The sequence below is a fragment of the Dipodomys merriami genome, unplaced genomic scaffold (assembly GCF_024711535.1).
Source record: "Dipodomys merriami isolate MVZ:Mamm:240054 unplaced genomic scaffold, mDipMer1.0.p SCAF_10, whole genome shotgun sequence".
NCBI classification, from domain to species: Eukaryota; Metazoa; Chordata; class Mammalia; order Rodentia; family Heteromyidae; genus Dipodomys; species Dipodomys merriami.
The window spans coordinates 38,699,092-38,843,270 of record NW_027202271.1 but is presented as its reverse complement, the minus strand read 5'-3'; the positions used below and the strand labels follow the sequence as shown (position 1 = coordinate 38,843,270).

Genomic DNA, 144,179 nt, shown 5'->3' with positions numbered 1-144,179 from the left:
CTTCATTTCATTATCACATGCTGAGCTAATTCTATGCTCGAGTTTGTGCTACTTCCAGTTTATCTGTTAAAATTTCTAGAGAAAATGCTTACTGTCAAAAAAATCAAAACAAGTCAGTGTTTTTGTGGGATGTGCAGGAGTGCTTGTGGGCACAGAACAGGAGGGAATGATTACAGACTGGCTAAATAAGCCTTGTAGTCTAAGGTGCACTCATTGTCTGCACTGTGCTAATATTTTTTAGACAAATCATACTATAAATGACTGTATAAATGATGTGGATCCTTGATGATGATAATGCTGACATGTGTCATGTTCTCAGAATGACTAAGATATTCAAGCAGCTGTGGACTTAAAAATAATCATTGGAAGGGTGAACAAATGAAATCATGCTATTCAATACACTATGTCAAATATGATCTACGTATCTCATGGGCAGGAATGGGAGTGAGAAACTGAGTAAAGAAAGAGGTGATATTTATGTTTGTAGCCCCTCTGCACAGTCCCTTAATAGTAACAATAATTTTTTTCCAATTGCTAACACTGTAACATATAAAATAGAAAAAGTTTATAAAAATAATGGTTTAAACTCACAGCAATACTCAAATTGCAATACTCAAAGTGCAATACTCAAATTTGTGTCATTAAAAATTTCCCAGAAAGTGTTTAGTGAGAAGCATATTATATAAAAGTAGAAATAATCAACAATAACAACAAAACCAGAATTCACTAAGTTGTTTAAACATTGAAAACAGAATACTAATAGAAATTGTTTTTCTTTTATTGATACTAGTTAAATACAGTTAGAGGTTCTTCATATAAAATCTCACGTAGACATGGAAAGCTACTGTGTGAATGATTACAGGTACAAATAATATAATATTGAGAAAGTAGTCACATTTATTATATATAATTCCAATTAAAAGTCTATAATTGCTGGGCGCCGGTGGCTCACACCAGTAATCTTAGCTACTCAGGAGGCTGAGATCTGAAGATCTCAGTTCAAAGCCAGCTGGGGCAGGAAAGTCAGTGAAATTCTTATTTCCAATAAACCACCAGAAAACGGGAAGTGGTGTTGTAGCCTAAGTGGTATAGCACTAGCCTTGAGCTGAAGAGCTGAGGGACAGGGCTCAGGCCCAGAGTTCAAGCCCCACGACGGACAAAAAAAAAGTCTATAATTATGTTAAATAAGCAACTGATAACTTGAAAAATGGAAATTGCTAGAATAAAAAAGTAAACAGAATGAGCAAATTGAATGAAGCAGTAAACATACTTTTCTACTACATTTGTGATTAATAACTTAATTTGTATCAATCTATTGTATTTTTTTCTAAACTTGTTCTCAAACCCAAATTTTATTTTTCAGCATTTACAAATGTCATGTAGCTATTGAAAACTGGTCCAATTTGTGTGTTTATATCTAATGTCAATAAATCCACAGTAAAAAAAAGTAGATAGTGCTTATTTTTAAAATTCACTTCTTTTGTAAATTCAGTTTTCACCAAAGCAAGAGTGCAGTTTTCGCTTTCAGAAAATAAAATGTTTCCTAATTATACTTTTAAAACTTTTCACCAAATCAGAAAAATGCTTATATATTTTAGTTCCTATATTTATGCATGAAAAGGACTTGTTATGTGAATTTCTTCCTTCTTTTACTTAATATTAAACTACAAATTAAAGATGACTATGAGATAATAGAACATATGTAAGTACATGCTTTAATATTAAAACAGTCTTGTAAAGTAAATGATAAATTAGCCAATGAGATGTCAAAAACATGAACATATTTGTGTTAGACTGTTGGAATTGAGTTGTTCTAGACCACAAAATGCTAATTCAACGTGGGTTGCTAGGTGGTTTTGTAAAGAATGTTTAAATAATTCTAAAACTACATTTTAATCTAAAATGAACTCCATGTTTTCCATGTGTGCCACCCTTCAAAGGATTTCTGCAACTCTTGCCTCCAGCAGTGAAGGATTAAGAAGACTCAAAACCAGAAAGATAAAATTGGGAATATTAAGAAATCAGAATTTGCAAATTTTTCTATTCATAATACCTTCATTGAATTATTTGTAAATGTGTAGTTCATTAATAGAGAATGAATTGTGTGTGTTTGTATATAGTAAATGGCAACTCTCTGTTCCATGCAGATGCAACAAAAAAAATATTAACCTTGCATTTTAGGTTTTGACTGGAATAGTGGCATAACTGCTATACCATTAACCAAAGCTCTAATAACAATGCCATCTATGTGAGAAAATGATAACTTCTTTTTAGATTCAAATGTGTATCTTAGGTGAAAATAATCCCACATTAGACATTTTCTAGTCATAAACCAATATAGAACTGAACTGATTATCATTGTTGTTAGTAGTAGTAGTAGTAGTAGTATATTCAGAAATTGTTGCTATTAATAGTAATATATCCAGAAATTGTTGCTGTAAATTGCCACGTGGATGGATTATTTTACACAAGATGAAGGAGGAGTGATCAAACTAATGTTTTAGGTTATAATCAGGATGGATAAAGAAAGATGAAGACATAGTGTTCACATGAGAAGAGACAGAATAGAATATAGCATTTTTATGAGAAAAGATAACTATGCTAATAATAGACAAGTTCTGTTCAAAAGAATGTGAAGGGTAAACAAAGGAGGAGGCTGCAATGCTTGATAAGAAATGTACTCATTATCTTGCCCATGTAATTGTAACCCCTCTGTATGGTATGTTCACAAAAAATAAAAATTTAAATTAAAAAAATTATCTCAGTTTTGGTAAAAATGTATAACTATTTCAAGGCATTAAGGAATCGTCCCAGCGAGAGATGATTGCCTGAGAGAGGCATGTGTAAAGAAGAGTGATCATACTTTTTTCTAATTTTGGGAGGGGAAAGGAAATAACAAAATGCTGAAACAAGGATACAGGCTGACCCATTGTAACAATGAGATGTACAAGACACTATTTTAAAAATGGTCTTAACAAATTTGGGGAAGGTGAAGGAAGGAGTTGGGGAGTTGGGGAGGGAAGAGATGGGGGAGGGGTAACAACGTTCAAGAGGAAATGTACTTCACTTACTATAATTTTTTCCAAGTCTTTCCGTTTCCTAACAAATGGGACAGTGTCATTCTTCTGATTAAGGCATAGAATACACACACACACACACACACACACACACACACACACACACACACACACACATATATATATATACATTCCACATTTTCTTGATCTATTCATCTACTGAGGGGCATCTGGGTTGGTTCCATATCTTAGCAATGGCAATAATGCTGCAATAAACACACTTGTGCTGGTAGCTATAGTTTGGCCTTGTTTATGATCATTTGGGTAAATGCCCCAAAGTGGGATTGCTGGGTCATTGAGGAACTCTATGTGGAGTCTTTTGAGGGAACTCCATACTGCTTTTCAAAGTGGTTGAACAAGTTTACACTCCCACTAACAATCCAGTAGGATTACTTTTTGGCCAAATCCCCTCCAGCATCTATTTTTACAATATTTCTTGATTCTAGCCATTCTAACTGGGATGAGGTGGAATCTCAATGTTGTCTTGATCTGCATTTCTTCTATGGCTAGAGAAGTTGACCATTTCTTCATGTGTCTACTAGCCATTCTTAGTTCCTCTTCAGATAAATCTCTCTAAGTCTTTAGCCCACTTATTTATCAGGCAGTTGTTTCTTTGAAGATTTGTTGTTGGGAGACTTAATTTTTTGAGTTCTAAGTATATTTTAGATATGAGACCCTTGTCTATTGCATGGCTCAAGAAGATTTCTCCCAGTCTGTGGGCTTTCTATTGATCTTGCTAGCTATATCCTTTGCCATGCTGAAGCTCTGAAGTTAGGTCCCATGGTTTCCCCTATTTGCAATAACTAGTATATGTCTAGGACAAGCAGAAAAGCTCAAAAGCTATGCACATGTGACCATATAAGATGATGCTAAGCGAAATGAACCCCAACATAGGGGCACAAGAGGTTTTATCCTTCTTGCCTTTGTTTTTTTATTGTATTTACAATACACCATGTGGGATTTTTTGTTTCTTTCCTATGTTCTTCCCCCATGGGATAACCCCTGTTTTCACTGTATTTGATTTTGATGCCCTGCATCTTGTATATACATTTTTCTAATTTGGGGAGGGGAAGGGAAATAACAAAATTCTAAAACAAAGATATAGGTTGACTCATTGTAACAATGAGATGTACAAGACACTATATAGAAAATGAACTTTACAACTTCTTGGTTGGGGGAGGAGGAGTTGGAGAGGTGGGGAGGGAAGTGATGTTAGAAAAAAAACAAAGGGGGAGGTACAAATGCTGGATAGAAAATGTACTCATTACTTTTCTCATGTAACTCTAACCACTCTGTACAATATTTTTACAATAAAATATATATGGAAAAAGGGGAAATGTACTCATTACCTTACTCATAGAACTGTAACCCCTCTGTACAGTATCTTTACAATAAAAATATAATAAAAAAGAAGAATGATCAGTACCAAGTACATAAAATCTATTAGCTATTTCCTAATACTCTACAAAGACTCAAACTAAAACAAAATTTAACAACATGGAAGATGCTTTAAAACAAATATAACTACAAATATTCAATCAAGATAGACAATACTGATAGCAAAATAACTCAGGAGATTTACGAATTTATATACCACTGGAAGCAAGTGTTTTCAGGCTGAACTATTTGACTAAAAATCTAGATAGATGTCCCCTGTTGTTTAACAAAAGAATAGACTATCTAGAAGAAATGGAATGGGCAAATACACTACTTGGACAATTTTTTGATAAGTATTTAACTACCTGAACATGTCAACTGTCATTTGTTTGACACTTAAGGTACATAATACTTTACTAGATATGTTATGACACTTAATTCACAGTTCTTGCTACCAAGAAAGTTTATAATTGGAAATATGGCAAAAGTGTAAGTGTTAGAATTTTTAAATATATATAGTCTACGTCCTTAAAAATCCATTTTGAATTCTCAGAAATTTTAAGAACACCTTTAATAGTAAGCAGTTGGATTTCTTTTTTTCATATATTTTGGCTTCCCAGTAAGATCTTTCAAAAAAATTACAGTGTGTCAAAATACTAATAACAATAATATAGCAATGTAATAGCTACATACTATTATATTTTAATTCAAGATGGCAAGCAGAAAATAAATGGTCTTCATTGCTGAAAGGAAAACAAAATAATGAAATACACAAATACCCATGTAGTGATGAAGATACAGGTCTGATTTATTAGTGACATGCAATATCCTATTCTCCCTTTCAAACACATTACTGATTTTGTTAGATTACTAATAAAATTTAATTGGTAAATTAAATCAACTACTACACTCTAGTAGAAGGCAAAGACTCTGCTATTAAATCAAATAGGAAAATTTTGTATCTCGGATACAAATATGTTACATGGTTAAAATTTTGTACAGCATTTTAACAGCTTTTTACATAGATGAGCAAACATTCCCATTTAAGTTTTTTGCTTTATTGAAGTTAGATCAAAAACTTAATACATAAGTCTTTTGCTTCACTATATGTTACATACCAACCACCATTTGGTGCTTAAGGAGCACTTTTCAAGATGAATGCAATATGTTCGTAAATCCCTATTTATTTTTGAGAACTAGATTTCATTCTTGAAAGCTTTTTGCAAAGCTCCCAATCCTGTTGGGCATATGGAGAGAATGACTCACAGTGAAAATGAAAAAAAAATGATAGAAGAATATCCAAACAGTTTTGCACTGGGGGCAGAAATTTTTCTGCATCTACATAGTACATACCAAACAGATGGAGTGGGAAAACAGATCTTTGCTGTGGGTGGCCTTATCATTACAGCCAAAACAACCCAGACACCCCACAAAAGATATGTATCAAACAACTCTTCTGTAAGAAATAAAGAAGATAATTTAAAGATGTTTCTCAAAACATTGGTTTAATCCTTCCTAATGCTTAACTCCTTTTCCAAATAATTTTAATTCCTGAAAATTAATGGTCTTTGTAAAGCAAATAAATGCTTGAAAATTTTCAGCATTATTTATATGATTAAAAACACACTGTCATCTAAGAGTCCAAGAATTAGGAAACTGTTTAAGAATTTATATTTCATTAAATTAATAATCTGATGTAGCCAACTATCAAAATCATTGTTAAAGGCACATATAGCAAAACAAGAAGTTTACTGTGTAACTTTTGGTCAGAAGAAGCAAATATATAATTTTATAAATACTGGTCTTTTATGCAAAGAATTGTGTCAATACTAAACTAATCTTGAAAAATTGGAAGTATTCAGATAATTTTACTTTCTAAAAGAACACAGTTTGTGTAAATGCCTCTATATTCTCTATATTATAATCAAAACTGTAATAAAATCTTATTGTGCTAAAAGTATTTATATTTTGTCAGAACTTTTCTGTATTTTTTCTATTCCCAGCTGTTGTACCACATTGGTGCAACATAATATCTACATAATAAAATGAATATATATGACTATATTAAAATATGTTACTAGGGTTAGGTTAGGGTTAGGGTTAGGGTTGGGTTAGGGTTAGGGTTAGGGTTAGGGTTAGGGTTAGGGTTGGGGTTGGGGTTAGGGTTAGGGTTAGGGTTAGGGTTAGGGTTGGGTTAAGGTTAGGGTTGGGTTAGGGTTGGGGTTGGGGTTGGGGTTGGGGTTAGAGTTAGGGTTAGGGTTAGAGTTAGGGTTAGGGTTGGGTTAGGGTTAGGGTTAGGGTTAGGGTTAGGGTTGGGTTAGGGTTAGGGTTAGGGTTAGGGTTAAAAAAAATTTAAAAAAAATATGTTACTGTTTGTCTTTCAACTGGACATTTTGTTTATATATTTTTCTTCCTCAAGAATTCTAGCTAATAAGACTGATTGTTACAAATAATTAAAACTAGCCATTCACTGGTAGTACACACCTGTAGTCATGGCTAGTCAGGAGGCTGAGATTTGAAGGTTCACTATTTTAAGCAAAGTACATGGTACTAGAACTCTAATTAACTAGAAAATAAAGAAAGGATGAGTTGAAGTCATAGGTGAAGGCATGGTGGTAGATAGCCAACTCTAAGCCAGAGGCTGAATGAACTCAAAACCTGAGCTCAAGCCTTAGTATTGGCAAAAGTAAAAAAAAAAAAAAAAAAAAAATCATTGCTTCAAGAAATGCTATCACACCTTGCAAAAAGCAGTTAAATAACCAATCTTACAAAATTATTGCATACAAGTAATAGAAAACTTGGAGCTAACATCTTCTCTTATCATATTGGTGATTGGATGCCTTTCTGATGTAATAATTCTATTTAAAGTAGACTATTTAATAAATAATATTCACAAAAATCTGTCTTAGGCATTAGGTACAATATTTGATTATTTTTCTTATGTGTTCCTGTAAGTTGGGTTTTATAAATAATTAATAAATTAAGCAAGTTTCCAAAACCATTTTCAAAGCTTTCCCATATGTGCAAAGAAAAATAATAGTTGGAGTATCATATCATATTTTTTAGCATGTGATTAAACCCTACTTAGACTAAATCAGTGTTTTACATTATAACGTGTCTTGTTTCTCTTTTAAAAAGATAAACTTTTGAGAGGAGTTCCGGGAAGATGGCGGAGGAGAAGCTGGAATCTGAACAAGCTCTCACATAGAAAGCAGTTTTAGAGTTCCAGTGAACAGTCCTAAGCCAGAGAATCACACCAAGTGTGCCATCACAGAACAGAGAGTTAGACAAGAGAGGGGAAGTCAAGACAAGGAGACACATCTGAGCGCCTGCCAGCAGCCTCCACGGTGGCGGCACGGTCACAGCGACGACCGCAGCCGGGGCCATACCTGAGCACTCACACAGACAGTCCGGGACAAAGGAGCCAGACGCAGTGGTCGAGAGGATTCTACTCAACACCAGCAAGAACCAACAAGGAGCGGACATCTTCATCCTGCAGTTTGCAGACCAGAGATGACCCAGGATCCAAGACTCGGTGTGAGTACAAGCCCGACATCCTCACTCCTTCTCAGGGTGCAGAGGAGGGAAGGCCACCCCTCCCCCCCCCAGCACTGGTAATCTCCATCTTGGATACCAACAAAGCTCGGAGGAGCTGCTAGCTCCAACCCAGGCCTTGCAATAAAACGAGTCATTTAGCAGGTCACAAGAACTTAACGGCGAAGTGACCTGCCAGACTCAGCTCCATCCAGGGAAAAGTCACCCAGCTCAGGCACCAGCCATTGGAGTGGCTTTCTTCACTGGGTAACCAGAGCCAGAGGCTGCCCCTCCTTCTAGCAGCCTCCACAATCAATTGAAAAACAGAAACCCTGAGAATGGCTCCAGGCTGGGCTCTGTGAGTTTTTCACAAAATAGCCCCAGGGAAAAGCTACTGATTGTTGAAAGGCCTCAACTCTACCAGAACCTAGCCTCATCACCCCTCTTTTGTGATTCTCAAAGCAGATCACCCTCCCATTAAACTAACCTAGGAGGGGGATCTCAAAATCTTGGGTAAAGCAGAGCATTTTTCTGCTTGTTCGAAAAAACTGACTTAAGAAACCAATCAAGCCACAGGACTGCAAGCTGACCAGAGACTCCAACAAGAGACTGGTTACAGACAAAAGGGAAATACAGGATTCTCCCCAACTCTCCCAAAAAAATCAAAAAAAAATTCAAAGAAATTTTTTTTCTTCTTCTTCTTTTCTTTTTTCTTTTTTTTTTTTTTTGGTACCTTATATATATAAAAAATTGTTTTTCCTTTTCTAAAACTTTTATTAATCTTTAATTTTTGCCTTTTTTGAAAAAATAATTGTTTTCTAGTAACTTTTTTTTCCCTCTTATAATTTTTATTTTAGGAATACGTGAATGTGCGTTTTCCTTCCTTTTCTTGTCTTCTTTCTCTTTTTCTTTCTTTCTTAATTATCTTTTTGTTTTTTGTCTAGCTCTACTGAACTTCTGATCGTTTTTTTTCTTTTCTCCCTTTCTTATCCATTTCACCTTTTCCTCTCTTTTGTTCTTCTGTATGTGACTTAACTCTTGTCCTGCACATCCTCAGATAAACCCATAGTTAACTAGTAGACCCTATCCCCCATTGTGTACACACTTACTCCACAAATTTATTACTCAATCCAAAACCTCTGAGACTTAAATTCCTTAATAGCAGTACTACCTCTTTATACCTATGTAATATTTTAAGCATTTTTTTAAGTTTTCACATCTCCTCTATCTCCCTCCTGTTTTCTCAATATATTCACATTCCTCTCTAAATAGATGGTCTTTCAATCTCCATAACTATATTAATTTTTACATTTCTATTTTTTTTGGTCTCTTTTCATTTCCCTTTCCCTTTCTTCTTTTTCTCTCTCTCTCTACTTGCATCCTACCCAACCTATTTCCTGCATTGAGATTAGGACATAGTTAACTCTCCCTGTGCCTCCCCACACGAATCTATTCCTATTTTTTACCCACATCTCTCCCTAACCCTAAAAATTTATGATTTTCCAAATTCTTCTCTGCGGTTCGAAGCCCATTAACATATAGTTGTTTGATGTAGAATAGATGTATCTGTTGAACTACATTGTATTTGTAGACTATTGACAGTATAAATGCAAACTTTGGTTGATGGTTGCCTTAAGATAGTGTTCTAGCACAAAACTGGTGCTATTTTCATCTCAAATGGGCAGAGTAAGCCAGAAAAACACAAGAAAAATGGCAAATCTGGGTATCTCAATCCCCAATCTTGATAATCAGGGGTCAGATCAGATAATGAACAATCCAGAGGAGAGTTCCCAAATAGCTCTACAAACACTAATAGCAAACAGATAAATGAGAAGTTTGACAACGTACAAAGGACTCTGTATGAGCGTGATAGGGAGAGAGAGGAGGCATCCCAAAAGTTTATACAGGAATATCATAAGCGTGAGGAAGCCACTCAAAAACTGATACAGGATTTGCATGAACAACTTGAGAATACTCAAAGAGAAAGGGAGGAATGGCGTGAGCAGGCTGAGAGCACTCAAAGAGAACTGCAGGAATCCCAGGAACGGGAGGAAAGAGAATTGCAGGAATCCCACAAACGGGAGGAAGCTAATCAAAGAGTAATTCAGGAATTGAGAGACCAGGTAGAGAATACACAAAGATCACTAAAGGCATTCATGGAATCCATTAACAAAGAGCTGAAGGAAGTCAGGGAGACCACAAAGGGAATGCTGAATGGAACCCAACAGAAGGAATGGGTGTCCAAAGAAACCATAACCAATCAACTAAGTGATTTGAGAACAAACAAAGAACACCAAATTAAGGATGTAAAGAAATTCATACAAGACCTAAAACAGAGCTTCAACAAAGAACTTGAAGCCATCAAAGCTGACCAACTAGAAGGAAAAGAGATAAAAAAACAAAGTAGAGAGTCTTGACAGCAGGTTAGACCATGCAGAAGATCGAATCTCAGGGATTGAAGACAGCCTAGATATTATAGAGAAAGAACATACAACCATCCAAGACAAGTCCAAGAAATATGATAGATCTATCCAACACCTGGAAGACACCATCAGAAGGCCCAATCTAAGGATAATGGGTGTAGAGGAGCACCTAGAAACAGAAGTTAATGGTCTAGGAAATTTGTTTAACAGGATCCTAGCAGAGAACTTCCCAAACATACAAAAAGATAGGCCTATTCAGATACAAGAAGCTTTTAGAACCCCAAATAGACCAGACCAGAATAGGACATCCCACTGTCACATTATAATCCACACAGGATCAACTCAGACCAAGGAAAAGATCCTTAAAGCTGTCAAGGAGAAAAGGGTAATCACCTATAAAGGGAAACCAATTAGAATCACCTCAGGTTTCTCAGCCGAGACAATCAAAGCAAGAAGAGCCTGGAATGATGTATGCCATGCCCTAAAAACAAACAACTATCAACCAAGAATACTGTACCCAGCTAAACTCTCCTTCATAACTGAAGGCCAAATAAAAACTTTCCATAGCAAAGAAAAATTGAAACATTACATCTCCACCAAACCAGCCCTACAAAAGATTCTTAAAGATGTCCTACACATAGAAAACCAACAAGACCGCAACAAAGGCCAAGAAACTGCACCCAAACTGAGAATCCAAGAACCATAGGAAGAACCCAGTTTTCGCAGCCCCCAAGAAGGTGGATAACATGGCAGGAACTCCCAAATACCTCTCAGTCCTATCTCTTAATGTTAACCGACTGAACTCTCCAATAAAGCGACATAGACTGTCTAGTTGGATTAAAAAACAAGACCCTTCTATCTGCTGCCTGCAGGAGTCACATCTTGCCCGTAAAAACAAACACATTTTCAATGTTAAAGGCTGGAACAAAATCTACGAAGCAAACGGCCCCCATAAACAGGCGGGAGTTGCAATCCTAATATCAGATAAAATAGACTTCAAATTAAAATTGGTGAGAAGAGATAAAGAAGGTCGCTACATACTAATTAAAGGATCTCTCCTTCAGGAGGATATTATAATTCTAAATATCTATTCGCCAAACAATGGAGCACCCAAATTTATCAAACAAACACTACTTTCCCTCAAATCCCATATAGATCCAAAGACATTAATTGTTGGGGATTTTAACACACCACTCTCCCCACTAGATAGATCAACTCCGCAAAAACTCAACAGAGAAACCGCAGATCTAAACAACTGCATAGATCAACTAGACTTAACAGACATCTACCGAACATTTCACCCAGCAGCATCAGAATACACGTTTTTCTCAGCAGCACATGGAACGTTTTCTAAAATAGACCACATTTTAGGTGACAAAGCAAACTTGTCTAAATTCAGAAACATTGAAGTTATACCTTGCATTCTCTCTGACCACAAGGGAATAAAATTAGAACTCAACACCAAAAGCCACCAAAGAAAGTCCATATCACATGGAGTCTGAACAACACACTGCTGAACCAAGAGTGGGTCATGGAAGAGATTAGAAAGGAAATTGAAATGTTTATGCTATTCAACAAAAATGAACACACAAATTACCAGCTCTTTTGGGACACAGCAAAGGCAGTACTCAGAGGCAAGTTTATAGCTCTGAGCTCCTACATCAACAAATTGGAGAGATCTGAAACTATCAATTTAATGACACATCTAAACCTTGAAAAAGAGTAGCAAGATAAATCCCAATCCAATAGACGGAAAGAAATAATCAAAATTAAATCAGAATTAAATGAATTAGAATCCAAAAAAACTATAGAAAGAATCAACAAAACAGAGTTGGTTCTTCGAAAAACTTAACAAAATTGACAGACCCTTAGCAAATCTTATCAGAAAAAGAAGAGAACACACCCAAATTAATAAACTCAGAGATGAGAATGGAAACATCACCACGGAAACAACCAAGATTCAGAACATTATTAGGGAATTCTTCTCAAAACTTTATGCTAATAAGTTTGAGAACTTGACAGAAATGGACCTTTTCCTAGCAAATATTGACATGCCAAAACTAAACCAAGATGAGTTAAACCAGCTTAACAGGCCCATATCAAGCACTGAAATAGAAACAGCAATAAGAGACCTCCCAGCTAAGAAAAGTCCAGGACCAGATGGTTTTACAGCAGAATTCTACAAGGCCTTCAAAGCAGAGCTCACACCAATACTCCTCCAACTCTTCAATGAAATTGAAAGAGAAAGCTCACTACCCAACACATTCTATGAAGCCATCATAACCCTCATCCCAAAACCAGGCAGGGACTCATCAAAGAAAGAGAACTATAGACCCATTTCTTTGATGAACATTGATGCAAAACTTCTCAACAAAATTTTGGCCAATCGACTTCAACAATTCATCCAAAAAATCATACACCACGATCAAACAGGATTCATTTCAGGGATGCAAAGCTGGTTCAATATACGCAAATCAATTAATATTATTCATCACATCAACAGGAGCAAGAATAAGAACCACATGGTTATCTCAATAGATGCAGAAAAAGCATTCGACAAGATCCAACACCCCTCCATGATGAAGGTTTTGGAAAAATTAGGAATCCATGGAACATTCCTCAATACAATAAAGGCTGTAAATGACAAACCTACAGCCAGCATTATACTCAATGATGAACAACTAAAGCCATTACCTCTTAACCCAGGAACAAGACAAGGATGTCCACTCTCTCCACTTCTCTTCAATCTAGTATTACAATGCCTAGCTACAGCAATAAGACAAGATGCAGACATAAAGGGGATCCAAATAGGGAAAGAAGAAATAAAACTCTCCCTCTTTGCAGATGATATGATCTTGTATTTAAAGAATCCCATAGACTCCACTCCCAAATTACTCAAGTTGATTCAAAACTTTGGCAAAGTAGCAGGTTATAAAATTAACCCGCAAAAATCAAGGGTTTTCTGCATGCCAACAATGAGAAAAGTGTGGCTGAAATTAGGAAAGCAACTCCATTTGTAATAGCCCAACAAAAAATAAAATACCTAGGAATTAACTTAACTAAAGAAGTGAAGGACCTCTATGATGAAAACTTTAAAATCTTAAAAAAGGAAATCAACACAGAACTTAAAAAATGGCAAAACCTCCCATGCTCCTGGATTGGAAAGATTAACTTCGTGAAAATGGCAATATTTCCCAAGGCTATCTACAAATTCAACGCAATACCTATCAAAATTCCAACCTCATTCTTCAAGGAAATAGAAGAGGCAATCCAAAAATTCATATGGAACAATAAAACACCACGAATAGCAAAAACGCTCCTCAATGGAAAGAACACTGCTGGAGGAATATCAATACCAAACTTCAAACTCTACTATAAAGCCATAGTAATCAAAACAGCTTGGTATTGGCATAAGAACAGCCCTCAGGACCAATGGAATAGAATTGAAAACCCAGAAATGAACCTACAGACCTATAGCCATCTTATCTTTGATAAGGGAGCTAAAACAATAGAATGGAAGAAAGACAACCTCTTCAGTAAATGGTGCTGGCAAAATTGGTTAACTACATGTAGAACACTTAAGCTAGATCCTTATATATCACCCTGCACCAGAATCAACTCCAAATGGATCAAAGACCTTGAAGTCAAAGCAGACACTCTGAAAACATTACAGGATGGAATAGGAGAAACCCTAGGTCTCCTGGGCTCAGGCCGAAATTTTCTGAATAGAGACCTGGAAACACAACAAATCAAAGAAAGGTTGGACAAATGGGATTGCATAAAGTTGCAGAGCTTCTGCAGGGCAAATGACATAGCTAGCAAGATCAATAAAAAGCCCACAGATTGGGAGAAGATCTTTACTAGCCATACAACAGACAAGGGTCTCATATCTAAAATATACTTGGAACTCAAAAAATTAAACCCCCCAATAACAAATCCTCAAAGAAACAACTGCCCAATAAATAAGTGGGCGAAAGACTTAAAGAGAAACTTCTCTGAAGAAGAAAGAAGGATGGCCAATAGACACATGAAGAAATGTTCAACATCCCTAGCCATAAAAGAAATGCAAATCAAAACAACATTGAGATATCACCTCACTCCAGTTAGAACGGCAAAAATCAAGAACTCTAACAACAACAGATGCTGGAGGGGATGTGGACAGAAAGGAATCTTACTTCATTGTTGGTGGGAATGTAAACTTGTTCAACCACTTTGGAAAGCAGTATGGAGGTTCCTCAAAAGACTTCACATAGATCTCCCCTATGATCCAGCAATCCCACTTTTGGGCATTTACCCAAATGTTTACAAACAAGACCACACTAAACCTACCAGCACAACTATGTTTATTGCAGCATTATTTACCATAGCTAAGATATGGAACCAACCCAGATGCCCCTCAGTAGATGAATGGATCAAGAAAATGTGGTATATATACACAATAGAATTCTATGCCTCCATCAGAAAGAATGACATTGCCCCCATTTGTTAGGAAATGGAAAAACTTGGAAAAAATTATATTAAGTGAAGTAAGCCAGGCCCAAAGAAACATAGGTCCCATGGTTTCCCTTATTTGTAATATCTAGTATATGTATGAGTCAAGCGGAAAAGGTCAGATAATGTGATGTCAGGAAAATGAACCCTTAGATGTGTATTTTAATGTTTTTTTCTTTCATGCATGTGTTTCTAACACATTTATAAGATTATCTCTTTGTTGCTTTGTATATCCCTCCCCCACAGTATAACTCCTGCTTTCACTATGTTTGATGTCAGTATAACTTGAGGAGGAGATGGGGAATAACCAGTTGTTTAAGGATACAGGTGGACCTGTTGCAACAATTAGAAGTACAAGTTGTCATGTCCAAAACTAGCTTTACAACGTCGGTGCGGGGGGTGGGGGGGGGAAGGGGGGGAAGGAGAAGGATTGGGATTGCGTGGGAGGGGGGAGGCTGGGAAGGGATGTGAAGGATAAACAAAGAAGGAGTCTGCAATGCTTGGTAAGAAATGTACGCATTATCCTGCCTACGTAATTGTAACTCCTCTGTACAATATGTTCACAAATAAAATAAAATTAAGTTTAAAAAAAAAAGATAAACTTTTATGATCTTTGGTAGTTTTTTTTGTTTCTTCCTCTGTTTTCCTGTCTGGGTAAAGCTAGGAATTCTCTAGGTAGAACATTTTCTTAGACAGCCACGAGAGTATTTTTATGTCACACTTGAATAAAATAAAAATGCTCAAAATAAGCAATGTTTTGGTAAATTTTTCATCATCCCAAAAACAAATGGAAAGGATATTCTATGGTAGATGGGTAATAGCAAATATGCCTTAAATTATTCAAAATGTGGACTACGAACTAGAATATTTAGATATGTTAGCAATGCAGAATCTCAGCACCACAGAATCAGAAACTAGCATTAGGAAGATTTCTAGCAACAACATGTACACTAAAATTTAAAGTATTGTTTTAAACTAAATTTTCTGTGAGAACTTTTTTCCTCAAAGTTACTGTGCAATTTAATAGTTGTTTATAGATATTGAACATTTATTGTGCTATTGACTAAAGTATTAATCACACCATTTAAATTTCACTAAAAATAACAGCATATTATTATCAATGTTTAGCCTCTAAAAAGCCATTTCAATTTTGCGGTTTAATTAATTTGTCCCCATTCAGATACCAGAGAAAGAATGATCTCTTTTCCCATAGATAATCAGTTAGTCAGTTTGTGTTTTTTATAAAGCACTAAAGTATAAACTAAAATTTAAAACTACCACACTTAGCATAAGCAAAAAATCCATCCTTCAATGCTATACCAACTGAAAAATACTTAGATAAAAATAATATATAACTGTTTTATAAAAGAAAAAAGTGAACTTTACCAGATGCCCCTTAGTAGATGAAAGGATCAAGAAAATGTGACGCGGGCGCGCGCGCACACGCGCGCGCACACACACACACACACACACACACACACACACACACACACACACACTGGAATTCTATACCTCCATCAGAAAGAATGACACCACCCCATTTGTTAGGAAATGGAAAGACTTGGAAAAAATTATATGTAAGCCAGGCCCAAAGAAACATAGGTCTGTGCTTTCCCTTATCTGCAATAACTAGTATATGTCTAGGACAAGCAGAAAAGGTTATATGACTGTATAAAACGATGTTAAGGAAAATGTATCCCAAGATAGGAGTATGAGATGTTTTATATTTCTTTTATCTTTATCTTTCTTTTTATGTACTTATAATGTACTATGTGATTTTTTTTCTTTTTTATGTTCTTCCCCTGTGGTATAACCCCTATTTTCACTGTATTTGATCCCGGTGCTCTGCATTTGTATATACATTTTTCTAATTTGGAGAGGGGAAGGGAAATAACAAAATTCTGAAATAAGGATACATGTTGATACATTTTAACAATGAGATAAGCAAGACACTAAGTTGATAATAAACTTTACAACTTTGGGGTGTCTGTGGAGGGAGGAGGTGGGGAGGTGGGGAGGGAATGGGTGGTGGGGGAAAATGAAGGAGTGGTAACAATGCTCGATAGGAAATGTACTCATTACCTTACTCATGTAACTGTAACCCCTCTTTACAGTATCTTTACAATAAAAATATATATTAAAAAGTATTTAATGAACTTTAATTTAGCAACTCGTATAAAGATTATTTGAATGACAATGTACATAGAGGTGTTTCCTTTAGAAAGAAAATATGGCAGAATAAAGTTGCTTGTCTTTAGTAGAAAGGAAGTGACAAACTAGAGTTGAATTTGAATAATCAAAATGGATTGTTAATTACACAAGTCTGGTTCTCAAAATAATGACTGATTTGTATTGAAACAATGTTAAACTAACTATGAAATCACTATTACCCTACAGCAAAATCTTTCATACCATCTTCTCAAGTCTTAAAATTAATCTCAATAACCCTAATTAGAAATGTATTTCTTCTTTTTTTTTTTCTAAGACTCATTTGGAGAAAAGGACTGGGTAAAAATTTTCCTCTTTTTTTTTTTATTGTGAAAATACCATACAGAGGGGTTACAATTACATGGGCAAGATAATGAGTACATTCTTAGCAAGCATTGTAGTCTCTTCCTTTTTTTCCCCTTCCCATCCCTTCCCATTCTCCCCCCCCCCACTCAATCCTCCTCCCCCACCACCACCAAAGTTGTAAAGTTCGTTTTTCCACATAATGACTTGTACATGTCATTGTTGCAATGGGTCCACCTGTATCCCTATTTAAATGATTTGTTTTTGCCCTTCCCCTACACAAATTATACCAACATCAAATACAGTGAAAGCAGGGGTTATACCATGGTGGAGAGACATACAAAGCAACAAAGAAATCATCTTATAAATGTGTTAGAAACAATCGCATAAAAGAAAAAAACATTTGAATACTTATCTTAGGGTTCATTTTTCTAACATCAACCTATCTGACTTTTTCTGCTTGTCTCAGACATATATTAGTTATTGCAAATAAGAGAAACCATGGGACCTATGTTTCTTTGGGCCTGGCTTACTTCACGTAATATAATTTTTCTCGTCTTTCCATTTCCTAACAAATGGAACTGTTGGAAAAAAAGAATGAGAGAATGAAATATTTTAACATCATATAACTTGATTTAAAATCAAAATATTCAAACATATGTTTTTCAGTCTACAGTCAACCTTTCATGAGGTCTGTGAAAGCGCTTTGATGGCTATTTTATTAAATTTTATTATAACATTACATTGTCATCATTCTTTGTGATTTGTACATAATCTTCACACATACAGTAGCCTGTACATTCATATATGGTAATGATAATATCTTTGATTTTTTGGCACTCTATCACTTATGAGAGCCATATAAGTAGCAGAAGCTGAGAGTCATATGAAAACAATGTGATGTTAAACATTTCTATTTTAAAAGAACTCTTCAGTGATAGGATACTACTGTGAGTGCTTATCATTAGCTAAGCATTGCTATCTATACTTCAATACAGGTACTAGAAATTACTTCATGTTGTAAATAAGGAACCAGTGTCTTAGAGTGGGCAAAGGGTATGCAGATGCTTACCATTAAGAAAATGTTTACATTCAGGAATATAATTCCAGCGCCTACAATGATATGATAAACCATATTTTGCCTTCTTGGGAAGAAGTTTTCTAGAAAGGATTAAGGTGGGAGAATGATGAAAGGGGTGACATCAATCAAGATACATTATGTTCATAAATTAATTTGTTGAATAATAATCAACTGTTTAATTCCTCTGTACAACTACTTCAAAATAATAAAATCAGCGAAGTAGCCTTAGCATTGTTTTATAATCTGAGAATATATAAATTAGTATGTTTGTTAAGTGTACTCTTCTATACACATACACCCACATGCACATGTTTCTATGAACATAAGGAAAAATTCAACTCAAAGAGGTAACACAGGGAGTTTATCCCCATAGAAAGTCAGACTTCTAGTTAATTTGTGGCATTTACATCTCTCATTTACTGAGATTCAGATGAGTGATTGACATATATTTGAATTCCTGAGGTGCTTTCTGTGTTCAGATCTTAAATGGATGGTCAAAATGTACAAGTAGATTTCTCCCATTCAAATTTAGGATGAGAAACAATTTCTCACCCACAACTACTTAGAAGGTGCCATGAGAATTGAAATGAGGAACCACTCTTAACCATAACTCTTTTCTTGGGAAAATGTTGTATACTGATTCTGTCAACTCCTGTCATTATTCATCTTCATCCCTGTGATATGGAAACAGCATGGAAAGATAATTATGACCAGATTGATATTACAGGATGGCCCCAAAGCTGTTAGTCTGACCAGTGAGGTAAACTCCAAGGAGACCAGTCGACTAAGCCAGCCATTCAGCTCACTCCTCTTACCAGTCTTCTATGTAAAATTGAAGATGTGGGTACTCTCTGACTCATACTATGAGTCATACACAAATATTATACTTTTATTGTGTCTCAGTGTGAGTTTTAGACCACAAAGATTCTTAAATTACTAAAGAAAATGTGCTACCTAAAAATGAATCTAAATTCTCAACCTTCTTTTAAGTAAAATATTACTTTATGCAAAGTTGAATCCTGCTTTTGCCTAGAAATTTTCCTAGGAAATTATGCATATGTGGTTGATTTCTACTCTAATAATTCTAGTGGAACTGAAATCTAGTAGGCTTCTCTATCTTGAAACTCTTTTACCCTGGAATTAATTAATTAACTAATTAATTAATTTATTTATTTATTTATTCTGGGACTCTCAGTTCCTTTCTTCGGACAGAAGTTTGCAACTAACATATATTTAGTAGAGGGTATTTCTACTTTCAGGAGCCCTGAAGATTCTGTATCTCCCCTTCAGTACCACAGAGGATCATTTGCCTACAAATGGTAGGAGTTTATCCCTTTTGATCCTAGCAAAAGAGTACTCTCCAGGCTTCTAGTGTAGAGTGATTCAGAAGCCCACCTCCAGTCCCTTTTAAATCCTTCAGTAGGAGTGAAGTCTGTGGTGCAATACATCTTTCATCCACATGCCTCTCATTTTAAGTGCTCCACACCACTTTAGTCAAATCCTATCTTTGAGAAGTAGAGATCATTCTCTACCCACCCAAACCTACTTCATTGTCATCTTTTTCATAATCTTTTCAGAATGGAGGGTGGTTGGGAAGGGTAGAGATACATTCTAGGATGCTGAATCAATCCATTGAATACTGTGAACACTCACCTAATACGTACAACCAGTTTCCAACTGTCACTACCCACATTCATTCCAAACTCAAACTCAGTAGAGATGCAGTTTAAGAAAGATAAGAAAATCATTGCTGTAGATTTCCTGAATAATTCCTTTCTTTTACTGAGGATTGTGTCTAAATGAAGACACTTAAAAAGGGAGCTTTTAAACAATTTGAACTCAATAAAAATCTCTGGAACTTCTTGTGAAATGCACTTTGCTTTACAGCTAAGTTCCTTCCTGGCAGCTTCTCTATCGTTTCTTAGCTGAACATTCACTGCAGTCAATGAGCCAGTGCTGAAGTTATTTCAGGAACCTAGTTTGTGCTTAGGGGCAACATTTTAGTAATTAGAACTTCTACATGAGTAGAACTTATTAGGGAGACTATTTTAAGTGTCTTAAACAGGTAGGACTATTTGTACTTATTCTCTGAGTTGCCAATATGTGAATTCAGTATCAAGTGGGGTTGTTTTTTTCTGCTCTACTTCCAAATGTATATTTGGCTTTGCTTTTCCTATGTAACTTACAGTATATTATATATAATGTTAATACATCAATTACTTGAAATAATATTTTCTTTTATTTTCATTATAATCATACATTATAATTATCTTAGAGTCTGCATGGCAAGTGTTGAATTCTAGAGTTGAATTACTTTCCTCATTTCTTATAATCGCAAAGGGTAATGAAAATATATGGAATTTGTTATTTTAAAGTATTAAAAATGAAGACTAATATGTGTAGATTTACTAGAAGAAATACTTGGACATTGAATAATATTTTAGTATATAGTATATTTATATTTATATCATTGTTCAAATAGTCCTACCTTATATTTTTAGGTATTTTACTCCATAGTTGAGATTGTGTGGGAAAAATACCTTTAAATCTTATTCAGTCAGTTTTAGGGCTGATTTCTCTTAGATTTGGAGAACCACTAATTCATGAAAAAAAAAGAAATTTCTAAAATTTTCCTCATTTGACTACCGTTAAAATCCAAAAATATTTCTTTTGCTAACTTGTAGTTATCTACTGTTAATATCTATATTTATTTCTATTTCTATATTCTTTCTGGAGGCAACTTCATTCTCTCCATAGCTTCCAATTTTAGTTGTCTACCAAATATGTCAAGTATTTATCACCATTTAATTTGCGTACTCTCAACACTCTTTGGATATTCTGGTATTTTAGATAGCTAGATGATAGAAAGAAAGGAAAGAAAGAAAGAAAGAGAATTCAGTAATAAATCCTATATAAATATAGAAAAATGTTTAATAATGTTGTTAAGAGTATTCAATTGGAGGAAGACAACATTTTAAGCACATGATGATTGTAAATTGAATACTTGAATGCAAAAAATTTTGAACATTTCCTTATACTACATACAAAAAAATACAATTTCTTTTTTTTAATTGTGAAAATACTGTACAGAGGGGTTACAATTATGAGTACATTTCTTATCAAGCATTGTTGCCTCCTCCTTTGTTTCCTCTTCCCATCCCTTCCCATCTCACCCCCCCCCCAAAGTTGTTTGGTTCGTTTTTTCGACATGACGACTTGTACATCTCATTGTTGCAATGAGCCCTATTTAAATAATTTGATTTTCCCTTCCCCTCCACAAATTATACCAACATCAAATACAGTGAAAGCAGGGATTATACTTTTGGGGAGGGACATACAAAGCAACAAAGAAATAATCTTATAAATATGCTAGAAACAATCACAAGAAAGAAAAAAAACATTTGAATACTTATCTTGGGGTTCATTTCACCTAACATCAACTTATCTGACCTTTTCTGCTTGTCTCAGACATATACTAGTTATTGCAAATAAGGGAAACCATGAGACCTATGTTTCTTTGAGCCTGGCTTATTTCACTTAATATAATTTTTTCCAAGTCTTTCCATTTCCTTACAAATGGGGCAATGTCATTCTTTCTGATGGAGGCATTGAATCCCATTGTGTATATATACCACATAGCTAAGATATGGAACCAACCAAGATGCCCCTCAGTAGATGAGTGGATCAAGAAAATGTGGTATATATACACAGTGGGATTCTATGCCTCCATCAGAAAGAATGACATTGCCCCATTTGTAAGGATTCAAATGTTTTTTCTTTCTTTCTTGCGATTGTTTCTAACATATTTATAAGATGATTTCTTTGTTGCTTTGTATGTCCCTCCCCGATAGTACAACCCCTGTTTTCACTATATTTGATGTTGGTATAGTTTGTGGAGGGGAAGGGAAAAACAAATTGTTTAAATAAGAATACAGGTGGACCCATTGCAACAATGAGATGTACAAGAGGTTTTGTCGAGAAACGAACTTTACAACTTTGGCGGGGGGGGGGGGGGGGGGGGGGGAGAATGGAAGGGGTGGGAAGGAGAAACAAAGGAGGAAACAATAATGCTTGATAAGAAATGTACTCATTGGGCTGGAAAGGTGGCGCAGTGGTAGAGCGCTTGCCTTGAATGCATGAGGCCCTGGGTTCGATTCCTGAGCACCACATAAGCAGGAAAAAAAAAGCCGGAAATGGCGCTGTGGCTCAAGTGGTAGAGCTGAAGAGCTGAGGGACAGCACCCAGGCCGAGAGTTCAGGCCCCACAACCGGACCACCCCCCAAAAAAAGAAAGAAATGTACTAATTACCTTGCCCATGTAATTGTAACCCCTCTGTACGGTATTTTCACAATTAAAAAAAAAAAAAACACAAAATCTCTACATTGTCTAGTGAAAACTTAAAACTATAGAAAGTATAGATAAAACAGAGAAAAGTACCACGATGTTACATTTAGCAATGATCTCTTACATACGATAACAAAGAAACAGGCAACCAAGAGAAAAAAAAAAAAAAAAAGCAAAGTAAACCTTAGGAATACTTAAAAATTCTTTGCATCAAAAAACATTCCATGTATCGGCTAAGTAAAAAGCACCTCACACTATAGAGGAAACATTTTCATGTCACGTATCTAGTAATAGATTGATACCCAGGAAATGTTGAAAATCTCAATCTCAGCAACAGACACTTTCCCAAAGATCAATGAATGGCCACCAAAAACAAGAAAAAGAAAGAAGAAAAATTAATAAACATTACTAACCATTCAGCAAATATAAATTAAAACTAAAATTTAATATTTTAAAAACACAATTAAAATAAAACAAATAAGAACCACAACTAAAATAAATGCTGATGAGAATGTGTGTTGTTGCTATACTAATGAAGCTCATGATGTTTAGTGTTGTGCAACAGCCATAATTCTTTTTGTACCTTACATCAGATATGACTATAAATCTCTTCATTTCTTGGACATTTCCACCAACATTTCCATGAGAGAAATGATCAAAGGTGAACATTAATGGAATTTCTTTTGGTGGTTAGCCACAATTTTGAGCTTTCTTTCTGTAGCACTCATGGTCCTATGCCATGCACCTGTCTAAAATTTATGTTCTTATCTTCCCAACATAATTTCTCAATGTAATTTTTCAACTATAAAGAAAAGGAATTAGTGTCATGTTTTCTTTTCTTTTTCTTCTATTTATTTATGTGGTGGTCCTGGGGCTTAAACTCTGAGGTTGGGTATTGTCCCTGAGATTTCTGGGCTTAGGCGCTGTCCCTTCACTCTTCTACCACTTGAGCCACAGCTTCACTTCCAGATTTCTAGTGGCTTATTGGAGATAAGAGTCTCATGGATTTTCCTGCCTGGGTTGGCTTTGAACCATGATCCTCAGATCTCAGCCTCCTGAGTAGCTAGGATTATAGGTATGATCCACAGGTGCCCAGCTCCTGAGTTTTGTTTTGTTTTGTTTTGATTTTTGCTCAGAGTTAGCACTCTATCACTCGAGGCACAGTTTGTCTTCTAGCTTTTTGGCAGTTAATTTGAGATAATTTCATGGACTTTCCTTCCAGGGCTGGCTTTGAGCCAAGATCCTCAGATTTCAGCTTCCTGATTAGTTAGGTTTTCAGGTATAAGCCACCAGCATCCAGCTAATACCATATTTTGTCATATTTTCTAGAGTTATATTTAATTATCTTATCAAATATGGCTTCCCACCAAAATATATTTTTTTCTTTTCATTTTTAAGAAATTAAAATAATGATTTAAAGACTCAAACGTGGCAAACATGATTTAGAAGAGTGTCAGGTTTTGTAACCATAAATAGGAGTTTTGTATATATTTATTCTCCAGAGTTTCTGAACATATCTTGAAAAAAAAGAATAAATTCCTAACCATATCTGTTTGCCTACATGGAACCCCAGATTGGTTCTATATTTATTCATCAAAAGAAAAATTCACTGTTAAAACTACACTTGATTAGTATATGATTATGATCATTACTTTCATACCTTCAAATTGCTAGAATAAAACATTTATGAATAAAAGTATCAGAGCCAACCATGCTGGCCTAAAACTGTAATCCTAGCTCTAGGAAGACTAGTACAGAAGTACATAAAGTTGGAAGTAAGCCTGCACTCTTCTGTGTGTGTGTGTGTGTGTGTGTGTATTGTGTGTGTGTGATTATGTATGTGTGCACAGAGAGAGGCATTTTGTGATTCACAGACAAATTTTAAAGATTTGTATATAAGAATATGATGATGTAAAATAAACTTCTAATTAGTCCTTTTTCAAAAGTCATATAAACCAAATTCACTTTTAGGCCCTAGTAGTGTGATTTCAACTTAACATCCTTTCACTGTTAAGAAGTACACGAGAGGGACTTGTGCAAAATGAAACTCTCAGATCCTAAAATTCTCCATAGTTTATCTTGCATGAGAAATTTGTAAAATTTCTATAAATATTCAAGAGCTAGCAGTTACCCAATAGCTGAGGTATATATATTGAGGTATGAAAATAAGAGTTCATTGAGAATTCCAAACTGATTATTCTAAAACTGAGGTAGAAATATCTTTTCAAAGGGCTTGTGAACAATCCATACACTTACTGTATTTGAAATGGCTTCTTTAGTTATTTTCTGTTTTGTTCAGCATTAATATGAAGTGATTTCATGTTATATCTGTTACTAATTTTGCTGATTTTTATATCAAATCTTCTTGCCTTGCCTATAGGTTACTATAAATTGGGAAATATTTTTCTCTTCTTAGCAATAACTCCATATGAATATCTATCAGTGTCATTTTTATGTAATACCTGTCAATTTTCCATTCTTATCTAAACTTGTACATTTGTTTGAAACACTGTTTTGCACTTTACTAAATAAAAATTGATTTTATTCAAAGGTACTAATTCTAAGATGATTTATTTATTATAAATACATACATACCAGTTAATTTATAGAGCAGTCACTTTTGTGAGAAGCACTGAAAAAGACTGCTGTAATTACTGTATTTGGAATATTGTCAGCTACATTAGTTGACTAATTTCCTATGAACAACACAAAAGCAATTGATCCATTCCCAAAATTAACTGAGTGGCATAAAATGATCCTGATTATTAATGACCAAAAAAGCTTTTAGGGGTAGCCCCACATAAAGCACCACGTTTACATATTTTACATAAGGAAAATAAAAGATATGACCAATGGTTATGCTTCTGTTCTCTCAAAGCTGTTTCCAAGTGAAGTTATCATTGATACATCTGTTTTATAGTTATCACAGTCAAAGATTTTTATAACTTATTAATAAAAGTGTTGTAATTTGAGTGCATGAGAAATAATTCTCCATGGTTGGGAAATGTATAATGTCATGTTAATAAACCGATTTAGTAATGCTTTGGAGTGGAATAGTTGCCAAATGGGATCATTACCTTTGGGTTGCTAAACTGCTAGGGAAACAAAGAAACCTTGTGTATATTAAAGTATTCAAAATGAATTTGCAATGAATGTACCAAGTCTTTAGAACCCTTTCATGACTTTACATTTTAATGTGGCCAAGAAGCAACGCAGGAATTTTAGCAGCTTTTTAAAAGATATTTGTCTGGCAAATTAGATCATTTAAATAGGTTCTTGTATATTCAGTCTGGGTATACCATTCAGATTTAGCAAGAATTTTATATAGCCAACATTGTTTGTGGTGTGTGTTGAAAGGGTCCTTTACATTCATCCCAGGGGATCACGTGGAGGCAAGCAGGCACAGGAGAAAGATTATTACAAGGTTTATTAGAGAAGCCATATTTGCCCTGGAGATAGAGTGCATGGCATCCTCCACTATCTAGGTAGCAGCAGGGACTGGGGGGTAGGAAGTGAGGTAGATGAGAATTCAGGTGGGTCTGAGCAGAGAGAGGGAGGGGCCAGTTGTAAGCCTGGAACACCAGCGCAGGGAGGAGCTGAGGACCAAAGGTGGGCATAATGCTTACTCGAGTTGTGTGTGTGTGTTCGTGTGTGTGTGTGTGTATGCTCGCGCGCATGCGTGTGTGTGTGCGCGTGTCAGTCCTGGAGATTAAACTTGAGGCTTGGATGCTTTTTTTTTTTTGAGATGTTTTGCTCAAAGCTACTGTTCTACCATTTAAGCCACAGCTCTACTTCTGGCTCATTGGTTATTAACTGAAGATAAGAGTATTATGGTGTTTCCTGCTGGGGCTGGATTGAAACCTCAGATCCAGTCTCTTGAATATTATAGACATGAGCAACCAACACTCATCTCAACATTTTGTAACTAAGAAAAAAATTACATATTGGTCATCTATATCATTTGTTTTGATATATGTATATGCATATATATATGTATAAACATGCCTATGCAACAACTTTCTCTATCAGACTAATTTACCTCATCATGAATATATTCTTGTGCCTTTAACTAAACAAGGGACATCAAGTTCCATTCTCAGTTCTCCTACCAAGGATTCATTTTATCTATTAGCTTTATATAAATGAAACAATGTACTTTTTTATTGTGAAAATACTGTACAGAGGGGTTACAATTACATGGGCAAGATAATGAGTACATTTCTTATCAAGTATTGTAGCCTCCTCCTTTGTTTCCCCTTCCCATCCTTTCCGATCGCCCCTCCCCCTCCCAACTCCCCCACCCAATTCTCCTCCTCCCCTCCCCCCCCACCAAAGTTGTAAAGTTCTTTTTCACCATAATGACTTGTACATCTCATTGTTGCCAATGTACCATTTTTATGATCTGTTTAATCTCATTTAATAAGAGTGTAAGCTGTACCAATAGTTTAGACTTTTTTGTTTGTGTAAAGAATAACTAACCTTTGGCCTTTGTCCTAGGCTGTGTGAAGTACTTCAGTCCTTTGAATGTTCTGTCAGATAGAATGATCTGTATTTACACGGAATTTTGGCTACCAGATAATCCAATAGGATTTAAGACAGGAATCTTAATCCATGTGGTATTAATTCCTCCTGTATTTTTTTTCGTTCAGAGGAACTGAAGACAAAAAATATTCAGTCCATCCCCAGAAAATCTAAAGATGAAATGTCAGCCCTAGCAGAATAGTTTGAATTATTATTTGAATTACCAGTGTAATGAGAATCATTTTCTCAGTATTACTCTGATGTAGTCTACTATACAAATAAATGATTTTAAAACTGTCTTGACAAATATTTGTTGCATTGCCCACTTTAGAGGACTATTATTATAATAAAAACACTGCCTTTATTTCTCTTAAATAAATATTTAGCAGGAGGTATACTGAGACTTCAGACTGTGAGAAATAATATGCTGTGCCAGATTTTGGAAATGTTTGCATACTCGTCATTTTATTTGGGGATTCTAATCACAGTTTTGTTAGAATTCTTAATTCTTCTTTCTTTAGCTTTGATAATTTGTAATGTAATATTTCATTAATCTTTCTTCTTCAGTATCCAATTAAATCCAATTTAATGATTTTTTCCCGTGAGATATTGAAGTCTGCAGGTTTTAAAAAAAATTTTGTCTTAGAGGTTCTATATGGCTCCTAATGTCACTCACCCATTCTCTGATTAAAATAATCTCTTATAGTTATCAAACCTGCTTGAAATACCTACTTCAATTCTTTATTAAGAAAATTATCAGCCAGATGCCAGTAGCTTAGGTCTGTAATCCTAGCTACTGAAGAGGATGAGATCTGAGGATCACAAGTCAAAGCTCCAATTAACCACCAGAAAACCAGAATTGGCGCTGTGGTAGAGTGCTTGCCTTGAGCTGAAGAGCTCAGGGAAAGCATCCAGGCCCAGAGTTCAGGCCCCACAACCTACAAAAAAATAAAATTAAAATAAAAAATTAAAAAATATATAAAATAATAATAATAATGGGACTGAAGATGTGGCTTGGTAGAAAAGTGCATGCCAATAAAATGTAAGTACTTGAGTTCAACTCCAATCACCATTATAAAAAAGCTTATTTCTCCCCCCATTTTCTACATATCTGGTACTTTAGTCATGTCTAAACACAAGTTAGGGGTGCAAGATATTGTTAATTTCTTCTGAAGAGCAGTCATTGTTAGACTGGTTGTTAAATCATTAATCAGTTTTTTAAAAATTTATTAAAATAGATTTTATGATTCATTTAGCCAGATTTCTGGAAATACCAGAAGCTTTCTCTTTCACTTCACTAACTCCAAACTCTCTTACCCATGGTGGAAGAAGCTAAAAGTCTTAAAAATTTATTTTTCAGCTTTGTAGCTTTGATTATTTCCTCATGTCTCTTAACATTCTCTTCCTATCAATTTTAGACAAAGGTTTAATTAGATATTATAGACTGGCTGTTTGGTAACTATCATGTTGGATTATTTATAAAAAAAAGAAATTATTTCATTAAAGTTATAATTGACAAATACAAATTTTGTACATTTTAGGGCTTTAAGCTATCTTGATATGATAAAGAATGTAAAATAGTTAACACAATTAAGCTAATTAATATATATATATATATATATATATATCATCTCACAGTTTGTGTGTGAAAGTACTTTTGATAGTTCATACATAATACCAGTACCACACACTCCATTTTAAATACAGACCAATCCAGTTAGCTACCTTGCACTTCTAGGAAATTAGCCACATACATTTACAAATGAAAAGTACACATAGCACTTCTGGGAAATTAGCTATACATACATTTACAAATGAAAAGTAGACTTCACGTCTTCATAAGTTTTTCAAACCATGGTTCCAGCACTTAATGCAAAGTTCTTGCTATTTCTAAATAATAGTTTCTAACAAAGTACTTCAGTTTATTTTCACAGAGTGACAGAGAAACAGTTTATAGTTTGAAAACATATAAGAAACAAGGAAGAGTACCTGGCCAAAGACTAAAATTTATAAATGAATGTATATAGCCTATAAACTTCTATTCACAGTCCTGAGAATGTTAGAATTCTCATTGCTCTTCCCAAGGCTTGAATGGACATTTATATTTTGTGTGAGCTATGATCTTATAATCAATGTAGCTTTGAAATAACTTGTGTGTTACATAAAATAATTTTGGTGAATTTCTGTCCATTGTGATATAGAACATGTACAATTAAAGCTTACATGGAACTCACATTTACTCAGATTTCCACTCATCCTCCATTTCTAGCAGCATGGATATAAATTAAGGTAGCTTCTTTCAACTACATATTAATTTTAATGCTTTCCAAATCAGGGCTAAATATTTTTATACTTAAAGAAAAATGTTACACTTTTTCACTGAGTAGACAACCATTTTCTTCTGTATTCTCTCCTTTTTATTTATCCCTCCAGAACACTGCCTCTGGAAACACTCTTAACCTTCTACAATATTTACCTCACTTATGGTCCCTTTCACCATTGTTTAACTTCAGCTTATCAATGTATTGATTCCTTTCTCATACACTGGAAAAAAAATTTTTCTGATATTTTTCTTAATGTGTTATTTATATAAGGTATTCTCAAATACCTTATATTTATGATATCTAATACTTCTGGGAGAATATATGCCCCAGTTTTCTAAACTATTATTTCCAATCAATTCTCTATCATTTCCCTTTCATATCAGTAATGAGCAAATTTTCATAAAATGAAATGTCCTCTTTATGCTTTTATTATATATAATGACATTGATATTGTGGCAATTGATAATGCTATCTGTCTTTTATATATCCTGCAGTTGTATACAGATTCTACCAAAGAAAATGTGACAGGGAAGGGACTAAAAGGAATGGCTGTGTGGTATCCTATATGGACAAATAAAGACCTGCTTGTCTTTTAAGATTTGGCATTCTTTGCTGGAGGGGATGCGGAGAAAGAGGAACCCTATTACACTGCTGGTGGGAATGTACACTTATACAACCACTTTGGAAAGCAGTCTGGAGGGTTCTCAGAAAGCTAAATATTGACCTCCCTTATGACTCAGACATTACCACTTCTAAGCATCTACCCTGAACAACAGGAACCAGTATACAAGGACACATGCACCTCCATGTTTATTGCTGCACTGTTCACAATAGCCAGGATATGGAAACAACAAAGATGTCTCACCACAGATGAATGGATCCCAAAATTGTGGTATCTATACACAATGGAATATTATGCAGCCATTAGAAATGACAAAATGATGGCATTTACAGGGAAATGGATGGAGCTAGAAGAAATCATGTTGAACGAGGTAAGCCCAAGAGTAAAGAGACAAACGGTACATGGTCTCTCTGATAAGTGGATGTTAAATCCAAAATGTTAGGTGATACCACAAAATTAACATGACTTAAGAAACAAAGGACTTCCACTCATCTGGTCGACCACTACTAAATATCCCCATGCTGCTGGTCACATGTATGGTATATATGTGTACATTGGAGGGGAACCAGGAAGATGACACAGAACTAGAGGGAATCAGGGAAAAACATAACAGCAGGACCCGTCAGCTGCACTGGACATTGACCAAAATGAACTAAGCAACTTAATGGCAGTGATGGGAGGGAGGGAACAAGTGGGAAAGAGGGAACAGCTGATGCTATGCAAAACAAAAGAAATGTACATACCACCCAATGTGGAAGAAATAACTGTATCTCAAAGCTCGTAGAACTCATAAATGAGACCATGATAGAAAATTTGCTCCAGGAAAGTGAGAATGTGTTTGTGACCTTAACTGAGCATCACTATTCCACAATACTGTGAAATTTGGGAAATTATGTAACCACTTAATCACAATAAAAAATTTGAAAAAAAAAAAAAAAAAAGATTTGGCATTCTAGCCAGGTGCAGGTAGCTCACGCCTGTAATCCTACTTACTCAGGAGTCTGAGATCTGAGGATTGCAGTTCAAAGCCTGCCTGGGCAGGAAAGTTTGTGAGGCTCTTTTATTTTTTTTAATTTATTTACCACCACCCACCCTTCCCTGTCCCCCCTACCCTCTGCCCCACGCCAAAGTTATATCCCTATTTAAACAATTTGTTTTTTTCCTTCCCCTCTACAAATTATAGCAATATCAAATACAGTGAAAACAGGGGTTATACTGTGGGGGAGAGACATACAAAGCAACAAAGAAATCATCTTATAAATACGTTAGACACAATAACAAGCAAGAAAAAACATTTGAGTCCTTAACTTGGGGTTCATTTTGCTTAACATCATCTTATCTGACCTTTTTTGCTTGTCTCAGATATATACTAGTTATTGCAAATAAGGGAAACCATGGGACCTATGTTTCTTTAGGCCTGGCTTACTTCACTTAATATAATTTTTCCCAAGTCTTTCCATTTCTTAACAAATGGGGCACCGTCATTCTTTCTGATGGAGGAATTCTATTGTGTATATATACCACATTTTCTTGATCCATTCATCTACTGAGGGGTATCTGGGTTGGTTCCATATCTTAGCTATGGTAAATAATGCTTCAATAAACATAGTTGTGTTGTTAGCTTTAGTATGGTCTTGTTTGTGATCATTTGGGTAAATGCCCAGAAGTGTGAGACACTTATCTCCAATAAACCACTCAGAAAACTGGAAGTAACACAGTGGCTCAAGTGGTAGAGTGCTAGCCTTGAGCTGAAGAGCTGAGGGACAGCGTTCAGGCCCAGAGTTCAAGTCCCATGACTGACGGAAAAAAAAAAAATTGGCATTCTGGTGAGTTTATTCCTCTACCCTGTCATTTTCTCCCTCATATCCTTGAATGTGCTTCTTTTTTTATATCAACTCAATAGTATGTTTTAATAGACTCTTGACAGGTTGCTGATAAATACGACATTCTAACACCTAATACTAAATATACCATCTTATGATCATTCACTCTTCTCATTCTGTTGTATTGTTTGCAAGTTTGGCCTATCTAATCTACAACAATATATTTGCTTATCTTACAGTGTATGGTTAGCTTTGTCTCAGAAGAACGCTGAAGGTGACTTGAAAGGAAGGAATTAAAACATTTATATATTCTACTCCTTTTCTTACTTTGGGATTTCCAACGTGCAGCAACATTCATTTACTGACTGTTATAGTTCTTATCACTTGCCTCTTCACATTGTATTTTCTCTTAGAATCTGGTAACCATTTTCTTCTCTTTTGTCTTAGACTGTTTGTAGTCTCCTCCAGCTATTACCAACTCTGTGGCTAGATCTCTTATAGTTTCCACAAACACTCTATTAAACTCCTTTCAAATTACCAGTTCAAGTATGCCATCTGTTTCTTCTCAGGGCACAGGGAGAGATGGCACTATTCATAAATCTATGAATTTTTATTCTCAGACATTGAGTTTTAGTATTTTTCCTTATCAAATGATCCCTTTCTATCTACCATGCCCTGTGATTATTAAATGGATCTTAATCACCCAAGCATCCTCACCTAAGTGGTCAAAATGAAGCAAATGTAGAAACTGCCCTTCAATGGGAGAAAGATTTAGTTTTAATAATCTGTGCCCTTTTATCTCCTTATACACATTCTTAACTCATTTATTTTAACAATTATATTTGCTGTCAAACACTAAACTCTATTTCTTTGTGGGGCCTGAAAATATATGGAACCCGTTCTTTGGATTCTTTCCCTGAATTTTAATTTTCTTGCCCATGTATTAATTGTATTGCTTATATTGGCAAAAATAAACATGTAAAAAGAACAGAGTTTCATTCCTGGTAGAAAATTAGCAGTGTGTGATAACTATCATCAGCCTTTACAGTAAACATTCAATGAACATGTGTTTTCCACCATACTTGCAATTGTATTCATTCTCTTTTGCAAAATTTGTCTTTCTAGATAGTGGACATTAAATATGTAGGCACTATAAATAGAAATTAATGAACCTGCTAATAGCCACATCAAGAGTGTTCAACAACAACAACAACAAAAAGAATGTTCAACATCTCTGGCCATAAAAGAAATGCAAATCAAAACAACATTGAGCTACCACATCACTCTAGTTAGAATGGCCAGTTACAAGAAAACTAACAGAGAAAAATGCAGGGTTGCAACCAAAACAGAGCTCTACTACACTGTTTGGTAGGAATGTAAACTTGTTTCCATTACTTTGGAAAGCAATGTAAAGGTTCCTCAAAATACTAAATTTAGAGCCTCCCTATCACCCAGCAATTCTACTCCTGGGCATTTATCTAATAACACATAAGCAATGCCACACTAAAGCCACCAGCACAACTATGTTCATTGCAGCATTGTTTCCCCTAGCTAAGATGTGGAATCAAGCCAGATGTCCCTCAGTGGATGAATATATCAAGAAAATGTGGTATATATACACAATGGAATTCTATTACCCCATCAGAAAGAATGCTATTGCTCCATTCATAAGGAAATAGACTTGGAAAAAATTATGTTAAGCAAAATAAGCCATATCTAAAGAAACATAGGTTGCATGGTTTCCCACATTTATTGTAAGTAAAATCTGCCTATAAATCTAAAAGTAAACACAGTGGATGGTCAATGAATAAAAAATTACACTGACACATGATAAATTATATAAGTCTCTGGGCATTCACAAAGGGTAAGAGTAAAGGATGACATTGTTAGGACATTGTTAGCACATAAGTGCTATGTGCATCTGACCATACAAAATAATATTTACCAAAATGAACCTCAGGAAAGGGAAACAAGAAATTTTTATATTAACTTTGTTGCTGTGTTTTTTAGTTTTTTATTGTGAAAATACTGTTCAAAGGGGTTATAGTTACATGAGCAAGGTAATGAGTACATTTCTTATCAAGCATTGCCGCCTCCTCATTTGTTTTTCCAGTACCATCCCTTCACTCCCCCCTCCTCAACTGTAATCCCTCACCCCCATCCCACACCCCCACCACAATAGTAAAGTTCGTTTTTCGACATAGCTTCTTGTACATCTCATTATTTCAATGGGTCAATCTGTATCCCTATTTAAACAATTTCTATTTTCCCTTCACCTCCCCAAATTATAGAACATTAAATACAGTTAAAAAAGGGGGGTTATACCGTGGGGGAGGGACATACAAAGCAACAAAAAAAATTACATGGTACCTTATAAATACGTTAGAAAAAATAGCAAGGAAATAAAAAAACACTTGTGTCCTTATCTTTGGGTTCATTTCGCCTAACATCATCTTATCAGACCTTTTCTGCTTGTCTCAGACATATACTAGTTATTGCATATAAGGGAAACCATGGGACCTATGTTACTTTTGGGCTGGCTTACTTCACTTAATATAATTTTTTCCAAGTCTTTTCATTTTCTAATAAATGGGGCAATATCATTCTTTCTGATGGAGGCATAGAATTCCACTGTGTATATATACCACATATTCTTGATCCATTCATCTACTGAGGGGCATCAGTGTGGGTTCCATATCTTAGCTATGGTAAATAATGCTGCAATAAACATAGTTGTGCTGGTAGCTTTAGTATGGTCTTGTCTGTGATCATTCAGGTAAATGCCCAAAAGTTGGCTTGCTGGGTAAAAGGGGAGCTCTATGTGGAGTCTTTGGAGGAACCTCCATACTACTTTCCAAAGTGGTTGAACAAGTTTACATTCCCAGCAACAATGCAATAGGATTCCCTTCTGGCCACATCCCTTCCAGCATCTGTTGTTATTAGAGTTCTTGATTATAGCCATTGTAACTGGGGTGAGGTGGAATCTCAATGCTGTTTTATTATTTGCATTTCTTTTATGGCTAGGGATGTTGAGCATTTCTTCATGTGTCTATTGGCCATTCTTTTTTCCTCTTCAGAGAAGTCTCTAAGTTTTTAGCCCACTTATTTATTGGGCAGTTGTTTCTTTGAGGATTTGTTGTTGAGGGATTTAATTTTTTGAGTTCCAGGTATATTTTAGATATGAGACCCTTGTCCGTTGTATGGCTAGTGAAGATCTTCTAATCCATGGGCTTTCTATTGATCTTGCTAGCTATGTGCTTTGATATGCAGCACTGTAGCTTCATGCAATCCCACTTGTCCAACCCTCCTTTGATTTGTTGTGTTTCTGGGTCTCTATTAAGAAAATTTCAGCCTATGCCAAAGAGACCTAGGATTTCTCCTATTTCATCCTGTAATGTTTACAGAGTGTCTGCTTTGACTACAAGGTCTTTGATCCATTTGGAGTTGATTCTGGTGCAGGGTGATATAGAAGGATCTAGCTTTAGTTTTCCACAGCTGATTAACCAGTTTTGCCACCACCATTTACTGAAGAGGCTGTCTTTCTTCTTTTTTTTTTTTTTTAGCTCCCTTAGGGAAGATTAGGTGGCTATAGGTCTGTGGGTTCATTTCTGGGTTTTCAATTCTATTCCATTGGTTCTGAGGTCTTTTCTTGTGCCAATACCAAGCTGTTTTGATTACTATGGTTTTGTAATAGAGTTTGAAATTTGGTATTGATATTCCCCTAGCATTGTTGTTTCTGTTAAGGATCGTTTTTGCTATTCGGGGTATTTTATTGTTCCATATGAATTTTTGGAATGCCTCTTCTATTTCCTTGAAGAATGAGGTTGGAATATTGATTGGTATTGCATTGAATTTGTATTGGGAAGTATTGCCATTTTCACGATGTTGATCTTTCCAATCCAGGAACATGGCAAGTTTTGCCACTTTCTAAGTTCTGTTTTGGTTTCCTTTTTCAGGTTTTTAAAGTTTTCATCATAGAGGTCCTTCACTTCTTTAGTTAAGTTAATTCCTAGGTATTTTATTTTTTGTGGGGCTATTACAAATAGAGTTGCTTTCCTGATTTCAGCCACGCTCTTCTCATTGTTGGCATACAAAAAAGCCATTGATTTTGGGGGGTTAATTTTATACCCTGCTATTTTGCCAAAGTTTCGAATCAGCTCAAGTAATTTGGGAATGGAGGCAGTGGGATTCTTTAAATACAAGATCATATCATCTGCAAAGAGGAAGGGTTTTACTTCATCTTTCCCTATTTGGATCCCCTTTATGTTTGCATCTTGTCTTATTGCTGTAGTTAGGCATTCTGATACTAAATTGAACAGAAGTGCCGAGATTGGACATCCTTGTCTCATTCCTGAGTTTAGATGACATGGCTTTAGTTTTTCACCACTAAGTATAATTCTGCCTGTAGGTTTATTAAAATTTCATTTTGTTTTGCTTGTTCATTTATCTTTATTTGGTGGGTAAGTGAGTCACAGAAATGGTGGGACAAAAGGTGAACAAATGCAGTAGTGATCCTCACTAAACACTATATTGCAAATGAATTAAACTACTTGTGTTGGGGATGTAAAGGAAAAAATGTGAGAGATCAAGAAAAAGGGTGAAATTGTTTAAAAAGAAACATAGTCTTTATCTAATTATATAACCTTACCCCCTCTGTAAATCACCTTTATAATAACCTTAAATATATTATAAAAAATAAAATAAGGTTATTATTTTAAAAAGAAATAATAGCCATTGATTTTGCTTTCCCAAGAACAAATATATGGGTGTTTCAATCATATTATTATTTTCACAAAATCTTAGACTCCAAGGAATAAAATGTTCTAATATCTCCTCATTTGATATTGCAGCAGAATAGACAAATTTTATATATTTGGATAATCAATTTCAGAGGCATTAGTAACATTCTCTCAGAACAACTCCCAAGTTTTCCATTATTACTTGAGGTCTGAGAGATAAAGGCAGGTGGATATCCTTGGAAGGAGGGAAATTGTTTGTTAAATGAATCTAATAGAAAATGAAAATTTGAACTGGCTTAGTAATAAGCCTATCCTCATGTTGCTTTAAAAATAAATAGTAAGAAACAAGAGGCAAGCAGATTCAATATGAATTTGGAAGTCATTTGATCAACTTAAATACTCACTATTTTTAGAGTTGATTTGATGCCTTAGAATACTTATGTGATAGATTAAGTTATAAACATAGTTAATAACTATGCTCAAAATTCTCTACTAATTTTTAGCTTTGCAAAATATTTTGTACTTACAGTTGCCTTTTTCTCACTCACTACAGTACTTTCTCTGTTTTTGAGACTATCCCAAATTGCTATTCTCATCAAAGATGCCATTAAGAATCTACACAAATACAACAAACATTTATAAGTCCACAGAAGACTCTGTAAAAAATCCACAGAACACTCTGTACCTGCATTATAGATTGTCTCACAATCTATCAGTATGTTTGGTTCAATGTTTATTTATTAAGAAGATTATCTCCAATCTCTTCTTTGTATTTTCAGAAACCACATGTCATATTTCTCTCATTAAGAAAATGATAAAATGTAAAATATAGACACATACAAAAGCAATTATGAAAATAAACTCTTCATCTAATATACAGTTGTTTGGGAGGGATTTTTAGACTATAAAAATGAGTTCTTCTTTTATTTTTTTAGCATAAAACTTTTTAAGAGAATTTTAAGAAAAAATCATTGTCCTAGTAACATGTCTTAAATATCAGATAAAATGATGGGACTCAGATAAATGGTATTTTTTTATTTTATTTTTGTCTGTAAGTTGTTCAAAACAGTTGTCATTCAGCATAGCAATATATGAATCACTTCTTCATTTTAATAATTTTTCTAGTTCATTGAACTCAGAGAATAATGTTTAAGTCATAGTCAAGAGAGAATAAAAATAGAACATTTGTATATTTTAAAGAGATCAGTAAAAATCATATCCTGTTTCATTAAATATCATGGAAAATTATTTATTTTTCAATGTAATAAAAAGGATACATGTAAATTTTAGAGAGGAGATTATTATATACCAATTCTGACTACAGGAGACTTCATCAAATCATGGAATTTGATAAAATATCTTTTTCAAAAGAAGGTATGATACAGATGGAAAAGGTTTGATTAAATTTGCTAATAAATGATTAATAAAAACAATGAATAAACAGGTTTTTTCTCAAATTTAATAAACATATCAGCAGCCTTTCCTCTTAGGGATTATTGTAGCTTCTTTCAACATGCCTACTATGTATATGTGTATCTACTGAAATATTTAAAATATATAATTTAGAAAATATCAAATTATATTGAGCATATGTAGCTGGGAGTTTCACACCTGTAATCCAAGCCATGAAGTTTGAAGCAAGTCCTGGGAAAATTAATGTGATACCCTGTCTGAAAAACAAAGTACATGCAAAATGAATGTGAGGGTCAAGTTATGGATTGGTTTTCTTAAGCAGTGGGTCTTGAATTTAATCCTCAGTACAGCAAATAATGAAGAAAAAAAGAAATATAGGGCTGGGAAGGTGGTTCAGTGGTAGGGCGCTTGCCTTGCATGCCTGAGGCCCTGGGTTCGATTCCTCGGCACCACATAAGCAAAAAAAGAAAAAAAAGCAGAAAGTGGCACTGTGGCTCAAGTGGTAGAGCGCTAGCCTTGAGCTGAAGAGCTGAGGGACAGCTCCCAGGCCCAGAGTTCAGGCCGCACGACCGGACCAAAAAACAAAAAGAAATATATAACATATAAGCCATATGAATACATCAAATTTTTGTAAAGAAAAACTTGTCTGCTTTCTGAGAAAACTTTCCATTCTAAAGTAGTTTTAAAAAAATAGCAGAGGGGGGACCAAGATGGCGACGGGGCAGTAGGGAAACGCCACAGCTCTCTCCAACCAAAAAGAGAGTTCGAGCTCCAACGCTTAATCTCCCCAAGAGACCGACAACAACAAAAAGACGAACACTCAGAGAAAAACCAGAGGCGGAGAATAACAAAAAAGAAACAGAGGAAAAGAAGAATTTCAGAAGAAAAGCGAAGACCCCTCCCCCAACCTTTACTGGCCGCGCGGCAGTGCGCCAAGCCGCCGGCCGGCCCTGCGGGGGCTGCGGGAACCCCAAGAGACACAGCAGAGACACAGGGGGCCGCTTTCAGATCACCAGGTACTGGTTTACAGAACAGCGGATCGCCAGGAACAGAGAAGCCTACCAGCCAGGAGCCTCCACGAGGATCCCACCCCCACCCCTCACTCTCCACCCAAGCAGAGAGGCTCCATCCCGCCAAAGCCGCTCGGCACCAGCAGGGCGCCCTCCCGATCGCGATCGCAACGACCCGGCACTCTCCACCCGAGCAGAGAGGTTCCATCCCGCCAAAACCGCCAGCAGCGCACAAAGGGAACTGTCTGCAGACCACCCACCCGCCCGCCCGATCACGATCGCAACGACCCGGCGGGGCCACTCGGGCCCCAGAGGTACCGCAAAGAAGCTGCCTGAGCGGGGACACTCTTGACCCGACAGCTTCGACAGAGGCAGAGACAGAAAAGAATCACACAGAGCCACCACCGCCCAACCCAGCCCGGATTGCAACAACAACTGACGACCTACACCACACAGAAACAACCAGCTCCAGGGTGAGTACCCCACAGGGGAAGTGTATCCCTCAAGGGAGACCAGAGCTGGAGGGAATCCCCAGACCCTGACCTAGACTCCCTACCCCAACACCCGGACCACAGGACCCACTAAAACTGGGAACTGTTTGAGAGCTCCACCAGCCCGTGGAGCACACTCAGCTGGCCAGGCTAGAGCAAGAGCACCCCTGGAAGGGAGCTTAAATGCCCAAGCCAGGAACAGCGCCCCTGGGTCAAGACTACCAACAGTAGAAGAAATTTGAACTGTGTCCCCCAGGCTGTATAACCTAGGTGGTATACACATCAGCACAGGCCTAACGAGTGCGCTCCAGGCTGCATAACCTAGGTGGTATACACATCAGCACAGGCCTAACAAGCGCGCTCCAGGCTGGGGCCAGAACCAGGCCCGGGGATCTGGCGCCTGAACAACACAACCAACTCCTCCCAATTGAAGTAAAAAGCTGAGCATACGCCTCAACAGAGGGGAGAAAGCCAGGAAACAACACTCCCCGGGGAAGCACGCCTGTGACAACAAAAGACCTGGAGGCCCAGGACAAGAGAAGCCCAAACCCCACCAAAACTCCACCCATATACCCTAGACTGGGAATTGGGCAACACAGGCTGCCAGCACCTGATAGTAAGCAGGAGCTCAGACTGTTAAGGCGGCTCAGCAATAGAGTGATAGTCTTGGATGTATGAGGCCCTGGATCTGACTCCTCAGCATCACAAAAGCAAAAAGGGTCAGAAGTGGTGCTGTGGCTCAAACGGTAGGGTGCCAGCCTTGAGCTGAAAAGCTGAGGGACAGCACCCAAACCTAAAGTTCAAGCCCACAACCAGCCCAAAACAAACAAACAAAAACACATCAGGAGCCCATAGCAGACTCCAGCATTTGGGAGAGTGCATCCAGAGCATCTGTTCTTCACAAGAGCACCCGTAGGAGCAAACACAAGCAGTCTAGGCTGCTCAACCCTTCCAAAGGCGGGAACTGCCAGCAATCTACAGCAGAGAGCTGAGAATCCTAAGTAAGTCAGAATAGCAGCTGGAAATAGGCTCCCAACAGAACCCAGATCAGGCACAGACTCTCTCTACCAATACAGAATCAGCAACCAAGCAAAGACAGACACACCAAAACAAAATTGAAGAGCAGTCTCCTGAACCTCCATGCGAAAATCACAGAGAAAAATCACAAGGTTTACTACCACCCAGGACAGCAAGCTCACCTCAAAAGCCAGCAGCCACACAGGGGAGAGCCCCAGTGGGAGCAAAGCAGGAATGGAAGACAAAGGCTACTTCCAAGGGTTGCTGGAGGCAATGACTCAAGAAATAAAGCGAGAAATTGATCAGAAATTGAAAGAGCACAAGGATGAACTATCCAAAGAGATACAGGGTATCAAACAAGAGATGCATGCAAAAATAGAAGCTGCACAAACCTCAGTAAGAAGTGAGATAAACGCCAAATTAGAGGTAATGCATACCTCATTGAGAGGTGAGATCAGTACTCTGAGAACCAACATTGAATCCATAAAGGGATCCATTTCCTCCATGCAAACCACAATAGAAGCCACTGTCAACAGAGTGAATGAAATGGAAGGTCGAGTGTCAGATACAGAAGACAGAATACACCAACTGGACCAAAAAGTGACAGATATGGAAAAATTACTCAAATTAAACCAAAGGGATATTCAAGAGCAAGCAGATAATGCTAAAAAATTTAACCTTCGCATAATTGGAGTGGACGAAGGTGAGGAATTCCAGAGCAAGGGAATGCACCACCTATTTAACAATATAATCAATGAAAATTTTCCCCACCTCAAAAACAACCATCTTAACTACATCACAAAAGCTTATCGAACACCCAACAAGCAAGACCCCAGGAGAAACACTTCTAGACACATTATAGTAAAAATGATAGATCTGAATAATAAGGAAACAATCCTGCATGCAGCAAAAATGAAGAAGGAGCTATACTACAATGGGAAAAAAATAAGAATTACTGCAGATCTCTCCACACAAACAATGAATGCAAGAAAAGCCTGGGAAAGCACCATACGAGCCCTGAGAGCCAATAACTGCCAACCCAGACTGATCTACCCGGCAAAGCTAGCATTCACATTTGATGGAGAACTGAAAACTTTTAATAGCAAAGAAAAACTAAATGAATACATAAACATTAAGCCAGCATTACAAAGAATTCTAAGAGGGGGGACACAACCTGAAGAAAGCAGCCAGGAACTGGGGCCTGCCCCAAACAGGCGTTACTCAAAGTCTAACTGAGCAAGCACAGGAGGAAAGGAAAAAAGAAAAACTTAGGAAAACGGAATGGCAGGGACAACAATGCATCTCTCTATACTTTCTCTTAATATAAATGGGCTGAATTCGCCAATTAAAAGAAAACGAACTGAGGACTGGATAAGAAAACAAGACCCATCCATCTGTTGCCTTCAGGAGACCCACCTCTCAGACAAACATACAAACAAACTCAGAGTGAAGGGGTGGAAAAGGATCTACCAATCAAACGCCCCCAGTAAGAAAGCAGGTGTAGCTATCCTGATATCTGACAAAATAAACTTTTCATTAAAATCAGTACAGAAAGACAAGGACGGACACTACATATTAATAAAGGGAACAATCCAAGAGGAGGATATAACCATCATCAACTTATATGCCCCAAATATTGGTGCACCCAGATATGTCAAACAAATGCTCTCAAACTTACAGAATAAAATAGATCCCAATACAATAATACTAGGAGACTTTAACATACCACTCTCACCAAAGGACAGGTCTACCAACCAGAGGATTGGCAAAGAAGCTACCGAATTAAGAGAGGCCATACTGCAAGCGGAATTAACTGACATCTACCGAGTATTTCACCCTAAAACAACACAGTACACATTCTTCTCAGCAGCTCACGGAACTTTCTCCAAAATAGACCATATCATAGTTCATGCAAGGAACTTAAGCAAATACAAAGGGATCGACATAATCCCCTGTATCCTATCTGATCACAGTGGAATCAAGCTAGCTCTCAATAACAAAGCATACCGCAGAAATTTCTCCAATACATGGAAATTGAACAGCACACTCCTTAACAATGCCTGGATAACAGAAGAGATCAGAGAAGAAATAAAGCATTTCCTACAACTCAATGAAAATGAAAACACCTCACAAAGAAACTTGTGGGACACAGCAAAAGCAGTCCTGAGGGGCAAATTTATTGCCCTCAGTGCCCACATCAAGAGAATGGAGACAGACCAAGTAAATAATCTCATGTTGCAATTAAAACAGCTAGAAAAACAGGAAAAAATGGGACCTAAAGCTACTAGAAGAAGCCAGATAACCAAATTAAAAGCAGAGATTAACCAATTAGAAAATCAGAAAACCATAACCAAAATAAACCAAACAAAAAGCTGGTTCTTTGAAAAAATAAACAAAATTGATGGCCCATTGGCTAGATTAATTAAAAAAAGAAGAGAGGAAACCCATATTAATAGGATTAGGGATGCCACGGGAAACATCACCACACGTACCCAAGATATCCAAACAATTCTAACAGACTACTTTCAAAAGCTATACTCTCTAAAGGAAGAAAATCGGGCAGAAATGGATGCATTTTTAGAGAAATACAAGTTGCCCAAACTGAGCAAAGAAGAAGTTAACCAATTAAATAAGCCAATATCCTATAATGAGATACAGGAAGCTATCAAAAGTCTTCCAACAAAAAAAAGCCCAGGACCAGATGGATTCACAGCAGAATTCTATAAGACCTTCAAACAAGAACTAATACCCATACTCCTCAAGCTCTTCAGAGAAACAGAGAAGGAAGGAGCTATCCCAAACTCATTCTACGAAGCCAATATCACACTCATCCCCAAACCAGGCAAAGACCCAACCAAAAAGGAGAATTACAGGCCAATCTCCTTGATGAACACAGATGCAAAGATCCTTAACAAGATTCTAGCTAACAGAATCCAGAAACACATAAAAAAAATAATTCACTATGACCAGGTAGGCTTCATCCCAGAGACACAGGGATGGTTTAACATACGTAAGTCAATAAATGTAATCCAACATATCAACAGAGCCAAGGTCAAGAATCACATGATTATCGCTACAGATGCAGAAAAGGCCTTTGACAAAATTCAACATTCATTCATGCTAAAAGCTCTGGAGAAAATAGGAATAGAAGGAACATTTCTAAAAACAATAAAAGCCATTTATGACAGACCAATAGCCAATATTATACTTAATGGGGAAAAGCTACAACCAATTCTCCTAAAATCAGGAACAAGGCAAGGATGCCCACTGTCTCCACTCCTCTTCAATATAGTCCTAGAACCCTTAGCCAGGGCAATAAGGCAAGAAAAAGACATTAAAGGGATCCGCATAGGAAAAGAAGAAGTTAAACTATCCCTTTTTGCAGACGACATGATACTATACCTCCAAGATCCCAAAAACTCCATCCCCAAACTCTTAGAAATCATAAATCACTTTGGCAAAATAGCAGGATACAAAATAAACCCACAAAAATCAGTTGCCTTCCTATACACTGATAATGTACAGGAAGAGAGGGAAATAAAAGGAGCAACCCCATTCACAATAACCCCCCGAAAAATAAAATATTTAGGAATTAACCTAACCAAAGATGTAAAAGAACTATTTAATGAGAACTATAAAAAGTTAAAGAAAGAAATTGCAGAAGACACTAGGAAATGGAAAGACCTCCCATGCTCCTGGATAGGCCGACTTAATATAGTAAAGATGGTAATACTTCCAAAACTAATATACAAATTCAACGCAATTCCTATTAAAATCCCAATGACGTACATCTCTGAAATACAGAAAACAGTCCAAAAATTCATATGGAACAACAAAAGACCTAGAATAGCCAAAACAATTCTAGGGGATAAAGACAATATGGGAGGGCTATCCATGCCGAACTTCAAACTCTACTACAGAGCTATAATAACAAAGACAGCATGGTACTGGCACAAAAACAGACCCGAAGACCAATGGAACAGAATAGAAGATCCAGAAATAAATCCACAGGCCTACAGCCAGCTGATATTCGACAAAGGAGCCAAAGACATACAATGGAAGAAACACAGCCTCTTCAACCGCTGGTGCTGGGAAAACTGGGCAGCCACATGCAGAAAACTAAAAGTGGACCCCAGCCTATCACCATGCACCAACATCAACTCAAAATGGATTAAAGACCTTAACATTAAACCTGAATCTCTGAAACTACTGCAGGACAGAGTAGGAGAGACACTTGAACTAATAGGCACAGGAAGGAACTTCCTGAACAGAGTCCCAGGGTCACAACAAATTGGAGAGAGACTCGACAAATGGGACTACCTTAAAATAAAAAGCTTCTGCACAGATAAAGCTATCGCAACCAAGCTAGAAAGACAACCAACTAATTGGGAAAAAATATTTACCAGCAATATATCAGACAAGGGGTTAACATCCTGTATATACAGGGAACTCAAGAAACTAATCCCTCCCAAACCTAACAAACCAATTACTAAATGGGCAAGGGAACTAAAGAGGGACTTCTCAAATGAAGAAATAAAAATGGCAAAGAAACACATGAGGAAATGTTCATCATCCCTGGTGGTGAAGGAAATGCAAATAAAGACAACCCTGAGATACCACCTTACCCCAGTCAGAATGTCCCACATCCACAAATCAGCCAACGACAAATGCTGGAGGGGATGTGGAGAACGAGGAACGCTATTACACTGCTGGTGGGAATGTACACTCATACAACCACTTTGGAAAGCAGTCTGGAGGGTCCTTAGAAAGCTAAAGATTGACCTCCCTTACGACCCAGTCATACCACTTCTAGGCATCTACCCTGAACAACAGGAACCAATATACAAGGACACGTGCACCTCCATGTTTATTGCAGCACTGTTCACAATAGCTAGGATATGGAAACAACCTAGATGCCCCACCACAGATGAATGGATCCAAAAATTGTGGTATCTATACACAATGGAATATTATGCAGCCATTAGAAATGACAAAATAATGGCATTTGCAGGGAAATGGATGGAGCTAGAAGGAATCATGTTGAGCGAGGTAAGCCAAGAACGAAGAGACAAACAGTACATGGTCTCCCTGATAAGCGGATGATAAATCCAAAATGTTAGGTGATATGACAAAACTAACAGGACTTAAGAAACAAAGAACTCCCACTCATCTGGTTGAACCACTACTAAATATCCCCATGCTGCTGATCACGTGTATGGTATATAACATATGAACACCGTTATATATTACAGACTGTGATAGACAATTTGCTCCAGGAAAGTTAGAATGAACCTGTGACTTTAAATGAGCATCATTATTCCACAATACTGTGAATTTCCGGAAATTAAGTAATCACTTAATCACAATCAAAAAAAAAAAAAAAAAAAAAAAAAGAACCTTGGGGAAGGGAGGGAGGGAGGGGATGGTAGGGAGAAAACAATGGAGGGGGTAACAATGTTCAAGAGGAAGTGTACTCATTACCCCACTCATGTAACTGTAACCCTCTGTATAGAATCTTTACAATAAAAAAATTAAAAAAAAATAATCTTTTCAGCCAGTAAAAGGCAATTTGGCCTTATATATGATGTATCCAATACTTCAGAGATAAATGGAAAGTACTAATTATGCAGAACAAACAAATAAGATACATGTTAATCACTAATTAAATATGAAGTACAAAAATTAGAATGCTATTTTGGCAGTTTATAGAGATTTTTTTTCCCCCTTAAAGGTAGGGAATAGATGAAGCTGAGGATCAGGTGTAGAAGAAAATTTTAAGAGTATCAGAGTTCCAGGGAAGGCTCAATTTTCTCAAGCTTTAACTGGAGAAGAGGGAATCTGAGACTTGGGAGAGCTATAGCTGATTCAAAGAACATAGAAATCCATAGAAATGATCCAATTCCTAGTCCCTGTTCAAAGGTAATACACAAGTTTCTTCCTCTTAAGTCTACACATGCCCCTTTCAAGATATAACCCTCATTAAAAAAAAAAATCAGACAACTAAGGCCGAGTCACAAAATATCTAGAGTAAGCCTGGCTCTGGTGGCTCACGCCTGTAATCCTAGCTACTCAGGAGGCTGAGATCTGAGGATCGCGCCTCAAAGCAAGCCTGGGCAGGAAAGTCCATGAGACTCTTATCTCCAAAAAACCACCAGAAAAACCAGAAATGGCTCAAGTGATAAGAGTGCTATCCTTGAGCTGAAGAGCCCAGGGACAGCGCCCAGGCTCAGAGTTCAAGCCCTATGACCAATAAATAAATAAATAAATCTCAGAGTGCTGAGATTAGGATAATAAAAAGCTTATAGTAAGAAATAGAAGGGCATATTTATACTAATAGATAAGGCAATCTTTTGGGAACTTAAACAAGAGGAAACTATCACAGTTTATCTATATGAGAGTATACTTCTCTGATGTAGCACTCAATTTTCAGGCAAAAACCCTAAAAAATATTTTTGTGATTTTTTTTGCTGGTAAGTGTTACGGGCTGGAATCTGGGAGTGTGCTATGTGGGGTATCCCAAGTTAAGTGAGGTATACAGAAGAATTGAGGCAAAATATCTAGAAATCTTCACATTGGAATGTATAAACAGAGAAAAATTTGACCAATTCTCTTTTTTGGAACTTCCCAGAGAATACTTCCATGCATTGTTTGTACTTATCTAACACAGTACCATCTTTGGAGGAGATACTCTTGCTGGACTAAGCTCAGGGCAAGAAGCCAGTATGGTAGGATCTGGAGAATATGAAGTCTAGCTGTTTGTATTGGACCAGAAAGCAACTCAGGCACAATGATGATCATGAATGGAAAAACAGAGCACAAGTAGACAGAGCTGATTACAATGGGCAATAGAACATAGAGCTGGATGGATGGGCAGCCAACAGTACACAAATAGACCAAAATGTAACCCAAGGTAGTAACTGGATAAAATGAGTGATAAAATAGTAGGATTCTTTCTCATTGTCCAAAACTTTCAGGTTATAAGATAAAGAACTCACTGACTAAAGATGAACAATATATGAACTGACATTATATGATCTCTAAAGACAACTGGCAACTTGCATAGTTAGGAATCAGGATCTGTCAATGCCAGAGAAAGGTAGGCAAATGATTGGGACCTCTTTAAGGTTCTTTAATTAGGTTGTAATTTATGACAGGAAATACTAGAAACACATGAGTAAATGTTTGATATAGGCTTGTCATTGATACTTGATGATTAAAAGCATCATTGTAGTCACATAGATTGCTCCCATTAGGATTTCATTGGCCCAATAGACAAATGGACAACCTTGTGATCATGAACCCAGTCTCCAAGTATACATTTGGAAAGATACACTTAATAGCTTGTGGAACCATTGCTTGGTTTGATTTGTCTTGGGATTGGAACTGTCATAGTGGCTAAGGTCAGATGAGAAGCCTCAAACAACTGTATCAACACTACAATATATAAACTCTAAAGACAACTGGCAAGAATTGAAACTACTTGGAGAAGTAGATGAGTCAAAAGCTCTTTATATGTCCTTCAAATTCACCAATCTATTAGAAAGAGCCAATGATTGTGACTAACACCATGCTATGACCAAAGCACAACATCAGGTATTTTGTTTAGAGACATTGATTGGGCAATCACTGTATTCTGTTTTTTAAGAAGAATCAAATCAGCAGGCACAGAAAATAGGGTGCATGTATATTCTTTGTTCCAGGTTGTAATAATGTGGTACTCACTGTCACAAAGTATACCAGAGAGATTTCTACAACCTCAACATTCTAGACTCTCACTCTACAGAATGTCCTATTGCTCAAGTTCTAATTTATCAAAGAAATATTGATAACACTAATGTACCAGCACAACCATGTTGATTGCAGTGCTATTTATAGTAGTCAAGATATGGAATCATCCCAGATGCCCCTCTATGGACAAATAGTTCAGGAAAATGTGGTATATATACACAATGGCATTCTACCTATTGTTTTATACCATCTAAAAGGAAATGGAAAGATGTGGAAAATTATAATAAAGTAAGCCAGATGCAGAGAAACATAGGTTGCATGGTTTCCCTCCTTGATGGTAGCTAGAGTGTGCCTATAAATCTACAAGTAAATAAATCTACAAGTAAACACACTCGGTGGAAAGCAAAGGGTTACAAAAAAATTAACTGAAGTATAATAGACTTTATGGAGAGTATAAATAATATGTCTTAAATAAAAGGGTAAATGCCCAACAAAATAAGGACTAGGAAATAGGTGCTTGTAAGAGGGGATGGTAGGGTATAAAGGAGAGATAGAAAAATGTAGGGGGCAGGGGAGAGATAGCAGGCAAACGTTATTGTATATACCACAGTATTGAAAATACAAAGGAAGGTGTTGTTTGAAGGGCAGGGAAGATATTAAAGTGTTGACACAAATCAAGATGTGTTGTACACATAAACTGCTTTGTTAAATGGCAAAGAAATCCAGATATAAAATTAAGGCAAGTAACAGAAGAGATGTCTTGGGAGGGATGAGTAAGAATGTTGAAAGGGGTGACATTGATCAAAATGCACTGTTATCATAAACTGTCTTGGTGAATGGCAACTCCTTTGTACAACCACTTAAAGATAGTAACAATATTCAAAAAAATATAAAACAGTGGCAAATAAATTAAAATATTCAATAAAATATACTCAATCCAAAGAAAGAGATGATTTATATAAAAAAAATTCAAAGAACATTATCACTGTGTAAAATCAGATAAGTCAAGGAGCTTTACGATTCAAGACTATCACCTGTACTTGGGGTGGAGGTGGGGTGGAACTGGGAGAAAGATGAGGGAGAGGATCACAAGTTTGACAAGAAATGTTCTCACTAGCTGTGTGTGTAACTGTAACCCCTCTGTATAGCACCTTGACAATAAAATTACATTTAAAAAAGGAAAAAAATATGTTCAATAAAATAAAATAAAATGTAGCACCAAAAAAAGTAAAATTTCACATCTTAATATGAAAGTATAAAATCAACTGAATAAAGACTGAAATCTTGCAGCCTTTCACACGCCTTTATAGAAGCTGTCTTTTGTCCTTTCTATGAACTTGTCTGTTCTTCCCCATGACTCTTGATTCTTGTCACATGGCTCCTGTGCTCTTCCAGGAATACTCCCAGATCAGGGCCTTGGCTAATTTTCCTGCTGTCTGAAATAAAGCTACTCCCACACATATTTGTGACTAATTCTTTTTCTTTAAACATTTTTCCTGAGTCAAATTTTTTAATGTCATCCACTTTTCGTTACAACTTGCCTTCTTTCAACGTCATCACGCTGAATAGTCTCAGTCTTTATTAACTTCCAGTAATTTTCCTGTCTAAAACTAGTAGAAGTTCTAGGATGTGCAATGTCTGACCTATTTGAAGTGTTTTATTTATCTAAGTTTTAAATATCTCTTCTTTGCTGAATATAAGGCTTTTTAATCTTTTTAGCTGATATGTGTAAGCAGCCTAGAACAATTCCTGACACCTATTAGCTAGCCAATAAATTTCATAAAATGAATTTTAAAAGAGAATGACCATCAGTTTGATTATTACAGACTTTAAAATAATTTATTGTAGGAAGATATGGAAGGTTGGCCTGGTAAATAGTCATATACAAGCAAGTGTTGTTAGAATAAGGCAAAATGTGTTCAGAGAATTTGTAAAACTGTAAGTGAAAGTTAAATGAATCTGCAGGCTATAGAGAAGTTTCTCTGTGTATAGTAATACATAAATATTACTACCCCAAACAGTGACTTGACATTCATGAAGGAAATGCCACTGAAATATATTCCATGTGTACTCTACAAGTTTGGAAAAGACAGGTGCATTTGTTTATTAATTTTCATTTTGTGTAATGCAAACTACTTAAAAAATCAAATTATAATGACTACTCTGCATTATTTTGAAAATATTCATATAAATTAGCACTTTGTCTTGTAAATCTGAATAAAAGAAGAAATGCAAAATAACACAATGTGAAGTTTCAATCATCAATTGGTAGTTTCTCGGTCTGTACATTCAGTACCATGTGTTTCAAATCATAAAGTAACTGCTCTGCACCAAGCAGAACATTTCTGAGTGTCAAATTCTGTCTCCATCTCTAACCTCTGTCTATCCAGGTTCTCCCAGGAGTGTACCTTACCACCTGCCTACTCTGGAATTGGCAAGCTAAAACAAATTCAGGCTCAGCAGAACCCACAGGAGATATTTCCTTCCTGTGGAAATATCTGAATAAAAACATAAGCCAGTCTTCCAGCAGCTTTAGATATGATCTGAGCCTTTGGCATAAAAGAAGGCCAGCTTACATGACCAGCACCTTGATACCAATGAGGGACATAGAGTATTAGTTTGGAAGACAGAACACTTCCAGACTTGGAACAGAGCATCTCTGCTTTGCTTTATTTCTATGCTCCTACACAGGAGACATCTTTTTTAAGGGCTTCAATTAAAAAATAAATAAAGACTATTACCAGGTCTTATGCTTTACAGATAAAGGGCCAAAATTCCAAAGAGTAGAGAGAGCTTCATGACTTGGGAACAAGTGAACATTTTCTGTTGTGATTAATTCAACCATGAAGCCATTTCTTATACTACAGTCTAAGTTTTGGAAAGCTTCTTCAGATTTCTTGAGAATAATGACACAGAGCCAATGAAAATGTTGGGGAAAATCTATAGAATATATAGTTTTAAAAATATGAAATGAAAGACATTTTGGGAAAGGAGAGCTAAAATAAAAGCTATGATGTAAAAATAGTTATTCAAATATATGGGTAATTTCACATTGAACTGTTTAGTATTTCAACTCTCTCCTTGATCTGTCCGTTGCAAACAGAAAAAGACTTTCTTCCCCAAGAAAACATTATTTTTTCTCAAATCTCCTTCCTTAGTTCTTTCTTAGCTCTGTTAAAAAGGTAGACATACAAGTTTATAAAAAATATTAACCATGATTCTAGTTTCTGTATTTCTTAGTATCTTTCGAGAATATATGAACAGATTCTGAGAATAAAATTATACATTATGTCACATATAAATTGTGTCTATTTTCACTTACCTAATTCAAATTTAATTCAAACCCCACAAACTAAACACTATCTAAGTTCTTAGCTGTCATTATTCTGACATTTATTATCCAATTTATTGATTTTGAGGCAAACTGGGCTAGCCTCAAACTAAAACTCTCCGTCCTCCTGCCTCTGACTCACAAATGCTGGAATTACAGGCGTATACTACCTCTCGTCAGGACTACTCATTCATAACATTAATTATTATTAATTATTATTAATTATCTCACAAGTTATTTTAATGTTCTAGGCTGTATTTATCTTTTGGTCCCTGTTGGGTCTTATTGATGTATAAAGACTTCTGACTTCACAGAAATATAATCTTTACAGTACATGCTTCTCTTATTCGTGATAGCACTGGCATCTAAGTTAGCATAAGATGACAGTAGGTAGTCTCAATAGCTATTGAACAAAATGTAAAGGAAAACAACAAAATCAGGCCATAAGGGACAAAACCATGGTTTCCTATATTGATATTATTATTTTCTATTTTTTCATAGTTATTTTGTGTAATTATTCACATAAACAAATTAAGCGCTCAAAGAATTGGCAAGTTTGGAAATTCTACCAAAGTGATTATCATGTGCTAGAGTGGTTGACACTCAAAACTAATACTTGATTTTTTTTTTTTAGTGGTTGACTAAAACTAATACTTGATTTTTTTTTAGCACCACTCCTGGGCATTTATTCAATGGACCACAAAGAAGACCACACTAAAGCCACCAGCCCAACTATGTTCGTTGAAGCATTGTTTACCTTAGCTAAGATGTGGAATCAATCCAGATGTCCCTCAGTGGATCAATACATTAAGAAAATGTGATATATATATATATATATATCACATTTCCATTGTATATGTATATATGTATGTATACATATATATGCAATACAATTCTACTCATCCATCAGAAAGAATATATTGCTGTTTTTGTAAGGAAATAGAAAGATTTGGGGGAAAAATGTATTAATCAAAGTAAGCCAGATACAAAATAATAGATTGCATGGTTTCCCTCATTTTTTGTGACTACAACATGCCTATAAATCTACAAGTAAACCCAAAGGATGGTAAAAGATAAAAAATTACACTTGGACCTGATAAATTAAACAAGACTAAATATTCACACAATGAGGCCAAAGGAGTATATTCTTGGGAGAGGTTCACAAGGACTTAATAGCTATTTGCATATGACCCTATAAAATGATTCTTATCAAAATGAACCCCAAGAAATGGTAACAAGAGGGTTGTTTATTGTACTGTTTTCATTTCTTATTTTTCCCTTTTGTTGCTGTTTTATTTTTATTTTTTAGTTCTTTACCCTTTGTCTTGTATGTAAGTTTATCTGATTAGGGGAAGGGAAGGGATAAAACAGAAACAAGGGGACCAAGGGGGAATTAATTCAGCAGTGATACTCAACTAGACATTATTCTGGAAATGAACTACACAACTTGAGGTGCAAAGGGTTGGGAGGGAAAATATTGGGAGAAATGAGGGAGGGTGTGACACTGTTCAAAAGGAAATGTATTCATTGCCTGACTTATGTAACTGTAACCACTCTCTACAATAAAAACTTACAAGAAAAATTTAAAGAAAAAGGAAAGCATTTTCTCCTAGTAACTTCTTCATCTCCTTTCATGTTTTCCTCTCACAGGGGATAATATATAGTGTAAGTCAAAATAATATCTTTTAAGATCTCAGAATTTTTGCTGTGATTTTATTGTTTTAATTATATTAAACATACGCTAGTAGTAATTTCAATACATTTGCATAGTGCATCTGTTCATTTCAGGAGGGTTGACGCCAATTGGTAAATAACTCTAAGCAATAGACAGTTGGCACAATATATGCAGAGTTGAACAAAGGTTAAAATGACAATTTTTTTTCAAGATTTGAAACTGAAATGCTTCATTCCTTTTCAGCACTGCTTGTGTTCACAAAGTAACCTGTTAAAGGTTTCATAGCTATCTACTGATGTAAAGGAAGTCATGACCTGGAAAAGGAGTGAAGGGCTCTGTTGAAAATCCAGCATCTCAAAATGGAATTTTATGCTTTTATCATAAAGAATGACATTTCCCCATTTTTAAGGAAATGGAAAGTCTTGTAAAAATGTATATTAAACAAAGTAAGCCAGACCCAAAGAAACATAAGCTGCATGGTTTTCCTCATTTGTAACAACTAGAATATGTCTAGGATATTCTTAGGAGCAGATTATTGTGGCTCAATAGCTATTTGCACATGACCATATAAAATGATGTTTACTGAAATGAACTCCAAGAAATGGAAACAAAAGTTTTTTTTTTTTTTTCAGAGCACTGTTTGCAGTGATTTCTTTTTCTTCCTTTATTTTCCTTTGATTTATTCCCTGTTGTTATAGGGTTGTTTTTTTTTTTAATTTTTATACCCTTTGTCTTGTATATAAGTTTCTCTGATTTGGGGAAAGGAGGGGAAATTCACAAAAACCATAAGACAAAAGGTGAACCAATTCAGCAGTGATACTCAATAGACACTATTTGGAAATGAATTTTACAAGCTGGGGGGAGGAGGTTGGAAGGGGAAACAGTGGGAGGAAACGAGTTTAAAAAGAAATGTACTAGGGCTGGGAAGGTGGCTCAGTGGTAGAGTGCTTGCCTTGCATGCATGAGGCCCTGGGTTCGATTCCTCAGCACCACATAAACAAAAAGAAAAAAGCCGGAAGTGGTGCTGTGGCTCAAGTGGTAGAGGGCTATCCTTGAGCTGAAGAGCTGAGGGACAGCTCCCAGGCCCAGAGTTCAGCCCCACGAACAGACCCCCCACAAAAAAAAGAAATGTACTCATATGACTTATGCAACTTTAGCCTCTCTGTACATCACCTGTACAATAAAATTTACATTTAATAATGTCTAGCGTGTGTATATAAATATATGGTTGTTCTAGATTAATCCACTGCTCTCCATCTCTCTTAGCAATGTAATTATGATCTCCTAAAATTGTTTCCACATTACAGATTATTCCTGGTAAATCTAGACACTTTAAGACATTTTATTTCTGGACTCATTCAGACAAGTGATATTTGCTAGCCTATCTCCAACTAGGTCTTCAGCATCACAGAAAATAGGATAGATGTAGCCACTTATATTCTACTTCAGCTTAAACTGTTACCTTTTTAATTCTGGATACATTACTACTTTATGGTCAGTATGTTAGGATTTGAGTTTTATATATATACTATTTCCTTTCAATGTGATAGGTATAATTAGAGCTTTGCTGATTATTATTTCTCCATCTGAAATCTTACCCCAGGTTTCTGGAGGCTGTTCAAAATTTTCACTTGAAACCTTGATAATAAGTCTGAAATAGCGTAATACATATATATCCCTCTTTTTCCCAACTGAAGGCAAAAGATAATTCTCATGGATCATTAGATATTGATACTTTTAACACGTCAAAGACAAGAGGGAGATGTTTCGGTCCTATAAAAAAGACATATGAGAGTGTCTTACTTCAGGTGCTATGAAACATCACCACAGATCATGTGTCCTAAGCTGCAAGTATTTGTGTTTCATATTTCTGCAAACACAATGAAAGTCAAAGATGGATGCATAAGAATATCTAGAATCTGGTAAAATCCTGATTTCTGGCTTACTAATTGTGGTTTCCTCATTGATTCCTCTAGGGCAGAGACCAGAAATAGGGAATCTATACTTTCAGTTTTTAAAAGCATGAATCAGGTGAGAATCATAATGTGGAATTAGAAGGGATACAAATATTAATCCAGAACCAAGGGCTTTTCATTTTGACACATAAATGTGACGAATAATTAAGGAAGCAAATTGTTCTTTCTCCATGCTCCTCTTTATAAAATGTTAGTGGTAAAATGGTACTAAATGTTAAACAACTAAAACAACCAAAACTTGTACACAAGTGTATTTGTATATAAGTCTATTCAGAATACTAACTAGAAAGAAAAAAATGGTAATTTTGGATTATTTTCATAATCTTTAGTTGCTTGAATAAATGTCCTTTAAAATTTTGCCCATGTCAAAATTTCAGAAAGTGGATACTTAAATAAAATAGGTCTTAGGTTTTAAATCAATCTTATTCTTTCTAATTTAAGATCAAGTCAAACCAAATATAAAGGTAGTTACAATAGGCAACCTATGAATAATGCATGGGACAATTTAAATTTCCTTTTTCAGAAAATTGTTAAATGAACACATCAAAGTAATCACCTAACTATAGATCCTGGTCATATTGTTTTAATGACACCTATTCAAAATTTATTTTGAACATGACTAGTTTCACACCAAGTGACTGGGTAATGCAACAGCCCACCTGCAGAAAGTTCTGGCCACATAAATCTCTCAGCCAGAACTTACTTCCCATTCACTTTTAGGAGCAATTTAAGCATTGATTTTGCTGTTTAAAAGCAGCTTGAGTTCCAGAAACACAGATGTCTAATTTTTATGTTGCATTTTTTATAAGATTGTGGTTCAATTTATGGGCTTCTGTGCACAAATTCTCAATTTCATTTTTGGAGAAATGAACAAAGAAAATTTGAAGGACCAGGTGTGTCTGTGTATCTGTTTTAAATAGTGCCTTGTTAGTTTGAATTAGCTTCTGGTTAAATTCAGATCTCATTAATTATTTGGAAGTCAGCATATCATAAAAACTTGCAATGTGTTTCCTATGCCTGATAGCTATACCAGAATATTTGCTTAAGAAAATTATAGCATGATATTTTAAAGAAATATGAAACTTAGCTTTATTTTTAATCAAAGATTATATATTCACAATAATCCATAGTGTTAATAAAATTATACACACATTTTAATTAGATACATCTGTGAAATTGGAAAAGAGCAACTACAAAGTTTAATCCTAAAATGGTTTCTATATTGGAGTAATAGAACCAAACTAGAAACAAAATTGTTCATTTTATCAGAATTCACTACTCTAAGCCTGGTGCTGGTGGCTCATGCTTGTAATACTAACTACTTGGGAAGCTGTGATCCTTGAATTATAGTTCAAGGCCAGCCAGGGCAGGAAAGTCCACAAGACTCTTATTTCCAATTAACCACCTGAAAAGCAGAAGTAGTGTTGTGGCTCAAATTAATGCAGTGCTAGCTTTGAGCAAAAAAGGCTCCAGTGTCCAGGCCCTGAGTTCAAGCCCATGATTCACCCCTCCCCCAAAAAAAGAAAAAAGAAATTTACGGCTCTATATTTCAAACTAAATAAAATATTATCACATTGTAACTAAGCTACCAGGAAGTAAATCCCCATTCTCATTCAAGACTTGAAGACATAATCAGGAGATGGAAAGTCTAAGTTTGGACTTGATATGAAGTTAAACATTTAATAAATATCGGATTCATAGCATTTCTATTTTTAATGTTTTGTATTCATGCCTAATTCACATCAAAGTTCTAGTTTTATTGTCTGTGTTGAGAAGCAGAAGTTGAGTTTTTAAAAATGTATATGTGGAATATCAAAGAAAATGTGAACATGGGAAATGACATTGCCTTTGGCACATGGCATAAATAACTACTAATAGCTAATAGCAAGTTGCCTAAGAGCCAACAGACATGTATTTTTTGCTAACACTTGTAAGCTTCATTGCTTCTAGATTGGTTTTGGGAGTTAAGACCACTGATCATTGTTGTCTATATATTTGAGATAGTAGTGGGGGGGGCTCTAATCGGGGTCCACTTAAATGCAGTAACATCATATAATTACACAACTGGATGTTGTACTCAATGATAGATGTAAAGATTCTTACTGAATACTTGTTAATATTATGAAATATTATGATAATATTTAGAAAATAATATATTTCTAAGAAATATTTGGAAAAAATAAAATGTATTTTTGGTAATAGTTATTGATGTAATTGATTATGATGGCTTTTTTTTTAAGTCTTAAAGGCAGATATCTCTTTCATTTCTGGTTCCCCAAATCTCTGGTGGTCCTTTTCATTTCAAGGGAGATCAAAGAAGAGTAGCCCCAAATTCCCAAGTAATAAAATATAGAATCTCAAGGATGAAACTTATTCATTGTTTTGCTAAATTACTTTACTCCACAGACCCATTTTGTCAATTGATGGGATCTTCTTTTATATCCTAAATTCATTAATTCTGGCCAGCATTCATACAAATCTTATCCAAGAATGGGTCTCTGTAATTCTGATAAATGTTTCAAGGGAAAAATCTATGCATGGTTCTTCCACTCAATAGGACACATTTATTACATCATATTAAATGCACCCAGAAATATTTGCTAGAATTATTTTAAAAGCATGTTTTTAAGCATTGAAAAACTGAGATCAGAGTTTTAATATCATAGCTTTCAGGATATAACATTTAGAATGATGAATATTCAAACTAATTACTCAACACTTATTACAGATTTTATATGGCAATATTGTAGTTTAGGAAAAGAGAAATTATTTGTAAGTATTGCAATCTCTATGTCAGAGCTTACAATTGAGTTGGAGAGGAAATAACATTTCTCAGCAGATAATTTAACAAGATAAATATCAAATACCAAAAATATATTTCAGCTCACACTATGAATGGGGATTAAACAACAATAGAATTACACTGCACTTATACTATGGGAATGTCTGTTTAATAAATATCTGTTAAATATTAGATTGCTCATAGTAACTTAACATTTTGTATATTCTGTAAATTTTCTGATGTATACTTTTTAAAATATTTCTTCAAGCCCAGTGCTGGTGACTTATACCTGTAATCCTAGCTACTCAGGAGGCTGAGATCTGAGGATCACAGTTCAAAGCCAGCCCAGGCAGGAAAGTCTGTAAGACTCATCTCCAATTATCCACCATAACACTGGGAGTGGTGTGGTGGCTCATGTGGTAGAGCACCTGCCTTGAGCTGAAGAGCTCAAGGACAGCAGGCAGGCCCAGAGTTCAAGCCCCACAACTGACAAAAAAAAAAATTCTTCATGCAAGTTTCACAATTTTGTAACAAACCTTAAATAGGCAGATCCATTAGTACTTTTAATATTTTAAAAATAAATAACCAACCCAGATGCCCCTCAGTAGATGAATGCATCAAGAAACTGTGGTACATATACACAATGGAATTCTATGCTTCCATCAGAAAGAATGACATTGCCCCATTTGTTAGGAAATGGAAAGACTTGGAAAAAATTATATTAAGTGAAGTAAACCAGGCCCAAAGAAACATAGGTACCATGGTTTCCCTTATTTGCAATAACTAGTATATGTATGAGACAAGCAGAAATGATCAGATAAGTTGATGTTAGGTGAAATGAACCTCGAGATAAGGTTTCAAATGTTTTTATTTTCTTTCTTGCTATTGTTTCTAACATATTTATAAGATGATTGCTTTTTATGTCCCTCCCCCACAATATAAGCCGTTTTCACTGTATTTGATGTTGGTATACTTTGTGGAGGGGAAGGGGAAAAACAAATTGTTTAAATAGGGATGCAGGTGGACCCATTGCAACAATGAGATGTACAAGACATTATGCCAAAAAACGAACTTTAGAACTTTGGCGGGGATGGGGGGGATTAGAGGCAGGGATGGTAAGGGGAAACAAAGGAGGAGGCAACAATGCACTCATTACCTTGCTCATGCAATTGTAACCTCTCCGTACAGTATTTTAACAATAAAAAACTTATTAATAATAATAAAATAAATAAATAACCAACCAATCTCAGAGACACAAATAGTGCATGTTTTTTCCTCATATGCGGAAGCCAGATCTGGAACATAGTAAATGATACAGGACTCTAGATATTCACACCGTGAGAGCAAAAGAGGATATTTTTAGGAGAATAAGAATAAAAATAATCATTTATTTGAAATAAAAAATAACCACAAAAAGTTAATCATAAGTAAATAATTATAGATTAAAAGCTGTACTTTTACTTTGTGTAGTGACCAAGACATCTTCTCTTAGAAATAAAAGCTAACAAGTCTTCATATGATTCTATGTCATAGAAGGAAGGTTGTCTAAGCAAAGATGTAACTTTGAAGACAGAGTCCTCTAACAGAGTTAAAACTCAAGCAGAAAAATGTAGAATATTCTTGCTTCCAGTAAGTCTTATTTCCTCTCAGAATCTACTTACAATGCAAATTAAAAGAATACAAGGAATCTTCACAGCATTAGTCCTTCCATTTGAACATGTTTCACTCCATTGCTAACATATCTAGTTCACAATGCATAATAATGAATGTAAATGGCAATTGATTTTATACATTTAATAGCCAAAAGAATTAAGTCAAATCTTTTTGTAGCCTATGAGACTGTAGTGCTTAAGGAAAGCACCATAAAAGTCTCTTTCCTGTATTAGGTTCATTTGTTCTCCTTTCTTATTCAAGCTAGTCAACATTATTTCATGCTATTTCATTTAGCTATCATATTGTGAATTAATGTTGTTCTCTTAAAGTTGTGCAGTGTGACATTCCCTTTAATTCTGTACAATATTGTATTAATTTTTGTCAGTCATTTTGCTTACCTCTTATTACTGGGAACTCTTATTGTACATTGATGAAAACAGTGTGAAAGCCAAGTCAATACTGTTTTTTCCATATTCCTATTCTCAGACATGAGAATATTTTGTATGAAAGCTATTTAACACAGACAAGAAATAATAACCTCTGTAAAATATGGTAGTGCCTATAAAATTTCATTTTTCATATTAGTATTAGAATAACTATTTTATATTCTTTGGAAAGTTGTCTCCCATCTTTTGTAATTATCTAGTCAATACAGAAAAACAAAACTAGCAATTACCTTCAATTTCCTAGCTTGTAATTTATTATTTCAATAATCACATTATTGTTTGACTAACACAATTGATTTATATTTGAAAATTAAAACTAAACTTTAGTTAGAAATAGTTTTCCAAAATTATATTAAGTGAAGTAAGCCAGGCCCAAAGAAACATAGGTCCCATGGTTTCCCTTATTTGTAATATCTAGTATATGTATGAGTCAAGCGGAAAAGGTCAGATAATGTGATGTCAGGAAAATGAACCCTTAGATGTGTATTTTAATGTTTTTTTCTTTCATATATGTATTTCTAACGCATTTATAAGATTATCTCTTTGTTGCTTTGTATATCCCTCCCCCACAGTATAACCCCTGCTTTTACTATATTTGATGTCAGTATAACTTGTGGAGGAGATGGGGAAAAACCAGTTGTTTAAGGATACAGGTGGACCTCTTGCAACAATGAGAAGTACAAGTTGTCATGTCCAAAACTAGCTTTACAACGTCGGTGCGGGGGGAGGGGGGGGGAAGGAGAAGGATTGGGATTGGGGGGGGAGGGGGGAGGCTGGGAAGGGATGTGAAGGGTAAACAAAGGAGGAGACTGCAATGCTTGGTAAGAAATGTACGCATTATCCTGCCCATGTAATTGTAACTCCTCTGTACAGTATGTTCACAAATAAAATTAAATTAAATTTTAAAAAAAAAGAAATAGTTTTCCACAAGCTAGCATTTACTGATAGTATACATTCATTCCTGCTTCCGGTCTTCTTTCATTGCTGTAATACACAATGTCATGGTTTCCTTCTACGTTTCTTAAACATTTTCCCTTTGTTTTTTGTTTGTTTTTCTTTTTGTTTTTCTTCCTCACACACATACAATTTCACTAAGATATCTCTTGGATTTCTTTGAATTCATCTTTCAATTGCTATTAAACACATGGAATACTTAATATTTTGAGTAGTCTGACAATTTCTAAATTAGTGTCTTGAACCCACAGCTCTCTCCACATGAAATCATTTGAATGATTTGAATGATGTATATTCTGAAAAGTCTGGATTTCCTCTTCCTCCCACATATGTGTTTCTTTACTGGCCAGTTGGTCAGGCTAGAAACTATATGCAACTTATATATGAGATTGAAGCCTTCAGAGGGCCTGACCACTTCAAATAACTTTGGCTACTTTCATTCTAACCTAAGCTACCAACATCCTTCCTGCATTTTCTTTCAAGGAAGTTGCAGCTATTGGCTGTCCTTCCTCTTTAATCACCTTTAAAGGTCTTAATACAGTAATTGGAGATAAAATGTGATCACCTTGATAGTTCCAGAAAAATATCTGAGAAAACTCAAATCCTTGCATAATAAAGACTGTCAGCCTAATAGATATAGAAAGAATGCACTGCAGCCTAGAAAAGATCAAATGTCGGGAACTCATACCTGTCACCACATTAGATGCTGAAAATTTGGAAGGCTTCCTCTAAGATTTTGAACATGAAAAGAATTATATTCATGCTCTTTATATTCAGTGCAGTGCTAGGAGCTTTAGCCAGAACAATTAAATATGAAGAAGAAAATACACACATCTAAATAGAAAGTAACAAAATTATCTTTGTTATGTGATACATAGAAAGTCCAACAGAATATATGAAAAAGCTGTTAGAACTAATAAATGCTAGTTACAAAGTCAATGTGCCAATGTAAAGAAACTCACAGTGACCTATCAGAAAATCGAATTAAGAACCCATTCCCTTTTACAGAACTCTTAAAAAATCAAATACTTAGGAATAAATTTGGCAAAGGAAGTGAATGATCTGTGCATTTAAAATCTGTAAATCATTCATGGAAAAATTGAAAAAGATATAAATGAATGTAAAGATATTCATGGTCATATACTAGAATAGTTAATATTGCATGGATATCCATATCAGTTCAACCAAAATTCAGTGGTATTTTTTCACAGAAATAGAAATAATTCTATGATTCAAATTGAACTACAGAGTATTCCACATAGCAAAGGCAATTTTTCAAGAAAATGAGCAAAGATGGGCTCATCATAACTCTGGTTTTCCAAATCTACTACAAATATACAGAAAACAAAATAGCTTGGATCCGGTATAAAAAGAGACATCAGATGAAGACAATGGAACACAGTGGAGAACCCAAAACTAAATATACATGTTAAATAAACTAATTATGGCTAATTAATCTCTGCCAAACCACAAAATGGACAAAGGATACGTAACAATGGAAAAACAGATTATTCATATACAGAATAATAAATCTGTCACTTTATCTGACACTAGCTATTAAAAACTATCACAAAATGGGATAAAGATTTATAACTAAGTTCTGAACCTGTAAAAATCGGTTATAAGAAAACATAGGGAAAATAGTCCTTGACAATGATCTGAACATTGATATTTTGTCTGTAAACCCAGAAGCACAAATGTGAATGACCACCACTATTATGTAGAGATTCTTCAAAACTAAAAATATAGAATTACCATGTGATCCAGATCCCATTTCTGGGTATTAACTAAAAGAAATGAATTTAGTATAGTGAATAGGCATTTATATCTTCATATGTATATCTACATTGTTAATAATAGCCAAAGTTCTGAGTCATCTTTAGTGTCCAATTAAACAAGTGAAATTGGTATTAAAAATGAAAAAAAAACCTCAAACCAACAAAACATCATTATTGACAACCCATGGACAAACCAAGAGGCCCTTATGTAATTCAAATGTATGGTCACCAAAAGACAAGATGCACTAAATGTAGAACCTGTGAGAGGTACTGAAGTGGGAAGAAAAAGAGATATCTTGGCTAAAACATGCAAAGTTTCAGTTTTGTAATATGAAAGGATTCTAATGTACAGCAATTATTTGATCTAATAAACTTATTAAAATTCCAATGACTAAAGTTAATAGATCATTTTAAGCATTGGACATTTACTGAGAAGCAGAGGTCACACACAGAAATAGGCAGTACATAAGGTCAAAACAGCTTGTAAATTATAAATCTAAACATGTGTATTTTTGATTCTTCTCTAATTATCATATGTGTCTATCTAAACAGCAGAAACAAAAGCAAATAATAATATAATGCAATTTTATTGGAATCATAACACATATTTGTAAGGTTTTCTGAAGTATAATACAAGGAATAAAATGTTGATAAAATATGATTTTTACTCTAATGTAAAAATAAATCTTGAGATATTTCATTTTATAAACATTTTGGGTCATTACATGAGTATGCAGGACAACTATAGTCAAAATTTCCTTTTTCTCTCTTTTAAATTGTTCTTGAAGTATATAAAATCTGAATCTAAGCCATGTGCTAGTGGCACGAGCCTATAATCCTGAGCATCACAATTAGAAGCCAAAGCTAGCCCAGGCAAGAGACACCATTAAACTCTTACCTCAAATTTACCTCCAAAAGCAAAAAACAGAAGTGGAGGCTCAAGTGGGTTTAAGAGGGCTAGCTTTGAATAAAGAAACAAGGGGAGTGCATTCAGAAGAAGGAAAGAGAAAGAAAGAAAGAAGAAAGAAAGAAAGAAAGGAAGAAAGAAAGGAAGAAAGAAAGAAAGAAAGAAAGAAAGAAAGAAAGAAAGAAAGAAAGAAAAAGAAAGAAAGAAAGCAAAGAAAGAAAGCAAAGAAAGAAATAAGAAAGAGAGAGAGAAAAGAAAGAAAGAAAGAAGAAAGAAAGAAAGAAAGGAAAGAAAGAAAGAAAGGAAAGAAAGAAAGAAAGAAAGGAAGGAAGGAAGGAAAGAAAGAAAGAAAGGAAGAAAGGAATGAAAGAAAGAAAAAGAAAGAAAGAAAGAAAGAAAGAAAGAAAGAAAGAAAGAAAGAAAGAGAAAGAAAGAAAAGAAGGAAAGAAAGAAAAGAAAGAGGAAGGAAGGAAGGGAGAGAGAGAAAGAAAGAAAAGAAAGAAAGAGAAAGAGAGAGAAAGAAAGAAAGAAAGGAAGAGAGAGAGAGAGAAGAAAGAAAGAAAGAGGGAGGGAGGGAGGGAGAGAGAAAGAAAAGAAAGAAAGGAGAGAGAAAGAGAGAAAGAAGAGAGAGAAAGAGAAAGAGAGAGCGACAGACAGAAAGAGAGAGAGACAGAGGGAGGTAGGGAGGAAGGGAGAGAGGGAGGGGAAGGGAAGGGAAGGAAGGAAGGAAGGAAGGAAGAAAGAACACATCTGAATCTAACCTGCTGTCTAACATTATATTCAAATAGTCTGTAAACAGACTTGTTATGTTCATAAGATAGGGAAATTCTTATTGGAATATTAGAGATAAGAAAATTCTATAGGTTCTTTTTTTATTTGTTTATAGAATTACAAGAGTATTATATCTCAGGGAACTGAATCCAAGCAAGGAACAATTTGCAATGTCCCAGTGTTTCTGCACAGAATATGTAAAGAAGAGTTGGAATATATCCTAACAATTTCAGGAACAACCCATCTCTAAATATAAAGCAGTGCAATAATATAAGCCATACTAATAGAAAAATAATTATGATATAAATATCTGATAAATGATACTTTCCTCAAGTGAATCAAAGCTTTCCTCACCCATTTTATTCAAAATAACTAGAAAATTTCACTGTATAATGGCCAAAAAATCACCATTTTTTAAAAGTTACTACCAAACTGATTTTAATATAGATGCTGAAATATTTATTTACACACATGTGTTCCAGCAATACAAACTAGTGGAGACTATCTGTGTAAATAAAAATAAATTATATAGTTGATACCAAATGATTTCCATATAAGTTTATAGTTCTTTACAGCTAGTTTTTTGAGTTAGCTTTTTAACAGATTTAAGACCTTAAATAAGTCTATATATATTTTTAAGTATTTGTTCTGGTTACCCTTTCTTTAAAAACCTATTTTCAAAAAATGTCATGAAATTTGTATTATTAGGCATTAAAACTATAAGACCAGATTTCATTATGTAATGCTGTTAAACTTTTAAAAGCGATTACCCTATTGGTAGCCAAATTCCTTTGTAACCTAATAAGCTCAAAAGCCAAACACATAATAGGCTTGCAAGTTAGCATTTAAATGATTTCTCCCAGAAGGGAATACAGTTAACTAAAATGTTCCATAAAAATTTAAGTATCAGCTGGTGGTCCCTGTATCTCTTGAAGGCTTAATTTCTCAGTTATTAAAATTGTAGCCAAGGCAATTCACACACAGAAAGAAATACAGAGTAAGATATTCCAATATGTCAGACACTATGTTTGATGCATTACTGGTATTACCAGAACTGCAAATATACATAAAGTAATACGATTAAAATAAGATTATTCTAATTTGGCCATACCTGTGTAAGAGACAACTCATCTAAGCCTTGACTGGCATAGCCAAACTTCAATTTCTGAAACTGGTTCCACAGTAGCAGACATGTATGAAGAAATGAAAAAAATCAATAAATATTTTTGAGCTTCTATTAGAGCAAGATAACTTGTCAGATCCTGAGGGAGATCAGCTTGAATTAGTTAGGCTACATGTTACTCATATTTTAGAATTTTATGGATAGCATAAATATATACACTGTTATTTGCCAATTTAAACATATAATATAATGGATAACATTGAAAGCAATTCATTGCTAGGCAATACTAGACTGTTTCACAAACTCATTATAATTTATTTATCCCAATATCTCCATAAGATGTGGAATAGCTATTACTGCCATTTAATACGCAAACCATTGAAGGTTAGTAAGGTTCCTAAGAACACACAAGTGAAAAAGTGGAATCGTCAACTAATATGTCTACGTACCACTGTGAAGATATGGATTCATGGCTAACACAGGAAATTTCAAGTGTGAACCCTTTTATTAGTCTAGAACTTTTTATTGTTGTGTAAGCAGAGATTTACAACTTCATTCAAATAATAGGTTATATTTATTATATAATTGGGAAATGGATTTTTAACTTTAGAAATGACAAATGTCTAGTTTAGAGGTGAACTTAGCAATTAGCTAATTTATATGACTGCTTCAAAAGTTTCTCAAAGTAAATGATAGAACAACAGAAATAAATCCAGTCACTGGTGGCTCATATCTGTAATCTTTAACACTCAGGATGCTGAGGCCTGAAGGATTGCAGTTTTGAGTCTAGCCTAGACAGAAATGATTACTAGAAATCAAATCCAAAATAACCAAAAGTAAAAGTGAAGCTACAAGTGTAGCTCATGTGGAGAACAATTCCAGCCTATCAATTGTGAGGTCTGGCATTCAAATCTAGTATGAAAACAAAAATTATTTTAAGTAGGAAGGAGAAAGTAAGGAATTGTAGACAACAATGAATTGTATTTGTATAAGAAACATGGTTGTTCTAATTGTGGTCTTCATTGCTCCAAAATATCTAACATTTAAGCATACTTAACAATATGTAAAATAAACAATTTGATACAAATTGTGTTTATAAAAACTTGTAACTCTAATAGTAGGGGTGGTATTGTTTGGAACATATTATAAATAAGTGTGGAAATATAGTGACATCTTTCCACTTGTAGTAACTACTGTAAGCTAGTAAAAAGAAAATCTTAAAACTAGCCAGGCACTAGTGGCTCATGCCTGTAATATTAGCTACTCAGGAGATTGAGATCTGAGGATCACAATTCAAAGCCAGCCCAGGTAGGAAAGTCTGTGAGACTCTTATGTCCATAAACCACCAGAAAAACCGGAAGTGACACTGTGGTTTAAGTGGTAGAGTGTTAGCCTTGAGCAGGCACAGCATCCAGGCTCTGAGTTCAAGCCCCAAGACTGACCAACAAAAAATAATCTTAGAACTATTTCAAATAACTATATATGTGAATAAATACGATACTTTTGCTTTAAAGAACAAAGTCTTCAATAAACATAAAACACAGTTGTGAAAATATTTTATGTAAGTTCATTTTTATAATGAAAGTATTATATTTTTTAGATTTAAAATTACAAATATATTTCATATGGTTGATAAGTTCTCCAATAGAGTAACTATGTGAATATTCAAAGTATTAACAAATTAATTACACTAGTTAATATAAACATTAAGAAGTTAATACCTTGACATAAAGAAACCTACCAACAAGATGACATTTTGCTTACAGAGACAATGTTTTTTGCACTATAACATAATAACCAAAATAGGAGAATATTTTGTTTATAAAATAATTGAGATAACATAATATTCATATTATAATTTTCATCTATGATAAATTAAATAAGAAAAAATTATTTTAGACCTATGGTAAGGAAATGAGAAGAAATTAATTTTCTAGCTTTAGCAATCATAAAGTCTCCCTACAAAATGTTTAGCATATAAACTAGTTTCTCTACTTAGATTTAATAAACAGAATGGTCTGCAGAAGGAATAAAAAAGAACTGTTCTTTCTTTGTATAATAGACCATTCTTTCACTATTGTATCTTTAAAATTGTATTGTAGAGATCCCTTGCTATATGCGTCTCAAAATCAATAAATTCACTGGGACAGGAGACTCATTTGTATATTTGATTAGTGTATAAAGTGTCATGGTATTTTAATTGTGAATGTAAAATCAACCCACAAATGACTGCATATTATTTAAAAGATGAAACTAGCTATAGCAATCATTTTGGGTACTTAAAGAATATAATCAAGAATTTTATGTTCTTAAATTTACCATGAAAGATTTTAGATAATACCTAGTTTTTTTTAAAGTTCTTGTTTTGACAGATGACATATAAATTGAATACTAAAGTGATCTTTCTATGATGTTAAGACTCTAATTGCTTTAAAAATCACTTCAAAATTATCCTTGTTGGCGAATTTGTAATCAACTACTCTGTCAACATGTTTTGTCACCTGACATTTTTCATCCTTTAGAATTTAATTTGCTTCTTTAGTTTACCATTACTGCTGTATGCATTGGTTTTCACCTGTTTGCTCATTTCCTTTTACCTTGTTCATCTTAAAACTGCATAAATATCACTTTCTACATGAAGTTCCAGCTCAGGATCAAAGAGAAGATGACCAAAATTTTAAACTTCTTCCTTGAGACCATTCTTCATAATCAACATGTGAATCTAGACTTTTTCTTAGAAATCATCTATAATCAATATTGGCAGTATTCGACAGAAGATCAGCTTACTTACCCTTTTCTTGCTGTGTTTCTGTTGGCTTTTCTGTCTCTTCCTGAGCCAAACTGACATATTTTTATTAGGCAGTAACCACAAAATAAACTTCTTTGCTCTTTTCACTTATTCCCAGTGGTGTGGATCTTGGCTGTCTAGTTCAGGAATTTTGCATTGAGTTGCAGTAGCCTTAAAAATCAACAATACTTGATAAGAAATGTACTCGCTATCTTGCCCATGTAATTGTAACTCCTCTGTATGGTATTCTCACAATAAAAACAAATAATAATAATAATAAAATAAAAATAATCAAAGCTATAGTAAAGCCCATGTTCATTGCAGCACTATTCACCATAGTCAAGATAGAAAGGATGATATGATACATTCATAAGGAAATGGAAAGACTAGGAAAAAAATGCATTAAGTCAAGTAAGCCAGACCCAGATACAAAAATTTAATGGTTCCCTTCATTTGTGGTAGACAGAATGTACCTATACATCTTTAAGTAAACATGTTGGGATGTATGCATGTCATTCCAAATAAATTAACTGAAGTATAATAAACTCTATAGAGAGCTCAACTAGTATATATAATTTTTTAGAAAGGCTATGTCAAAGAACAACAAAATAAACAGGAAAATTGATGTATCCTTGAGATGCCACGGGATCAAGGGGAGATATGTGGGGTTGAGGGGAGGGGAGAAGGGAAGAACATTGTCAAGAATCCATTGCATATACCATAAACTAAGGAAAAGTAAGGGAAGGGATGGGTCAAAGGGAGGTGTGAATATTGAAGGAGTTGACATTGATCAAGATGTATTATATTCACAAACTGCTTTGTTATATGGCACTACCCTTGTACAACCACTTAAAGATAAGTATTTTTAAATAATATGGCCTGAAACAAATATATCCATTCCCATACCTTGTCATTTTTGCAAATGATTTATTTATGTATTTGTGTATGCATGTATTTATGCATTTATGTGGTTATTTACATATTACTAGGGCTTGAATACATAACTTTGCAATTGCTAGGCAGGTACTCTTCTGTTTGAGCCACATGTCCAGTCCTTTTTGCAATGTTATTTTTTTTATAGGAAGGATCTTCCTATTTGCCCAGGTGGTATTGGACCACAGTTCTCTTATTCAAAATTCTTTCCATTACTGGTATGAAAGATACATGCCATTGCACTTCTCTATTAGATGAGATAGAATCACACAAACTTTTTGTCAAGATTTGGTCTCAAACTAATATCCTCCTCACCACTTTCTTGGAAGTGGCTAAGAAAACATAAACTGGCATGAGCAACAGGTAGCTGAACTTTAAAAAAATTCAAACTAGGAATATTTTCAAAAACTCCATCAACCTGAATCATGGCCTTCGGACCACTAACATAGTGAGGAAATGTTTTCATCCTGATGCTAGATATTGGGGTCCCTCTATAAATCTATTATTTATTGTCTTTTTCTTTCACACCTTTCTAGAGATAAAATTGATATGTCAAACAATTCAGGGAAGTTTATATAACTCATGAAATATATGTTCTTACATCCTTTTAAAAGCTGTGATTAAGACCATTAATCTCAGCTCACTTTCAAAGCATAGAAGGTTAACTACCACACAACTCTGTGAAAGATCAAGTGTCGCAGAGCTCAAATTGCTAGCACTATCTGCTTTCACAAGGTCTCCTAAATAGCCCTATTAGTTTCATCTTTATGAATACTGTTAAAACTCGTACACACATACATGTGTGCACAATTATTCCCAATCTAGCATTAGAATTGTACTATGTGCTTTTGTAATAATTAACACCATTTCTCAGGAGAGAAATGTCATTTCTTGATATACATTAGCAGCTCTTTCCAGCCATATCTCTCCATTATAAAAATTATATGGTGTAAGACTGAGGTTATTTCTAAATAATAATCTAAATCTCACACTGTATAGTTGATTATAGGAGACTGCTAGTGCTCATCATCATCATCTATCCAACTACTGTTTAATTTTTTTAGAGTATTTATATTTTGATAATCATTTTTTATACTTCACAAGTATTTGTTATTTGGGGGGGTCTGGTTGTGGGGCCTGAACTCTGGGCCTGGGTGCTGTCCCTCAGCTATTCAGCTCAAGGCTAGCGCTCTACCACTTGAGCCAGAGCGCCCCTTCCATGGGAGACTCTAATCTGGAATTAACCACCAGAAAACTGAAAGTGGCACTGTGGCTTAAGTGGTACAGTGCTCACCTTGAGATGAAGAGTTCAGGGAAGCACCAGGGCCCAGAGTTCAAGCCCCAGGACTAAAAAAAACACAAAAACAAACAAAAAAACCCACTGGAATATGTAAAAATAAAAGGCTATAACCTTGGCCCTGAGTGGTAGAACACCTGCTTAGCAAGCACAAGGTCCTGACTTTAAACTCTTTAAACTTCTGTACTGCTCAAAGAAAATTTTGTTTTTGTTTTTGTTTTTTTGGGGGGGTCCTGTCATGGGGCCTGAACTCTGGGCCTGGGCGCTGTCCCTCAGCTCTTCAGCTCAAGGCTAGCGCTCTACCACTTGAGCCACAGTGACACTTCCGGCTTTTTTTCTTTTTGCTTATGTGGTGCTGAGGAATCGAACCCAGGGCTTCATGCATGCAAGGCAAGACCTCTATCACTGAGCCACCTTCCCAGCCCAGGTATTTGTTATTGAATAAATTCCTAAAGGTATTTCAGACATTACTAGTTTTTTCATCCCTAAATTTTGGTGTTTGATATCACTTTCATTGAATTCTTATGAAAATGAAATTCATCTGTATACTGACATAGCTCTATCAGAAGACAAGTGATTGATTGCAAAATATTCTGTAGAATTTTGCTGAAGCCAATTTGATGTTAGCAAATATTAATAAAAAAAGTATCACTAATGACATATTTCGCTGAAATAATATTAGATTTTTATGCAGTATCTCTCAACATAATAAATAAAACAAACATGTGACAAGTGGAAACCTCATTAACTTTGGAAATATCCCTGTAAAGAAGGAGCAGGTCATTCATTGCTACTCATATTTCATTCACTTTCCATTCTACCTTTGTGAAAAAAGAGGTCAAACTCTTACATAATGAAGGACAAGAGGCACAGAGGAAGTTCTCTTTTACCCAAATAAAATTATTTAAATCAAACATTGGATTTTGATTAAATTTTATATATTTTTAGGACATCTCATATTTATGATTATGGTCATTGATGATTATATAATAATGTGAGAATGGCTCTAAACCTATTTAATCAAATATATGGCCAAAAATTGTCCAAAGATGATAAGTCAACAATAAGAGGTGTTTGACTCTATCTCAAACATCTAAATCTTGATTCCATTTTTATTAGTATATATTTGTTGTACAAGGTAGTTTCCTTGACATATTCCCATATGTACAGACAACATCATTGATCAAATTTGAATTAGGGTATTCACATGTCTGAAAATAAAACAACAAATCTGCCCAAATTGTTTCAGAGAGTTGGGACAATTGTTAAATTTATTTGTTCATTATTAAACATGTTAAAAGAAATTTAAAAAATAATGTGCTATGAGTTGAATGTTAATACTAGCATTTGGGTGTTGCTGTCTTAGCTGCATTGTTCTATTTCTGGCTTGCTCTCCATCCATTCTGAATTCAGATACAGTACACTTTTCATACTTCTTCTATGTTACAATTATTCATTGGTGTTTGTACCAGCAGCACCAGTATGTCCTGGCCCCTTTTTTCAAAAGGAAAACTCCAGGCTTCAGATCAGACTTACTGAACCAAGAAATCTGAGTTGAGCCCATCACTCAGGGTTTAGGATTATAGTTCTGATATCCAGTGAACTCTCAAAACTTTCAGGCAGTAGTTTTTGCCCGTATTTTTTAAACATGAACTGTGCATTGCATTCAATGTTTCTGTATTTAATACAGCTGTTTTGTTTCTAGAATTCATCCTGCCATTGCTTACTTGCCTAAACTGATACGTTAAGTAATTATGTAGTTATATAGTAAAGAAGACAAAAACATGGAAAAATAAATTCACTGTAATATATTTTACAATGTGATAATTGCATAGAAAACATATTGCTTTATTTAAATATTCATTAGTAAATGCAGTAGAAAGGACCTTAATATGGTATAGATAAATAATAATGAAGTCCAATTTAGTAAATATGACTGTAAAAATTCTCAGGGAAGGCTCCTGAGAATGTAACATTCAAGGTAAAATTTAAATAGCAATGAAACTAAACACATACAGAACAATAGATAGAACATAGAAAGCACAGGTAACTATTAAATAATCAGGTACATTGGAGAGCATTCTGTACTTGGCTACCTTAAAGAAGTAAGTAACTGTCAACAGAGTTGGCAAAGGTAAGGAAGAGAGAATTGAAAACAGGTGCTATAGGGCTGGAAATGTGTCGTAGTGGTAGAGTGTTTAGCGCCTAGCATGCATGAAGCTCTGGGTTCAATTCCTCAGTACTATATAAACAGAAAATGCCAGAATTGGTGCTGTGGTTCAAAGTGGTAGAGGGCTAGCCTTGAGCAAATGAAACTCAGGGAAAGTGCATAGGCCCTGAGTTCCAGCCTTAAGACTGGCAAAATAAATAAATTAATTTATTAAACAGGTACCTAGGAAGCAGATTTATAATTAATATAAATCATTGTGCAGATATGCTACACAATCAATCATTTCTTTCTATAACTTAACAATAGTGGCTCATTGAATGAATAAAATGCAGTTTCCTTATGAACATATGAAGTGCCCTAACTAAACTGTTTACATTTTATCAAATGCAAAACAAGTCTTTGACTGGCAAACAGTTGTTCATCACAATCCATGACTGTTTGTCAAATGCGAAGAAATTGTCTTAAATCAGTATGGATACCTACTTGAAAGTTCCAATAATGTAACATGACATATTCCAGAAGTAAATGTGAATAATAAAATAGAAGAAAAATAATTTTCTTTGCAGACACAGTCATAAGTAATAGAAATACTAGTGGCAACAGGAGGGAAAATGGCTTTGGAATATAAGCCTGGGTTTTTTTCAGAGCTGAGGTATTTAGGGAATTGCATCTTTTGAAAGTTAGTTAATTTTTTGGAGGTATGGGTTATGGACTTTGGGCCTCACATTGCCCAGGAAAGAGCTCTACTACTTGAACGATGCTGCCAGCTGAAAGTTATTTAAATTTAATATGCATCAACTTATTAACTTATAGGATAAGGGAAAGTAATATGGTTGGAAAGGGGTTTAATAAAAATCAACTGCCTGTAAAATAATTATTAAAATCTTTGATACTAGGTCCCACGTATGCAAATATGCTTTACTGAGGAAAAAGTACTACATATATTGTTAACTACCTGTATTAAAAACTAAAAATATAAATAAATTCAGAGTGACAGAATATAAGACATAAAATAGGAAGAGAGAGAAATCCAGGATTTATATGTGACATAAGTATGTATTGCAGGTTTTGCATTTAGTCATTAGCTAAATTATGATCATACGTTCACCAAATTATATATTTATCTGAAAACTCATACTAGTATATTTTAAATACATTATTATCTATCCTACATTAGTGAAGCTTTTTAAAGCAAAAAAAATTTAACCGTGGATCTGGAAGCATGACTCAAGTGGAGAAATAATTCCTGGAATGTTCAATGCCCAGATTTCAATTACCAGCACTTAGCAAAAAAAAAAAAAAAAAATTAAGTAAAAATAAAATCAACAGGAATGTTTTAATATATCCTCAATTGTCTAACTACAAATGTCAAACTAACCGGTCTTTTGAAATGCCGATACTGGTATCATTTCAGGGAAGAACAATGGTATCTGGCACTTGTCAAAACTTCAAATCCTCAACATTTAATTCTATCTTTGATGCCATCCTAATCACTGAAATAATTTACTTCTGAATCTAAGATAATAACTAATATTGTTTCTATCACTTACACAAGTGCATATTTGCTTATAGTACTTCACAGTTAATTTTTTCTATGGAAAAATATATCATTTTTCAGTATTCTGTTCATTCATTCATGCAAAGTGAGATTATGTCTTATTTCCTAAATCCTAGTCTAGAATTTTAGTTTTGAGACGAGGTATTTGGATATGTCTGGGATGTAAAAATTTATTTTTAAGCATGACTAAAGATTGAACTAGATTTTACTTTTTGGGGAGAAGAAATATTGGCAAATAATGCCTAATAACTTAAAACCTATGTATGGTGTAGGCTAGTTTCTTGGAAATATTTATGATGCATTCCATCAAAATCAATAAAATGATACGCAAACACTTTTTCCCATAAATCATTAGGAATATTTAGTATATATATGTACCTATATATACATATAATTATATACATATTTATATAGGCTTTAAGTGGTATAACATCCAAATAAACATTTACATCAAGCTTTAAAAATTGCTGTCCATAAGTATGTTTAACATGTACTAAATGTGGGCACTTCATATTGATTTGCTGTAGCCTCCTTAGCAACCAAGGAAATGGATAAATTGCTTAAAGAATGTGATTGTCTCAGTAGTCAGAGTATGCTTTGGAGCAAAAATATTCTGAGAAAAAATAATGTGACAGAAAGAAGCAGGACAAGGTCCATGTATCTTTTATCTCTGAGCATTTCCTGCATACATACCCTATTTCTGCTACTATCAGAAGGTAGTATCTTTTTTATAAGACAGTTCTTACGGTTGACCAAAGGTTAGTTAACCTTTGTTGATGATGGTGAACCATTCTTAAGTGTACTTAACAATTTTCCTAGCTTACTTGAAACCATTTGGCACAGCAATTTAGTTCATATTGCCTTCAATATTTTCCTAGGACTGTCATTATGTCATTTTCTATTTTCATTTTATTTCTGCAAAGAATTGTCATTTTGCCCTCATCCCTGACTCCTGATTCAACTATACTCATTACTTTTTCCACTTTTCCTTAATTCCTAAATAGACTTTTTGGTAGACATTTTTATTTTTTAATATGATATTTGGAAATTACATGGATCTAGGCTTGTGCAATTAATGGATACTAACAACAATTCTTGGAACTAAATAAAAAAGAACAAAGTTTTAACAGAACACCACTAGAAAAATAAAACTAAACAACAAAAGCTGGCTAATTAAGTAGGAATGTTGCTTTAAAACTCTTTTAGAATTACAAAAATGTGAGCAAATATATAGACTTTCCATTTATTTTCATCCCTCCCAGCACAACTCAGTTTTCCAATACTTTGATTTGTTCTTTAGAACTCTGTTACTTTATAATTCTCATGTTATTTCCTTTGTTGATTTTATTTTATTGATTAGTAGTGTTTTTAAAGCATCACCATTTTCTATCATTATTTATTTTCCTCTTGCTGTAATGTGTTTTGTTATAAATTACAGCAAGAGAAAATGGATGAAAGTTATTTCTAAGAAATATATTATGTCTGTTTTGAACATACATTGGTTTAAAAAAGAATTGGAAACAATTTAAACAACAGTTTAACATATCATTTGTCTTTATATGCAGACATTCCTATTTTTAACTTCACTATCACAAAGAGCTTTCAGTATTTTCCCCATCCTTGAATTTCCTTCACACTTATGAGTGCTTTTTTCTTTGTGCATATTTATAACCAATAGCCGCAAAATACCAATGATAAATAATAGGAATAAAATCCTTTTACTTCCATATTTAAGGACTGTGTTTGGTATCTTAGCTCAACATTTTGCATTCTAGGAACAAGTATAGTGTAAAGTTGTTCAAATGTGACCTCTTTTTTAAAATTTAAGCAGTATCTTTTCCAATTTATTCTTTTTAACTTAATTTTATTGTTATGGTGATATACAGAGGGGTTACAGTTCCATATGTAAAGTAGTGAGTATATTTCTTGTCAAACATGATCTCTTTCAGTGATGGTAAAAAAAAAAAAACAAACACAGAACAGTAAGCACAGGTAAAGTTTCTGTAAGACTGTGTGTTCTGGTGAAGAAGTCAAATATTCACCATAAAGTCAACTGGAAAGTATTTTACTCTCTACCTGAGATCAAATACTAAGAGCAATGAAGTGGGAAAGGGTACTCTTCTATTGAATGAGTGATAAGCATTTAAAAAAAGAATTTGTTCAAAATTAATCCGATACATCATATCAATTGAAGTATTTGCAGCTGTTTTGAAAAGAGAAAAGTTCAAAGAAGAAAATACTAACTACTTTCAAATCAGTACCTTAGTGAGAAAGACATATTGATTCATTTTCTCATAAAAAAGTAGTTACACATGGAGATTAGATTCAATTTTTAAATTACATTTTGGGTGAAGTAGATTTGAAGACTGGCCTGAGACCAAACCACCATGAATAGCATTATTTAAATGTTCCAAGTCAGGAAAGTTCAACCTATAAACACTTTTTGGAAGGAATAAGGCCCTTTCTGGAGACGGATGGCCTACACAACTATAGTTTTTCATACTGCCATGGAACATAAATGTTTTGATCGAAATGATGGAAGTTTAGAATAAGATGTAAGTGTATCTAGATGTGCATTTCCAAAAGATCTACATAAAATTATAGCCTAAAGCACATATTATTTTCGTGTTCGCAAGGGCTCTGAGAAGTATATGAAGTATACTTTGCAAAATTTAAGTTTCCTATACGCTCCTGTGTTCAAAGTCTCGTCCTCAATTCAACAATCTGCATAGATGGAGCTGTGGGAAAGTAATGGGGTCAGAGGGACTCTGATCTCATCACCAAATTGATTCACTGATATTTATAATTTTGTGGAGTATTAGATGGTTATAGAAACTTAGGAAGTAAGAGATTACTTGGACCTATCTCTTCCCTAGCCTCTCCTCTGACTTTCTGGCTATTCCTCCAAGGTGGTTTTGCTCCACCACAGGTTCCCTATACTGATTTTCTGCTTCAATCCTGGCCAAGAGTTAATAGAGCTAAATAACCAAGGATGGAAAACCTCTGCAACCATTAGCTAAAATAAATCTTTCCTCCTCAAAAATTGATTTTCTCAGGTGTTTATGTGTCAAGAAATTGTCTTTGGGTATTATGTCATTTTGATGAACACAGTCTATGTTAATGTTTTAAAATTTCCATTGTTCATTTATTGCACATAGAAAAATTTAGCAGAATAAACAGTGGTGCAACATTGCCTGAAAAATAAACAGAAAGTTAAAAAATGGATTATGTTTATATAATTGTCAAGAATGTTACACTCCTACTAAATTTCCTCCTTGGTATTCAAGTATCCCCCAAACACATGTTTCTAAAATCAAGTCAATGGTATTATGAAAAACTGAACAGATTATATACACACATACACACATATAAGAGAACTGATGAGAAGTTACATATGTGTTTATCAAGCTGCCTTGATATTTAATTAGACATTATTATCTACATGAATTAATTCATTTTTAAGAAATCATTCATTACACTTAACAATTGTGAAACAGTAAAATTGTTTTTGTTAACACTAAAGTATTTTAGATGATCTAAAATATTTATACAGAAGTCAATCTTTTTAGATTCTCTATCAGAAGCGAAAAATAATCCCCACTATAATGAATGGATAATAGTGTGTTTATTATGAATTTTTCTTATTTCAAGTAAATGTTTTTTTTTTTTTTAAAGGAGATAGATTGGAATAATCCTAATATTTCCAGTCTTGACTTTTGGTGTCTGAGATATATGTCATCTTTAGTCACCAGATTGATTCATTACTCTTTACTAATTAGATAACAATAAATTATATTTTATAATAGGCCATATCACATATAGATGTCATGGATTTTCCCATGGAAGATATTGAGTATTTTCCCACGGAATTCCTTTGGAATTTGATTCAGGTTCAATTGGTTTCAGCTATATTATTAGTCCCATTTTATCGGTATAACAACATACTGGAAGGCGGCACCAATGGCTCCCACCTGTAATCCTAGCTTCTCAGGAGGCTGAGATCTGAGGATCGCTATTCAAAGCCAGCCCGGGCAGAAAAGTCCGTGAGACTCTTACCTCCAATAAACTACTGGAAAACCAGAAGTGGCTCTGTGGTTCAAGCGGTAGAGCTCTTGCCATGAGCTGAACTGCACAGGGACAGCGACCAAGTCCAGAGTTCAAGCTCCATGACCGACAAAATAATAATAATAATAATAATAATAGTAAAAAATACTGGAGGTATGCTAACTATTCAAACTATCTAGTTTATTCAGCTCACCGTTCTGGAGATTTGGGGATACATAACTTTTTTGGCTCAGTTTTAAGAATGATCTTGGTATCAAATAGATCTACCATCGTGAGAATATATGAAGGAGAAAGAGGTAACATCGCCAGACATAAGTCCAAGGGAGGATTTGTTGGTCTTGCTCAGTCTTATTATAATTTAATCTCAGGAGAACTAACCCAGGATCCCCTAAGATATCACTTTTAAATGGCAACACCTTCAGCTACCTAAAAGTGACAAGCAGGCCCAAATTCTAAATTGTCCTGAGGACATTGTTTCAACACAAACCTTTGGAAGAATAACCACATCTAACACACAGCAGTTGTATGTTTGGATCTTGAAATACGTGAATATTTCTCAGAGGCCTGTGTTAGGTCCACAGAGATGTTGCTATTGAGACATGATGAAGCCCTTTCTAGGTGGATCCTTGTGTGAAGTTTACCCTTGAAGAGAATATTGAGACATGCATCCTTTCCTGTCTCTCTCTTCTTCTTTTGGATGTCAGAAAGAGAAGAAAGGTTGGACAAATGGGATTGCATGAAGTTGCAGAGCTTCTGCATGGCAAAGGACATAGGTAGCAAGATCAATAGAAAGCACTCGGATTGGCAGAAGATCTTCACTAGCCATACAACAGACAAGGGTCTCATATCTAAAATATACCTGGAACTTAAAAAATTAAATCCCCCAAAAACAAATCTTCAAAGAAACAACTGCCCAATAAATAAGTGGGCTACAGACTTAAAGAGAAACTTCTCTGAAGAGGAAAGAAGGATGGCCAACAGACACATGAAGAAATGCTAAACCCCTCTAGCCATAAAAGAAATGCAAATCAAAACAACATTGAGATAACACCTCACCCCAGTTAGAATGACTATAATCAAGAGCTCTGATAACAACAGATGCTGGAGGGGATGTGGACAGAAGGAAACCCTACTGCATTGTTGGTGGGAGTGTAAATTTGTTCAACCACTTTGGAAAGCAGTATGGAGGTTCCTCAAAAGACTCCACATAGAGCTCCCCTATGATCCAGCAATCCCACTTTTGGGCATTTACCCAAATGTTCACAAACAAGACCACACTAAAGCTACCAGCACTACTATGTTTATCGCAGCCTTATTTACTATAGCTAAGATATGGAACCAACCCAGATGTCCCTCAGTAGATGAATGGATCAAAAAAATGTGGTATGTATACACAGTGGAATTCTATGCCTACATCAGAAAGAATGACATTGCCCCATTTGTTAGGAAATGGAAAGACTTGGAAAAAATTATATTAAGTGAAGTAAGCCAGGCCCAAAGAAACATAGATCCCATGGTTTCCCTTATTTGCAATAACTAGTATATGTCTGAGTCAAGCAGAATAGGTCAGATAAGTTGATCTTAGGGGAATGAACCCCAAGATAAGTATTCAAATGTTTTTTTCTGTTTTTTTTTCCTTTCATGCAATTGTTTTTAACATATTTATAAGATGATTTCTTTGTTGCTTTTTATGTCCCTCCCCCACAGTATAACCCATACTTTCATTGTATTTGATGTTGGTATAATTTGTGGAGGGAAGGGAAAAAACACATTGTTTAAATAGGGATACAGGTGGACCCATTGCAACAATGAGATGTACAAGTCGTTATGCCAAAAGACGAACTTTACGATTTTGGTGGGGGGTGGGGAGAGGGAGAGTATGGGAAGGGATGGGAAGGGGAAACAAAGAGGAGGCAACAATGCTTGATAAGAAATGTACTCCTTATCTTGCCTATGTAATTGTAACTCCTCTGTAGGGTATTCTCACAATAAAAAAAAAATGAAAGAGAACAGGTCTCCTGTACACAGTCCAAACAGGTTGTGCTCCTGCTACTGCAGCCCAGAGCTGCAAGACGACGCACACGTGAACTCTCTGAAAACATTTACCTCTTTATATAGTGATTAATATAAGTATATGTAATGTGGGTATATGTCCCAGTAATGGAAAACCAGTATAGCAAGTATGTGGGCAGAAACTAAATAGTTATGTTGAAGCCTTGGTGTGCATCAAATACTACTTATTACTTATTAGACTATTTCACTTCAACATTCTGTGAGAAAACAGGCAAACATACAATTTTATGAATATTAGTCTATTTTTAACTTTATTTCTGGAAAATGATAGAAAAATATAAGTGACGTATCTGTCTGAGACTTGGGATATGTGCTATAAAATACCTTTCAGTCACTTTTTTCAGATTTCCAATTTGATATCATGCTTTCTGGTTTTGAATAGTTCTTGCTCTTATTTTAATATTAGCTTTCTTACCTCGGCAAATATTTTAGAGGAATATTAATTTGTATTAAATTTGGTTTTCTTTTAAAGCAAATCATGCAATTACCATAAATAGCTTTATGACATGCATTTTAAATCCAGTTCCACAATCTCAGCTGCCTGTGACCGCCAAGAACCTACAGAGCACAGGCTTGTTTCCATGTTAATGCTGTGGCCTTTGTCTGCAATGTGCAACATGAAAATACAGTCTTGGAATGCTTAATGATACATTATTCAACACCAAGATTACAGTTGCAACTTTAATTGGAGCAGAAAAAATTACTTTCTGGAGGTTATGTTACCGTGTGTCTATTATAAATGGAATTAACGGACCTGGTATATCACATGTATTCTAGTGGCTGTATATCAGGGTTGTAGACCAGCCAGGCATCTGCTCAGGTGGCCCACACTTTAATAAAGAATCACTTGGTGTGGCAGCTGGTGGAAGCAAACAATTCTATGGTTTGTTTGTTTGTTTGTCGGTTATGGAGCATGAACTCTGGGCCTGCACGCTGTCCCTCAACTCTTCAGCTCAAGGCTAGCACTCTACCACTTGGGCCACAGCATTACTTCTGGCTTTTTCTGCTTATGTGGTACTGAGGAATTGGACCCAGGGCCTCATGCATGCAAGGCAAGCATTCTACCACTCAGCCATCTTCCCAGCCCCAACAATTTTATGTTGTATCTGCACTTAAATACACAAAAATATGCACCCACGACTTTCCCTACCTTTAATTGAGCATCACTAGCTCTAGCTTTACCTCTGATTCCCAATTCATAACTATCCCATATGCATAACCAATTTTATTTCCAGCAAAATTTACCATTAAGATCTGCACACAAGGAGGATGTATCTACAGCCCTCTATATCTAACTTATAGAGATACAGATATCTTCACAGGATTCATTTCTAAGCTGTGTTTCATCTGCAGTCTATCCTCATGTCCAGCAAGTTTTCATTTCATACATGCATTTTAGCTTTCTACTTCAAAATACAGAATCACCAAAGTTGCAAAGGTACTACAGAGAGGACCCCCTTGTACTCTTCACATACTTTCTTGTAACTTCACATACTTTTATGTAACTATAAAATTATATCAACGCATTGTTATTGGGCATTAGTACATAATTAGGTATTACTGTATTTCCATTACTATAAAAATAACCAGTCTGGGTAATGTATAGAAAATAGAAATCTCATTAAAGTGATAGCCCTGAGAGTCCAACACTATGTCACCCTATCTCTCCATCTCTCAGGTATGGATGAATTTGGCAACATAGCATGGCAGAGAAATTTAAATGAAATGGCTAAGTGCAGAAACAACCAAGCATATAGCATGACATTGCTTTACAAAAATCAACTCTTGTGAGACTGAACCAGGATATAATCTCTTCTGAGAACAAATATTGTAATAATTTGACTGCCTTCAAATGATTTCCACTTAAAATGTTTCACTACTTGCCATCACCACATTAATAAGGGCCAAATTCCAGTACATGAAATTTTGGAAGACATTCTTGAAGTAATCATCATTCAAAAAGATGCAGAAGTATCTCATCACCACCAATATATTCTTTACATTAAATATATAGTCATGCATGTCCCCTACACTCAATAACTCTAACATGTAGAAATCATTCATTTATTTTCCATTTTATAAATTTTAAATCTCAAGAATATTAATGGAAATAAATTCATATGTCATGTGACAGTTTATATTTTTTCCTTCTGAGTCTAGTAACATGGAGGCCCATCAAAGTTGATCTGTTTATCAACAGCTTATTCATTCTTATTATTGAGTTCTATAATATGGTGTAGTTATTATAGTTTGTTTAGCCACTCACCCATGGAAGGAAGGTTTGGTCATTTCCAGATCTGGTCTTGCAACTAAGTAAAACCAGGTACTGGTTTTTCTATGCATTTTCTATGTTCATTTTTTTCTCAGATAATGTAGTGAAGTGCAATTGTTAGGTTATATATAAAGTATAATTTCAGCTATTTTCTTTGAATCTCAAGCAAATTGCCCATTTATTTTCTATAATGGCTTTATTCAACATCTTATATTCATATCAGCAATGTATGAGACATTCAATTTTTCTACATCTTTACCAGTTTTGATGTTGAGATTTGTCACTTTTTGAAGCTTTATTATCAAATTACTTCATTAGGAGGGATTTCTTAAAGGGATGAAGATAGAATAACATACTTGTTACTTTTTATTTGTTAGAAAATAACACCTCTATTAAGCATGCAGAGAAACTTCATTACATCAGTTTTTATTTCTGAATTATCTAGTGATTAATAGCGCTTTGTACTTACTGACATCTTTTTATATTCTCTGATAAGTAAAATGTTTCTTGTATCTTGTCCATTTTCTAATTGAATTCCTTGCTTTTTCTACTGATGACTTTTGAGCTATCTTTGTCTAACTAAACATGAGTCCTTTGTCCATAGGCCTGCAGCATGTTTTCTGATCATTTTAATAGAGTCTTTGTAAAACAGTAAGTTTAAGTTTGATTCAGTCTAGGTAATAGCATTTTTAATAGATCACACTTTCCATGTCAAGTCTAAAAACTCTGGCTAATTTTGCTACTGAGCAGAACAATTTCTTTTGTGAAATTACATTAATATGTGCCTATAAGAAATTAAGTTAACTGGGCTGGTATATTATATGCATTCTACTGTTTGTTTATCATGGTGGTAGACATGCCAGGCACCTTCCCAGTTGGACTGCATCTCAATGAAGGATGCTTGGTGTGGCAGCTGGTGGGGAGTAGACATCTCTGTGTTGTGTGCACACATACATACACATAAGACCCATCCAAGGAATTCCATTTCTGTAATTCAGCATTTGAGAGAAATCAATACACCCAGGTAAAACTGGACCCGGTAACTGCTCCTGCTATAAACATTGAAATGTTTTATATTTTATATGCAAGTCTGTGATCTGTTTAGGATCTATTTTTGTCAAAGGGATTTTTTTGTGTTTATTTTAGTCAATGTGCATTGATGTTTCTGTGTTGCCAGCTTGTTCAGCTCCAACTCTGAGACATATGGGGCTAAATGAAAACCAAGCTTTCTGAGTCATTGTGCCAGTAACTATCCAATGTGCCTTCTTGTGTTTGTTATACATTTAATGTTTAAATTTTAGTAATACATAATGAAAATGTTTCTATGCCACCTCCCTGAAAACCTATGTCAAATTTTATAAAGCTATATCTTTTATGTGTCCTTTATATTGGTCTGAAGAGTGCATTTTTACAAAAGAAGAACCAAATCTATGTAAATTATTTTTAAATGACTTAAGTGGATTGAATCAATGTGGACACTTGTCTAAGGGCACAGATGGCAACTCAGCTAATACTAGATGTTGAGGGACTGTTGTTATAGGAAATGGTGCCTAATTTTAATCTTGACACAAAAATATTTTCCAAACTAATAAAGCAGAAAAATAAATTAACCACATTCATTGACAATAAAAGTTGAAGGTGTATATAAATATTCTTTATAATAAAATATATTTTACCAAACTATGATACACACATACCCATACACACACACACACACACACACACATCAGATTGAAAGTCTTTGAAGTATAATGCATACAACATTTATATGATTTTTTCTGAAATCAAAGGTGAGTCAGTCAGGTATTTTAGTAAGACTTGTGCAAGCTGGGTTGGAGGAATGACTCAAATGGTTGACAGCCTACTTAGCAAGTAGGATGCCTTGAGTTCAATTCTCCATACTACCATTCAAAAACAAGGTAGGTAGTCAAATTGCTTTTACATAGAGTTATGTAGAAATTAGCTATAAATTGGAAGGAGGAAAAATAAGAATTGTGGTGAAATGAAACTAATTAAGGTTTTTTGTTTTGGGTTTTTTTTGGGGGGGTCTGGTCGTGGGGCCTGAACTCTGGACCTGGGTACTGTCCCTCAGCTCTTCAGCTCAAGGCTAGCACTCTACCACTTGATCCATAGCGCCACTTCTGGCTTTTTTCTTTTTCTTATGTGGTGCTGAGGAATCGAACCCAGTGCCTTAGGCATGCAAGGCAAGTGCTCTACCACTGAGCCACCTTCCCAGCCCCGAAATGAAACTATTTAATAATATATAAAACTATTTAATAGTATGAACAAATATGAAGCTATATAATAATATCTTAATAATGGCCTTAATATGAGCTAGAAATGGTGAATGATTGCTAATAAATAATAAATATATTGCACAAGTAAAATTGATTATTGAATATGAATGGGAATTGACAACCTTGTATGAAGCCAGGAATGTAGGAAGAATAACATGTCTAACAATACAAGCTGACTAAATACATATTTAATAGTTTCTTTCACATACAGATATAAAAAAACTATGGTATAAACTGTATAGTTCAGAGAAGTCAATATTTTAAAGCCACTGATAATGTAAAAGAAGCCATTATTGTCAAACATATATTTTAATAAAACATTTAAAATAGAATCCTAGAATGAGAGAGAATGGACTAAGAAATATGAGGAAATTCCATGTACAAATTTGTAATATTATATATATATATATATATATATATATATATATTTCAGAAGGCAGCTATAGTCAGAGTTAAAAATTTCAATAGAGTCAAGTGTCAATTGATCACACTTATAATTCTAGCTGCTCAGTAGACTAAAACTGAGGATCCTGGTTCAAAGTCAACCTGGACATGACTGTCAGACTCTTATCTCTAATTATCCACCAAAAAATCAGCAATGAAGCTGTAGCTCAAATAGAGAACTAGTCTTGAGAAAAGAATTATCAGTGTCAACATTTAGCCCCAAGTTCAAACCCCAATACTGGCACAAACATGCACAAAATTCATTACCAAATTTGAAAAAAAATTATTTCTTTTTCTTTTATTTTCTTTTATTTTATTTTATTTGTGAACATACTGTACAGAGGGGTTACAATTACATGGGCAGGATAATGCGTACATTTCTTACCAAGCATTGCAGCCTCCTCCTTTTGTTTACCCTTCACGTCCCTTCCCAGCCTCCCCCCTCCCCCCCAATCCCAATCCTTCTCCTTCCCCCCCATTCCCCCTCACTCCGCACCAACGTTGTAAAGCTCGTTTTGGACATGACAACTTGTACTTCTCATTGTTGTAATAGATCCACCGGTATCCTTAAACAACTGGTTTTTCCCCATCTCCTCCTCAAGTTATACTGACATCAAATATAGTGAAAGCAGGGGTTATACTGTGGGGGAGGGACATACAAAGCAACAAAGAGATAATCTTATAAATTCATTAGAAACACATGCATGAAAGAAAAAAAAACATTAAAATACACATCTAAGGGTTCATTTTCCTGACATCACATTATCTGACCTTTTCCGCTTGACTCATGCATATACTAGATATTGCAAATAAGGGAAACCATGGGACCTATGTTTCTTTGGGCCTGGCTTACTTCACTTAATATAATTTTTTCCAAGTTTTTCCATTTCCTAACAAATGGGGCAATGTCATTCTTTCTGATGGAGGCATAGAATTCCATTGTGTATATATACCACATTTTCTTGATCCATTCATCTACTGAGGGGCATCTGGGTTGGTTCCATATCTTAGCTATGGTAAATAATGCTGCAATAAACATAGTTGTGCTGGTAGGTTTAGTGTGGTCTTGTTTGTAAACATTTGGGTAAATGCCCAGAAGTGGGATTGCTGGGTCATAGGGGAGTTCTATGTGAAGTTTTTGAGGAACTTCCATACTGCTTTCCAAAGTGGTTGAACAAGTTTACATTCCCACCAACAATGAAGTAAGGTTCCTTTCTGTCCACATCCCCTCCAGCATCTGTTGTTGTTAGAGTTCTTGATTTTTGCCGTTCTAACTGTGGTGAGGTGATATCTCAATGTTGTTTTGATTTGCATTTCTTTTATGGCTAGGGATGTTGAACATTTCTTCATGTGTCTATTGGTCATCCTTCTTTCTTCTTCAGAGAAGTTTCTCTTTAAGTCTTTCGCCCACTTATTTATTGGGCAGTTGTTTCTTTGAGGATTTGTTGTTGGCGAGTTTAATTTTTTGAGTTCCAAGTATATTTTAGATATGAGACCCTTGTCTGTTGTATGGCTAGTAAAGATCTTCTCCCAATCCATGGGTTTCTATTGATCTTGCTAGCTATGTCATTTGCCCTGCAGAAGCACTGCAACTTTATGCAATCCCATATGTCCAACTTTTCTTTGATTTGTTGTGTTTCGGGTCTGTATTCAAAAAATTTTGGCCTGAGCCAAGGAGACCTAGGGTTTCTCCTATTCCATCCTGTAATGTTTTCAGAGTGTCTGCTTTGACTTCAAGGTTTTTGATCCATTTGGAGTTGATTCTGGTGCAGGGTGATATATAAGGATCTAGCTTTAGTTTTCTACATGAAGTTAACCAATTTTGCCAGCATCATTTACTGAAGAGGCTGTCTTTGTTCCATTCTATTGTTTTAGCTCCCTTATCGAAGATTAGATGGCTATTGGTCTGTAGGTTCATTTCTGGGTTTTCAGTTCTATTCCATTGGTCCTGAGGTCTGTTCTTATGCCAATACCAAGCTGTTTTGATTACTATGGCTTCATAGTAGAGTTTGAAATTTGGTATTGATATTCCTCCAGCAGTGTTCTTTCCGTTGAGGAGCATTTTTGCTATTCGGGGTCTTTTATTGTTCCATATGAATTTTTGGATTACCTCTTCTATTTCCTTGAAGAATGAGGTTAGAAGTTTGATAGGTATTGAGTTGAATTTGTAGATAGCCTTGGGAAGTATTGCCATTTTCACGATGGTAATCTTTCCAATCCAGGAGCAAGGGAGGCTTTGCCATTTTTTTTAGTTCTCTGTTGATTTCCTTTTTCAAGATTTTAAAGTTTTCATATAGAGGTCCTTCACTTCTTTAGTTAATTCCTAGGTATTTTATTTTTTGTGGGGCTATTACAAATGGAGTTGCTTTCCTAATTTCAGCCACACTTTTCTCATTGTTGGTACACAGAAAAGCCATTGATTTTGGGGGGTTACTTTTATAACCTGCTACTTTGCCAAAGTTTTGAATCAGCTAGAGTAATTTGGGAGTGGAGTCTATGGGATTCTTTAAGTACAAGATCATGTCGTCTGCAAAGAGGGAGAGTTTTATTTCTTCTATCCCTATTTGGATCCCCTTTATGTCTGCATCTTGTCGTATTGCTGTAGCTAGGCATTGTAATACTAGATTGAAGAGAAGTTGAGAGAGTGGGCATCCTTGCCTTTTCCTGAGTTAAGAGGAAATGGCTTTAGTTTTTCACCATTGAGAATAATGCTGGCTGTAGGTTTGTCATATACAGCCTTTATTGTATTGAGGAATGTTCCATGGATTCCTAATTTTTGCAAAACCTTCATCATGGAGGGGTGTTGGATCTTGTCGAATGCTTTTTCTGCATCTATTGAGATAACCATGTGGTTCTTATTCTTGCTCCTGTTGATGCGATGAATAATATTAATTGATTTGCGTATATTGATCCAGCTTTGAATCCCTGAAATGAATCCTGTTTGATCGTAGTGTATGATTTTTTGGATGAATTGTTGAAGTCGATTGGCCAAAATTTTGTTGAGAAGTTTTGCATCAATGTTCATCAAAGAAATGGGTCTATAGTTCTCTTTCTTTGATGAGTCCCTGCCTGGTTTTGGGATGAGGGTTATGATGGCTTCATAGAATGTGTTGGGTAGTGAGCTTTCTCTTTCAATTTCATTGAAGAGTTGGAGGAGTATTGGTGTGAGCTCTGCTTTGAAGGCCTTGTAAAATTCCGCTGTAAAACCATCTGGTCCTGGACTTTTCTTAGCTGGGATGTCTCTTATTGCTGTTTCTATTTCAGTGCTTGATATGGGCCTGTTAAGATAGTTTAACTCATCTTGGTTTAGTTTTGGCATGTCAATATTTGCTAGGAAGAGGTCCATTTCTGTCAAGTTCTCAAACTTATTAGCATAAAGTTTTGAGAAGTATTCCCTTATAATGTTCTGAGTCATGGTTGTTTCTGTGGTGATGTTTCCATTCTCATCTCTGAGTTTATTAATTTGGGTGTGTTCTCTTCTTTTTCTGATAAGATTTGATAAGGGTCTGTCAATTTTGTTAAGTTTTTCGAAGAACCAACTCTGTTTTGTTGATTCTTTCTATAGTTTTTTTGGATTCTAATTCATTTAATTCTGATTTAATTTTGATTATTTCTTTCCTTCTACTGGATTGGGGTTTATCTTGCTGCTCTTTTTCAAGGAGGTTTAGATGTGTCATTAAATTGCTAGTTTCAGATCTCTCCAATTTGTTGATGTAGGAGCTCAAAGCTATAAACTTGCCTCTGAGTACTGCCTTTGCTGTGTCCCAGAGGAGCTGGTAATTTGTGTGTTCATTTTTGTTGAATACCATGAACATTTGAATTTCCTTTCTAATCTCTTCCATGACCCACTCTTGGTTCAGCCTCCATGTGATATGGACTTTCTTTGGTGGCTTTTGGTGTTCAGTTCTAATTTTATTCCCTTGTGGTCAGAGAGAATGCAAAGTATAACTTCAATGTTTCTGAATTTAGACAAGTTTGCTTTGTCACCTAAAATGTGGTCTATTTTAGAAAACGTTCCATGTGCTGCTGAGAAAAACGTGTATTCTGATGCTGCTGGGTGAAATGTTCGGTAGATGTCTGTTAAGTCTAGTTGATCTATGCAGTTGTTTAGATCTGCGGTTTCTCTGTTGAGTTTTTGCCGAGTTAATCTATCTAGTGGGGAGAGTGGTGTGTTAAAATCCCCAACAATTAATGTCTTTGGAGCTATATGGGATTTGAGGGAAAGTAGTGTTTGTTTGATAAATTTGGGTGCTCCATTGTTTGGCGAATAGATATTTAGAATTGTAATATCCCCCTGAAGGGGAGATCCTTTAATTAGTATGTAGCGACCTTCTTTATCTCTTGTCACCAATTTTAATTTGAAGTCTATTTTATCTGATATTAGGATTGCAACTCCCGCCTGTTTATGGGGGCCGTTTGCTTCGTAGATTTTGTTCCAGCCTTTAACTTTGAAAATGTGTTTGTTTTTACGGGCAAGATGTGACTCCTGCAGGCAGCAGATAGAAGGGTCTTGTTTTTTAATCCAACTAGACAGTCTATGTCACTTAATTGGAGAGTTCAGTCCGTTAACGTTAAGAGATAGGACTGAGAGATATTTGGGAGTTCCTGCCATGTTATCTACCTTCTTGGGGACTGCAAAAACTGTGTTCTTCCTATGGTTCTTGGATTCTCAGTTTGGGTGCAGTTTCTTGGCCTTTGTTGCGGTCTTGTTGGTTTTCTATGTGTAGGACATCTTTAAGAATCTTTTGTAGGGCTGGTTTGGTGGAGATGTAATGTTTCAATTTTTCTTTGCTATGGAAGGTTTTTATTTGGCCTTCAGTTATGAAGGAGAGTTTAGCTGGGTACAGTATTCTTGGTTGATAGTTGTTTGTTTTTAGGGCATGGCATACATCATTCCAGGCTCTTCTTGCTTTGATTGTCTCTGCTGAGAAATCTGAGGTGATTCTAATTGGTTTCCCTTTATAGGTGATTACCCTTTTCTCCTTGACAGCTTTAAGGATCTTTTCCTTGGTCTGAGTTGATCATGTGTGGATTATAATGTGACAGTGGGATGTCCTATTCTGGTCTGGTCTATTTGGGGTTCTAAAAGCTTCTTGTATCTGAATAGGCCTATCGTTTTGTATGTTTGGGAAGTTCTCTGCTAGGATCCTGTTAAACAAATTTCCTAGACCATTAACTTCTGTTTCTAGGTGCTCCTCTACACCCATTATCCTTAGATTACGCCTTCTGATGGTGTCTTCCAGGTGTTGGATAGATCTATCATATTTCTTGGACTTGTCTTGGATGGTTGTATGTTCTTTCTCTATAATATCTAGGCTGTCTTCAATCCCTGAGTTTCGATCTTCTGCATGGTCTAACCTGCTGTCAAGACTCTCTACTTTGTTTTTTATCTCTTTTCCTTCTAGTTGGTCAGCTTTGATGGCTTCAAGTTCTTTGTTGAAGCTCTGTTTTAGGTCTTGTATGAATTTCTTTACTTCCTTAATTTGGTGTTCAGTGTTTGTTCTCAAATCACTTAGTTGATTGGTTATGGTTTCTTTGGACTCCCATTCCTTCTGTTGGGTTCCATTCAGCATTCCCTTTGTGGTCTCCCTAACTTCCTTCAGCTCTTTGTTAATGGATTCCATGAATGCCTTTAGTGATCTTTGTGTATTCTCTACCTGGTTTCTCAATTCCTGTATTACTCTTTGATTAGCTTCTTCCCGTTCATGGGATTCCTGTAGTTCTCTTTCCTCTCGTTCGTGGTATTCCTACAGTTCTCTTTGAGTGTTCTCAGCCTGCTCACACCATTCCTCCATTTCTCTTTGAGTATTCTCAAGTTGTTCACGCAAATCCTATATCAGTTTTTGAGTAGCTTCCTCACGCTTATGATATTCCTGTATAAGCTTTTGGGTTGCCTTCTCTCTCTCCCTTTCACGCTCATACAGAGTCCTTTGTAAGTTGTCAAACTTCTCATTTATCATGTTTGCCAGCAATATTTGTAGAGCTATTTGGGAACTCTCCTCTGGATTATTAATTATCTGTTCTGACCCCTGATTATCAAGATTGGGACTTGAGATATCCGGATTTGCCATTTTTCTAGTGTTTTTTTGACTTACTCTGCCCATTTGAGATGAAAATAGCACCAGTTTTGTGCTAGAACACTATCTTAAGGCAACCATCAATCAAAGTTTGCATTTGTACAGTCAATAGTCTACAGATACAATCTAGTTCAACAGAAACATCTATTCAGCATCAAACAACTATATGTTAATGGGCTTCAAACCGCAGAGAAGAATTTGGAAAACCAGAAATTATTAGGGTTAGGGAGAGATGTGGGTAAAAAATAGGAATAGATTGGTGTGGGGAGGCACAGGGAGAGTTAACTATGTCCTAATCCCAATGCAGGAAATAGGTTGGGTAGGATGCATGTAGAGAGAGAGAAAAAAAGGAGAAAGGGAAAGGGAAATGAAAAGAGACCAGAAAAAAAATAGAAAGGTAAAAATTAATATTATTATGGAGATTAAAAGACCATCTATTTAGAGAGGAATGTGAGTATATTAATAGAAGGGTAGGGACATAGAGGAGAAGTGAAAAACTTAAAAAATGCTTAAAATATTATATAGGTATAAAGAGGTAGTACTGCTATTAAGGAATTTAAGTCTCAGAGGTTTTGAATTGAGTAATAAATTTGTGGATTGAGTGTGTACACAATGGGGAGTAGGGTCTACTAGTTAACTACTGAGGATGTGCAGGACAATAGTTAAGTCACATACAGAAGATCAAAAGAGAAGAAAAGGTGAAAAGGATTAGAAAGGGAGAAAAAAGATCAGAAGTTCAGTAGAGCTAGACAAAAAAACAAAAAGATAGTTAAGAAAGAAAGAAAAAGAGAAAGAAGACAAGAATAGAAAGGAAAACGCACATTCATGTGTTCCTACAATAAAAATTATAAGAGGAAAAAAATTTACTGGAAAACAATTATTTTTTCAAAAAAGGCAAAAATTAAAGATTAATAAAATTTTTAGAAAAGGGAAAAAAATTTATATATATATATAAGGTATCAAAAAAAAGAACAAAAGAAAAAAAAGAAAAGAAGAGGAAGAAAAAAAAAAGTTCTTTGATTTTTTTTTTTTTATTTTTTTGGGGAGGGGTGGGAAGAATCCTGTATCTCCCTTTTGTCTGTAACCAGCCTCTTGTTGGGGTCTCTGGTCAGCTTGAGGTCCTGTGGCTTGATTGGTTTCTTAAGTCAGTTTGTTCAAACAGGCAGAAAAATGCTCTGCTTTACCCAAGATTTTGAGATCCCCCTCCCAGATTAGTTTACTGGGAGGGTGATCTGCTTTGAGAATCACAAAAGAGGGGGATGCAATGGTGAGGCTAGGTTCTGGGTAGGGTTGAGGCCTTTCAACAATCAGTAGCTTTTTCCTGGGGCTAACACAGAGCCCAGCCTGGAGCCATTCTCAGGGTTTCTGTTTTTCAATTGATTGTGGAGGCTGCTAGAGGGAGGGGCAACCTCTAGCTCTGGTTTCCCAGTGAGGAAAGCCACTCCAATGGCTGGTGCCTGAGCTGGGTGACTTTTCCCTGGATGGAGCTGAGTCTGGCAGGTCACTTCGCCGTTAAGTTCTTGTGACCTGCTAAATGACTCGTTTTATTCCAAGGCCTGGGTTGGAGCTGGCAGCTCCTCCGAGCTTTGTCGGTATCCAAGATGGAGATTACCGGTGCTGGGGGGGAGGGGTGGCCTTCCCTCCTCTGCTCCCTGAGAAGGAGTGAGGACGCTGGGCTTCTACTCACGTCGAGTCTTAGATCCTGGGTCATCTCTGGTCTGCGAACTGCAGGATGAAGATGTCCGCTCCTTGTCGGTTCTTGCTGGTATTGAGTAGAATCTGCTCGCCCGCTGCGTCTGGCTCCTTCATCCTGGACTGTCTGTGTGAGCGCTCAGTTATGGCCCGGGCGTTGGACTCTGCCGCAACCCTGCCGCCGCAGCTGCGGCGGCTGCTGGTAGGTGCTCAGATGTGTCTTTTTGCCTTGGCTTCCCCTCTCTTGTCTAACTCTCTGTCCTGTGATGGCACACTTGGTGTGATTCTCTGGCTTAGGACTGTTCACTGGAACTCTAAAACTGCTTTCTATGCGAGAGCTTGTTCAGATTCCAGCCTCTCCTCCGCCATCCTCCCAGAACTCCTATATTTCTTTATTTAAGCAATAAAGCCATTGTTGGTATGCTTCACAAGTGGAGTTTTCTGACATATTTAGGTTTGTGTGTGTATTATGTTTGTATGCATGCATATACACATGTGTGAACAATGAAAGTATCTTTAAAAAGTTTTAACTAAAAAGACACTAGTTTTGACTATGGAAATAGGCTGGAAGTGAGCACAGTGGCAAATAATTGATAATAGTTCACTATTTGCTACTGAAAATCACAGACAAAAAAATAGACTAATTTACAAAAGATACAGAATAAATTAGATGGAATAGTTCTGGGGAAAGGTAAAGAGAAAAAAAACTGCCAAACAATGTTCTTATGGATCTTATGACTGAGACAGAGGAAACACTTTTTTTGTTCATTATTGAATAAATAGAAAGATTTCAGCACATGACACTACAGAAAGAAACTAGATTAGATAAAGTTCATGATTTTAAAAAAGCAAGGTAGAAGGATATGACCAAGAAGTCAAGATTATCTATTGCTGGGAAACTTACGTTTTCCTAAATAGAAAATTTTAGTCATCTGTCAAATTTCAAGGATGGATCTCAGATGAGAGGCTTGAGAAAGGGAATGGCATTTTTTGTTTGTTTGTTTGTTTTTGTCGGTCATGGGACCTGAACTCTGGGCCTGCGTGGTCTTCAGCTCTTCAGCTCAAGGCTAGCACTCTACCAATTGAGCCATATTGTCGCTTCCAGCTTTTTCTGCTTATATGGTGTTGAGGAATCAAACCTAGGGCCTTATGCATGCAAGGCAAGCACTCTACCACTGAGCCACCTTCCCATCCCAGGAATGACATTTTATACAATTGAAAAAGAGACTACAAGGAAAATTGATTAAGAGCCAGAAATTGATGACATAGGATTGTTTTGTCATTTTTTAGAAAACTGGCAGAACTTGAGAGTGTAAAGTTGTAAATAAAGCAACCAACAATATAATTTTGACTTTCCTCTCTTTTTAGTATTATTTAAGTAACATTCATTGATAAGTTATTAACTTGAACATAACTCTTCTTGTGGAAAACTTCATAAGGATTTAATATTTTAATTAAAAATTATCACATACCCAGATTTTATTAAAATTATGTCAGAATATATTAATTAGCAAAGCATATTAATTAAAACCACTTAATATTCATTGCACAAATGAATTATTGAATAAAAGGGCTTGATGTTGGAAATTGGACATAAATACTTGTCTTGTATCAAACTCCCAACTTTTCATCATTTTAATAGTTCAAGAAGTGTTTGGCTCTAGTTCTTCTATGTCTACCTTTTCTGTCATTCATCATTTTCTAACTTCAATTATTTTATTCAGGGGAGCATCTTGCTGCTGTAGTATTAAACTTATCACAGGAGACAAACCTAAACAGGCACCTCATCCATCAGTCTGTCTCCTGATTAGATTGCATGTGAGATAATACTATTCATAAACACTTCTACATAGGAGATTCTACAACTTTTCTTGACAACAATTAAAAAACTTAACCTTTCTCACTGTAAATTTCCTTTCTATGATTTTCTTCAAATGCTGCCTTTCAAACAAATAGCCAACCCGTAGGTTTTTACCTAGTATCTGCTTAATTGAGATGTGATTATTAGAGGCTTCTATTTTTACAGTCTCCATGTTCATTTCTTCTCACTGTTGTCTTTGAGCTTTTATAATAAATTCTTCCTGGACAGTTTGTGCTTTGTAGCATTTTCAATTTCAATTCATTGTGATTATACTAGTTATATTTTTCAAATTTTTTGAACCATATAAGAAATTTCTCAAACTAGAAATCTTGAAAAATATTTCAACTTACCTACATTTTCCAATCATTACAGATAACTCAGCATTGAGTTTTAGTAATTTGTTTTTAATTTTAGGTTTGGATTGACAGAAAAATATGAAAATAGTTTGAAGACCCCTTTTTCCAGTTTCCTGTTCTTCCCGGGTGTCTATAGTATTTATCTTTACTCTCTGTTGAAAATTTCATGAAGGAGAGAGAAAAAGAGAGTTGTGGGATTCATAAGTAAGATCTCAACTCAAAGACTTTGTATGCATGTATACAAGCATGGACGCAAGGTAGAGATGTCTAAGACAACAGTAAGTACAAAATGACATTGAGATAAACAAATTCAAAATAATGAGATGTAACAACAGCCTAAAAGATTATTTATATAATATCCCAAATCATTATTGAGCATTCTCTCAAAAAATGTCGCAAGTAAAGTATATCACCAGATAGTAATAGTTCAGGGTTTCAAGATTAAACTATAAGTTCAAAGAAAATGACTAAAAATAAGATAAATATAACAGGTCTTGGATAATTTGCTATGATATTTGAATTTTATTTAGTCAGGTATAGAAATAGTAAAATGCATATCTATATCTATACTTGGATTTTATTTTGTAAATATACGGGAGATATTAAATATAGTCTCTTAAATCTTTAAATATAATATATTAAAATATGCCAAATTTTTTCTTATTTCTAAGATGATATAATTTTCATATGTATATGAATACAATATATGTGTTATATTCAGATTTAGAAATACAAATATTTATATTTTATTTAACATTGATTATATAAAGTTTTCATATATGCAAAAACATAGCTTGGAGGAAATGCCTTCAATTTATGCTAAGAGCTATATATGTAATAGTCTTAAGTTTGCATACAACTACCACAGTCTACTTTAAACATAAGGAACAACCAATAAATACCTGCTAAATAAATATTTTGCTAACCAGCAAAATAAAGGTAGATTTAATAATTGTATTTACTGTCCTCTATTTTTCCTCTTCAAAGATCTGAATCGATGCAAGTAAAAGGAAAAGCCAGACTATTTATTGTTCAAAGCATTCCAGATACATTTTCTCAAAGGTTGTTTTGATGGAAAACTCGAGAAAGATAAACGTTAGGTCCCTTGCTAACAATCACATGTGAGTTAGAAAAAAGAAAAGAAGAAATGATATTAGAAGTTGAGAAATTTTGTCTGGCTTATGTTAGCTCATATTAATATTAGTATATATTTCTCTACATTATATATAAATATATTGTTTAATCATGTATTTTAATTACATATTTAATTTTTAATATTTATATATTACATAATATATAAAACTTTATACATACATACATAAAACTTTAAACATATACACACATAACTTCATATTTTTTAAAGCCAGCATTTCTAAAATTAAATATAACTACATGAATTATTCTCATTTCTGTTAGAAGGATCTCAATAACTAACTTTGTTATGACCTACTATAGATGTGGCTAATGCTTTACCCTGAGATTTAACACAACAGTTTCAAAATTTTGGGTTCCCAATGAGGCATCTGTTGTGTTGAATCTGGCCTTTTTAAAATGATATCCATCAGATCTACATCCAGTAAAAAATACTAAATAGGATGCTATGCCAAAGGAATTATATCTCATGAGTTATTAAATCCATTCTGTGTACATTAAAAATATAAACTAGTTTTCAATGATGGGTTTCATTTTCCATTAGATAGGTTAGAATAATATTACAAAAGTTTATAGCATCAGTTTTATTTCAAAATTTACGATATTTTGCTTGCCAGACCTTTTTTAAAAAACTACTTTTAATTTTTAATTCCAGCTTTGAAGATGCTTATGCATATAGAAGCTGAATTTTTTTGTCTATTGCCAAAATGAATGGCATATAACTGGAGAGACTCCTCTTTAAAAGAATACTGCTGTTTTTAATTATAAATATTAACTACTTAATGATAGTTATATGCAATAAGCTCTTTAATGATGCTTATTTACTTCTGGTACAAAAGCTTAGTGACTGACTATCAGCAATTGTACTCTAGTTCTTTTTAGCACTCAGGATAGATTTATCACGCTAAACAAACTTGTCTAAATTTTAAAAGTGCAGTTCAAGCAGGGTACCGATGGTTCAGCCACTTAGGAGGCTGAGAGCTGAAGATGCAGGTTCAAATCCATCCTGGGCAGCAAAGTCCTTGAGAGTCTTATCTCCAATTAACCATCAGAAAACTAAAAGTGAAAAAATGCAGTTCTAATACCCTCATAAATTCCAAACTTTGAATGATTACTTCTGCCAAATCAAACATATTGGGTGAAACAGTGCTTCTGTGACTCTAATAAATTGTATAGTGAGTCAATCATTATCACAGGATGGACATTTCAGAGTCCTACAGATGTTATCTCTCTACAAAAAGATATGTTTGAGGAAGGCTATCACATTCTTTTTAAATTCTGTTTGCTTTGAAGATGAAATATAAGTTAGTTTATATCCATTTGCTCCAGGTAACAAATGTGAGAAAATATTTCTATATATAGTATAAATATTTCAACAGTTCAAAAAATATGAAATTCTAGAGTATATTTATTTAGGTAATAAGACTCTGCTTTGATTATAAAAAACACTACTAATCCTTAGATGCTTATGCATCATTGGGCATATAGAATAAATAATTGATAAAAACTATTTTCTTTTTCCAGGCCCGGGGCTTGAACTCAAGGTCTGGACACTGTCTCTGAGCTTTTGTGCTCAAGGCTAGGCTCTGTCATGTTGAGCTATAGCAACATTTCCAGCTTTTTAATAATTAATTGGAGAAAAGAGTGTCTCATGCTGAGCTTGAATTGTGATACTTGGATCTCAGCCTCCTTAATAGGTAGGATTACAGGCGTGAACCACCAATAACCAGCAAAAACAACATATTTAATAGTGATAAATCTCATCACATTAAGAAAAAGTATATTTATTGTTCATCATATTCATATATTTTAATCAGTAAGTCAATAAAGTTCTCTGTAGAATAATTATTTCCTTGGGTTAGCTGACCTCTTGCTATTTGTGTGTATATATATTTTTTTCTAAAATATAAAAGGCTAAGGATGTACTCAATGGAAAATCATTTGCCTTGAATGTATAGGCCCATTGTTCAATGACCAGAATCACCAAATTATATACATGAGAATTGGCTGGATATGCATATACACATATATACATATATAAATATACACACATATACATGCATTGTGTACACATGTATACATATAGTACATGTATACATGTGTTTACATATATACATGTAAGTTACTATATTTTCAGCCAGTTCACATCACAAATATACAAGCATATAAAATACATAAAATATAACTATTTGGTGAAATATTTGTTTAGTGCTATGACAGATATTCATCCATTTGTCATTATGCATCTGTGTAGTCAATCACATGTTTTATAGATAAATTGGACAATATCTAATCAGGGAGGAAAGATACCATAACAAATATGATACCCATTGAAGCATCTTTAACCATATTGAATCTACATGGCTTGGTATGAAATAGCATGTTAGTGTCTACTTTTTGTAGCACAGAAAAATTAAAAATGATATAGAATAAAATACGAAAACCTAGGTAAAAATGTTACATAATACACCACAGTAAAGTATAATTGGGCATAATATTGAATTATCTTCCAATTTTATCGTGGAATGTATGTAAAGTAAAAAATATAATCATTATAATTATACAATCCTGTATTGGTCAGCTGGTCATCTTGAACTTCAGTTTCCTCATTTGTAGAATGAATGTCAAAATAGCTCCTGCCTCAGAGATATTTTGTTTATGAATGAAATAATGTGATGTGTTTTATGCAACAGCTGGTATATTTTTATATATAGTTATTTATACCCTTTTTATATAATTGATTATATTCAAGGCATATATTATCAAAAGAGGCTTTTTGCCATCTATTTGAGATATTCTGTGATTTTTCTTTCATTTGTAACTATAAAGATGATTGCCATTTATGTATATTCGATTCAGCCCTTTTACCTAGATAGCTTCTGGATTTTTTTCAGATTTATAGGCAATTTTACTCTCTAATTTTATATTAAACAGTCTCCATTTTCTATTGCTTTACATTTTAGAACTTTTTTATTTTATCCATTTAAAATTTAGGTATGAAGTCAGGCTGGAATACAATTTATTTTTTCCAAGTGGTGAACCACTTGTTGAAGTCAATGAGATTACCAAATTTCTCCATATAGCAGATCACCTTTTGTGAACCCTCTGTTCTTCAATCTTGAGACTTTCCTTTCTTCTATAACCTAAACATCAAGAATACCTATGATTCCACTTCTAATAGAGCTAGAAATTTATTGTGGTGTCTACTGCTGCATTATGGACAGAGAGTGTAGTGTCCTCATTCAATTTGACTAAAATTGCAGTTTTATAGTGTTCCACTGTCCACTCTTAACTTTTTTCCACAGGGAATATGGCATGATTATATTGACAGTGATCTCTTTAAGTATGCTCTTTCTTTGTAGCTAGATATTCCTATTTTGTGAATATATTGTCTTCAAGTGGTCCACTTTAATTTTTCAAGACCTAGCTTATTCCTTAAGACATTTCATCTTCAGTGTCATTACCTGTGATAATTTTCTCTGTTCTTTCTAAAAGCTCATTCTCTTCACTGACATATTTTATATTCACAAATATAGGTTGAAACTGTGAATATTGTAGCAGGAATTGAATCCTACAATACTGAGTCAGTTATTTCTTTTAATTCCCCATGTAAACTAGAATATTATTGCAATTGACAAAGGATATAAACAGATTGATTCTGCCATAGATGAAGAGTGCATAGAAACAAGCCTCATACCAATTTCATTCAACAGTTCTCTTTAATCATCCCTTAGCCACAATGGGACATGTAGATATTTTAGCTTAATTTCTATTGTGCTGTTTTCCACATGCTAATCCCAGAGACCTAAATCAGGGCAAATTGCTTTCTTTTAAAACTCCAAAAAAGTTCTGAATATCTTTCAATGAAATACCCAATATATTCTTAGAAAAGTAAGAATGTCTATATTTAGCAAGAGTTTTGAGAGTACATTAGCCCATAAATTTATTTTTTCTTATTCCTTGCCTAATATTTTTGAGTTAGTCATAATAACATATAGCCAGTTCACTCTATGAACACACACACACACACACACACACACACACACACACACACACACACACACACACACACACACACACACATATTTGTATATGGTTTAGGAATACTTTATAAAAACTAATCTTAAATTTTTTATTACAAAGGCTTATAGCAAGCAGAAAAAAGGACTGTTATGAGGATTTATTTATTTATTTCAATTTCTTGAGAGAGGGTCACACCATATTGCCCAGATTGGCCTTGAACTTGAGATCCTCCCGTTGCTTTCGGGGTCTTGAGTGCTGGCCTTACACACGCATACTACCATGTTACATATGTGTCTAACATTATATGAATGACTAGTTAATGATTATCCAAAGTTTGACCACTATTAGAAAACTATAAACCAAGCCAGGTCGGTGTGAATAATGAAATGCTACTGGAGATAGGGTCTGTAGTTTTTTTTGTTAAGGAGATTTTCAAAGGAATTGTAAGCATAAAAATAAATACAATTGTAAAAACAAATGGAAATAAAATTGAAAAGTAAAGCAATGCCTGTATTTATAATCCAAGTAATAAGCTATAGAATAATGTTAGGGTAAGGACCCAAGAACAATGTTGGAAATGTCACTTCCTTTAAGCTTTACAGAACAATACAAAGCAGAGCGGATTTTCTTACATAACACTTAGGTGACAGGAAAGGTAAAAGTGAAATACTATTGTGACCAAGCCAGAGAAAGTCCAAATATAGAAATCTCCTCACCACATCAATCACTGTGACTTAGGGAACAGGTGACCTTGTGGGGTGTTGATAGAAAAAGAAAACAGCACTCGTGTTATTTATTAACACTCTATGTGTACTATTATTTTATTATGATAATAATGTTATTTTTGTCAAGTGATAAAGTAGAATTTTACTTGACATTTCTGCTCTGGCAGAAAAGAATATTAAGAATCATTTCAGTAGTGTTCTTGATCTCAGCTTAATAAAAAGGACAATGTTTCCCTCGAGGGCTAAAAGCTTAGATAAGAGTCATGGATGCTGCGTGTTTAATTGTATATTTATAGGCACATTCTAATTACTACAAATGAGGGAAACCTAAAAATTACTCTTGGACATGATACATTAAAACAGGAAAACAAAGGAGGATATTCTGAGGAGAGGATCACAAAGGCTCGATAGCTATGTGCATATGATCATAGAAACTTATTTTTATCAAAATGAACTCCAACAAGTGGAAACAAGAAATGTTTTATTTTACTTTTTTGTATTTTTTGTTGTTGTTACCTTCCCATTTTTGTAACTGTTTTGATTTCTGTATTTTTGTCTTGTATGTTTATCTGTTTGGGGAAGGAAAAGAGGATGCACAGAAATGGTGGGGAAAAGGGTGACTAATTCAGCATTGATACTCACTAGACTCTATGTTGAAAATGAACTACACAACTTGCCGATGGAGGAGAGATTAGAAGAGGAAAAAAACCCTGGAAGAAAACAAGAAAAGAAGTGATACTGTTAAAAAAATGTACTCATTACCTGACCTATGTAACTGTAACCACTCTGTATATCACCTTTACAATAAAAATAATAAATATTTTTGCAAAGGGTCAAATATGCCATTCTTGTTTACCAGTGGTCTCCAACAGCAATAGGATATGTGTGCATGCATGAGCATGCAGTGCGCACACATACACACACACACACACACACACACACACACACACACACACACACTGCATCATAATGAAAGGATATATGATTATAGAGACTGAGACGTTCCCAGGAAAGTCACTTTTATACTTTCAATCTGGATCTGAGAGCTTGAGTCCAAGAGCACTCTTGGAGCACTGATCTAAATTCAGAAACATGACAAAGAAATAGTCCTCTCTGTCAGTGAGGGAAATATGAATTCTCCTGGCCTCTTCTGTTGTACTTTTCTGATCCTCAACAGACAGGAAAGACGTGTGCTTTTCCCAGAACACCAGTTCAAGTGCTGCATTCATCCTGAAGCACCCTCATAGACTTATCTAGATAGGTATATCCAAGTATCTGTCCACCCAGTCTCCCATTTGTATTGCCTTGCATTTAACTGATTTAGGGAGGAGAAAGGGAAGCACAGAAATGGTAGGAAAAAGGGTAAACTAATTCAGCACTAATACTCAGTAGACACTATGTTAAATATAAACTATACAACTTGCATGGAAGGGGGTCAGGAGAGAAAAAAATTGGGGGAAAATGATGGAGGAGGTGACATTGCCAAAAGAAATACATCCAATACTTGACTTATGTGACTCTTCTGTACATCACCTTCAAATAGAAAGAAAGAAAGCAAGGAAGGAAGGAAGGAAGGAAGGAAGGAAGGAAGGAAGGAAGGAAGAAAGAAAGAAAGAAAGAAAGAAAGAAAGAAAGAAAGGAAGAAAGAAAGAAAGAAAGAAAGAAAGAAAGAAAGAAAGGAAAGAAAGAAAGAGAAAGAAAGACATAGAAAGATAGATAGATAGATAGATAGATAGATAGATAGATAGATAGATAGATAGATAGATAGATAGACAGACATACAGATACATAGATAGAGTTGACAAAGTCAGAGGCAGACCTTCAAAATTCCTTTTCTTTGCATCATAAATTATTAACTTCATGCCACCCAGTGATCAATTGCAAGAAGTGCTCCCTTTTGCTAAATTTTAGATAAGGGTACATTCTTTATCTAGGCTTTGAGCCACTCAGCCTGAGCTGGCCTTAAGGTAACTAATCTACTGTCTAATCATAACCCCCTTTCATTTCTATGACTGATTATTTCATTAGCATTATCTACTTTTATCTGTAAAAGAAAATCTATGGTCAAGGTGATAGTACATGTTTATAAGCCCAACAGTCAAGAGGCTAAAATCAACAGGAGGATTTCAAGTTCAAGGCCAATCTGGGCAATATGGTATGACTCTATCTCAAGAAACTGTTTTAAAAAATAAATAATTAAATAAATCCTCTTGTGTTTAACCCATGGAAAATATGAAGATCTGATCATTAAAAGTCTCTCATAACAGTCCCTTTTTTCTGTTTTGTGATAAGCCTTTGTAAACCAAATTTTAAATTTAGTTATTAAAGAATTCCTAAACCAGACACCAGTGACTCAGGCCTGTAATCCTAGGTACTCAGGAGATCTGAGAATTGTGGTTTGAAGCCATCCCAGGCAGAAAAGTCCCAGAGACTCTTATCTCCAATTAACCAGAAAACTGTAACTAAAACTGTTACTCAAAGTAATAGAGTGCTAGCCTTAAGCAAAAAAGCTCAGGGACAGGCCCTGAGTTCCAGCTTTATGACTGATAAAAAGTAATAAAATAAAATAAAGTGAATAATATGAAAGAAAGGAACAAAGAAGCCCTAAAATGTTTATTGCAAATATTACTACTAGAAATATTCATGGTTTCTGTTTCCAAACATACCGTATTAAAACTCTCTATAGTTCTGACAAAACTGTGTAATTCATTATCACCTCAATCAAAAGAATATTGGTTTTGTTTTGGCTAATTTTATAAAATAAATGATTGTAATTTTTTCTTGCCTAATATTTCTTGCCCATATACAGTGATCTGTTTTTTTTATACTTTAAAATTGGAAAGTTACTAAAAACATTTGGCATATATTGGACATCAATTTTCCTTTATGGTATTTTGCTCAGCTATAGCTGAGATTAAGGGTAAAGACTGGTTATTGCCTTTTATCAAATTATTTGTTATTTTAGGGAAAAGAATATTTCAACTATATTTTGGCGAAGTAGAATTTTGTACATTCTGACCTTTGTCTTTTCCTGTGTTTCCTTGTATCTAAATGATAATTTCTTATAAAGATTAAAATCATTACTGTTCAAAATATTAATAAATTGGCAAAAGTTAATAACATAGATGAAATATAAAATATATAAAATACATAAGATTAAAAATCGTTTTACACTAAGCATATTAATATTTTCAATGTGACTTCAAATACATATATCTTTGTGTACAGAGAGGTACGTGGAAATGATAGATAGCTAGCAAAACAGTACTGTCTTTCTGAGGTGAGATTTTAGATATTGCTTGGATATCCTTTGCATTATTTCGTATATTCTATTCTGCAATCATCTTTAACCTATAAAATATAAAAAATGTATAACTCATGTTAAACACTTATTTTGTATCAGTGGTTTACATCAACCATTTTTAGTCCATGCCTGTAGTTTTGATTCAATTATCTTATGTGATTTAGACAAATCAGATATAAAATATTTTTAAATGTCAATAAGTGGTTCTTCTAGAATATGGCAAATAACCTTTTCTCCTCTAGGAGGTACATTGTAAAAATTTAAATTTTGATTAATTGTGGTAAGAAATAACAATAAAGCTATTACTATAAAATTTTCATGGGATTTGGTAATCCTTTTTCTTGACCAAACAGAAAAATAGACATATGTCACTTCTAGGAAATCCTATTTAGTAGCCTAAGGAGGTGATTATATTTTGTTGGGTATGTTTGTTAATATTATTATGTATGTTTATATACACACATATGCTGTATACGTATGTATAGTTCTAGTACATAAAGACAAATGTTGCTTTCCCTGTAGGTACAAAAATTCCAGTTTTAAACACGCCTTCCAAAAATGATAAAACCTAACGTTTTTCACCCCATTAGTGTAACTACTGCATATTTTCACTGGTATTAACAGTATGGTTTTCAAAAGTTCTATATACATAAATACCAAATGATTTTTCTGTAAGGTAAAATAAAAATGCATAAAAGGATAAAAGATTAGGTTTTCAGGCAAATTTTGAAATAAATGGTAGGATTGGGGCCAAGCCACTCCTGTGCTCTTAGCTTGTTCCTGTGAATGAAGGGCGGGGCCGGGGGGGGGGGGCGCAGGACAGGGGACTCGCCTGAGATAGAACCAAAAGTGTAAGGACTCGAGTGGTTATAGAGAGCACAAAGAAGAATGTTTTCTGGTACACACTGTGAGGTGACACTCCCAAGGCTTCCCAGAGGAGACGAGCCTCTAGCAGGAAGTTGTAGGAGGACTTCCAGTCTGAGCCATGACATGAGGACAGTAACAGGAAGATTGGTAGTGACAAGAGGAGCGAAGTCTCCCTGATGATGAAAGTTAACTGCCAGCAGCAATGTCAAGCATGAAGCGTGAGGTGGAGCATGCAACAGCTGGCGAAAGCCTAGAGGCAAAACGTATGTACGGGAGCATAGTTCATTTGAATTGCTGTCAAAGCAAAATGTATTTTTTTTTCTTAGTTTCTCAAAGAAAAGGAAAAGTAAATTTAGGAGTTAGAATCTCACTAATTTCAAGTTATTCACAATTGATATTTCTTGAGTTCAGGGACTCACATCCGAAGGTTTACCAGGGGCTATACAATGATCGAGGAAAACAGACAAGGGGTCAGGGGTAATGCCCTAAGATTTACATTACACCAGTATTGTTCAGTTCATTTAGTATTCTCTGTGCATCATTTCTCAGGAAAGATTTTAGCACGTTGATTTTCTTCTGCAGAATATTTTATAGTAGAAAAAAAAAAAGAACAGGCTGATTTGTCTGTTTTGTTTTTTCTTCTTTTTTTTTTTTTTGTTGGTCATGGGGCTTGAACTCTAGGCCTGAACACTGTCCCTCAGCTTTTCAGTTCAAGGCTAGCACTCTACCACTTGGGCCACTGCACCACTTCCAGTTTTCTAAGTGGTTTATTGGAGATGAGAGTCTCACAGACTTTGCTGCCTGGGCTGCTTTGAACCAGGATCCTCAAATCTTAGCCTCTTGAATAGCTAAGATTGCAAGCATGAGCCATGGCGCCCAGCTTGTTTTCCTCTTCTTGAAAGTAGAAAAGCTAAATTTTAGTGATGAGAGCATAGTGTTCTATTGTACTGTGTAGAGAAGCTTGAACATTTTCTTGGTGATGAGAAATAGAAAACTAAGTAGTTGGACCATGTCAGATAGAATTGTCCTAGACTAGCCAAGAATCCTGAACCAGGTCACATAGAAAGAGAAGTTTTTGACCATAGAAGGGGGCGGGGGGAGTACCAGTAATGAAGAATAAGACCAACAAACCATGAAGTGATTATATTTGATGCTAAATCAGACTGAGAAAAGAATGTCACCTCCCTATGACCATCACATAAGGTGGAGGAAGATGAACATTTGTCTCTATAGAGATATGTACAAATTAAAGCAGAAAGATTGTGTAAGAAAAACAATTACCAATACACATTTAGTTAATGAAGTACATATTTACTTTGAATGAAAAAAAACAAATTTCAGCAAATTACATGTTAAATAAATGAAAATTAACATACTTATTAATATTAACAATGTTTTATCAAGGATCCTATGATATGTCTATAGCACATTATTTAAGATTTGTGTATATATTTTATGGTACCCATGTGATAGCCTCAACTAAAAACTATTTCCTTTTTGTCCCCCTCAGAGCTGGTGCTCTGTTATTTGAGTCATGCTTCCAGTTCTGGCTTTTGCCTGGTTTATTGGAGATCAGAGTCTGAAGGATTTGTCTGCCGGGGTGGGTTTTAAACAGATTCTCCAATCTCAGCCTCCTGAGTAGATAAGAGTTATGAGTGTGAGCTACCTAGGGGTAAACACAAACTATTTTTAGGACATTCTATGGGATTATTATTTTCTTTTAGGATTCTTATCAAAACTTATTTTGTTATTAGGATATTATAAATGTTTCATCTTCAGAACCTGTTTCTCAAATTTGGTATATTTCCACCCAGACATAATGCACTCATATACTCCAAGAACATTTTGTCAGTAATTAAGTCTACGTGGTTTTAAGGTGATAATATTCATTAGCAGTTTCATCACTAATGCCTGTACCAAAGTAGATTTTTGTAATGGTTTTGAATTTGTGTGTAAATGTTTATAGGAAACAGCAAACAGTTAAATTTTTAATGTCTTCATATGAATTACTTCTCAATGTTAACTGTTTTAACACTATCTGACATTTTTAGCATTGTCAGATAGCCTGAGTTTTTGTTTTACTTCATATTTCAGTAAATTAATTATGTGAGTTAATTATCACGTCTCATGTGATCTAAAACAAAATCAATCCACAAACTTACATGGCTTACCACAACAGGAATTTCTTTTCTCACAACTCTGGGGGCTAGAAGTATTAAAGAATATCCTGGCAGGGCTAGTCATTTTACCGAGGAATTAAAAAAGCATCCAAACCATGTCTTTCCTGCTTTCCATATTTCCCAGTTCCTCTAGCTTGTCACCAGCTAATTTCAATTGTTTACCTAGAACTCCCATTTTCTTCTCCGTGTCTTTATTTTCCTTTGTGTTTCTTAAAGAGCATGTGTATTGGGAATTACCTCCTGTCCCATCATCCAGGATAAAATCTCCAAGCTCAAGATCTTGACTCTCATTTGCAAATACAAAGGGATGATGAAAGGTAACAATATCAGGGAGTAATATAATAGAGAATATCTAAGAGGTATGACAGTTCAATAATGTAATTTAGATAAGGTAGTCTGCTCAAACTTTTCTTTTTCAATGTATTTTATTTTATTTTATTTATTTTTTGTCAGTCATAGGGCCTAAACTCTGGGACTGGGCGTTGTCCCTCAGCTCTTCAGCTCAAGGCTAGTGCTCTACCATTTGAGCCACAGCGCCACTTCTGGCTTCTTCTGCATATATGGTGCTGAGGAATTGAAGCCAGGGCCTCATGCACGCAAGGCAAGCACTCTACCACTGAGCCACCTTCCCAGCCCCTGATCAAACTTTTCTAAAGAGAAAATATTTAAATCAAGAAATTAATGATGAAAATAAGTCATCCATCAGGGCTCTGTAGCACTAGCGAAGTATTGGCCTGGTAATAGCATTCACCTACTTGATTCAAAGAAAAGAGAAACATGTTATTTAGAACATAAGAGGGAATTAGTAGGAAACAAATTCAGAAAGACAGGTGAACGCTTCATCCTTTAAATTTTTCTCTCAGTTTGGTCAAAATGTAGATGTTGGTACCAATAAATTAAATGTTATTATCCAACATCATTACATCTTTCTATTAATTTAAATTCAGTGTTGGCTTCTTTGATCCAGAAATGATTTTAGGTTATTTAGCAAATAATTTCTTTTTGATTGAGAATCACATCACTCATTTTTGTAGTTTTGAAACATCCATTTTGGTATCTTTATCATAGTTTAGTAGTTACTTCTTTACATATTATGTTCACTGGGACTACTTATGATACAACCAATAAATTAATATCAAGTGAATTTTTGTTGAATTTAGCAAGGGACATGTAGTAAATACTTTTCTGAATGTTATTTGTGAATCTTTGTTTACATTAAATTATATATATACAACATTGGTGAATAACATCTAAAGATATTAAACTTGCTGAAGAAGGGGACTTTACCACATCAAACTTCATAAGCATACTTACTGTTGACATTAAAACAATTCTAACAAAGTCAGTAAATCCTAATGGGAACCTTCTGTGTGTTACAACTACTACAAAGTTAATTAAAGGAAACTTGGGATAGTCAATACTACAGATGCAATCTATCAGATTCAGGGAAGTACAAAGAGTCTGGATTATTGAATTCTAAGCCTTGCCTGCATTTCAGGGTTGGTGTAAATCAATAACATGGCAAAAGAGCTTTAAAGGCTTGTTACCTCTATTCTTCAGATTTCTGGTTCCAAATAAAAGTGTATGAAGAACACTGGTGTGTGTTTTACAGAACACAATATTGTTATTGAAAGATTCTGCTACAAAATAAAATAAGCTGATATAGTTATCTGAGATATCAAGTAAAATGTAGTCTATATATGCAGAAATATTTTAGAAGAAAGTAATAGTATTTCCCTCAGCATTATGAATGTGATTGCTTTATACAAAGATTTCTGGGTATAACTTTTTACTACTTAGTTACCACTGTGTAATGTTTTAGGTTCTGAAGATTTTTAAATTTTACTCATTTTGAGTCAGTATGAATAACGTAAAATGAATCATTTTTAATAAAGAATTATGTGATTGTTGGACTTCATTTGTGTAAAAGAAAATTGTTTATCACTATAGCAATTTCTTAAAACTACAAAAAGTAAACAACTTTTACTTTCATTTTGTTGTTCTTACTCTGTCAGAGTTTTGTAACACTAGGCAACCTATGAAAAATAACGTTTCTATAAAGATGCTTAAAGTGTAAGAAAGGATTTATTTCTATGTATTTCTTTGCAGTTGAATGAAGTGTGAAAAAGTTCTCTGTAAATTGTAAAAATCTGTCACAATGTGAAATGTGTCAAGGATGCATGTCTTCTAAATATTTGCTTTCTTTATGTTCAATCTGTTCCCTCTTATTTTGTAATTTACCTCTTTTTGATTATCCTAAATATATGAACATAGATATATAATATTAATGTTCAAGAGTCTGTATTCATCAAAGAACCTTGTTGTCCTCTTGTGAGGTGTTTTTTTCTCTAAGTTCAGAAATGTTTTGATAACCATGTGATTGTTCCTCAGAATAATGCATTAAAACACCTCACAAACTTCCATATGTGGTTTCAAAGGGTTTAAGACTTTTGATTTGTTCATTTTCCTGTCTGATATACAAAGACAAACCATTTTCAACCATGTTCCTTAAGCTTTAAGAAAAACTATTTCATAATATGGCTTAGTAATGCATTCCAAATGGGGTGAAACCTTTCTTAATCAGTACCATATCTCAGAAGAAATCAGAACTTAGACGTCAATACAGACAAAAAGCAATTGTCCCTTTCACTGTTATGGGGTTAAATTTACAGGTACAATGAAAAAAACACCTCTCCATATCAAGGCTTTCTTCTTTTCAATTTCAGTTGGAATAAAAGTTGTGCTTTGACTATTGACAAACTGATAAACATGGAAAATAAATGGTCACTTGTGTACTATGAGTATTCATATAGCATACATCCGTATGCAAAATTTCCTCAGCTACACTCAGAGAGATCTGCAGGCAATTCCTTAGTCTCCAGATGATAAGAATCTGGAGGCTGAAAGCAATGATTTCCTTAACAGAAGAAATGTTGCTCGCGTCAATATTTTCAACATCTAACCAGCTCTCCCCAAAGCTTTTCTGTTATTATCTGAAATGTGAATGCAAGCTAGCTTTGACTCACAAGGCATTTACTGTTTGACTTTACACCAAGATGGTCTTTTCAGCAACAGAAATTCAATGAATAATTATCTGTTTATCCATCAGCTTTCTGCTCAGGATTTATTAGATGTTTGAATAAATTACAAGATACATTCCAACAGCATTTTTGCTGTTTCCAATCACTAATATTTTTAACTGTTCTTTACAAGAGTCAAAAAGATTATTTTATACGTACACTATTTTATACATTGTCATACAGAAGACAGTAAGAAAGGAACCAAATGGCCTTACATCATTCACAAATGTACACCTGAGCATAAATATATTTTATGAAAAGTGAATGACACAGGTCAGTCAGTACCACCATGCTACCATGGTAAAAGGTAAATTCATAAATTTTAAAACAAATGAGGTATCATAGGATTTTTATTCAACTTATTATTGTTACTCTACCCACATTACAAGTGATTCTAAATAAATTACCTATAAAAATACAAGGTTACATATTTGTGTATTTGCAATAAGATTTTAATTTTTATAGTAAACAACTGTTTGGGATCCCTTTGTTCTATATGGGAAATACTACTACTAATAATAATAGCATTCAGATCAAACAAAGAACTGTTGAGAGTTGGAGAAAACAATATAAATGTGGGTCATTAATTTGTATTCCTGGATTTGAAAATAACATTTTCTTAATTTTGCAAGTATTTCTTCCTACCTCTTTAGCTTCAATTTCCTCATTTGTATCAAAGTAATGGCCTCTCACACATGTGGTCCTCACTGGATATCAAAATCAATAATGGTTGCATGCCTAGCTTTCAATAATTGTTACATGTAATTATTGATTTTTATTAATGGAAAGAATAAAATCAAATTTTGTTTTTGGAAGATTAGCTGCATTTTTTCCACAAAGAGATTAGACATTGCAGTCAATCTCTACTCCATTTCTGGTAAAGTCTCTCTGTGCTAATATCAGTAAATCTCACCTGACAGATGTCTGAAAAATGTATGTGATAAAATGTAAAATATAAATTGACACACATTTAAGATTCAAATTTGTTAATATTCAGAATACTACTTTATTGTTACTATGTGAATTTGATTATATGCATTTCTTTTTTTATTGTGAAAATACTGCACAGATGGGTTACAATTTCATGGGCAAGATAATGTGTACCTTTCTTATCAAGCATTGTAGCCTCCTCCTTTGTTTCCCCTTCCCAACCCTTCCCATCCTCTCCCGCCACCCTAATCCTCCTCCCCCCTCCCCACCAAAGTTGTAAAGTTCGTTTTTCCACATAATCACTTGTACATCTCATTGTCTCAATGGGTCCACCTGTATCCTTATTTAAATGATTTGTTTTTTCCCTTATACCGTGGAGGTGGGACATACAAAGCAACAAAGAAATCATCTTATAAATGTGTTAGAAACAATCGCATGAAAGAAAAAAAAACATTTGAATACATATTTTAGGGTTCATTTCCCTAACATCAACTTATCTGACCTTTTCTGATGACTCAGACATATACTAGTTATTGCAAGTAAGGGAAACCATGGCACCTATGTTTCTTTGGGCCTTAATATAATTTTTTCCAAGTCTTTCCATTTCCTAACAAATGGGGCAATGCCATTCTTTCTGATGGAGGCATAGAATTCCATTGTGTATATATACCACATTTTCTTGATCCATTCATCTACTGAGGGGCACCTGGGTTGGTTCCATATCTTAGCTATGGTAAATAATGCTGCAATAAACATAGTCATGCTGGTAGCTTTAGTGTGGCCTTGTTTGTGATCATTTGGGTAAATGCCCAAAAAATGGGATTTCTGTTTCTTAATTCCATTAATCCAACCACAAATCAACATATAATTTTTGCATTTTTCAATGCTTGCTGTGATATTTAGTCTGATTTTAACAGATTAAAATGTCCATTCATCAAGTTGGATCACAGATAATTTATTTTTATATCCTTGGCATTTCCTGCCTACATTTTCATTTCAGTGTTTATGAGTTCCATGATAGGAAATAAAAACACACTGTCCTAGGAATCAGTATGGAGACTCAGGAAAGATGTAGTCTGAGATATATAATCTTAAGGTCAAGCAATATTGGTGCTTCACATTTCCATAAGCTTTTTTGAACAATAATAACAAAAGGAATGCAGCAAAGAAATGTCAAGGATAACTTCATGTTTATTCAGTAATACATATAATAAACCCGGTCCTTCAGAAACTAGGATGTGCAACCACAATACAGAAAGAAGAAAACAATGCAAAATACAAAATGTCCCTGAGTACACAAAATAATTATAACTTAAAATTATTCTGTCACTCCTTCGTATTTTAGCAACTAAATACCTTAGTAGGGTATTGTATCTCACACGATAAACCTTCTCTCTAGAATAATACGGACCTAATTACATCTTAATGTTTACAAATGAATATTCCTAAGTCAGTGGATGACTTCCCTGTATGTACCTTACATTCATAGGCTAGAATCAACCACATTTATTGGTTTTTTATTACAATTGCTAATACTTCATTGTAGCTATTGTAACAAAATGATATAAACTGTCTTAGCAAAATCAACTACTTCTTCTGAGAAGCAAGAATACAAGGAAATGTACAATGCTTGAGAACCAGTGTCTTTGTCTTTAACTCTGCTACATCATAATGAGATAATTTTATTCTACAGTTCTAGTCACTTTTCTTTTTCATTTTGTTATTTTATTTTTTAATGAAAATATTATAATTGCCTTTATAAATGATGCAACTCTTAGGATAACTGTAAGTCTTAAATGGATTAAAATATATGTAATCTGGGGCTAAAGGTAGGGTCAAGTGTTAGAACACCCAAGTGCAGGCCTCTGAGTATAAACATCAATACTACATAAATAAATGAACAAATAAACATCTTAGCATTTACATTATCCAAGTATTTTCAGGACAAAATTCATCTAAGACTCTGCTCCAAACTTTCCACTATTTATTTTCTGTTCACAATCATCTGTTTGCATGTCACTCCCTTATCCATAGTTATGAATTGAATATTTAGTTTCACTAAAGATTGCATCGTGTGCAATTAATTCAGTGACATGCAATAGGTACTGTATCATTAAATTAATTACAAAAATAATACCATATATATAAGGTTTATATGTTTATCTTTCTTATTTAAAAATAATATCTGAAAAATATATACACAAGACGCAGGGCACCGGAGTCAAATGTATATACAGTTTTCTAATTTAGGGAGGGGAAGGGAAATAACAAAATGCTGAAATAAGGATCCAGCTTGAATGTACAAGACACTATGTTGAAAACAAACTTTACAGCTACGGAGGGGTGGGGAGGAGTTGGAGAGTTGGGAAGGTAAGAGAAAAAAAAGGAGGGGGTAATAATGCTCAATAGGAAATGTACTCATTACCTTACTCATGTAACTGTAACTGTTAACTCTTTTTCTCAATGAAAGTTGACTGCTTACTCTTTCTCCCAATACCCTCCAACATTAATCTCGATATTTCTTAAAAAATAAAACCAACAAAAACAAAAACAAAAAAAAACTTCTATCTAGCTGTTTTCAAAACTTCCATCTTAACTGAAATACTTTTGACACAAATTTCAAACTTGTCTTACATGTCCCTTTTACCTCCATGTGTATTTATAGCAACTCTTTTCATTCTTTAATTGTCAGATGATTCTGTATTTTTGTTCTACTCGTACTGATTCATATGAGATTCAAAATTTGAAGAAGGCCTAAGATTAAAATGTTGAGTAGTATTAACTATACTAATAAAGTACAATTTTTAATGGGTCTTAAGGATAGTAAAAATAATTTTAATTTAGGGGTAGACAAGATAAAGATAGCAGACCACTAATAGAAGGAAATCCATTTTTAAATAGAGGATGAGCAGAGTTGATTTTGTTAAAATATGTGGCAATGATAATAACATTTACAATCCACTAAGTTCTTAAATATATTACAGTGAAAACTAGGAGTCAGTGATTATTAATCAAAAAGAACATAGAATGACAGTCTATAGGGGAAAAATCACAGACAGTGTGTGTGTCTATGTGTGTATAGATATATGTAATATTGTACATAAACATATCTATATCTACAATATTATATATAATGTTAAGTTTCTTGTTTGATTTGGGTTAAATATTAGTGAAACTCTAAAATTTCTTGTAAGCATTCTAAATCTGAGCACTTCATCATGCTAATAAATTCTCACCAGTTTTAATTAGTTGAAGTTAGAAACTTGTTATGCTAACACACACACATACATATATATCAAGCTCTGGCTTCTGATGCAAAATAAAATTTAAAAATACAATAGTTTGATTCTCTACATCAAAAGAAAACAAAAGAAAAGAAAAAATCACTAATAAATGTTAATTTTATACTCAGTATCAGTGTAGTTTTACTTGTACTGTTATTTTTTTTTATTTCTCCTTAAATATTTGATGAAGAATATTAATACTCCGTCTGTGTAACATGTAGTTTTTATGAGTACTTTTGTATTTAAGAAGAATCGAAGGCCGGGTGCCAGTGGCTCACGCCTGTAATCTTAGCTACTTAGGAGGCTGAGATGGGAGGATCGCGGTTCAAAGCCAGCCCGGGCAGTAAAGTCCATGAAACTCTTATCTCCAATAAACCACTCAGAAAACTGGAAGTGACACTGTGTCTCAAGTGGTAGAGCACTAGCCTTGAGCTGAAGAGCTCAGGGACAGAGCCCAGGCCCAGAGTTCAAGCTCCACGACTGACAAAAAAGCAAGCAAACAAGCAAGCAAGCAAGCAAGCAAGCAAGAAAAGATCCAAGTGGTATAATATTGTGTTTTAGTGAAACTCTAAAATTTCTTGTAAGGATCCTAAATCTGAGCATGATTTTAGTTTCACTGAAATCATCTGCCCTAGATAAAATTGCTTCATGATTCTTTCACCTCAGTCCTGTCATTTGTTCTTTTCTCCTTTTTCAGAAGCAGTTGACTCATCAGCTAATGGCTGTAGAAGGTCAAACTTCACTCTCAATCTTTTGGCTTTAATATGTTATTTAAAGAAGCCAAAAATTTGGTTTAACCACATGAAATAAAGTCACCTTTGACTCAGGAATGAACTTACCTTTCATGGATGAGTTTCTACCTCAAAGTCTGCTTTTAGTTTGTTTTATATCAGAAACATTTTTTTCACAGACAGTTTTAGACAACTGATAAATGCTGACAACCACCTGTTGCATATTAAGCAAAATCCACAACTAATCATTGGATTACATAACCTTTTGAACTATAAAATCTGACTAAGGTACATACAAATTGTTCAAATATAGGAAGTAAAATATTTATTGAGGTTGAATGAATTTTTATTAATTAATTATATAATAAAAACACATGGTCACAAAAATACAATTCATCTATGCTCTTGGTTTATTTTCCTTCTTATTTACAAAATTATCTATTTCACCAAGAACAATTGGAATTTTCTTTTCACCAGCTTATCTGAGAATATCTTCAACAGTTTCTAAAAATCAGAGCAATCCACCAAAATCCATACAACCCAATCTAATAGCAAATCAATTACCTGCTAATATAGAAATTACCACCCTTGGGCTGGGAAGGTGGCTCAGTGGTAGAGCGCTTGCCTTGCATGCATGAGGCCCTGGGTTGGATTCCTCAGCACCACATAAGCAAAAAGAAAAAAGCTGGAAGTGGTGCTGTGGCTCAAGTGGTAGAGCGCTAGCTTTGAGCTGAAGAGCTGAGGGACAGTGCCCAGGCCCAGAGTTCAGGCCCCACGACTGGACCCAGAAAAAAAAAAAAAAAAAAAAAAGAAATCACCACCCTGAAGACTTGATTCTTTTTCTACTCAATGGAGAAATCCAAATCCTTAAAAGAATCCTTTGTGAAGGGTTTTATATTAGGGAGTTGTAAAATAAACTGATCTACTAGTTTAAGAGAAACAAGAAATAAGATAGAAATTAAAGAGCAATCACAAATTAGAAATTTCTGAATATGTAATTCAGAAATTAGAAATATTCTCAGAGTAGGAGTACATTAAGTTGCCAGGATCATCTAATTTATACACTTAGGAAACATGTGCTCCCTCTAAGTTTGATTTCTAAAATAAATCCTCAGCAATTACAAGTCAGTGTCACATTAGAATTTTATACAACATAACATTTTAAATTATATTTGGAAACCTGAAATAAAATAGACATGGGCAATTTTACCAAACAAGAAGAAAAGGATATTACATTTCTATGCCCCAATTATCCACAAAGTTACATGCAATTGTTAAGCTATTAAAGAGATCTGTGGGGGTATTAAACCTAGACTTATAAATGTGGAATACCATTGGACTTATAAATGTGGTATACCATTGAGTTTCACTTCTAAATTCTAGATATAATTTTCAGACACTTATAAATACTATTTAGAAATCGGTCAGGCCAGAGTTAATACCTATGAATCAGTTCTAAGATCCTCACATATAACAAATCTACAGCTATGAAAAACAAATAACTCAACAAAATATTGCTTTAGGTGGTTAGCTATATACCTATTGGATTTCTGGAAACCCAAAGTAAACTTTTATTAACGTACTTAAGATACCATAGACTACCACAGAGTTTTTGTCTTAAATAATAGAAATTTATTTCCTTAGTTCTGGAGCATACAACTCTGAGATCTAAGCACCAGCATTACCAGTCTCTGGTGAGACCTGTGTTGGTTTGTAGTTGGTGCCATTTTGCTGTGTGATCCCCACTAGGGAGAGGAGAGACCTAAGGTCTCCCTACTATAGCTCCACAGAAAGCTACTAATCCTGTGGGATAATGGCTCCAGCCTTAAACTTCATTTGGTTCTAATCAATACTTTCTAAGACCTGTCTCCAAATTAGACAGATGGGGAATCAAAGGCTTTAACTTACAAAAGGAAAGGGTATGTTAAAAAAATGTTTAGGGTCACAAAAATATATGTAACACTTGGGTATGGTTGCACATGCTCATAATCCCAGTACTCTGAAAGTGGGACAGGAAAATTGAGAGTTTGTCTTGAAAAACTACCCCCCCAAACAAAACAACAAAAGAATGCTGTAAAATATAAGAGATATATATATATATATATATATATATATATATATATATATATATATATATATGAGGGTGTAAAGAAAATGTAAGAATTCTGCTTTAAATATGGAAGTGGTGCATGCTTTAAAATGTAAACACATTACATTCAACTACCAACAAAAGAAAGTGAAATCATAACAAGAAAGCTTTGAATATGGAAACATCTTTAACAACCCTTGTGTGCCAAATGTTATTATAACATATGTAGAATGGAATGAACTTCAGTGAAAAATAGATACTTCCAATTTAAACATAAGGATGCAGCATTTGGAAGTTTTGAATTTTATATTACTTGTTTAAGCAACACAAGCCACCAAAATAAAATCACAATAGAGCCAAAAAAAATGGGTCTCTAATTTATTTATAGAGCAGTATCAGCAGTAATTCTCGACTCATGCAAAGGTCAAATACAGGTTATTATGAATCATGCTGGTGAGGCTTTATGAGTAAAATGACCTTTGACCTTCACATTTCCAGATGTTACTATTTGCAGTTTAATAGTCAAAACACAGCTCTGACCCATACTGAGAACTGGCAGGAATTAATTCTACAGTAGATCAGGGTTATTTATTTTACATATCAACAGTGTTTGGGTGTGTCCCCAGTCAGTATATTCTCATAAATCATGATTATGTACATGTTTTCTGATGACCCTTTGAGTTAATGGTTCTATGCTTGTCTTGATTCTTTTCACCACTTCATGATGAGTAAATTGTTCCAACTGCACCAGCTGAAACTACAATTTTACTCACTTCAAGCAAAATGCAGTCAATATTCATTTCTTCAGGGATCTTTTTAGGAATAATTTTATAAATGGAGAGGCAAAATTTCAGAAGAAATGTTGTGAAATAACACAAAATTTGTTTCAAATATTATTGTGTTTAATAGCCTATAGAAGGCTTAACAAAAAGCACATACCTAAAAATAGACAATAAAGATCACCATCAAGATTAGTCTTCTGTAAAGAAATTATATAGGAATTGGTTTAATTCTTTCCATTCATACATGTGGAATTTATCTTATCCAGTATCTATCAAGCTCTTCCATTCTTAGTAACACTAGATTGAGGTTACAAAATCCAAGAGGAAAAAAAATAAATAAATGCTACATATGAATTTATCATATGCATTCTGAAGATAAGCAAAAGTCATTATTGCAACATGAACTATTTACAGTATATATGTATCTTAGAGAATAGGAATACATTGATAAACTACTAATAACTTTTTATACATGTATATGAAAATGTAATATATCTTATTCTATTTACTTTGAGAGCTAAAATGCATTGATGAAAAATTAAAATCGTACTTTAATTCATATATATATATATATATATATCACAGAATGGAGAAGTATAAGGGAAGGGATAGGTTGAAGAGGAGTAAAGTTTTTGAAGTGATGACAAAGACCAATATGCGTTGTACACATAAAGTGTTTTGTTAAATGGCAAAAGGAATCAATTACATAACAAAATTAAGATATGTGGGGGAAAGGGTGGGTTATATCTAGGTGAGAATGTTGAAAAAGGTGACATTGATCAAGATGTGCTACATTCGTAAACTGCTTTGCTGAGTAGCATCTCCTTTGTAAAGCACTTAAAGAGAATAAAATTGTTTTTAAAATTAGAAACAAAATGAGAAAAACCTAATGTTAATGTGGTTCATAGAGGCAATGTGGTTCAATAGGTAATCCCTAATGATCAAGGCAATGTTGGAAATACACTTTTATTAACCCCCACCCTAGTCTTAATGAGTCAGACACTTGCTGTACACAGCAATTTATATTTCAAAGTTTTCCATGTGATGCTCACTAAATTTTATAACACATGCCTGTGTACTTTTATGCTTTCCAGCTAATTGAAATTTCAAACTAAAAATACTTTCCTTAACATTAATTACTGATAAACTTTGAAATGAACAGTTTGCGTGGTAAACAAAATAGTAAACATTGCCTTCAATTTGTCAGTTGAATACTGCTGTCATAAAATGATACTGTTAGTATCTTTAATATGTCTTTATCTCTTTCTGACTGCTAAATATAATTTCACAGTTAAAACATTTCCTTTAATTTCTGCTTTTCCTTTGCCAGATGTTTTTAAACACAAAAAATACTTTTCTTTGAATTTTTGAGCAGACATATATGAGGTTCTATGGTAAATTTTCTGTACATGTATACAGTATTCATTGAACAAATTCACCCTCTCCACCATATTATCTTTCCTCTCCACTATCATTCCTCTTCTTCAAATAGCATTTTATGAGTTTCATTATGCTGACTCACACACACACACACACACACACACACACACACACACACACACCACACAACACACACACACACCTCATAGGTATAGAATTCGATCATCTTCACTCCTCAGTATCCCCTTTTACTCCCTCCCTTTCCTGCTGTTACATCTTCAAAGAGTTCCCCTTTTACATCGATTTCTCTTTGTTATAACTAGTAACATCATTATCTTTCTAGGTCTACTTTCTTCAAATGTGTGGTAACAACATACAGTATGGAGGTTCCTCAAAAATCTAAATATAAAACTTCCAATGACCCAGCAATTCCATTAATGGGAAATGATCCAATAGACCACAAGCAAGTTTACAGTGAAGTCAACATGTTCAATGAAGCACTATTCACTATAGCCATGTTATGGAATATGACCTGATGAGGGATGAATGGATGGATGGATGAATGGATGGATGGATCTCAATGGATGAATGGATCAAGAAAATGTGTGTGTGTGTGTGTGTGTGTGTGTGTGTGAGTGTGTGTGTGTGTGTGTGTGTGTGTGTGTGTGTGTAATGCGACTTTACTCATCTACTAGAAAGAATGATATGGTACTATTTATAAGGAAATTGAAAAACTTTAAAAACATCATATAAGCCAGACCCAGAAAAACAAAGGTTTCATGGTTTCTTCATTTGTGGTAGATAGAATGTAACCATAAATCTTTGAATAAATTTGGTGGGCAGTATGCATATGGTTACAAATGAATTAACTGAAATATAATAGATTCTATACAGAGCTCAAATAGTATCATCTTTTAGAAAACTAGGTCAAAGTCAAACACAACACCAGTTTGGGTTTTTATATGCAACCCTTTTAAATTTGATTCAGTCTTATTCATTCAACCCTTATTTGCTGGACTATTGGGTCCAATTTAGAAACTAATTGCATAAGCCTATATCTCCTAGGGTTTCCCATATGTTTTCCTTTAGGAGTTTTAAGATTTTTTGATGTTACATTAAAATCTTTTTTTTGCATTTGGAGTCTCTTTTTGTAGAGGATAAGATATAGTTTCATTCTTCTATGTATAGATAACTATTTGTTGAAGGAGCTATCTTTACTACAATGCATGATTTAGAATCCTGATATGACTGTAGTTATGTGGATTTATTTCTGGGCCATCTGTTCTGTTCCATTGGTCTTCGTGGAAATTTTTGTGCCAGGATCATGTGGTTTTTGGTACATGGCTACATATGAGATTTAGTTTTTATGAACAGCTCTGTGGTAGAAAAGACTAAGCTGCTAACTTAATGAGGGAAATTAATTTAACAACAATAGTTAAGGTTTGACAAGGTCACAGTGCCATGTAGTATATTGTCATTATCTACATCATTGATACAATGGGTGCATTGCTCCCTGTATCTTTTCACAGTATTATATGTTTCCTACAAATATTTACTTCAGATTTCTGGTACAGGACTATTCAAATTAAAATACATATTTTCATTTTTCTTTCAAAGTATATTCATACTGTTGTATTTAAGGACAATTAGTAGATAAGAGAGAGGATCTAAAATGTATTTTGATTTTGATTTTTGAAATGGTTCACTTAGTTCTGCAATTTAATGTTGAGCTATTGTATTAACAAAAATATTTTTCATACATATCAAATAGTTTACCTACTTATCCACAGGTTGTTTTTTTCATTTTTTATTGTAAGAGTGACATACAGTTACATAAGTAAGGCAATGGGTGCATTTTTAAAATTTAATTTGATTTCCAAAGTGATATACAGAGGGGTTACAGTGTTGTTTAAACAGAGCTGTAATCCTTACTGCTCAATACACATACATGGGAACATGGAGTGATGTTTTTGATGATTTTGCACTCAAATGAACATTACCAAAACATTCTGTTTTGCTTTTTCATTACTTTTAGAGGTTAGCAAAGATAAGCCTCACTCTTCCAGCCTTCCTTGCCTTTGGACAGGGTACTATGGCATAGTCTAATGAGATTTATATAAGAGTCTACAAAGGGGGCTCATGGGAAACGTTAGCTTCCTTTTAAAGGTGATATTTATGGCCTGCAACAATCCTCCCTTCTTTAGGCCCTAAATGTCGATGTTTTTTACTGGACCCATGTTGGTCATCTTAGGATCTTGGGCAGAAGCCATGAGACTCACAGATGCAGCTGTACTAGATTATGGAGCACCTGTAGCTATAGCCATCACTGCCTCTTGTAAAGAAGCAGGGAAGGGGAAAACACAATTCTTTACCATAATTTCCTTAAGCCACTCCTGGGCTGACTTTAATGATTATCATCTAATTTTTTTCATGTTCCAATTGGCTGTACACAAGACTTAATAAATGCAAGTCCTGAGTGACCATAAGTATTATTTTTATATAATAAGCAATATGTGTTAGTTCAAAATCCCTTGTACAAAGCTATTTCCAGCAGGAATTAAATACATTGGCATGATACAGAAAAATAATGTTAATAGAATCTGAACATAGATCCTATTCCACCCATTTCAAGTTCTTCTGATGGTGTGGTTTTTTTACTTAAAAACTAGAATATTTAAATAAATAAAACATTTGATTTTAAAACAAAATAAAAATTAACAAATGAATAATTGGAATAATTTAATCAAATTAATTCAATGTCTTCATTCACTCCTTTTGTATACTAGTAGTAAAAAAAAAATGTAATAGAAAGGGAGTTGAATAGCATTCAAGGTTCATGATCTTAGTAATAATTGCATTTTAATTTTTCTCCAGCTTTCTCCTATGTTTATCTCATAGCATGATGGTTAAGGTGCCATTTGACATGTAATTTTAAATGTTTAAAATATAATTTGTAGACACTGACAATTTCTTTTCTGGCACAAGAGAGAGATTTTCCCCAAATGGGTTTCACAGATTTCTTCTCTGCCTGTGTATTATAAAATAGTTCCCTGCAGGTACTTCTGCAGATTCAGGAAACAATTTTAATACCATTAGCTTCACTATGTTGGGTCAGAGGCGCTTCATAAACCCTTGCATGGTCATTTTAATTTTATAGATTTTATTGAGAGAAAGTCATAAACTAGTCTAAACCATAAAAAAAATCAAAGACTGGCATTCTTGTGCTTTACAAAGGCATACTTTTCATTATTTCAATATTTCAAGATGAGCAAATTTATTGAAAATGTCGTAACCCTTTTATATTTCTGGATCATTAAGACAAGACAAGAGCAATGAAAAAAATGCCCACCAAAATGGCACAGGAAATTACCCCTGGAAAGAGAGTATAGAAATAATAGCCTTCTTAAAATATGTTAATTTCCACTTATATTAGCTGTAAAATATGCTTCTGAGAACTTGCCAATAAAACACAATTTATTCTATGACCAGAAAAACATGTTTGCTTTAATTAATTTAATATTTTAGTGTAAAGAGAAATGGAATGCCAAAGAGTCATAATTAAAACGTGCAGGATATGTGTTGTTTCCTGCAACGTAAGTGAGCAAAAATATAGTAACATTTACATCTTGTTCTACCTCCAAGCTAGATATCAAACTAGGAAGTAACTAATGTTTTGTGAATTGGTGGTATACACTGATATCTGTGCAGAAAGGCAGATTCACATTAACTTTTTTAAAACAAAAAACAAAAACCATGGAAGTGGTGCTGTAGCACAAGTGGTAGAGCACTCGTCTTGAGCTGAAAAGCTGAGGGACAGCATTTAGGCCCAGAGTTCAAGCCCCACGATGGACAAAAAAAAATTCTTAAAATGTCAATAGGAAATATATGTAAATGTATATATTTATATATACAAATATATTTATTTATTTTTTGGTCCAGTCGTGGGGCCTGAACTCTGGGCCTGGGAGCTGTCCCTCAGCTCTTCAGCTCAAGGCTAGCGCTCTACCACCTGAGCCACAGCGCCACTTCCGGCTTTTTTCTTATGTGGTGCTGAGGAATCGAACCCAGGGCCTCGAGCATGCAAGGCAAGTGCTCTACCATTGAGCCACCTTCCCAGCCCCCTACAAATATATTTATAAAATAAATAAGTATACTATCTAATAAAAGTATACGACAAACACTTGTGAATTAATTCAGCAGATAACTGAACATTAGATACATAACTTCTAAATCTTTAGGTCTTTTTGTTTGTGGGAGGGTGGGTACAGCACAGGATTTGAATTCAGGGCCTCTCACTGTTAGGAAGATCCTCCACAACTACAGTCACAGCTCCAAGCTCTTTTTGCTTTGGTAAATTTTCAGAAAAAAATCTCACACATTTTCCCCAAAGCTAACTCAGTCATATATTCTTCCATCTTACTGCCTGGAGAACTTGAATTACATGTATGAACCCCCAATTATTGCCTCTCAATTCCTTTAAACTGACTGGAAAAGAAAATGTTTATCAGATACTTTCCTATCTTCATTATTTCACATAAAGGGTACATGATATAATTTTGTTGTTAGTCTCTGTCTACACTGGATTAAGCATATATTCTGCATGAGTTTTAGTTTCACAGTTTATGCTCACTACTCTATATACTTTATTTTTCATTCTTGATTTTAAGGTTTCTTTGTTGATGACTTCTGAGAGTTGGTTAAATTATTTTAATTTTCAGATGCAACTTCCAACTTGTGGATACTCATTTTTTGTTTGAATTATCTCATTCTTTTCTGTCATTTTGTTTTCAATTATTTCCATGCATTTTATTCTATTTTGCTTATAACATTACAAAGGTTATGACTATGCCTTTTTCTTTATATATATATCCATTAAATTTTATAAAATATATTTTTTGTTTTAAACTATAAGCTTGATGTCATATGTTTAATATTATAAAATCTTGACTCATGTGCACAGTATAGATACAATGAATTGATTTAGAGTGGCTCATATACTCACATAGTACTATATGGAAACATCTGGATACTAAAACAACTGGGATCCTCAAATACCTTTCTTCATGTGGCTGCGTTCTACCATCAAAGCTTTGGGATAGATGTAGTTTGGTATATTAGAGTTCAGAATTCCAAAGGCACCTGTCATAAGAAAGCAGACAGGTGGAATCCATATTGCCTTTTGTGACCTGTCTTCAGAGGTCATAGAACATCTTTTCTGTCATGCTCTGTAACATGATGTATTGAAGTCTACCCAGATTCAAGAGCAAGCTGATTTGGTGGAAGAAGTTATGAGGCTTGATGTGTATAGGAGGGATTCATTTAGAAATTATAGTCATTCAATGGTTTCAAACCACCTGATAATATTTAGGGAAAATGTCCCAGCTATTATTGGTCTCAGATATTCAGCTAAAATGGATTTGAGCTCTGAACCTCCATGAGGGATGAAGGACATTCTTCAAATTCAAATTTTATTAATGAAGAGGAAGATTTAGATGGTTAATTTTCCTATGTGAACTAGGATCTTTTTTAAATTTATTGGCAAGGTGATGTATAGAGGGGTTACAGTTATATATTTAAGGTAGTGAGTACATTACTTGCTGAACTTGTTACCTATACCTCTTTTTTCTCCCACTTTCCCAACTCCCCTCTCAACTTGTACAGATCATTTCCAAAATATTGTCTTGTGTATATCGCTGTTGCATTAGTTCACCCTTTGTCCTTTGTCTCACCATTTTGTTGTTCTCCTTCTCTTCTTTAATTCAGATAAATGTATATACAATATCCTGGGTACCAAAATCAAACAGAGTGGCAAGAGATAAACCATAGAATAAAAATCACAGAAGACAGAAGAAATCACATGGTATATTAAAACAACAACAACAAAGAAAAACTTCTTGTTTCTATATTGGAGTTCATTTTGTTTAGCATCAATTTATTAGGTCATATGTACATAACTATTGAGCTATTCTGTTCGTCTACTAAAAATCATATTAAGTGAAGCAAGCCAGACCCAAAGAAACATTTGTAGCATGCTTTCCATCATTTGTAATAACTAGGTGCTTTCTTGACATTATCATTTCATATATACTTCAAAAGATTATATAACACATAACAATAAATAAAAAATTATTAAGCAGGTTTACAAAAGGCATTTTAAGGAAATTTCCTCATTTAACAAATGATTGACTTTAATCTGTTCTATTTTAGGATTTCACACACACACACACACACACACACACACACACACACACACACACACACACATGCACACACACAATTTAAACAAAAGACCAGAATTGTGTTCATATTCAGGGCTTTGTACAAGCTAGGCATGTACTCTGCCATTGAGCACCATCTGCATCCTTCTGTTATAAATTTAAAGTTGTTTTTTTATATTTGATCTATAATTTTATTCTTTTGTGGTTAAAGCATTTTTGTAGGTTTTATTCGATGCTCTTGCTAAAAACAAAGAATGGAACTAGAGAATTTCCTAAATTTTCTAAATTATATTTAATAAGTGATTATATAATTTGTTCATGTCTACCACCATGAAATTGCTACATCATCCCTGGAAGAAAGAATATTTATAGAAGTTTTGCAGGATTTCAAAGTAGAAGCCAAAAAAATATTGTGGTTTAAGCTATGAACTTCCACATATAAACTTGCACCTTTGTTAGAACAAGAATACCATCATAGTAAAAATCAAAGTGTATCCATTTTTAAAAGGAGAGAATTAGGTCTAACAACCAGAAGAGATAAAAAAAGCAATTGGTACATTTTTGTTTACATAATTTACAAAGTAATTTCAATCATATCATTTGCTTTTAGGCTCACTTTCAAAGCTATGTGGTTTATTATTATTAAACTGGCATAGGTCTTGTGACCAGCTACGCTACTAGGAAAATGGTTTGTACTAATTCCAGATTTAAAATATAATAATAATAATACATTGCAACTGACATAGCTCAAGTAGTTGAACTTCTGCTTGCCAAATACAACCACCTGCATTCTACTCCAGGACCACACACACACACACACACACACACACACACACACACACACACACACACACACACACACACACACACACACTAGTCAGTGCATCTGTAATCCTTATTACTTTGGAGGTGTAGATGGAATGGATTGTGGTTTGAGGAGAGACTGGATGAAAGTTACTGTGACTTCATTTCAATCAGTAAGTATGCAACACTGTACTTACCTATTGTCCTCACTACATGGGAAATTCCAAAACCTTTCTAAAACAACAACAACAAAAAACAATGGCTAGAAATGTGGTTTAAGTGGAGGTTACCTCCTTGGCAAACAGGAGGCTCAGAGTTCAAGTCCCCAAACCGCATATCTAAAGAAACGAACATATCAATAAATATAAACCTATAGTGGCTTCTGACTGGTTTCCCAACTAATCATTAATTACTGATTTTGATAATTTCATACCAAACATGCTATGAGAGTTATATGTGAATCCCTCACTTGTGAGCACTTTATCAGCAAACCTGAAATCTCTACTTTGCCAAAAGTCATTGAAGTAGAAAGTTTATGATATATGTGATTTACCCAGGGAGTGGCCACCCTGAAGACTTCTAATATTTTTTAATGAGTAAAGTCAGATATATAGTCATGCAATGATGCTTTTGAGGGAACTCAAATATACTTCTCACTGATATTTTCCCATGTTAACGGATTTTTTGCATTTTATTAGCATATTTAGTCATACACAGTGTCTCATTGCAGATTTCCCATATATGCATACAAAGGGTCATATGATGCTTTTTCCCCAATCTTGAAAACAGTCCAAAAGATTTTATCATGGTTACATGCTTGAGTATAACATACTTGGACCACATTTATCCCCTGCAGAGACTTTCCTTTCCCCCTCTATCCTTCTCTTGGTACTTCTACTACAGAAACTATTTGACATAGGCTTTCATTCTGGAATAGCAAAAACATAAGTACTTGCTAAAGATGGAGGGAACAATTAGTAATATTTAATCCACTTTAGAAATTTCCAAGTATAAGTAAGTGTTAATAGGTATAAAAACTTCCCCTTGCTCAGTCCAACAGTTTCTGTAATTCTCTTTTCATTTTCGAAGTACTTCTCAACAATACAAATGTAGAAATATTGCATAGACACAATCAACTTCCGTCAGAGAAGACACAGGGATGTTTAATAATGCAGTAACATTCTGTGGAAACAATTAGAAAAATCAAGTGTTTAGTTAAGATACACGTTTCTCTTTTACATCCAGGACATGCTTCATCATTCTCATTATACAAAAATAGTAAGAAAAATAAATTTTCAGCGTTTTTGTGTTTGGGTTGCATGCTTTATTTATTTTTTTCTGGAAATTGGTCACTCTTTCCATTGTAATTTATAGCAAGCTGTTGTGGGGCTTTTTCAGTGAAGACCTTTGCTTCCAGGCAGGTGAAGATATGAAAGCACAGTCATATTCAAATAGCCTATAGTTAGTTCTACAAACAAAAATATAGTTGACATTGTGATTCTGGCAAGAGAACATGGTATCTATTTTAAGTAAAGGTCAACATCAATTGTAATCAGCTTCATACTTCCAGCCCTAAGCTCTGGATCCTGTAAACTTTGTACATAAAATAAGTCACTCGGATCTCATTTGAAGCTGTTTTCTTTTAAAATGCTTCCAGAGGCAGCTCCACTCTCAATGTAATCATTTCATTTGATAGTGATTAATTTAAACTAAGAATTTGTCAATAGCACATTGAAGAATAGTTACAACAGCTTGGCATCAGTGGCTCACACTTGTAACCCTACCTACTCAGGAGGCTGAGATCTGAGGATCACAGTTCAAAGCCAGCCCAGGCAGGAAAGTGAGACTCTTACCTCCAATTAAACACCAGAAAACCAGAGGTGGCTCTGTGGCTCAATTGGTAGAGCAGAAGAGCTCAGGGATAGTGCCCAGGCCCAGAGTTCCAGACCCACAACCAACAAAAAAAAAAAAATTACAATATAAAACCACACATATTAAATGTGTACAGTGTAATGTGTTTCTGTGTTTCAACATATAAAAATATTCATGATAATAACATCACAAGCCAGGAAATAGACATATCCAAAACCCCTCAAAATTTTTCTGTTCCTCTTATTTTTCTCTTTTATTGTTGTGATAACAACACTTAAAATAAGATCTGATATATATCAATTTTGAACTACAGAACATTGAATTGTTTCCTGTCAGCAATAGACATAGCAGATCTCTTAAACATATTATAAAACTCTTGAGAGTTTCTAGAATTTACTTTTCTAGTAAAATTGGAAATTTACACTCATTGCATAATTCTCTCATTTTTTCCATACCCCAGAGTCCAAAAACCACTATTACTACCTTATTTTTATTTTTATTTTTATTTTTATTTTTTGTCGGTCGTGGGGCTTGAACTCTGGGCCTGGGTGTTGTCCCTCAGCTCTTCAGCTCAAGGCGAGCACTCTACCACTTGAACCACAGCACCACATCCGGTTTTCTAATGGTTTATTGGAGATAAGAGTCTCCTGGAGTTTTCTGCCCAGGCTGGCCTTGAAATGTGATCCTCAGATCTCAGCCTACCGAGTAGGTAGGATTACAGGGATGAGCTACAAGTGCCTGGCTTTATTACTATTATTGTGTGAATGTTATGAATGGTTCAAAATGATGGAATCACTTATTGTCTGCCTTGTCATTGCTTTATTTCACTTAACATAATATATTCCAGGCTCATTCACTACCAAAATTAGCAAGATCATGTTAAAGCCAACAATAAAGAACATATAAACAATGGAGAATAGCTTGTACCATAGCTCCTATGTTAAATAACATCACAATGATCATGGTATTGTAGGTGCCTCTCTGAGATGCTGAATTTATTTTGAGGTATGTTCTAAACTAGTTATTGGATAAGATAATTATCATAATTTTACATTTTTATATATTCAGCATACTGACAGTTCGTAGGATTCCAGTTATTCAATGTTCTCAACATTTACCTACATTTTATATAATAGCCATTAGAACAAGAGCAAAATAATATTTCACTGTTAATTTGATTTTGATTTTCTCAGTGATATAATGAATCTTTGCAAGTATTCATTAGCAATACAGATCATTTTCTTCAAGAAGTATCTGTGCAAAACTTGATGTTGGTATAATTTGGGGAGAGGAAGGGAAAAAAACAAATTGTTTAAATAGGGATTGCAACAATGAGATGTACAAGACATTCTGTCGAAAAACGAACTTTACAACTTTGGCACAGTGGGGAGGGGAAGATGGGGAGGGATGGAAGGGGAAACAAAGGAGGAGGCAACAATACTTGATAAGAAATTTACTCATTACCTTGCTCATGTAATTGTAACCCCTCTGTATGATATTTTCACAATTATATATATATATATATATATATACCTTAACCCAGATTTTTTTGGATGCTTACCTTTTTTCCTTGTAAATAACTCCCTTTATAGATAGCCAGATAGATAGATAAATATCTAAATATATCTGTCTCTATATAGAGACAGAATTTGTAAGTATTCTGTTGATACTTTATATTGACTTTTCATTCTCTTGACTATCTCCTGTACAATGCAGAAGCCCTTGTGGTTTCATATGATTTCATTTTAATCCTTTCCTTTGTTATGCAGCTTTTGGAGACCTATCCAAGAAATTATCACCAAGGCTACATTAAGAAGCTTCCCTTTATGTTTATTTCCTAGAATTTCATAGATTCTGTTTTTACATTTAAGTCTTTTATACAGCATGTAATTATTTTTGTATGCATTTCTATAAGGTTGGAATCACATCTGTAGCTCATTGGACAGTATGAGCATTTAAATAGCGTTAAGTGATTTCATTTATGACTATGAATAACTTTTCATTTATTTCTGTTGAATTTTACTTAATGTTTTATAACTTTCAATGTATATAATCTCAAATATATTTTGTAAAGTTTACCAAATCCAATTTTTAGCATATCATTGATATATTAGCTGTAAATGTCAAAAATATAAAAAGAAAAACCTATCAAGAATAATATATTTGATGAATCATATCAAAAATGTAATCATGACAGATTGTAGACTATCTTTTCAATTACTAAGAATGGATGATACATTTATCTGTAAATTATATAAGAAGTACATTTGTAAACATAGCCTTTCCAGGCAGAGAACATAAGATGTTACTCAGTATTTGTCAAAACAAGTTGCCCCCTACAATCTAGCCACACCAAACTACATATGTTTCTTAAATACCTTTCCAGCTTTTTTTGAGCTTTCTGCCTAGAATCATATCCCTCCATTCCTGCCTAACACACAGACACAGACACAGACACACACACACACACACACACACACATCTGCTCTGTAAATAATGATTCCTGCTTAACACAACCTTACTAGATTACTGAATAGCTAATAAGCGAACAGTAAATGAACAAAGAATGTACAGGAAAAGTAATCAATATTCAGTAAAACACTATGAGTAGGAATGATAATATTTTGTTTTCCTAAAGAAACAACTTGAGGATTTCAAAGCATTCAAAAATTCAAGTACACACACACACACACACACACACACACACACACACACACACACACACACACACACACACACACACACACACACACACCTATTTTCAGTTATCACCACTTTGTGAGGAATTGGAAAACTAAAAATACCTGAGGATAAAATAACAGTAAGGAATGAAATAATCGTATTAAGTAAAAATTGCAGTGTTTTAATTTTTCAAGAAACCTAAAGTGTGTGTATGTGTGCTTGTCTCTATACATGTTTGTAAGAGACAACAATAAATGCAACCATATAGAATCTGGAACTATGAGTGCAAAAACTCCACAAAGAATGAATTTCTAACAATGATAAGATTATATAAAATTTTACTGACAGATTAAAAGGACTTTTGCGGTTTGAGATGTTACAGAGCAAAAAAAAAAAAAAAAAAATAGCCATTCAAGTAACTATAACTATTACTACTTTTCTCTTAATACATTTTATTAAATGTATCTTAAACTAGGAATAATAACTTATCAGGTACTTAAAGTTAGTTTTTATGCCCTAATATTACTTTTTCTAGAATTTGAATTACATTTATAGTATTATTATTTTGAATAATTTTGCTACTCATAGTTTTGAATCTATCTTTCTCAGCCCAAGGTAAGTCACTAAGTTCTTTCTACATAGGTGAATTTAGGTTTTAGAACTATATTCTTTAATCAATATGTCTTGTATTTTCTATATCTATATATTAATATATAAATATGGATATAAGGGTTGTCTATATAGGTATATATACATATATGCATCATTGTACATACATATCTATGTATCTAGATACAGGTATCTGTATACAGATACAGATTTGTATATAGATCTGTATATCTGTATAGCTGTATACAGATACAGATACATCTGTTTATAGATACATAGATATCTATATATAGATTCCTGTATATAGATACATATATGTATCTATATACAGATATATACTAAAAATCAGAAAAAACTCTCCTTGTTTATACTTCTTGGCCATCATTTATGAAGAGATATCCCTAGTATATTTTTATAATTATTCTATGCCTCACTGTATTGTTTTCTTGATTTCTAATTAAATTATATTTCTCACTTATTTCCTCCTATTTTTTGTTTGTTTGTTTATGTGGTGCTGAGGAATCGAACCCAGGTCCTTATGCATGCTAGGCAAGCACTCTACCACTGAGCCACACCCCAGCCCCTCTTCCTCAATATTTTTATGTCTCAATTCGTTTTAAAACATGTTAGTTTATGATCCAGATTAATTTATGATCATTTTTTAATACCCTCATGTTAATCTTCATAAAAGTACACTTTTATACTACAGTTTTGGTGAGAAAATTTGTTGTTGGTTTAACTTCTTGAGATCCATTGTAAATGTCCTTATTCATTTGTAGAACCTAGATCTAAAATAATAATCATACTAATAATATTTTTAAAAACCATCAAAGTAGAAAAGGAACTCTGGGGGAAAATTGGTGAGATGGATAAAGAAACAATCCAAGGGCTGAAGAGGACCAAAGTATATTATATAAAATATTGTTTGTATGATGTATAGTGTACTTCCATATATATTTACATATATGGAAATATAATATATGTTGATTATAAATACATGTGCAGCATAATAAAACAGACCAAACACTTTTAAAGTGGGATGAGGAGGAACAAGAAATTTATATATTTAATATATAAATATAGAAAGGAAGGGAAAACCATATTCGACGCACACTGTATGCTTATATTGAATTATCTTAGACACCTCTTGGATTCTTAACATATGCTAATTCAAGAAAATAATATACCAACTCAAGTTTTTAAAATTATTGTCAAAAATAGAAAATCCAGACTTCAGACATTAAGCACAAGATATATTGGAGTTCACCAGCCATGCATTTCCATAACATGTCCTCCTTCTCTCATCTTGGGCTTTTTCATCCTTCTTCCAAGTAGTGCCAGGCTAACATGCTTCATCCATGTTCCTTTCCAGTGTATGGTCATATTATATTATATATGAGTATGTATATAACTACATGTATATATATATATATATATATATATACACTCATATATACTCATATGTATATATAGAGAGAGACAGTTGTGAGGCATAGAGATAGCTACATAGTTATCTAGAAAGATAGCTATCTACATAGACAGGGAGGGATGAAGGAAAGATAATAAAAACAGCCACCGGCCACCATTGGCTCATGCCTGTAATCCTAACTAGTCAGGAAGCTGAGATCTAAGGATTGAGGTTCAAAGCCAGCCTGGGCAGGAAAGTCTGTGAGACTCTTATCTCCAATAAACCACTAGAAAACCAGAAGTGGTGCTGTGGCTCAAGTGGTAGAGCACTCACCTTATGCTGAAGAGCTGATAAATAGTGCCCAAGCCCAGAGTTCAAGCTCCATGACCGACAAAAAAAAAAAAAAAAAAGCCAACATGAAGCACTGGTTGATCTAGCTAACTTCATTTTCTATTTTGTATGATTTCTTTTTAATTTTGGATAAATATGAAACCAAAATTTTAAACAGTGGTAGGAATTGTTTACAATGCTATTGCTATATTTGGAAAAAAATAGAAAGAATGGATTTAAGTTAAATTTACTATATTTATTTCATATTCTTTAATAAAGCAGTAAGTAATACTACTTCAATTAGGGCAAACCCTATGCTAGTATGAATTTGTTTCCCAGAAAGCTGATCACTCAAAAGTAACATCAATATAATATCTTTAATGATATTATCAATTACAAGTTTCACAAATGTTAGTGTTAGTTAAAAATGAATTCCTTTCTTGAAATGTGAGGCACCATGCCACTTTTGCACAGAAAATAAAAGAAAGAATTCTGTAAATGCTAATTTAGACAAGTGAAGCATATCAATTTAGTTTAAAACAATGGCAATTCCTCAGCTTCGAAATTGTTAACATTCATGGACTCTGCTTCCTGTGGTTTTTCACTCAACAATCTCCCAATATATTTCTCAAAAGAGACATTTATCTGAGGAAATTGTTCTCATAATTAATCATAAATTATACTTGCTGCTCTAGATGCAGTGATCTGTAAAAATTTAATTATGAAATGAATAGTGCCAACTCTCAATTCTAATTCAGTCTTCTTTGATTCATTTCTATTGTATTTATTTAAATAAATGTCTTGGTGATAAAATGGAAATAGGCCACAGTGAGTGCCTCAAAAGTTTTAACACTCTCTCACTCAGATGAAAGTTATTTAGAATAGATAATACTATTTTGTTATTTAGTTGCATGTAATTAAAACTAGTTTAGCAGCTTCTCAATGTGGGAAATAGATTGTTATTCTGTACTAGGTAACAATTCTCAGTTGACTAGTATTTTTAAAACCCACTGCTGTGTCTCATGCTTCATTTATTTGCTGATAAACACCTAGATGAGCCCCAGTTAAAAATTTGGTAAACAGCTAGTGAACTAACATCTAAGAATACAAGGTGAACTCATTAATCCTCGTATAATAATAGTTATTTTAGTATTTATCACAAAATCCATCAGGGTTGGGAATTATGATGAACTCAGAGATATTGTGGAACATAAAGACTTATCTCTAGGCTGGGTGCTGGTGGCTCAAGCTTGTAATTCCAGCTATTCAGGAAGTTGAGATCTGAGGATCAAAGTTCGAAGCCAGCCCAGTCAGGAAAGTCAATGAGACTCTTATCTCTAATTAATCAAAGAAAAACTCAGAAATGGTGCTGTGACTCAAGTAGCAAAAGAACTCAAGGACAGCCCCTCAGGCAGAGTTCAGGCTTTCTCTGGACTTTATTTTCTTATTTTAATTTAGTTATTTATTGGGGCAAGTCCTCAGGCTTGAACTCAAGGCCTGGCTGGATATGTCCCTGACACTCTTTTTCTCAAAGCTAGTGTTGTATTCCTTGAGCACAGAACCACTTCCAGCATTTTCTGTGAAGTTTCTTGGAGATTAGAGTCTCATTGACCATTTTCCGGTCTGGCTTTGAACCACAAGCCTCAGATTTCAGCCTCCTAAGTAGGTAGAACTAAAAGTATGAGCCACCAGCCCCTGGTTTCTGCTACACTTTATATATTCACTAACAATACACCAGTTCTGGTTATTCCATCTCCTTTTAACATTTCAGGTTATTTGTTCAAAGTTCACTTGATGGGGGAAGTGTAGGGTGTAGAAGTGTACATTTTCATTTGTCTGTCTTAAGGGCTATGAAGTTTTATTAAAATGCTACATGTGATAAAAATAGACAGGGTATAATAGTTGTAAACACATATATGGGGGTTTGGGGTGTTTCCTATTGCAATTACAGAATATCTGAGCTGGGTCATTCAAACACAAAAGAGATTGATTTTGGTTTCTGTTTCTGAGGGCTGGGAGGTTCACCCCTTGGCAACACTAGCTGGTGAGGGGCTTTTAATGCCTCACAACAAGGAAGATAAAGAGCAGAAGACAGAATAGATACATGCAGAAGAAAGTAGTGATCAGAGTTCTGACCTGTAGATGATGATCTTCTTTAAAACAATGAGATCTTGCAGAAAAAGAGAGAGAGAGAAAGAAATATAGTCTCATGAGACATTAGTTTCTTGTTAAAGGCACTATATCCCTACACTATGACCAAAGATGAACAAAACTCCACATTGTCTGCAGAGACACAGCACAGCCAAAGAACAGCATAAGTTAGGTAAGGAGTTATGAGAATGTTCAAGAGAAGAAATAGGACTGGGCATGGAGCTCAGTGGTACAGCTTCTACCTAGTACATATGAGGGATTGGATTAAATCCTAGGGCTAACAAAAAGAAAAATACTGAGCCCCCAAAGAGAATAAATTTGAGACATAAGAATATATAAAAGGTGAATATTGTGTTCCAAGAATTAAATGGCAGTCCAAGGGCTAAGAGATAAAATATAGGGGAAAGAGGACCAAGAGATGAAAGAAGAAAAATACACAGAGACAGCAGTTTTAAAATGTATTGTCATTTGCACTTTAGCTTAAGAGCAACAAGAAGCCATTAAACATTAAGCCAAGAATAACACTGGCAGACTTGTGTTTTCAGAGAAGCTAGAGCAGAGGCTAAAAGGAGTCAGAGACAACTACATTAATCCAAGCAGGAAGAGTACTGGCCTTCTGCAGCATAGTGGTATTCATGACAGAGATGGACACAGCAAGGCTACAATAGTTCAGAGGAAGATGTGATAGTTATTCATTGTCAGACGAATAAGGAAATAAAAAATATAGAAATGATTATGTTATCTTAAACTTCTCTTAATAAGGATGTAATATATGCAAATATAAATATATATAAAATGTATACATATATAATTATATATACATATATTATATATGTTATATATACATATATATGGTAACATAAATACAACAGTATAAAATCCAATTTTCACAAGTTTGGCCAAAGACACCTTTACTATGTAGCTAACATCTTGTTGCCAAGCAACAAACAGTGACTCAAGCCTGTAATCCTACCTATACAGGAGGCTGAAACCTGAGGATCAAGATTTGAAGGCAGCCTCATAAGACTCTTATCTCCAGTTAATCACCAGAAAATGGGAAGCAGTGCTGTGGCTCAAAGTGGTAGAGCTCTAGTTTTGAGCTAAAAAGATGAGGCACAGTACCTGTCCCTAAGTTCAAGGCCCATGATGGACAAAAAATAATGCATTAAATAAATCAGTTAATTAATTCATGTGTATATATTACTTAACCTAATACTAACTGGCTATTATGGTAACATGTAGTAATTCTGCTTGTAATGCATTGATATATAACTAAACCACTGGATATATAAAGTTTTAGTAGAAATATAAGATTGTAAAAGATGGATATCTACTCTATCATAGATATGGGTTTAAAAATAAGTCAGTTATAAAAAATAAATAAGCAAAAATGTACTCAAATAACTATAAAAATATAAATTTATATCTTTGAACATGAAGTTAAACAATACACCTGTATTTGAATTGAAAGTTACTACTTAAGTTTGCCAATATAAAGCAAGCTGCACCAGACATAAGCGACAGTTGCAGGCTCTAGACAGACTTGGTGAGAAGTCTGTTAGGGATCTAGTAGCTGCGGCGGAAAAGGTTTGCAATAAGAGAGAGACAGAGGAACAAAGACAGGAAAGGAAGGACAGAGAATGTGAAATTGAGCATGAAAAGACAGACCGGGCCAAGGAAAAGAGGCCAGACTTGTTGGACTTGCCACTATTATATGCCGAGCATACCTGGTTCACAGATGGCAACAGTTTCATTCGAGAGGGAAAACAGTATGCAGGTGCAGCAGTCACCAGAGACACTGAGATAGTATGGGTAGAAGCACTCCCCCAGGGAACATCTGCACAAAGAGCAGAACTAGTGGCACTAACAAAAGCCCTAGAAATGGGAAAAGGGACGAGACTAAACATGCACACGGACAGTCGGTATGCTTTTGCCACTGTGCATGTCCATGGAGTCATTTACCAAGAGAGGGGGCTGCTGACAGCTGAGGGAATTTTAAGCCTCATCCAGGCCACATGGAAACCAGCAAATATTGCCATTATGCACTGCCCTGGCCATTAAAAGGGAACTGATTCAATAACCAAAGGAAATAACTTGGCCGATCAGGCAGCTAAGGAGGCGGCCCTCCAGCCCAGAGCGGAAGTACTGACTCTAGTAGACCCAGGGCCACGAGCTTTGCCTCCTGAGCCTCAGTACTCCCAAGAAGACTTGGAGTGGATAAAGAAAATTCCCATGGCCTATAAACCCCCAGGCAGAGAAGAAAATAAAGACTGGTGGAAAACTGGTGAGGGGAAACTTATCTTGCCACAAAGATTGGGCAAGGGGATTCTTAACAGAATCCATTGGGTCTCTCACATGGGAACTCGAAGAATGCAGGACTTGCTCCGACACTCAGAAGTAAAACTTAAGCAAGGAAATCAACTCAGTGAAGACATTGTTAAAAATTGTAAAGCCTGTCAGCTCACCAATGCCCCCAGTCAACCGGAGCAACAAAAGGAGCTCACCTCCATGGAGATAGGCCCGGTGTGTATCGGGAAGTAGACTTCACAGAAATTAAAACTGGAAAATTGGGATATAAATATTTGCTAGTTTTTGTAGACACCTTTTCAGGATGGGTTGAAGCCTACCCAACAAAGCATGAGACCGCGAATGTTGTGGCTAAGAAGATCCTGGAAGAAATCCTACCCAGGTATGGCTCCCCGTTCACCATCAGGTCGGACAATGGACCAGCATTCGTTTGAAAAGTAATTCAGAGAATAGCCGCGGCACTGGGGACGGATTGGAAATTGCACTGTGCTTATAGACCCCAGAGTTCAGGGCAGGTAGAAAGAATGAATTGGACTCTAAAAGAGACCTTAACTAAATTGGCCTTGGAGACTGGCGCAGACTGGGTATAGCTCCTTCCTTTTGCCCTGTTTAGAGTAAGAAACTCACCCTATCAGCTTGGCTTTACTCCTTTTGAAATAATGTATGGACACCCTCCACCCATTATCCCTAGCCTTCAGACTGAATTGCTTGCTGATTTGGATGATAGTGAATTTCTGTGTAAGCTTGACTATTTACAGCTGGTGCATAAGAGTATGTGGCCCCAACTTAGAGCATTATATGATTCTGCTTCTATTCCTATCCTCTCCCCATTTGTTTAAACCAGGGGACTAGGTGTTTTTTCAAAGGCACAACTTGAGATCTCTGGAACCATGATGAAAGGGACCTTACATGGTGCTACTGGCTACACCTACTGCCCTTAAGGTGGATGGCATTGCTCCCACACCAGACCAGCCCTTTGCCCTGGACAACCGTGGGGAAACATGAGAAGTCTCCAAGCATCCTACCCAACCACTCCGCATACGCCTCAAGAAAAGAAAAATGAACTGATTGTTATTGGTATTGTTGTTTAATAGTATGGCTAAGGTCAAAGAGGGACTATACCCGTTCAAGATCAAGAGCTGTTGGAGTTTAGTTTTGCACTGGAGCCACAAGATTGTGTCTCAGGACCATAAGTCAAGGGGGAAAATGAAGGGTTAAAGTTTTGAGGCAGTGACCACTTGTTGTTTGTTTCTAGCAGAGCAACAGGTGGTGGTAATCCAAACACCTGGTTGGTTGTGTGCCTTTATAAACCCTGCAAATGTTTAGCTCGGGGCTCTCCTCCTAGGCTCCACTGTGTTGGAGTGTAGGACAAGGCCCGAGCTGCAGCCAATTTAAATAAAACCTTAAAACAGCTGTAAAGTCTGACCCTTGGTGGTCTTCTTGATGGGGGTCCTGCGACCTAGGCATAACAGTATATAATACAGCTTTGATGTTCAATAGAGAACTATAACATGTTTAATACTAGGAAATGTTAATCTGTCTCAATCTGTCTCAAACCGGCTCCATCTGGATCCATCTGGCTCCATTTGTCTCAGTCTGTCTCAATACAGTTTAATCAGGCTCAATCTGGTTTAATCTGGTCCAATCATTCTGGCTCAATCCGGTTGGATCTGGCTCAATCCAGTTTAATCCAGCTCAATATGGGTAAATCTATCTCAATCCAGATGGATTCAGTTCCATCTGGCTCAATTCATCTCAGTCTGGTTTAATCCGGTTTATTCTGGCTCCATTTGCTTCTATCCAGCTCAATCCTGTTTAGTCTGGTTTAATACAGTCCAATCTGGCTTGATCTGGTTTAATATGGTTTAATCCAGCTCAATCCGCTTTAATCTGGCTCTATCCAGCTCAATCGGTTTAATCCAATTTAATCCAGTCCAATTCAGCTCCATATGGCTCAATATGGTTTAAAACAGCTCTATGTGGATTGATCGGGTTTAATCCATCTCAATCTTGCTTGCTGTCTTCATCCGGTTTGATCTGGCTTGGTCTGGCTCAAACCGGTCCAGAACCATTTTCACCCTTTCAATTCGGCTCAATCCAGTTTAATCCAGTGCAATCTGGCTTGATCTGGCTCGATTCTGTTTAATCTGTCTCAATCTGGTTTATTCCAGTGTAATCCATTTCAATCCAGCTCAATCTGGTTTAATCCAGTTCAATTCGGTTTACTCCATTTTAACCTGGCTCAATCCCGTTTAATCTGGCTCCATCAAGATTTAGCCAGCTCAGTCTGGCTCCATCCGGTTTTATCCATGTAATTCTAGCTCAATCTGTCTTGATCCAGCTAGAACTTGCTCTATCCAGCTTAATCCATTTTAATCTGGCTCCATCTGGCTCAATCCTCTCTATCCTGCTGTATCCAGCTCCTTCAGGTGGCTCCGTGAGGCTCCATCTGGCTCAGTCTGGCTCAATCCAACTCCCGATTTAATCTGGCTCCATCTGGTTTAATCTGGCTCAATCTGACTCAATCAGGCTCAATCTGGTGTAATCTGGCTCTCATACCACATAGGATTCATTAAACAACACTTTTTGATGTATCAAACATACCATATACATGAATGTGATATACATGGTGGTCTTTCTTTTTCTCTATATATGTATGCAAAGACAGGCATTGATATATCACCCTTGCCATTAATCCTAGCAACTCAGGAGGCTGCAATCTGGAAGTTTGCAGTTAGACTTCAGCCTAGGCTAGAAAATGTTAGCTAAATTTCATGTCCCAAAAGTTGACTAGACTCCCTTCTACAAAAACCAGGACTGGAGGGATGGCTTATGTAGTACAATGCCAATTTAGCACATGTGACATCCTGAACTCAAACACTGGTATTGAATAAAAGGTTTGATTTTTTTCTAAACAACGACAAAAATGTACTCACACAAAATGGAAGTGATGTAAGAGTGAGCTGCCAATAATACTATATTGCTAAATATTATATTTAATGATATTCACTGTATAGTTATTTGTGTTAGAAAAAGGTAAAAGCATTAAATAGCATGTTATACCATACTACATACTAAAAAGAAAGAAAAGCAAAACATGTCAAGTAAATATTAAAGAAAAAGGAACAAAAAATACTTGCCTCAGCTCTACAAGGGTAAAGCTGATTAATGGAACGTACCATCAAGTCTGGCGTTAAACTTCTTTTTAAAAAATGGATTCTCAATTTTATGTTACAGTAATAGAACACTCTGTTACACAAAGGTTCATATCTTGCTAAATTTTGGCTCTGGGAAATCCCTAATGAAATGTATTGAACTACAAAAGAAATTATTTTCAATTTAAATCATTAGTATATGGGTAAACTAAATAAACACAATTTAAAACAATAACAGTATTATCCAAATTAGTGAGATATTTAAAACAAAGCATTGGAATACTCTGAATGCTTACATACATGACACGTCATTCACAATGAAGAGATAAGCAAATTGAAAACTAAAATAAAATGGGAAAAATCACATCATTCAATCAAAACATTTTTTAAAACAAAATATCAACATTTCTTCTAAAAATGAATATGAGGTAATTGAGAAATCCATTTTTGAGTTAATGCTGACTCCTAGGAAATACTAAAATTTGCAACTATGTTTGAAATATTTTATCTCAACTTGTATTCATGTGACCTAATTTCATAAACCAATAGTAGAATCCACATTAGAGATTTTAATATGAGCCAATTTACTTTTACTGAAATCTTCACCTTTCCTTTTATTAGGTATTAATAATTGTTTAATGCTTCTAAGGGTCTTGAAATAATGTCTCTAAAATTTATCTTTAGATCAAATACGTTCTCCTACGCAAAACATAGGAACAGGGAAAAAACCCTTAGACAATTCCAGTGCAGCAATCTGTGTGACCCAATGCCTACAGGTTTCGCTTAGGTTACTTCAAACTAGGTTCAGATAAAATCTGAACTCATAGTCTCTAGCCAAGCCAAATACAAAATCTGACATTTTCACAATATGCTTGAGCTGGATTGAGACGGATTAACTTTTCCTAGTATTAAACATGTTATAGTTCTCGATTGAACGTCAAAGCTGTATTATATACTTACTCCACTAATCAACTGTGAAGGTCCCTGATGCATTGTGGAAGAGAAAGGGAAGCCTTTTATCAAAAGCCAGTTCCTGCTTCCTGAATGCTGATACAGTTTCCAAAGTTTCTCTCCAGAGAAAGTAATTTGGTTAGTATCCATGGAATGGGAAAATGAAATTGTAATATACACATGTGCACAAACACACATGCTGTGTGCTCGTACTTTTCATTTGCCTTAACATATCATTTTCTTTGTAGACATTTCTTTCCAAGATTTATTGTAACAAACGTGTGCTTGAAATGTGTTTTCAAATAAGTTTAAAAGCTCTTGAATGTTTGAGTATTCTCATTTTGACTTTTTCTTTGCAGAAGAATGTATACCTTCTGTAGCTCCTGCAAGGTATAAGATGAAGTGATTTTAATAACCTGCTAGTTGAACCAGACCATGGATCCCAACTCACTCTAAGTAGCACAACTCCATCCGGCTCTATCTGGCTCAATCCAGCTTCATCAGGCTTCATCTAGCTCCATCTGGTTCATTCTGGCTCAATTCAGCACAATCCAACTCTGTCTGGTTCTATCCAGCTCATTCTGGCTCAATCCAGCTCAATCTGGCTCAGTCTGGCTGAATACAGCTCTATCTGGCTCATTCCAGCTCAAATCCAGGTTCCAGGGCTGGTCCTGTCTGACATGGTGATCATAGTCCTTTGTCCTCATCCTCGTCGTTGTCATCTTTGTCATCCTCTGTGATTCGTGGAGTCCAGGTTTCCATGTCCGTCCGTCCTTCCATCCAGCCCCATCTTCTTCCCCTTGCTCGTGATAGCCTCCTCCGTGTGAAGACAGAGACTGGGGGGCCAAAGCCTGAGACATGATGGCTGTTCCAGAGAAAATAAATAAATAAAAGTAAAACATATATTTTTGAAAAAAAGAGAAATTATCTAGAAAACAGAATCATGAGAATTGAAGTGAGAGGAGAGGAAAATCCATCTAGTATGCATTTATCTATCATCTGTTTGAAATGGCATATATATGCATATGTATATATTTATATTTATACATGTATAGAAGCATGCATCTATGTATACATGTTTCTATCTGGACATAGAAAAAGCCATTTTGACCTAGTTTGTTAAATCCACAAGGAGAAGACTATTTTGTGTTTAATTTCCAAGAAAATCCCTATGACAGAACCAACACTTGCTGTCAATGAAGAGCAGGTTCCTCACTACATCCACCTTCAGGAAATGTAAGGAGGAAATACAAGTAAAGATACATTCTTGGGCATAAGCAAACTATTCCTTGATGAGTGTTGGCATCAGATATTTTTAATGAGTTGGAAGACAGCCTACTTTGTTTCATCTGAAATCAAA

General features: G+C 34.8%; 1 long non-coding RNA gene across 1 annotated transcript; it reads right to left on the bottom strand.

The window, feature by feature from the left end:
• Positions 1 to 65,910: 65,910 nt before the first annotated feature.
• Positions 65,911 to 125,420, bottom strand: LOC138837891 (uncharacterized). Its single transcript, XR_011375490.1, has 3 exons — positions 125,335 to 125,420; positions 68,714 to 68,881; positions 65,911 to 65,970 (listed from the first exon to the last, which is right to left on the bottom strand). It is a non-coding gene; the product is annotated as an uncharacterized lncRNA (long non-coding RNA).
• Positions 125,421 to 144,179: the final 18,759 nt, after the last annotated feature.